We start from the raw sequence: 104,398 nt of genomic DNA on the forward strand, positions 1-104,398 counted from the left end.
CTTGCGATACAGAGAGGTAACGCCGCCAGTGTCATGGTGTCCATGCCGCAAGCCGACTTATTGGACGGGATGTTCTCTATGTAATTGGGTTTATTATTATTTTGTAGGTAAGTATATTTTTATTTTTCCTTTGTTATTTTCTATCTTCTTTTGCCTCTTCGCGTTTATACCGCTGAACCGAATTAGATGAATTTTGATATCTATGAAAATAGTTTGAGGTCCAGGGAAGGACTTGGGTTAGTTTTTATCAATCATCTTCATTCCACACAAACGATGTTGCGATCAAAAGTTAGTATTTAATAGATGTTTTTAAGATATTCCGTGTTTACTTGGTGTGCCTACCCTATAAATAAAATTACTAATATAATTTGTGTTATAATTTTAGGTAAGCTGTATAAAACGAATAAACCTATACTATACTCATTTATACTGCTATACTGCATTTATTTATTTGTAGGGTCAGGGGGCCTAGTCAAGATGACCATCGTTTATAGAAAACGAAGCAAAACGCTATCATTTATATACATTGTTTACGCTTATCTTAGCGTTCCCTATTTTTTTGCAAACGATTGTTATATTGGCTAGGCCCCCAGGTCGGGAACGGTAGCTCAGTGGAGTGCATCTATAGGATACTTACTTGCATTAAAATAAGGTACCTTTAAATCAAGTAAATACACATCACGTACAAGTCATCGGATTGCTTTTACGACTCTTATAAACTATATCGGGCCCATTTTTTCTCGAATCCAGGAAAACCGTCGTTTACACCTCCCAACACCTTAGAACCGGACGCCAGCGCATAAACACTTACACGGCGTGCGCTATAAAAACGCTGTAAAATTTTGATGTTTCTATTCAACGTCACCCTTCCCTTTCCCCCACACAGGGAACACACACTCTCTCCCGCTTCCACAGTGGAGAATGGCTCGAATTATTATCAATGTACTTTACACAAAGCAGAAGTCCCGACTGGACTGACGTTTATGTGATTTTGAAAGTAAATTGTGTAGGTTAGTGCCCGATAAGTGGGATCGCGGCTGGATGAGGTGTTAAGTGATAATTTGAAATGAAACTAGATTCCGTATTTAGTTTTGGTTTAATATCCTGCCCAACTTGAATGTACGTATATTAAAAAGTCATATACTGATTTCCAGATAACATTAGACTCTTAGATCGTGTCATTCACGAAGACACGTGCCTTGACTTGATTTTTTTTATTTATTTAGAAAACAAACAGCCATTTACAAATATGTCTAAAATAAATGAACTAAAAACAGGCCTAAAGCTTCCTACGTTACTAAGAAAACTATTACATAGAAATGTAAATTACGCAATTATAAATTACCAGTTTAGTTGTGTACTGCACGCAAGAAAAGTAACAAAGCATACAAAACTATGAAAAATATGACTGGAACCAATTGGTCAATTTCTAGAAAACAATATTTGCCGAACTTTGTTCTTGAACACGGACAAACTATGAACAAAAATATCTGTATACAAATTACAAGTGCGCCTAAAGAAACAATTTTTAGCATACTGTGTGCCACAGGAGGAAATAGAAAATGTAGATCTGACAAATCTGTACGTCATCATGGATGACACGAACTATAGAAAATCACAGAATCAGGGTGCCTAGCCAAGATGCCAATGGTCTGAGCTACGGCAACGAAACGTTGTCTATCTATCGCACTAATATGTAAGAGTGATAAAGAGACATATACAGAGCGTTTAGTTGTTGTAGCGCAAGGATAGGCATCTTGGATAGGCCCCCTGATTCTGTGATCTTATATACTTAATTCGTGTCATCCACGATGACGCACAGATTTATCAGATCTAACCTTTAATAACATGACATTACGAGTCAAGGCAAGCGTCTTCGTGAATGACACGATCTATAGAGTCTAATGTTATCTTTATGGCTACCACCAGTTCAGCACTGACGTAAACGCTATCGAAAACGTAACTTACTTCCTATCCATCTCGCTCGTACTTGTTTATAAGTGCGAGCAAGATGTATAGAAAGTAAATTACGTTCTCGATAGCGTACGAGTAGATATATGTCAGTTTTGACACTGTCAGTGACTCATGGTACGCGTACTGGAATACAAAATTCATAATTCAACTTTTTTTTCTGCAAGTAGGCCTCAAGGGCTCTTTTACAAGTCAGTACAACATTATAGTAACCTCATATAGTGACATAAAAATACATAACAACATTTATAAATACAACAGCCAATACCTGGGTAAACATTACATTATAATAATCTTAAAATAAATAATTACTGCAATACAATAGAGATGTATTGTCTCTATGGTTAAAAATACATTAAATCTGGAGATGTAAAAGGTCCCCAATATCAGAGTACTAATACTAATAAAATTTGGAGGTGTAAAGTCTCTCCAAGTGTCAAAATAAAATTTATACAAAATAAATAAACCGCGTCTGGACTGTTAAACTAGCAGTCTCATAAACTAATGCTACAGAATACATAACTAGTATGTACCAAGTCAAGAATATTAAACAATATTACAGAGACGTATAGTCTCCACGGTTAATACATTAAGTTTGGAAATGTATAAGATGGATGGATGTATTTCTACAGTATATGCGACTTTAAAACCTTTGGTGTTGAAGTTGTATGTACAGCAAACGACTTCGATATCGATACAAAAATTGCAGACAGTGACAGTAACGACACCTGACGTCGAGGATTATTAACCTCTGCCTCTTTCGCAATTTTCCTAATTTAATGTTAATTAAAATCATAGATAAATAAGTAAGCATAGAGTGCTCTCGTAGTCGTCAATTTTATCAGTACCGCTATTTGACACTACATGTCACAAGTATTGTGACGGACGAATGTTGAGCAATACAACATTCTACTACTAGAAAGTGTTGAAAATAGAGTTTGAAAGTAAAGATACTGATATTAATCCACTATTTGACACTAGATGTCGACTACGAAAATAATAAGCGCATTGGTACCAAAACTGATATAACAATGAACTATACTACAACTGAATTGTATAAGAGTTATACCAAGATAAGTCTAACTCTACTTACAAATGATGTGAGTGATTGATGGTGGGTCAGATGGCTGGAAATATTTTCTTCTTCGATATTTTATTTAGAAAATGGTACTTATTGAATGACATTTTAAAACGTGCACTACAGATAACCATTTTTCCTTTTGTTTAAACGTGTTTGGAATGGAGTATACTCATAGCCAAGACCAAGAAGTTTTTTTTTTTATTAGAAAAAGGTAAGCATTTGACCACAATTTCACCTGATGGTAAGTGCCGATGCAGTCTAGGATGGAATGGATGGATGTATTTCTTCGAATAAAATGTTATTTAGGTTTTAAGTTTCGACAACGGCGATAATTTTGTATGACGCGAGTTTACCGAGATAAACTCCAGGCAAAATAAATTAATTTACCTGCATATGTACTAACGTGAATCGTGCAAGACCAAAGTGATGAACAACAGCAGGAAACGTGGGGTCGAGGTAGATGGGCAGATTATACATTATGTTGACGAGTATATTCACTGGGGTTAGTTAGTCTCTTTCAGCAACAGACAGGACAAAGGGGTCGAACGCCGGGTTGATAATGCCTGGAGGAGCTGGTCCATGAAAGAGCTAATGAAGGGAAACCTTCCACTACCACTAAAGCTAAAACTCGTCGACATGTATATACTGCCTGTCCTAACCTACGATGCTGAAACTTGGCCACTTACAAAGAATCAGAAGTCTAAACTTACGGTCTGCCAACGCGCTATGGAGCGCAGTATTTTAGGTGTTAAGCAAAGGGACCGAACGCGTTCGGAATACTACGCTGCGCTCCAAAACTCGCATTGCTGACGTTGTCAAAAAAACAGCCAGGCTCAAATGGAATTAGGCCGGCCACGTCTATTGCATAACGAGCTGGAATAACTAAAAGAGTCTGCCTATAGCTCAAAAAGGACCCCACGAGTAATGTGCCGCGACCTACTTGATATTTAACACAACACCGCAGGTTCATCTACCTACACAACATTTCATGCAAACCCAAAAAACTTAATCCAGTTTCAGAAGAATCTCACGCGACCTTCGACGCCGCCGGCGATATGGGAACGAAGACATCCAGGGCGAGTCTGTGGTTAAATAAATTAAATTTGGGTGCAAAATACATCGGTGGGCCCTGTAATTGGCGCGCCGCGTTGCGATTTGCCCGCCCCTGCCTCTGCTGATGGCGCGAGGAGTTACGAATGGCGGATGTGGTTTTGATAGATGTACTATCGTTAATACAGTTAACTTACAGTTAGTAAACTTAATTGCAAAGACAAGGCGCAGTTAAGGTAAGTTAAAGAGTACCGATGTTCTTGGGCTGGAGATTGGTAAAATCGACTGTTAACGCTAAGGAGAGCTGCTAGGCTTGCTTTCAGGGAGATTTATTTTTAAGTAAATTATAACCGATTGTAGTTTTCCTCTGTCTAATCTACTCAACACTAATTGACGGAATAAGCATTGACATTTCCATGATATCATAATCTGCTGGTCATGGATTTGAACACCGGATAGTATCAATGAGTTTCTTGAGCCTAATCTAATAATCTAATCTTTTGATATTTGTTTTCCAAAGAATCCGGACTACCTAATCCAAATAAGGTCTCGTTTCTCCTTTTTTAGGTAAAGGAAAGTTAGATAGCACACACGTTCATAAAAACTAGCTAGTACCAGTACCGGTTTCTGCAATAAGGTTACCGATGGGACCCTTGGTTCTCTTAAAACTCAGGACAACGTTAAAAAGAAAATGAACGTCCTCAGAGACAATGTGGCGCATCCAAGCGCGCAAATGCTGCTCCTCGCCCTGTAATGACTCCGAGATTCTTATCTCATTATCAATTTCATCGGAACGCGGTTCCGATACAATTCCCGGCTAATGGACCGATATTAGCCAACGACGGGTGTCTAAGATGTGCACGTTAGTTATTTACATTATCTAACAGAGGCGGGGCGTTCGTAAAACTAATTTCTTGTCCTACAGATTCGAAGAAACAAATATGAGTATGAGTATAAAATACTTAAGAGGGAAGTATAAGTAACCACGGGATCGTCCATACAAAAAGAGAAAACGTTTTTCCACTTCAAAATATTTTCCATGCTCTATGATTTTTTTGTATGTTATTAACACAATGAAAAAGTAGGTTTATAGGTTTTCCTTTTTTTATTTGCAATTTTTTTTTTGTTAAAAGCAAAACGTATAAACCTAGAATATATTATGCTGAAGCGATCGACATCAAAATCAAAGTGATTTGATAAGATTCAGTTAGTGGAAAACGTTTTCTCCCGAAATGGAATTTCATATAAAAAAATACCGTTATTTCACTAGGATCGCAAAGCTCTGCTATTCTTCCATCTTAAAGCATTCACTGCCAGTGCGAGTTATGCGCTACGAGTGTAGCCGATAACACGGTTTTTCCCGTTTGTAGTGAAAAGCGCCTATGACCTCTGTTCGTACCCGCCTAGCGGGTCGCTGACAGTGAATGATATTGGTTGGTTCCCATGTGTCTTCCCTCATCTCTGCCTCAATTCAGGGGGCCTACCGCGAAAACCGAATTTCCAATAAAGGCGCATTGAAGTAAAAGATAAAGATCCCCGCAATTTGCGAACTTCTATTTTCGCGGTTATAGCCCAGGGTTGAGGGAAACAACCTAAGCATTAGCTGTAATCCAGCGAAGCGGATAAGAGAATCAATGCGATTGCGAAACTGGCCCTTGTATGTGACCGCCGCCGGCAATACGTCCAACATTGTCGCTTGCCATAAGGACGAGATTTGCTTGTCTCTTTATACGAATAACCTGTCAAGGCGTCCTTATGGCAAGCGACAAAGTGAAATGTTTTGCAGGCCGGGGTCACATATTTCTAAAGTTCAAGTAAAAAAAAAAACAATCAAACGATCGTATTAACTAGCTTCTAGTCTTAGTTGGTTCTTGCCGGTGGTCCTGCGAACCAGTAATATAAGAATTGATTCATGTGATTAGCATCGATATTCGTTTCTAAGCCATGTTTTAAGTCAATTCGCACATTTTATTGCCTAATTAATTAATTTATTCGATAGTTAGCGACATTTTAGCGACCAAATACTTCAGTGTGAAATCCCGATGGGTTAGTCATCACGTCATCGAATGACGACCGTCGATTAGTCATTTCATTGAATTTCAGATATGAATCACTGGAGCTTTCGTCGAGTGAGCCTCTTACCCACGTACTTATATGAGTAGTTCTGACAAATAATCTTAGAACAGTCACTCATTTTCCTCTGACGTATAAAGACGTTGGTTTTCGGCTCGTTAAGCACTGGTTAAGCGGAGCCGTCATACAGCGCCCATGTCCATACAAAATACTACTCCAGACATATATTTTGTATGAAGACGGCCCCTATATGACGGCGCCGCTGTCTTAGGAAAACAGAGCTTAATTAGGGTTATAACATTTTTATTGTATGGTTAATTCGTTTGGGTCTTTCCAGTCGCAAAATTTTGCACCATTACTGGCAGGATACATTTTAACAAGCTTTTATTTAACTTACCGTGTTAGTATGTATGGGACAAATCTTGCAAGTTAATTTTGACCCACTTCCCGGTTTCCGATGTAGCTGAAAATTTGCATACATATGTAAGTCGGGTGACAATGCAATATTATGGTACCATCAAGCTGATCTTGGAGACTGATGATGGAGACAGGAGGTAGCCACTGGAACTCTGTGATAAAACAACGCAACCTAATTGTGTTTGGGGTTTTTAGAATTGTCTCGATGAGTATTAGTTGCCTGTGGAAAAAAAGTACAGTCAGCGATAAAAGCTTGTACCAAAAATGATTTTTTTGCTAAAAACTTATTTCAGTATTTGAGACTCAGTTAAGAAAACCTTGATATAAATGTATGTACTCGGGTCCTTAACTTTTATCGTATTGTTCACAGAGAATACCCTGTTTCTAAAATGTGTTTGACATATGTTATTTGGTTATCATAACATAAGGTAAATTTCGCTATTCGGGCTGATTCGAACTTTTATAAATGTATATGCTAAAAATGAGTTCTAGTTAATTATTATTTCTGCAAACAAAAACGTCACTTTTGTCACTTACATATCCGATCCATATTTAGGGCAAATTTCTGACGTATATTAAAGTTCGAATCGGGCCGATAGTCGGTGTAGGTGAAGAGTCAGTGACAAGTACGAGTAAAACCTAGATTGCCTAAAATCTAGGCACTGTTTTACTTGTCACTCTATCTAGGCTCTAGATACACTTAAGGACAGACCATTGAGCTTCAAGCATCCCACCGAGTATCCGATCGATCGTTCAAGTCAGAGTCACACCCCGTTATCCAGAAGAAATTCTAATAGTGTATGACTTACGATTTAAGGTAGGTTTTCCTTTTCAGAAATCCTACACTTACAACCCCTCTGGTGTTGCAGGTGTCCATGGGCGGCGGTAATCGCTTACCATCAGATGATCCGTCTGCTCGTTTGCCTCCTCTATCATAAAAAAGTTATCATCAAATAATAAAACCGGCCAAGAGCATGTCGGGCCACGCTCAGTGTAGGGTTCCGTAGTTACTCTTCCGTCACAATAAGCTAAACTGGAGCTTAAAGTATATTAAATTGTTAACCAAGGGATGAAACGGTACCTTTCACCCGAGTTAAACAAATTTGCATAATCAGTACCTAATTAAAGTAAGTATTTTTACTATGAAGGGAAAACTTTTTGCGATAACTCAAAAACAGCTAAACTGATCATGCCCGCTATAGTTTTCATTTAATGTCTTTCTTAAGCTCTACTTCCACGATTTTTTTCATATTTTTTGGACCTATGGTTCAAAAGTTAGAGGGGGGGGACACATTTATTTTTTCTTTCGAAGCGATTATCTCCGAATATATTCACTTTATCAAAAAATGTTTCTTGAAAACCCCTATTAGTTTTGAAAGACCTTTCCAACGATACCCCACACTCTAGGGTTGAAGCGAAAAAAAATTTTCACCCCCACTTTACGTGTAGGGGAGGTACCCTAAAAAAAATTAAATTTTTAGATTTTATTGTACGACTTTGTCGGCTTTATTGTTTTATATATTCATGCCAAATTTCAGCTTTCTAGCACTAACGACCACGGAGCAAAGCCTCGGACAGACAGCCAGACAGACGGACATGGCGAAACTATAAGGGTTCCTAGTTGACTACGGAACCCTAAAAAAGAACCTACTAGAGGAATATTAATCTTAAAAATTTGTCATTTCATTTTTCGTGTCGAGTAAGCTCTACTACCACGATTTTTTTCATATTTTTTGGACCTATGGTTCAAAAGTTAGAGGGGGGGGGACACATTTATTTTTTCTTTCGAAGCGATTATCTCCGAATATATTCACTTTATCAAAAAATGTTTCTTGAAAACCCCTATTAGTTTTGAAAGACCTTTCCAACGATACCCCACACTCTAGGGTTGAAGCGAAAAAAAAATTTCACCCCCACTTTACGTGTAGGGGAGGTACCCTAAATTAAATTTTTAGATTTTATTGTACGACTTTGTCGGCTTTATTGATTTATATATTCATGCCAAATTTCAGCTTTCTAGCACTAACGACCACGGAGCAAAGCCTCGGACAGACAGACAGACAGACGGACATGGCGAAACTATAAGGGTTCCTAGTTGACTACGGAACCCTAAAAAAGAACCTACTAGAGGAATATTAATCTTAAAAATTTGTCATTTCATTTTTCGTGTCGAGTAAGTCATAATATACCTCATCTTATAGTAATAGACCCTATAAATTATAATTTTTTGACGGAAGTTCGATAATAGGCTACAATTTTTTGACGAGTAACTTATCTCTACCGCGTATCAACACTAAAACATTTACAAATTGCAAATTCCTCCGTAATTACACTAACCTAAAACAACAATCGGCAGTGACACGCAAATCGCTCACTTACTGCCTAAATCAGCTAATTCATTTCAATTTTCCAAAAGAAAATAAATCTTCACCAATACAGTATAAAGTTTATTTTCATTTGACAATTTAAGAGGCGCTTGGGACTTAATAGGAATGGGACTATGAAAATAACATACGTATAGAGCGTCAAGACCACTTTGTTTCACCTCCGAGATATGAGTGCCCTGATAACCATCAAGCTACCGCACAAACTTCTAAAATCACCTATTCACAACCTTATAACTAGTAAATAAAGTATGTTTTAGCAAAACTGGCTGCCTTTGTTATATTTGTAGTAGACATTAACGTGTCAATCGCTCCTCCTCTCAGAGTAAGTTATTAATAATCATGTCAATGCAGCGTGAGAAATATACTCAAGTGTAAGCAACTATTAATTTGGAATTATTAAATAATTGACGGTGTTCGTTGTGGTTGTAATTAATTTAGTTTTTAAGGAATGCCGGTGACTGGCATTATAGTTTAAGGGAATGCTGTTTTGTTTTGTTTCTAAATGTATTTTATTTGTCTGTGAACAAATTGAGATGAGACATATAAATAACAGCTGTATTCAAGAGACGGTGGGTGATTACCTGTATCTTGGAATAATACTGTTACAAAAGTAGGCAAATAATTTACTCACTCACATATTTCTGAATTCAAAATTTCCAATGAAACTTGACATCATTCAGATTTTGGTCGCATTTTTGATATTTGACAATCAATCTTTTATATTGTGGATCTGTGGTTACTCAACAGCCTATGAAACTTCCCATACAATACAATTGAGCGAACTCTAACGATGTCAAATGGTTTAGTGCATCCGACCCTAGTTTATCAGAAGTATCCCAACATCAAAAATCTCAGGAAAAGTTACTTGGAAAATGCTGTAGCCTTCTATTCTTCGCTGCCATCTTCAATGTTCCATGGTCAGCGCGCCGGCGCGCCGCAGCCCCGCCCCGCCACGCCCACCGCCCCGCGCCCCATTCCTTTTTCCAATTTCAAATTCCGAACAAATTTGAAAATGTGAAAACTTTTCCGTCTGCATTGTTGCCGAACAATACTGAGCGGTTGGTGGAACTTTTTTTTAAATACCTTACTTTTCTAATAGAACCGAAAGCTACTACGGTACTTAGATATTATAATAATAAATAATAATTCAGCCACATTCAGACACAAGCCTCCTTTCATGCGCGAGAGGGCTTGGGCTATAGCCTCACCTCCACACGCAGGCCCAATGCTGGTTGAGGACTTTGAATTTCTTCGCAGATGTATGCAGATTTCCTCACGATGTTTTCCTTTTGTTATATTTATCACAGCGGTAGGTGACCACGAAAAACAAAATATCGAACAAGTTTACATTGTCGCATTAAAACTTTTATGGTGAACAACACGTGCCATATCACCTCTTAATTTAGCCAAACTGTCCTCTGTCTAAATTTTCAGCTGCGAAAAAGCATGGAGAAATTATGAATGAATACATTGATAAAGTCGCCAAGCACTTCTGCGGCTGATGGTACAAGTCTACACACCAATGTACAGTCAAGTGCAAAAATATGTATCGAAAGAATCGTCTCATACATATGGTACTACGCTCTTATTACACTGGAATAAGATGCTATGGGACATATTTTTGAGTCAGATGTGTACACCCATATTTTTACACTTGACTGTACGTATGGTCAGTTTTAAAACTAAATAGGTACAACAGATACAATCTAATAATACCAACCTTCATTAAAAAAACTTTTCTAGAATAACACAATCGTTGTTGACATATTTTAGCGTCAGGATGATCACCATACAATTAAAATTGACGAGACAGTATTTTTCTTGCTATTAAATATATAAATAAAAAATGCTCTTTTATTACCTTGTCTTCGTCATCAGTCACATAGCGATTAACTGAGAACATAAAATCGTGAGAACTACAGCTCTACATACACCATGGTACCATTAATCTCAATAAAACAATACCTGGACGCATACCGAGCGCTATCATTTATATAATCCTTTTTATTCTATTCACATCAAGCCAATATTGAGATATTAAAACAATTGTACCAGCTTAATGCAAGCACGGTTAACAGAGAACCAGTATTTGAACTTTATATTAAAGTTGCATTTTGGTTCAACTCTTTTTTTGTTTTGTGTTATTCTGTCCCGTCAACCGCGACAATAGTCAGATGAAATGTTATAATGTTTGTTTTAATGAATTACTTGACTCGTTCAAATCAAATCAAATGTTACTTTTGACTTTTACATTATTGTTATTGCTACCCTATTATTTTAAATCTTTTTGAGATTAATAATGTATACATTTATTTATTAGATGAAATCATTCATTTATCAATCAAAAAATAGCATACTGTTCAACGAGCTGGGTGGGCAGCTGCGGGGTTGCCATATTAAACTAAAACGTTTCGTTTCACATATTTATGTGCCTTGTATGGTACACATACTATCAGATCCACAACGCAGGCTTCGTCACATTACAGAAAGCTCATCCACCTCAGGTTTCGTCAAAACAGAATGTCTATTTACACATAAGTCATCTGCAACATGCATTATTAAAACTATGTAATAAAAAGTGAGTACAATAATAATAATAATAAAGAGAAAACCTATATCCTAATGCGGTAAGTACCCGGCACAAACGTCCCCATAACACCAGCGGCGTGCCCACGTTGAATAGCCAACGATATACGTTGGACCAGGTACGAACCAGACCTGTCCTAGGATCGCAACCCCTATCTCGCAAGCGCTTACCCAGGTCTCTCACAGAACCCTTTGCCTCGGAACACCAAGGCCCGGCTTATTAGCAATATTTTTTAAATTACTGATATGTTATCTAAAATTTAATAATTTATTTTCTTCAGCTGAATTTATGTTAGTTTTTATTCATTTTGACATTTTAATAATTTACTAATGTACTTATTATAAAGGTCGTACCTTCATATAAGTATTTAGGAATGTAACATTTAAGCAATAAAAATACAGTGAAATGTATTTTATCTAATCTTTTTTCAAATATAGCCTTAAAAAAGGAAACTTGAAGGAACTGTCAAGGTACCATCATTCAAAGCTAGAGCTATACAGGGTGATTTCTGGGTCATGATCCAGAACCACTTTTTCTCAATCTATAAATGATTTACATTATCATACGGTAGTATTTTATTGAAAGATAATTAGTTTGATTTTTATTATTTTTCAAGTGAAATTAATCTTATACGAAGTAATCATGGTCAACCTATTACTTTTGACATACGCTGTATGGAAAGCGACAAGACGTCACATTGAGTAGGGTGACCAAACTGTATGCAAACATGTTTTTCTTCTACTTGTTATCTGAAAAATAATCATAATTATTGGTGATAATAAATAATGAGCAACATCATTAGACTCATCTTTGAATTCTGTGTAATGTCTTGTTCTCTTGCTCCACGACCCCGAAATCACCCTGTAGATATGGCTGTTGAAAAATTGCCTGTAGATAAAATACTGCGCTGTAAAAATTATACTGCGCCACAGTCTTCGTGGGCAGAATACCGTCGAATCACCCTCCACAATGGGAGGTAATTAAACCACAATACAAATATTCTCAACTCCGCGTCTCGCAGGTGGTCGCAATGAGAATATATTGTCAAAGATCATGTACTGGGAATAATTACAAATAATTTTAATGTGCCTATTCATACGAGTCTCTCTGAGAGGTTTTTCGAATGCATAAAATATCATTCAGAATATAACGATTTATATTTTATGGTGAATGATTCCGACACCTATGATATTTTATGAAATATAAATCGTTATAACAAACTTAGTTTAACAATAGTTAAACTATGTTCTGTAACTTATTTTCACTTGACCCCTTGGAAGTTGATACAAACTAAGGCTTTGCACATTTAAATTGATATTTAGCAACAGGAATTTCACGTTTATATATCTTGTATTATTTCACAGCCCTATTTGTGGTAGCATTGGTTAAACTTCTTTATAAATTACTTTTTTTAATAAACTAATATTAAATAAAGATATACTAACTAACGAATAAGTTATTAAAAGAAAATTTCTAAAGCTTCCGCCTGCGGCATAGATCCTTGATTTTTTTAAAATCACAAAAAACCATCTTACAGGGGTGTATTTATTTATGGCATTTTTCCCTTAATCGGGACGTCGATGATTGTAACATTTTGTACAATTGGATTATCAAATGTCTTAGAAGTTACATATTCTCTTTATCACAGAGTATTTATTAAGTTTCACGAGGATGCGTTGTTCCGCCAACTGCCAACGACGCAATTTATTGTTTTAAAACTTGATTGCATAAGTACCATCAAGTATATAAAAGGCGCAATTACGTTTGAATACATTATCTAACGCATAAGGCCAAATAAGGAGGCGATACAATTTATGTTACCTGTCTATACACCTAAATAATCTATCATGACAATGCACCAGTGGCGTTCCCAGACCTCAATCGCTCACCGGACGAGCGCTGAAGAAATTAGATCGATTACCCGATAAATCTATCGACTCATCGCTACAATCGATACTATCGATATACTGACAAATTACACTCTGTCCTCTCTGTGAAGGTTTATCTAGCTCTGTGGCTGACATTTCATTTGCGTAAAACAAAAGAGCTTCGGATTGAAAAACCGATTATTATTAATTCTGAACTTTATAGCAAATACGTAAAGCTGTAATTGGAATAAAAGGATCAGTTGGTATAAGACGTTTTGGATTGTATTTTTTCTTTTGTTCGGATTACTTGGGTGTGTACATAATATGTAGGTATTAAACATCGGTAAATATGTCTTGTTTGTATGTATAAGGTCTATATGAATGGCGGAAGCGGTTACGAAAGTTATACAGCCATCTTTGTATTATTCCGTTTGGTTTTAAGTTATCGTAAACTAAGGCTATTTGGTACAATTTTTGGAGTAAAACATCAATAACTTCAAATTTTATAGCATTAATACATGTTTTATATTTTTAATGGATAAAACGCATCTTTCTCCATAATTGTATGTACTATACACGTTTGAATTGTTAACACAAACCGAATAATAATTTTCTAAAAAGGTGTTCCCAAACACTTCGTGGTTGGGGCTTTATGGAAATCAATGGGTTTCGCACTGGTTTTGACTGAATTATGAAGCTTGTGTTATTTTATACGTCACTAGACCTATTTGAGACGCTGTCGCTGACCGCCTAAGGAATTAAAAACGGGGAAACCATAATTTTTAAATAATTTTTAGGACAAAAAATCACAATTTTATGCACACCGAACATGATTTCCGAAAATCTTTTTTTGGTTGTAATATAACTTTAATTTAACTATAATCACATGAACCTGCCTAAAATTTGTGTTTTTATAATAACATAAAATTTACGTTTTTAATAGCAGTAAAAAGAAGAGTATCGATGTTGGTACCATTTTTGAGAAAACGTAATGCCAAGTCAGCAAAAAAGGGGTCACAAACGTCTTAGAGATCCAACAAAGTATAAAGCAATCCAAAAAGAATCCTCACAATTTTTACGGGAAAAAGGCTTTTTCTTACGCAAAAATTTGTGAATTCAATTATTTTTTTCACTGGGAAAAATTAAAGAATGATTTCCATGTGTAATTTCTTTGACTTTTTCTTGACGGGCCTGTACAATATATCGTACTACCCTCTGCCCGTGACTTCGTCTGCGTGAGATGATGACGATTATTAGTAAAAAAATCCCAATGTCCCCAGGCCTCAAACTTTTTATTATACTACGTCGGTGGCAAACAAGCCTATGGCCCGGCTGATGGTAAGCAGTCTCCGTAGCCAATGTACGCCTGCAACTCCAGAGGAGTTACAGGCGTACATCCGCGTTGCCGACCCTAACTCTCCGAACACAACACTATGAGTGTTGTTGTTGTTGTTTTCCTAGTGCACCCCAGAGGTGCAAAGGGCCTTCAAAAGCTCGCGCCACGCCTTCCTATCTTCAGCTCACCTTCTGGCCTCGCTCCAGGTTTATAACCGCGAAAATCGAAGTTCGTCAATTGCGGGCAGTTTTCTCTGTCACCCTAATTACGTCTTAGTGAGTGTAAAAGAGAAAGATCCCCGCGAATTTCGGTTTTCGCGGTAGGCCATCAGCTCAACCCGACCGCTCGTAGCTCTCTTAGGACGGACCGTTGCCAGGAGTGTACAGGTTGCCCGGAGCCACGGCTTCCGTCCGGGGGTTTCCAAGCGAAAGCTATGGTAGCGTTATTTGTTTCCCCTCTTCGAATAGTATGTCCTATCCACCTCCATTTCCGTGTCGCGATTTCTTCGTCAATGAGTGTTTGCCGGCATATACTTCGAATGATTTTTGGCCAGAAAACCCGAAGACTATGAAGCGAAGGACTATGAGTGTAGTCTAGTGTTATTTGGCTCCGGTTTTATGTAAGGTTTAGGTAGCAATGTACAAATTGCAGAACATTCCCAAATCGCGGAAATATTCTCGAGAATGTTCTCAGAACATTGCTGCAACCCTAAACTTATTGTATAAAAAAGAGAATGTATTTAGAATAAAGTTTGAATGGTCATAATATTAAACTACATGTTATAATGTAAATGTTATTGTCTTTTACAGTTCGTTATTTTGTTAATAAGTGATAAGTTACCAATAAGTTGCTTAAATTCTCGTTATATTTCAGAGAACATTGCCACTTTCGGTCTTCGCAGCCCTGTTTTATTTATTATTATTATTATTATTTATTATTTATAAATGCACAGGCAGCTTATAGCTGATATGTGCACATCAATGTCCTGCACTTGTGTTTTGTCCATTAATAAAATGTTTGTCGAGTACTAGTATATATAGGTACCGAACTATTTCCTAATGCGTGTCTCCAATGACACAACCAATTGTGTCAAGTTGTTGTTGCGACCTCTAAATGTGTTTAATTGCTCTAAAATAAAAATACAAAAAAAAAAAAAAAAAAAAAAAAAAAAAACAAATAGTTACAATTCAGGGTATAGATCCGGGGACCTCCCTCCCCCTGCTACAAAGCTTAGTCAATCAAAAATAGGAAATTAAAATGCAAAAAAAAAAAAAACACAAAATAATTCATCGTTCGGGGATGGAACCCGGAACCTCATCACTGTAAAACGATTGTAATCCAACTGAGCCACGAATGGGTATATGAGGCATGGTGAAATTAGGCTACTTATTCTCAATTAAAACTTAAATATCTAAATGGTGTATGTGATAAATTCTCGTTCTCGAGAACTTTCGCAGAAGTTACCGGGAAATTCTCATACGGAAAGTTTCGCAACTATGGAAACTTCTTGTCGGTGCATTGCTAGGTGTAGGTACTAAACTATCCCCATACCTATAAAATTTCAACTAAATCAGTAGTTTAAATGAAAAGAGGTAAGACAGATGGATAACTGGACAGAATTCTATTCTATTCTATTCTATTCTATAGCTACCGTTGCCGACACTATAACTACGAAACAACTTGTTACTTTTGACATACACTTATAGCTCGTAGGTAATCATAGTTCCCGTAAGTCGTGATAGAGCATTCGCAATGATAGGGTTAACTCGAAGGGCTTCAATATATGATTTACGCTCATATTCTTTTGAATTATATGACACACCTTCACATATATAATGCAATATTTGAAAAATGTGTAATTCAAAGTATAGTTGAGACAGAATAATATCGCGTATTTTACTGAACAAGAGCGAACGTCTTCGGTTCAGCTAAGGCAAAAATTATTCGTATATAGCCGGCTGTGCGGATATTCTCCTCCACATATCATGTTTCTCAACAGATTCTCGTGAAATTTGATGAGAAGGTTCGATAAAGGTTTTATTTATTTTTTTGGTATATAAGGGGTCAAGAAGGTTGATTTCACTTATATTCCCATGAAAAGAAAAGTTATTTGAAGTATCGTATTTGCGTCTTATCCGCTCTAAGAAAAGTCAGGCCAAAACCAAGTTTTCATCATAACCTACCGACCCTATCTTTCACATTAATGCGTGAGAACCTTCACTAGCTATTCTTCACTCATAAAACCCATAGGCATAGGTTATTTTGTCAATTATCCTGTAAATATTAACACATTATTTTGTGAAGTAATAAATGGCCTTAAGTTCGTTAGGGCGACGCCACGCGGGCACAATTAGAAAACTTTAGGAGCTATAAAATGTCTATAAATCAAGATGGTGAACGCTATGCGTTAGGGTGATCGTGCACTGCGGTTTGAAAGCGCGCTAGATAAGAAAACTTATACCCATAACATAACAAAGTGTTTAATTTAAGTTTGTGGGATTCGTAATATTCGTATGTATGTTAGTCTATAAGATATTTGTAATATGGGACTTATTGCCTGATTCAATTTTTAAACTAAATACTTATAAATATATCTGGAAGTTTATTCATCCTTTCAGCTGATAAAATATTAATATACTTACAGTTAATTATAATTCCTTACTAAATTAAATTTTTAGAATTGGTTAGGTATAGACTGTAGTTTTTACTTATCCTGTAACTGGACCTTTCACCTGTAATTTTCAACGTTGGTAGTAGTTTTTTTTAGCTCGACACTAAATACTTAAAATAGTTTAATTAAAATGGTAAAAACTTATTGTCCGCATAAATACAAAAAAAAAAGATTCAGTGATTCCTTCATATAAAATTATACACTACTGGCATAACAATGCATGTAGCACACATTCAACAAATGAGCACGATGTCAATTTTAAATGAATTATTTTTCAAGGTACGCAGACGCAAAAGTTTTCTCTAGGATACCTTAAACCACATAGTTTTATGAATGCATTTAAATCGATCTGAAATAAATCAAGCGCAGAATTTAAGAGGCCTATTTCTTTTCTCGTATATTTTACACTGAAGACACAAAGTTAAAACAGTTATATGTTAAAGTATTTTATATATAATTGAACAATACATAGGGATTAAACTAATTTTATGGTTTACACTCATGTGTTTTAGTCACTGTGTCACATGTTTCGGAGAGCTTAGACTGACTAAAAACACGTGAATGGAAACCGTAAAAATAGTTTAATGTTAGTATATCTCACGAAAGTTTAAATTATAAATTCGAATACATAAGGTTCATTTACGCTGCTCTAGCTAAGACTTCAACACCAATAAGGGTGCAAGTAAATAGGACTTGCTTGCCTATACATATAAAGAGGTTCATATTGTTTAAACGTCTGACCATATTCTGAGGGGTAATATCTAATTCATACCTGCTGAACAACTTCTACTATGGAGCGAAATCCGAATACGTGAAAAAAATTCTACTTTTCCATGATCCCCTGGAATTAGTAAAAGTTGTTAAGTATCTATGACCTACATATTCACCCCTCAAAGTATGGCCAGACATAACAAAATCTCTCTGTATAAGTAAAAGACACAATAAACTATTGCATTTTTTTTTCTTTTTGGAAGTGGCTGAAAGTTGTTCTACAACATCATATAACTTACAAGGGCCCTTAAATCTATTTCTCTGCCAGTGTGCGCCGCCGCGGGCGCTCGTTAGCATCTATACGCGACATTTCGCGGGACTAATTGCGCCTCACCGGCCGATAACCGCCCGCTCCGCGCATGCGTGCGATTAATGCGTGCAGCCTTTTAATACAGCCTGTTATATTTAATATATGTACAAAGCGCAGATAGGGCCAAAACAGGGAGAAAATACTTAAAAAGAATCACAATGTTACTACGACATATTAATATCATTTTGTGTGGCAAAGCCTTCTTTTGAGTTTAGAAATGGTGGCGATAATTTTAACGCAAATTATAAGTACAACTAGTACATACCTACATTATGTTGTTAGTTTGCGGGCTACCTACAGCTTCCAAAAAGTTTTTTGTAAATTAACATTTGTAATCTAAATTGTTTTTTTTTTTCTTAATGCATGTTAATTATAAGATGTAATGTTTTGAAAAGATGTGTCCCGCCGAGTTTATTGCCGGTCCATATTGGGATACCCTCCTCCAATTTAGGGGGGATTTAAATCTTCTCGGGTCAGAGGTGTAGGGTTAGAGCCAGTGTAGCTTTATTTGACGTTCATAAGTGCATTGTAATACGCCTACTTGAATAATAAACTATCTTTATCTTTGTTACATCCAATATTTTAGTTAAAAGTGGTCAAAGGAGTAATTTTTATATTTGCAAGATTTTTAAATTTCCAAACTAGTCACAAATTGTGCTTCTATGAGGTAGGTACTAATTTCAAAACTACCGTTAGAATTTCTTTATGGATATCATCATGGGTCTCGTTTTCAAGGTTTTTGGGGGCACAGATTAGGATAATGTGACTTATTTCGCAGTGCGCGCCGCCGCGTCCGCGCATGCATGCGATTAATGCGTACAACGTTTTTATATTTGTGCAAAGCGCAAATAGGGACTAAATAGAGAGAAAATAATAAATTTAAGGCACCTCCCGTAGATTCGCGTTCTTCTCTCACTCCCACTGAACGTATGCGTGTTGTTGAACTTAATTGTTGTAAGTTAAAAAAAAAAAGTAATTGCCGAGTTCCCTCAAAAATAAAATTGCGCACTTTTAGAAGAAATTTTCATATATTTAGCTTTTGTGCATAAATTGTTACACATTTTTAAAGTGCGTTTTAGACCTATGTTCGTTATTTCTATCGAGCGAAAGTCAAATAATCAGGATTTGAATCACTAAAGTCCCTAGAGAAAATACTCAAGATTGCTACAGGGTATTTCCGGGACTTTATGTATACTGTAATATAGCATTAACATTAACAACCTACATACATTACATAATCTCAGCCAACCAACGTTATTAAATTACTATCATTTATGACACCCACCGCAATAACCGAAGGAAAGCATAGAAATCCCACAAAACACAAGCCTCACCCACTAAACCTCATGTACTTGGTAATTTCATAATAATACTGGCAACACATCGCAGCCTACCCTCTAACTGCTAAAGAGCTTACATCCTTTTGATATGGAGGAACTTATGACGTTTTAAATTAGTGTGTTGAATATGTTTCTCAGCTAATACTGTGTTCGCAGGTAATTGATAATAATACGGAATGACCCGTGACAGTAGCTGTGAGCGAAGTTGCTAGACTTGCTAGCAATGGATATAATTGTGTACCCTGGGAGCTGTGTTTTGTTATGTGTTGCCGGTTTAGAAAATTACCCTGTAGCTGAAGGTAACGGGTGGATTAATAAACTATCAGTGTACAGAGATTATTTTTATAAATAATATTTTCTTGTGATATGATATGACTTCTAAACTCTTAGAGTTAGGTATCTCCTATTAGAAATAAAATAAGTTTTAATTTAAAGATATTACAACCCCTGATAGTCAATTTGAAAAGCTTTACATTGTTCATATAATGATTAGAAATGCAAATGTCAATTCGATAGAATACCGATATTTCAGTGTGAAAAGTGACATTTTTTCAACTAAAAACGTCATTTTTGACACTGACAGATCGGTGTCATAATATCGGTGTGTCGTAGGAGTATGTGTATTGTCTATTTACACATTGATGTCATAAAATGCTTCAAAGTATTTATGTAAACAATGAATTCCTACATATTTTGGGGTCAACTTACTATGTCTTAGCAACACCGTTAAACAATATAAGCACGCAGCCAGGCTCTGCGTAATGCGTAATCTTCGTATCGCAACGTATTTACTGAGCGATACGCCCTAATGACAGGTAAACGTCGATCATACTCACAACACGACGGGATTGTTATTAATATTCTCGGCCGATGTCTTCATTTTATAAAATTTATGGAATATACACGGTGCTCAGGAGGACCCCGAAAGATTTTAACCACGCATTTATAAGGCCAAAAGAAGGACGATATAAGTTTAGGTCAATTTCGTATTTTTTTTTCGGTTTTTGAAATGTGTAGGTACTTAAATAGTAAATGCTATTGGTAGAACAGTCACTTAAAATGAATTTTAACTCAATTTGGACGTCTTGTATCACCAAGGATATTCAGACTAGGCCCTATAGTAGCAACATCGCCATCATAAAAGCGTTTTGCTCTAAGTAATAATAAAAAAACTTTTTTTTTATTGGTATTAACTCTAAAACTAGGCGGATTCCAGAAAGTTTATAGGACTTTGTAGTCTTAAAAATATGATTAAAAATACACTGTTTCGTTTCTTTTTATCTTTCGGGGTCCTGGTGAATACCGTAAAGATTTAACACATTCGCCGCTGAGCTGCGGTCGTACATGGGTTTCCCGGTATGTAGCGAAAATGCTTCGTAGAGGCAAAACGACAACGTGTCGTGATTAGCGCTGAATGGGTTAAGGTAGAGACGAATCCTTAAAAAACTGCCCAAGTTGGAGTCGCGCATCCAGTCTTAAATAGAGTCCGTCTAATCTAACTTACAATTAGCACCGACATGAAAAAAGAAAGTGACGGAGTGTCATTATAATCGTCATGTTTAATAGAAATTTGTCATTGCCACACATTTCATTGGAAATTCTTTGCTTGATCCGACTCCAGGTTCATTAACCTGTCGTCTACACAGAACGGATATCTCCGGCCAAAAAAAAAGCCACATACATTCGTCAAGGTTTTGAGAAAAAAAGCACCCCTCTATTTACCCTGGCCGGAGATCTTCGTCCAGTGTTTTGTGCCTTGTGTTTGTTACGTGCGGAGATCTTCGGTCATTTTAACCCCAGTCGAAAAGTAAAGCTCAACGAGGGTGCGGAGTCCTCTGGAGTTGCAATCGTACATAGGCTACAGATACTGAGACTACTTACCATCAGACGGGCCGTATGCTTGTTTGGCACCGACGTTGTATAAAAAAAGTTTTATTAACCAAAATATTAGGCTGATTTCGACGGCAAAGGCTAAGTTCATAAACTATGAAAGCACAAAAATTCGCCCCATGCCGCTGTGAACCGGGTTTAAGGTATCTCTCATAATTGCAGAGAACGCTGATTCGTTTCCAGCCTTGAGCACTGGAGGCCATGGTCACTTTTTCTTTCCTATATGACATTTATTTCAGTTTGCTCGAGGGCTTGAAAAATGAAAGTATATATGACTTGTATGCCCTTTTCATTAAACTGTATTACATTCAATTTATTAAACTATAGAGATATACCTACAGGACGGGCAATTAAAAGTTATACACATTGTATTTAAAATTTAACTATATTAAGTGCAAAAATTTGAAAATACTTTTTCATAAACATATTATGCAGGGTTGGCAATTATATACTCTAAATAAATAAATAGAATATACGAAAGATTTTTTCGGAGAGAATTTTTTCTCTGTTGTGTTGTTTAAAACACGTTGTTTGCTCGGTTAATTTCGAGAAACAGTGACAGTACTGACAGTGATTGGCCCCCAAATTCCGCATATTTTGCAGCTCTTTACTTATCTCTGTGGGGCTATCTAAAATTACGTGTCTATGCTACAAGCTGATAAAATTTAAACAGTTAAAACCGACCATCCTACACAAATTTACTGAGATAACGCCGAAAATGTCCTGAAAATTGCGATCACATTTGCCTGCTGTTAGTGGTGGAATTTGACAGACATTATGTTCCACATATATTTGCCAACCCTGAATAATATATTTTTAAATCAATACTTAATATGCTATATAAAATGTATACTTTTTATTTGCCCTGTCTATATCAAGTAAATATAAAGCAGTTTGAGGTAGCAGATACTTTTGGCGCTTTGATTTATCCGCTACTATTGATGCTAACTTTACTGGAATTCCGATACTTAAAACTACCATTCCGTCAGTATACATTTGATTAAATGAAGTATAAATTGTTAAGTCTATTGTGAGGATGCGTGGCGTTTCAAAGGGATAATTTGCATACCCTGACTCCGCATAAGCAGCTGAGACAATGAGCATTGCTGACGTTTCGATGACTCCGTGTTTCTGATGTGCCTAATTTGCAAGATTCTTTTTTACCATAAAAAAAACAACTTTAGGACCCGTTTAAGGTGCAGTAATTTCGTGTTTTTCTCACTAAGCGTAAGCCAGAGTGAGACGGAATTATGTGCCCGGGAGCGCGGATATCAAGTTTATTAATTATATTTTTTTGTGTGTTCAGGATTCGAATAACTGAAGAAAGCTTATAATTTTTTAAATCCCCATTAATAATATAATTTACGTATTACGCAGGCGACATTGGGCTTAAACAAAGGAGTCACTCACAGTGGAAGATTGTTTTACATGAGCTTCAAAAGGAGGCGGACGTTGACGGACCGATGCAAAGTTAAGACGAAAGTTCATACAAACGTAGCCCTATTTTTTTTCTCTGGATAATAGCATTATTGAAAATATTTAACACAATTAGTTGTATATCAACCACAGCTATGCCCCTACGTTTAATTATTATAATAATAAGAGCATATAAAAAATTTTATGAACCCTGTTTTTTGCTCCTAATTTTTACAGTAATAAAAAAAATCTAAAAAAAGTCAAATGTAGGGCATAGATATTATTAATATACATCCAATTATGTAAAAATATTTTCCATAATGCCAATATCCAGAGAGGAAAATGGGGACTACGTTTGTATGGAGAAGCGGCCGTCGTCTTTCATCTTAAAAACTCGGTGACCCGTTTTAATAATTTAACATCTAAGAATTTTATTTTATAACTAAAAATATATATTACAAATTTTAGAGCTTTAGGGAAAGATCTAAAGATATGGGAAAAAACAGCAAGTAAAATAATATCATGCTCCCATTTTACAATAAAAGTACTAATAGAGTTGTATCGTCCCAAATCTATGACAACCCAGCAAGAATTACATTTTTGAACTATCAAGTATTAACAACTTATTAAAAACTCTATAGCTGTTATTATAAGGTTGAAAATAGCTTGTTAATTGTTACACTGATTGTCAACAATTGTCATTGCGCACGCGACTAAAGCGCCCCTAATGAAGGGGTTGGTGCCCTTAAACTAAGGGGTTACAACAACAATGCATCCCAGTCGATTATATGACCAAATTAATTTTATGGTTGCATTACAATCTTTGTTAATACTTGATATTTATAAATGCATTGTTTATTCCTTTGCAGTGACAGCGACAATGTTTTTTTTTTAAATATCATCCTACAAACATACATATGAATGCTACTTATGAACGTTACCTTTTTTATCATAGAGTATGTTCAATCAATATTTTATCGGAGGCGAAGCAAAACAAGTTTTCAAGCTATCTGGTACAACATGTAGCATTTAAAAGACATGTTGTGTCTATAAAAAATCAATTAATTAGTATGCAATTTTACAGTTCTGCCATTTTAAATCGAAACTTCCGTACTCCTTGCAGGTTCACTTAACATTTACATACATCAATGTAGTTTCATAGAATCCAGTGACAATGTAAATAAAATGTCAAAAATAAATCCGTGAAACGGGACATCGTTTCCCATGGTCCGGATAAAGCGTGGGGCGTTTTATATAGGCAGGGATTCCGTCCACCGTGCCACTGTCAAACGAGACCTCATTGTGAGCACACGCCTATTCCATCAGTGTAACTTGTGTCTAAATAATAAAGTAATATCGTGTAAACAAGGATAATGAGCGAGTAGGTGGGGTCGGCAAGGCGTCTGCCTCTCCTTTTTTTCTCGACATCTGGGCGGCGCGAAGAACACGCCTCACAGCCCACGCATCCGAACGCAGCGCGGCCAAACACGCTCTACGCGACCCGACGGCAACCGTATAAACAAACAATTTAAAAAACAGTTCGAAATTTGAAACGTCGTGACGGTTTCCACGCTTAATCGTTTTTTTTTTCTTGTTATCTTTTTAATTGCCAGCCAGGACGTTAATTGCTCAAACTGGAGTTTGGTTGTAGTTTTATGTGAGTTTTGAAGTGCGCGCGCTTGTTTTGCGGTGAGATTGTCAGTGAAGCGGAAACGATGAGCTCTCGGGGCCAGGTGGTGTTGCCAACATGAAGCACGGTATCGGCGAAGAGCACAGAATGCGCAAAAACCCTCGGGCAATCATTTTGTTGCTGTTCATTATGTTTAGTAAAGCAAGGTAAGTCTAATGGTAATCACTAATTTTGTTTCATTTTATCCGACTATCGAAGGTAGGGTAATTTACTTAAAGATCATGTACATTTATGTATGTATTTCCTTCGCAAGTATCGCCTAACCACTTTGAATAGTAAAAGATTTGTTTTCATTGTAAGTATTACCTGATTTTTAAACTATATGAGTATGACTCAAGGGACTTTTGCCTTTATTATAATATAGATCTATTTAATATTCAGGTAGGTATTTTTATTCTTACAAGATCTCTTCTTTTGAACTGCTGTGCTACAATTTTGCATAAGTACCTAAATACCTATGGTCTTCATTTGTTTTATTTTATGTGCCCGTTCTACAAATGCTGTCATTGAATTAAAATCAATGGAAAATAATAAAATACTAAGTAACTCTTATTGTCCGAATGAAAATGAAGGTGTCCGTCTCAGTTTGGACAAATGCTTTCGGATGTGCGACTGTTCTACTCTAGAGGTCGCATTTCTTAACCGATTCTCGAGAAATTTGGTGAGCATGTTCGATATTCTGTTAATTATTGTTGTTGATTCAGTTTTTGGACTTTTTTCAATTTTTTTTTAAATACGGAGCCGTGGGTGTTACCGATGTCTACCACTCACATCACCACTAGTTATGATTACCTATTTAGAACATTATTATAAAACAAATAAAAGAACAAAAGGACTTTTTGTAGCATTTAAATAACTACCGAGAGTACCGAACTACTACAATTTTTTATCCACATTTAAGTATATTCGATAATCGAATTTTGGTTGAAAAATACGTCACAAACAGAAATCAGTACGGAGAAGTAAACGAACGACGAAACGAAGTTAGGACAGTAGATTCAAATTAATTTTATTAAAACAACACTTCTGCAATTAACATTATTGTCAAATACAACATTGACATAACCTTTTAGGAAATTGTTTAATTATAGATTTTACAGTACATATGGTGCTACTTTACCGCACTAGTGCGAAAATTAGCATATTACGATACTGTGTCGAACATTTAAAGGGCCATATGTACTGTAAAACGTTGTACGATACATGTGCGATTAGGTCATTCGCAACTCGTGTCGATTTAAAACACTCCCTTCGGTCGTGTTTTAATTTATCGCCACTCGTTTCGAATTTCCTATTTTTCGTACTTGTATCGTAATGTACTATTACAGTACATATGGTGTTAATTTTCCGCACTAGTGCGATAATTAGCCATTACGTAACTATGTCGAAAATGTAAAGGGCCATATGTACGAGTACTGTAAATCGTTGTACGATACATGTGACAAAAGAAAACACTGAAATAAACAGATTAAATTTTTAATTTTTTTAATTTTTTTTTGTGTGCGAATAGGCAATTCGCAACTCGTGTTGATTTAAAACACTTCCTTCGGTCGTGTTTTGATTTATCGCCACTCGTTTCGAATTTCCTATTTTTCGCACTGGTATCGTAATGTACTATTTCATCACACCTGCTCGAAAAAGATCTGATTTCATGCAGGTGTACTGAAAGACAAAGGCCGACATTGTTACCATGGGAGTTATGGATTGTAAAAAAGTATAACTCCCAAGGGAGTTATATCTTTTTTTTAATTGTGTCTCTAATTCATACCAATCAAGTAGGTACAAATGAGTTTTATTTTTAAAACACTCATTTTTATAATTTATTTTTATTGTTTATGTTTAAAAATATTTAATTTAATTAATTTAATAGCCTGTACCACCACCTCAAAAGTAGCTCAAAAGCTGTTGTCGCTGCAACTGTCGCGGCATCACAACACTAATCATGCTAATGGCGTTGCATGATAATAGCAATGATAATGCATGCAAATACTGCCGTGCAACAGCCATACAAGCGGGACGATTTATTACTTACCAACATAAGGACCTATTGGAACCATAGAGCTACTTTGGACCTGTTGAACCAACACTTTTTTAACAAGAGAGTATGATACAATCTCAAAAGTAGCTAGTTGTAGTTTCAACTGTGCCAACACGACACTATTAATCATGTTAATAGTGCCGCATGATGATACAAGCGCGACGATTTATTACTTACCAACGTAAGGAGCTACTACTACCTAATGGAACCGTAGAGCTATTTTGGACAGTTAGGTCCATACACTTATTTTTAACAAAGGAGTATGACACAATCTCAAAAGTTGCTAGTTGTAGTTTCAACTGTGCCAACATGGCTAATCATGGTACTGGCGCTGCATGATGATAGCAATGATAATGTATGCAAATATTGCCGAGCAACAGCCATACAAGCGGGAAGATTTATTACTTACCAACTTTAGAGGCTTTTGGAACCGTGAGGCTATATTTGAACTCTAAGAGTCATATAGTTTTTGTCGACAAGAGAATATTATCTAACCTCACCAATGTCCACATGAAAATGTTCATGTCAATGTTTTAATGTTAATGTTAATCTCTAAAGTAACTAGCTATATCTACAAGTCTAATAATTTTAAATAAGCGCGGTACCTATATAATAATAACAATGATAATTCATGCATATACTGCCGAGTAACCAGACATACAACGAATTATTATTTACCATTACGTGGAGCTATTTCAAACCCTAAACCTTGCCTATATCCCACTTATTAAAAGACATTTTAGTACAAACACAAAGCTATATCTATTTGGAATTTATTAGAGCCATAGCATTACAATTTTTGTCCACAATATAAAATGTAGGTTAGAACACAAAATAACCAGTCCTAAATGGTGATGAGTAACGACTTCAATAATACAAGCAAATGTATATTTATATAATAGAAAATGAAATTGAAAAGCAATCAGCAGATACAGCCGAAATGATTTATCACATGCCATAGCAAATAGCACCAGGGATCAAATAGCCTCATGTGATAACATGAGGTCCTACAATTTTCCTACAAGATCCTACAATTTTTGTCCACAATATAAAATGTAGGTTAGAACACAAAATAATCATTCCTAAATGGTGATGAGTAACGACCTCAATAATACATGCAAATATATATTTATATAATAGAAAATAAAATTGAAAAGCAATCAGCAGATACAGCCGAAATGATTTATCACATGCCATAGCAAATAGCCCCAGGGATCAAATAGTCTCTGGGGCTATTTTGAAAAATATTTTGTTCAACCACAACCCATGATTATAAAAATCAAGTTACAATAAAACATACACTTTAAATACAGATACAAATCGTTTATTCACCAGAATATATTTACAAATTGAAGCTTACAGATTAACTTAACATAACTGAAATTTTAAAATAAATAATTAGTAGTCAGATCAAGACAAGAGTGCAAGAACGTTGATAGCAGACACAGTGCAAGTGTTATTTATATGTCATAATGTCATCTATGTCATCTATGTATATCTATGTTTTTGACGATTAAAATAACACTTGCACTGCGTGTGCTATCAAATTCGTTGTAGAAATGTCTTGGTCTGACTAAAAGTAAAAGTTTGTGTGGTAGAGCGGACAAATGCAAATATACGACGCGAGAAGCCGGGGCCACCCAATCGGGCAAATTTAGGAGCGTGCTAACTACACTACCAGTATGCCACCGCCGTATAATCACTACTACTGACGTGGATATCAGAACAGAACAAATGCTGGAAGGAATAGTCTGACTTCAGTAATATTATGAATATCTTGTTCTTATTGAATTCCGTTAACTTCGGGGTATGGGTAAGTACGTTTAAGGAAACAAAAAGGCATATTTTTTTTATATAAAAATATATTAAATGTTGCATATAATTCAAAGGTGTATGTGAAGTCCCCAATCCGCATTGGGCTAGCGTGGGGACTATAGCCCGAGCCCTCTCGCACATGAGAGGAGGCCTGTGCCCAGCAGTGGGACGTATATAGGCTGAATTATTATTATTATTATATATATATATATATATATATATATATATATATATATATAGCGTTGTTGTAATGTAACACGGGTATTATCTTAACCAAACAACTGAAAACTGTGACATATCAATGTCATTTCGAACATCGATCGTCCGAGGTAGTAGTTACGTTTAGTAGCAACTCTAATCAATATTTAAACAGACCCTAAGGCAAGTGTACACGCTCAAAGGGGCCTTATCAGACAAAAATAAAGTATCGATTATCTCCGAAATGGAGTTAATTAGAATAATTTGGGAAAGTTACTTAATTTAAGGTCATAAATGCAACCTTAAATTATTGAGCTCACTGTGGGACTAGGCCGATTTGTGTGAGATTGTTCCATATAAAAAATACTAATTAAATATTTTTTTACCTACAAGAAAATTAAACTGGTTAATAATTGCAAATTACTTCTTATCTTTGCTCTAAGCTTCTGATAACCACTTAAACGTAAGAAGAAATCACTTTCTCAACCACTGTGGCCTCCATTATAAAGCAATTCCAGTTAAACTCCTTATTTATTCGCGTAAGTTGTCGTAGTCGCGTAAAGCGGACTAATTTTATACACACGTACTTATCAGAATTGAATATATTATCCGAGGAAGCGGTCTTGGTTTCAGCTTGGGCAAGAATGCTTTTGTATGGCTGCCCCAAGTCTATCCGGCTGTTTCTTCTCCTCTTCTCCTGTACAAGGTTTGATAATAACATCCTAGGTGTTTTTGCCTATTCATGTTTTTAGTTTTTTTTTTTTCAAAATAGTTATAAGGGTTCTCGAAGTCTACAGTTCACAGAGCTGCTAGTTTTAATAATTTGGACATTTTTGTACAAGTATTCAGTACCTGTAGTTCGGTCATTTGAAATTGGCTATCACTTCTAGTGACCTGTGTTAAGAGCATATATCTTGTAGAAAATATTAGTGTTCCGTAAACCAAAACCGACTATTAATAATCTATTGCCATTGCATGTAAACAATGAAATGGAAAGGATTAAGTGGAATGTATATTGTACTTAAATATTTGTATGTAAACTTTATGGATTACGAATATTTATGTAATTTTAAACCTATTTGCATAAATTAATTATGTCGAACGGTTCCAACCATTTCGTATAAATTTATGTAAACGAGAAACCAGCTTAGCTTGAAAAGAATTTAGTTCAGTTCAGACGCAAACGCATGAAGCTAAAAAGGCTATAGGTCCGTCCGTCCGTCGGATACCTCGAAACTTCAGTTAGTATATAAATTATTACTTAAAAAACTTATAAATATGGCAACATTTTAAATTAATTAATTCGGAAAATTTAATTATAATAATAACATGATAAAATTGCTTTATTATATATACATAGTACAATAAAAAAATATAATATATGGAAAAATAACAAATAAATACAACAAAAGTTTAAATATTTCCTTTTTAATATCACACAGACATACCTAATAAACATACTACATAAATGACATCTCAGATAAATTTATTAATCATCAGGTACCTACATAGTACAATTTGTTTTGTACTCAGTGACGTTTCGAGTTGAAGATCGGTGTAGAACATGCACCTAATTTAAGGAATCAATTTAAATAATAGAAAACAATGAGTGAAACAAAAGCTAAGAGACGTTTTTGTTTACTCGGGTCAGTTTCAATTTGTTTGTTTCTTCTTACATAAAGGATTGCTATACATCAACTATATCCATTTCATATGTGCAATAACTACCCAAGTAGTTTTTAAGGTCAAATCTTGATGGAATTGGTAATAAAAAATTTCATAAACGCTTAAATTTAATCAGATTTTATTACAGACCTACAGTCTGTATCTTTAGGTATTTAAAAAAAGGTAAACAAAATCTACCCTCAAATGGCTCCTTAAGGCAGCTGAGGGTAGATGAAAACATTACATGATCAAATAATGTAGGTTTAAAGTCAGGTCGTTCAGTAACAGATCCAGGCGGTTTTGTATTTGGTTGGTTAACCAATAAATATTAAAACTACCCGAAAATGTACAAATTGTTTGTTTACCTTTTTTTAATACCTAAAGATACAGACTATAGTTAAAGCACGCCTCCATAAATACTTAATTGCTTTCCTTTTCATATAACATAGGAAATATAGGATTCTAAAAAGCTTTTAATGGATGTTAACATATGCAGACAGCAAACCGTTCCATAAAATTTAACTCTACGTCGAAGCAATTACTATTCATAATCATGAATTACTCGGTAATTCCGTCAAATAGCCCAAGTGGAGTGTTGGCAATAAATATAGGTAATTTGTCCTGCTGCTAGGTAAACGTTTAGCGCTGTTAGTGTTTACATATTTAAGAGAACCACGTTTATTTATATCTAAGGAGGCCAAGTAAATGGAATTCGCTTGCGTGCTTATCGTGCCCCTAAAGCAGATTACATGTACGTACAGCGAACTGCACAATCGCATACCGTTTTTTTATGAATTCCATTCATAAAGTGGGGATGGACTTTTCTAACTGTGTGAGTTGTGTATAATTGTAATTTAAATAAAACTATTTAAGCTAAAATGGACAAGGAATTTAACCTACAGGCAAGATGACTAGTAGCTTACACACAACATAAAAGCTCAAATACGGCGTTCTCTGAACGAAAGATTTCCTTTGCCAGAATCAATCTTCGTGTTCCTAAGATGTATTTAAAAAATCCAGAATTTTTATGCAGATGTGGGGTGGGGGGAGTTTTCAGCGTCGGTGACGTCTGTGGTTAAAAATTGTTTAAGCTTAGGCTCTAAGTCAAGTTCGGTATCATTTTCTACTAAATCAAAGATGTAGTAGATTCATCTAACTCGGTTCAGCGGTTATTGATTCCCCGTACAAACTTCCACATCCCTTTTTACTTTTAAGGAATATTTTTAGGACAAAAACTATCCTTAAACTCGGCCAAGTAGCTTAAATGACATAGATATCAAGATAAAGTGGAAGGCTCTCCTCCCTAAAAATAACATGGAAATCTTGGTGGCTCCACTTTTCAAATCCATCCTTGGGTCCCATCTGCAACAGTTCCGAAATATTGGGGATCGTATAAAAAAAATAACACGTAAATATTTCATAGTTGCTTTACTATTAATGAAAATCAATGAAGACTTTTCTTTCGATGTCGTTGCCATATATAATTGTATAGTGTCTTTGTAGATGAGAAAAAGCCTGGTGCAGATTTTTTTCTACTTCAGCACTCTTATTTGTCGATTAAACGACTGCCGCTAGTGAGATCGAAATCAACATCATAAAGAAGCACGGTGCGTCGGCCCCCGACAGGGCCCGGCGCCCCTGTCTATAGGATCCGAAAATCAGTGTTCTTAGGAATATTCATACAATATTATGCAACTGTTGCTTTTTTCATTCTGACTTCTAGGCAAATATTTACAAACCAATATTTTCTTTGATTTTATTTATAATTTATGGTGTTTACTGCTATCTTAATTAACTTCGGCCCTTGAATTTTAAGAACCCTTATAATGTACCTGTTGCACAAAATACTATTCTCCACGCTCTTTCTAACATTTTTTTTAAATGGAGCATTGCCTATAGAGCTTTATATTTCACGTACTTTGCCCATGCCGATACACTTTATACTAAGATGGAGCCTCAATAAATCTACAAACAGATTAGTATTAATGGTCTATGGACATAAGCACAGATAAGCCCATATGTAATCGATTTACGATCATTTTAACAGTTATCAAGAAAACCGATTGCCTTTAAGGATAACATTTTTACATACTCCGCACAAATCAGGGTTATCTTAAGCTTATAGGATAGATAGCGAAATACAAATAGGTATCAACTACACAGCACATTGTTAGTACACGGAATTTCAATCAGGGTTTAAGGCTTCGGTTTTTAAAAGGCTTAAGCGTATAATAGAAGCGATCTACTTTGAACCTTTCTAACTGATTAGAAGGTAGATTTTCGATTGAAGAGAGAGGCGTTACGTCACTGTTTTAATGGGAGCTCGAGAAGAGAAAAGTATTTGCAGAATTGTCGGCATGCAAAGAGAAGCAACGCAAGTAGCTGTAATTTGTATTGAAATAACCTTTCTGCCCGGATCGCAGCATTTCATCAGACGGGTCCCGACAAGAGATTTATTATTTTTTTATCCGCAAAGACTTGAGGTTCGAAATTATTGTTTTTATATCCAGCGAAGGAATTTTCAAAGCAATTATATAGGGTTTTAATTGGATCAAAGTTGTTACTGAGGTTAACGACGCTGGAAAAGCTTAAGCTTGATTCAGTTTTTACAATGTTTATGAATGATGTGAACTGTGTAGCCATTAAAGAGCTCATCAGGATAACTGGTTTGGTACCAAGAAGTGCGGTTAAGTACTGAGTATTAACGCGGAGCCTAGATTGATGATGAAACATCAATCCTTAAACGTACCGTCCTACGTATATCGTATGTGTTGCAAAATGTGTGAAAGAAACTTGTGTACCTCAGTTATTGCAATAATACAATTTAGAGAATTTAGTTGCATTCCAATATAAGTGCTTTCAATCTAAAGGTATGCACAACACAAATATACATTCTGTAAGTAATTGAAAAGCAAGTCGAATAATTTAGTAAGATTTTTATCTGTTTAGATAAATAAATAAATATTATAGGACATTATTAGACAAATTGACTAAGTCCCTCAGTACATATCCTATAGGTAAGCTCAATAAGGCTTATGTTGTGGGTACTTAGACAACGATATATACAATATATAAGTAAGCTTTATAAGTACTTGAATACATAGAAAACATCCCTAACTTAGGAACAATTTTCCGTGCTCATCAGACAAATAAATGCCCTTACCAGGATTTGAACTCTGGACCATCCGCTTCAAAGGCAGGGTCACTAGGTCGACAAAATGTATTCGTTTTGCTGCTGATTTATGCATTTCGTCTCGATTATATGTCTTTATTTCAAGTTTGAAAGTGAAACGTATAAATAAAATAAAGATTATTCCTTTTTTAAAGGTGCCATGTTGATCGTCAAAAATCGTGAAACATTCCCAATGGTCCACCCCGCATGCCTGGACCGTGAGAACCGCACGATAACCGACGTTAAGTAAAGCTCGGCCGGAAAACTATGTTTAACTCCATATTGTTTTTCAACTGATAACGACAGCAAACCTCTTAATTGTGGTGCAATTGACACTAAGTAACTGGTTTTTATGCACATAGTTTTAAGTACAGAATCCGCTGTATTTTCCGATATATCAACTTAAATCAGACGTAACGTAGAGCATTTCCTGTGTAGCATATTTGGAAGAAAGGTATACAAAGAGGGAATTGAAATTTACGAGTGCACCATGGTAATTACAAGATAAACGTGAAAAAGTATCATATGGGCCCAGTACCCCTAGTGTAAATAAATTCGATTTTCGCGTTTGCGTTTAGTCTCATTTTGTATTGGATTTAGAAAGAGCGCGCCAAGCGGGACGTTTTGGAAACTTCAAATCCTATACAAAATGAGACTTAACGCAAACGCGTTCGTCACGTTATGATGTCGATAAAATGTACACTAGGGGTACAGAACGGGTATGACAATTAGGTACTTAAAACTAGGAGAAAGTACTATTAATTAATAAAAAATATAATAAAATTAATATAATTAAAAAAATAGTATTAACATACTTAGTTGTTAACGCATCGTGTACTAACCATTTGCATAGTAATATAAAATTTGTATTTTAAGTATGTTTGACATGAAATTTCAAAGCCAGCTCTAGCCGGTAATAGTAATTAAAATATTGTATCCTCAGTTATGAATGTTTTCTATGTAATTAAGTAATTTTATAGGTACATAGAAAAGTAATCTTTTTGTCATATATAACGACTAGTACAGTCAGCATCAAAAGTAGCGGATCTAATAACGTTTCATAAGTATCTACCATTCTGTAACAGCTTAACAAAAAGTGATGTCTTTAATATAGAACAACTAAGACTGTAAAAGATATACTTTTGAGCGTGAATTTTAGAAATTTATCTACATTTGGAAAAGTTATCCTGAATAACAGTCACTTTTGGCGCGTTGTTTCATCCGCTACTTTTGATGCTGACTGTACCTTGCCTTGGTAGCCTTATTGAGTTTACTGCGGGTCATTTTGTCTCATAATATTTATATTTAATTAAAGAATTTACTATCATAAAATCATTAAAAAAAACTTTCTCCTCATGGTGCGAACTGGCGTATAAATGCGCAATTTACTCTATATCTTGGTGACATGCAATAAAATGGTGTCTTGTTTTTAAAATCATTATCTTTAACCCATTAGCACATAACTGCATAAAAAGGTAAAATTTTGTCTTCCTAAACTTTATGTAACATGCTTGTGCTTGTCCGCGCAGTGTCTTTCCAATTCCACTTGTGCGCCAGTTTGTTGATTTTTAGGGTACCGTACCCAAAGGTTAAAACCGGGACACTATTAATAAGACTCCACTGTTCGCCTGTCTGTGTCACCAGGCTGTATCTCATGAACCGTGATAGCTAGGCAGTTGAAATTCTCACAGATGATGTATTTCTGTTGCCGCTATAGTAACAAATATACAAAAAACAGAATAAAATAAATATTTAAGTGGGGCTCCCATACAACGCACGTGATTTTTTTGCCGTTTGTTGCGTAATTAGACGGAATCCTTCGTGCGCGATTCCGACTCGCACTTGGCCGGTTTTTTGAAACGACACGACTTCAAAATTTTCATTCACTTGATCCATGTAATTGCGCCATGTTTATATTAACCACTCTTTTTTTTTTGTCTTCAAAATAGTTTTATTTAAAAATACAGGTTAAAATAGTTTATTTATATAAGAGGAATCGATACAAATGTCATTTCTAAACTATTTAGTACTACTATTTTATTACTTATTAGAAATTGATAATTATATAATCAAATTTATTTCCCGAATCCGAATAAACAACAAAACTATTCCTCGCCGAGTTATTTCGTCTACGCTCCATTTTATCTCAACGATTCAACAAAATTCGATAAGCCTTCAAGACCGAGCATTCCACTCCGATATTCACCAAAACAACATTTAATTAAAATACTTTTCGTGCTTATTATCTATCGTGAAATACTTACATAAATATTTTGTTTCAATATTTTGATTTCGGTAACCTCGGTAGCTGTTTAACAAATTGTTTCTCGTATTCGGTAAATATTTTAAACTCGTTCGATAGCATCTGTTCTGAATAAATTAATTACAACGACATTTATTATAAGAGAAACTACCAATTAGTGTTCATATTAATATTAGTGGAAAACTTGTATTAATTATGCTATTTGATTGTTTTCTCATAATTTAGTGGTTAATTTGAATATGTGAAATACGACATATTTTTAGGTGTTTCATAACCTTAAATCTAAGCTTTAGGTAGGTCAGGTATATTTTCATAAGGCTTACTGAGTTCCAGTAGGTACCCAAGTTTATAAAAATAACAAATGCATTTTTAAACTTCTTTTTACGTTTGAGTACATTCTGAATGAATTCGACTTAATAACAAACATATTTATGTACATAGTACGTTTATATAACGAACATTATTTATTTCACTTCAGTCTTTTGATAAAATGAGTTTCTGAAAGCCTTAGTTACATTAACCTGTCATAACAAAGCTTTGGTTTATTGTTTTTCTTATTCGTATCTAGAGTTGGACCACGCTAAATGTTCATGCCAAGAACGGAGCTTATAGGCTTATATTCATTGCCAAGTTTATGCAAAGTTCGCGTGGTCAGAGTCTACTCATTTACATATTCTCCGAAGGATCTTTTTTGTTTGCTATTATTTGTTATTACATTAAACCCTTCTCCCCCAGTTCCCGAAACAACATGGCGCCGAACCACCTCCTGAACTCCGCTCTCACCTGCCGCCTCGTCGGAGGGCTGACCAGAGAACAGAGAGCCACGTGCCACGAGGCGCCTGACGCCGCTGCCATAGCTTTCGAAGGTCTACAGCTGGCGGTCAGAGAATGCCAGCACCAGTTTCGGTGGCATCGCTGGAACTGCTCAAGTCTACTGGTTAAGAGCAGCAATCCACATGCTAGCGCAATTATGAAAAGAGGTAAGCAGTGTTCATTTTAGGTATTATAGTTTAAATAAGATTATAATATTAATTATCTTTATGTCTATTTCTTCTCCATCAAGTACTAATCTATAGCTATCCCAGTGACTGACAATGATCATCAAAATAATAAGGAAAATGTATGCACAATAATGTTGAATCCGATGTGTAATGCCATATGCATCGGACTATATGGCAACTAATAGTTATAATTAGTTTCACGAACCCTTTACAATCTTAGAAATATAGGTACATTTCTTTATAATGAAATAATGAAACGTTTTTGTAAAATAATTATCTGGTAAATACCTTCTAAAAATATAACTTATAACTCCTAGTTAACTCATCTATAGCAGGCATTTAAAGAACCCTTTAATGAAAAAACAGATTTTATCGTCGGCAATAGTGACGGGTGACAGACATACTCATTTATTTTACACATGTCAATGTCACAACCCTTAATAAGCAGGTGGTCTCCTGAATGTAAACAGGAGTGAATAATAAATCTACTAAATTATTGCACAGGAGTTTTATTAAACCACAATTATATTTTAAGAAATATGCGCTTTAAAAATAAACCGAAGTTGTATATTTACGAGGCTTTGTTGCTAATGGAGAGTCACCAATAACATGGTGGGCTCTGGGTAATCAACGTAATGCCAAAACCAGTCTGATGCGTCGCGTATTTCCACCAGATAATATTAATAAACGCAACTAAACTCTCGAACCAATCGCCATCAGCCATTACAATCCGAATTTATTACGACGAAAAATTATCCACGCACATTATGTAGAGATTCAGACCCACCGGACGGCATTCTATTTACAGAGACTATATCCTCGGGTGTGAAAAGGCTTTGTGGACCTTATTTTTTCCACAATCCTCGCACACGTTGACGTGGAAATTTACGAGCATGGAGGATGGGAGACAACAAATAATAAGGTGATTGTTGGCCAGGTGTGCCCCGCTCCCGCGGCCTGATTTCACGCTTCGTGTGCGACCGGGGCGAGCCATCGCCACACGATTGCCTCAACCAATTAATATCTTAAATGGAATTACCTGAACTTAAGATCCATCAGAGTTTCTCAATTTTCTATACGCGTCTTTATAGCTGCACACATTTTAATAACGGTTTGATATTCACCATAAAGCTTTATAGGGAAAAAGAGGAATTTCTGAAGCGAGCGCTGATCAGTCGTTGATGAGAGATGAAGTCATGAAGATTTAATTGCTCGACAGATGCCAGTGTATGGAATTAACTTGTTACTGTGCAGGGTATTATGTGATTTCGGACATCCATAGCGCCGGTAATCCGTGACGACACCTTCCGGCCCTTCATCGACATGATTCCTTTTAAATTGAAAAATTGTGAAAAAGCGTATCTAAACACTTAAACATCTTTCTTAACTCGCCCTTTGTTGGGGTCTCGAATTGAAACGCCGACGGAGAACGAAAGCAAAAAAAAGTCGAAGAACAAATCGAGAGGCTTTTAAATAGGATAATAGCGATCGATGATCGAAGGAGAAAGATAATAATGATTCCGGACCGTTGGTTTTTTTGCCCGTGCGTGGATTCATTGGGAGAACGCTGGACGGATGGCATTCGGGATAGATCACGGATTTGTTCCGCTTCCCGGAGATCCTCCACACGTTGTTAGCGCTCTTGTTGTACGTGACGCTGTGACAATGCTCCACTGTCAACGATTTAATGACTTTTGTGAGGCTAATGAGACTATTGTCGGAAAAAACTTTTCGCCTCGGGCGTTAATGGAGGATGGTGGGTTAGATTAGCGTGAGATGTGAGTCGACGCGTCGGATGTCGCCGGTGTCACGTGAGGGAATGGCGCGCGTCGGGGCAGCAGGGTGGCGCGCATGCTCGATACGATCTGACCGCGACGTGACGTGAATACACCGCGCAAGCGACTCATAAAAAAGTGACATTTATTGGCGTTTTATATCAACAACGTGTACTCAGGTGACGTCGTGGCGACAACATACTGCGGTTATGATTCCGCAAAAACGCGATTCATCGCTCAAAGGCGTCTTATCTGGCGGAACGTCGTGGGAATTCGACGGTCCTTACGATGATGTCTTTATTTTTGAGAGATCCGCTTATTCATTCTAAAACCACTATAGTCCGGCGAGGATATTAATAACGCGGTCATATTTTAAATTACTAAAATTGACTATGATAAAGAATCATTGTTGACCTAAAGCTGGATCTTTTGAAAAGGTTTTAAACAAAAAAGGGACGTGTCGAAATGTCTCAATGGTGATAGCAGACCCTCTAATAGCGCGATCCGATAAGATCGGACGCGGTGCGTTACCGGGTCGTGCTTCTTCAGATGCTTTTAAACTGTGAGAAACACACAAAAGAGTCCGGGGAAAAAATATGTTCCCATTTTTGAACGTGACATCGAGTGGTCTTTTTGTTTCTCGGCGAGCATTGTACTCTGTCGGATTATGATGCCTTTAAGTGTTAATTAAGGCGGGTATGCACCGGTGAGTTTGCGGAATTTTCGGGATCGAGTTAATGGCGCGGTTGTTTAACTTAATTGATCCAATGACCGGGGCTTTCATCGGCTGCGATTAAATACAATATTTATAATTAGTAATCGCTTAGGAATTTTTCAATAAGCTTACATGTACAAAATGAATGCGAGATGTTAACGCGACTTAATCTGACGTTTCGACATATTTTATTGAACAAGTATGTGATTGATATATTTTTTGCAGCAATCTGCTTACTATAAAAGGGTTGCATATGGTAATGGAAAACTCCCCAAGGCCTACTTCAAACGGGAAGTGAACGTAGTAATTTTTTTTTCTGAATGACATCATTCATAGATCTGATGTCCATCCAACCTTTTATGTCTGAATGGCGACATTGAATATAAATGTGAGCGATTATTTTTACATTCTTTTTTTCATTATTTAAGCCACGGTGTTGTTATGTCTATTTTAAGCTCAAGAAATGACAATTTATATTTTTACTTTAATCACTAGTATTAAGCAGGGTATCTAAATATCTCTTGAACTTATACAAACTTCCGTGATTTCTTTAACTTTTTTTGAAAATAAATTGTTAAAATATGTGACACAAACATTAAAACATAATTAAATATTTTTTTAAGTAAATATAAGGAAATCACTGTCTTCACTGTGTGTAAGGGGAGTGTCTGTCGCTCCTTTTGTGACATGGAATATGTAAATAAAATGAATATATTTAAGTTCTCATTTTAAGTGAATTGTACAAATTCTTATAAAGAATCTTCTTAATAAAGAATCTTTAAACGGGAATCAAACAGGAATTATAATTAGTAGGTATTAACAATCAAATACCTAGGCAGGGGGCCTTCGTTGTTAAGCAAAACACAAAACACTATCCTAAGTATGAATAGTATGGTACCGTAGATTAATAATTTTTGACCGGAATATCCAGCATAATTTTAAAACTAAATCATTGTAAATCCAAACAGTCAATTATTGGTGCTGACGTCACGCGTCCAGTTTCGGTAATTAGCGATTCGCAACGCCTGCGCCCGCGCAGCGCAGCCGCGCCTTAATTGGAACAAAACCCCTGATACTGACCTCATAAAACATCAATTTTAAACGTAATGCATCAACGAAATTCCACTGACATTACACGCACAATACTGATAGCAAATATGATTACATTTACCGTTAAATTCTTACTAAGAAAGTATTCTTCTCAATTCATAATAAAAACTTGACTCGACAATGTTAGTTGACTAGACAAATGCTTAAATAATACAATTAATAGGCTGCGTTCCACTTGTTCATCCACTACGGCCTTAAAAGGTATCTCGTAGCTTACCGTTACCCATTCAGAGAAATCTCTATAAATTCCCCGAGCGCATTAACTGCTGGAATCAGCTGCATAAGGAGAGTTTCCACTCATCGCGACTAAAAACTCGCTGCAAGTTCATTCATTTTGGCGCCAGATTTATTGGCTATCGACTCGGAAGCGAAGACGTGAAAAACCGTTTTAAAATCGCAGAGTGCGCAATCGTAAATCACGCAACGACTCTTGCGCATCGGGGATGCGGCGCGCGCATCAAAAACGATGTTACACGACACGGAAAAACGCGACCACCGCCGGCGGCACTTGGAAAAACCTATCAGTATGCGCATGCAATTACATCAATGTCTCGCAAGCGCACATTTTTAAATTAAGAATCGGAGATGAAATAAAACGTTTAATGATAATTGAAATTTGTATTTACTTAGGCCGGGCTGTTAGCTTTTTGCTGGCGCCCAGTTGCCTTACATGGGGCGCATGTAGATTTGCCAATTTAATCCGTTTCGAAGAATCGAGGTGGCAGCGAAGCTGTCCCACTGATGGACAGCTTTAAGTAATTAGCCTCGGAAACGTTCACCATTTTTTTTACATCATTAACTAACCAGCATTAAAGCGAAATTAAAGTAAATAGCTCGCATACTACTGCATAATTGAATTTGCGGATAATCTATAAAAATGACAACTCATTGGACAAATTTATCTTACATATTTTAATGTAAATACATTAAAATTGTCACTCATTTACCCAACGTTCACCGTACAAGGAGAGAACTTAAAGTGCAGACATTTAGTGTTGTAAATCCCTTTACCTTTTTTACTTGTCAAGTCGTAGCGAAAATAATTACATGTCATGCATTATTAAAACAAACACGCACAAAAAATAAAGGGCCAAGTGTAAGGGAAGAATTTAAAATCTGTCACCAGTTCGAAATTCAGAGCATTTCGCTGGAAAAAGTCAAAAAACGAAAGAGCGGAATTCATTAAAGTCGATTAAGGAATTCAGTGCTGGTTTTGGGATGCGCAAAAAATACACTAAGTACACCTAATTGCCACAAAATTATCACTGCAAGTGGCACAAGTGCAGTAAAGAGCAGTTAGTTACTACCTATGTTACTTTAGTAGGTCACAGAGCGCAGAAGCCATTTAGACAAAATGCGGTCATAGTTGAGTTTGACTTTTTTTCGACAATTTCATGTATACTACCTATCTATATGGAGATCATTGCGATATAGTATGGCTACCTGCTTTACATTGATTGCGGAACGAAATTATACAACTGATGCTTTCCCGTAAACAAAGCCAGGACCGAATAATACGCCAATAACAGTAAACCCAGCGGCGGTAACCCATAACTCGGAATAATCCAAATCGATCAAGCGGAGACACTATAAATCGCCACGTATCGATTCTATCGCGTCTCTTTCGATCGACAAAATATAAATTTGTCACGGGCCAGTCGGAAAAAGCTGCTCCTGACCAAGTAGTCCTCTTTCTCGACTGAGCAACGCCGTATGTCACGTTGGTGCCCTTAGATACATCAGCCACAGTGGTTCTCGGGTTGTAAGTTTATAAATAAACAATAACATTGCCCTATTTGGTTGGTGCACCGTAACATTCATCAGGCGACCGTTGCGATCCCGAGTGATAACCGTAGTACGGCGATGTGTTTATAACATACGACACACGTATACAGCGCAGATTTAAAGGTACCTATTGAAGTGAAAACTTCTTTAGGTGCGTTGGGCATTTCTTGAGATGGGAAAAACCATTGAAGTCGCGAGACCGTTACCGTAATCGACACCTAATAAAGATTTAAATATTTTCTGACAATTGAAAAAATACACACGTAATTGTTCAAGTTTTCACCTCTGTCGGCAGTCACGGAGTGCCACAGTTTTTTTATAATGATATTTCTACTCATTGGAGTGGCCAACTTAAAACCATTATCAATAAACCTTTCCACTGCCTATAATTTTATATTAAATTGCCTACTTGCGAAGATGAGAAGATATATGCGTATTGATTATACATATCCACCAGATATATGGAAGCCACCAGCAACATGCTGAGATGAGGCCATTTCGTGGCACTTTATACTTCCTTTGTTTTTGTTATATCATGTAATTTAATGTGTCTTGTTTGTGTGTACGAATAAAAATTATTCTATTCTATTCTATTCTATTCTATTCTATATATTATATTTATCTAAATATTGATTCTTGTCATTAAACCACGTCATCTATTGAGAAATATAGACAAGATACGCTTGTACTTACCTAAGTAATCAAAATAACAAATTGGTGACATGAACATTGTTAAGATAAATTTTATAGTTGTTGCAAATAAAATCCCCACGCACCAAGTGAAATCGCTAGTAAAAGTAAGTAATAAAATTATCAATTGCGCATTGTTCAATCAATGAATTCTTCTTGGTTCGCATCGCAATGTAAAGGATTTGCACGTATAGTCTCGTTGGAATCATATTAACCCCTTTGTATAGAAAACAGACACTTTCTGTAGTGTTTGAACATAATATATGAACTATAGTCAAAACATATGCTATTTTTGCACGTATCGTTGCACAAATGTGTGTTATTTTCATTTGAAATAATTGGCTATAGATTTATACCTTTTAAAACTGCAACAGAGTAAAAGAAGTTAAAAGTTTTGAGAAAATGTTCCGAACACATTATAGAGAGCTTATAATATTATGTGTGTATATTTATATGCAACTGTACATAATTAACCATTATGTAGCAGTCACATAAACTACCATTAACAGCATCCCCTACCTATAAATAGTACCTTTAGTTTATAAAATCCTCTGTAATATGTAGTTGAAGTAAATGAATCATCTTCTACCAAACATCGCACCGTATAAAAACTCCCAACATTAATTCATCGATGATCACTCCGCCCAGATAATGCTTGATTTATAATGATTATCATTTCATTAAACGTGATTCAGCCTAAATCATGACTTGGGTGGTTTTTGCGCTAGTTTGTTGACCTAGAGCCGGAACATTGCTAATATTATGTTAGTGACTGTGTAGTACTTCTAATATTTACCAATGCACTGTGAACATATTTTATTTTTCTTTCGGAAGGTAATTTTAGCAGTCTACTATAATATGCTCTCAACATCAATAGTTTTTAGGCTTCCGTACCCAAAGGGTAAAAGGGGACCCTATTACCCACTCACTTGCTTTTGGTAACTGTAGTTACCAGCTGTCAACCTTATTTTATTATAATAATAGAAGTCACTGAAAAATATGAAGGATGTGAGTGGTTATTGAGGCTCCGCTGTCCGTCTGTCACCAAGCTGTATCTCATGAACCGTGATAGTTAGACAGCTACTGATTAATTATTTATTACATTCACCGTTACTTCTGTTTTACTCATTTCCTCAAAGGTTAACTGGAAGAGATCCCATACAGGGATAAGTTCGCCTTTGTTGTATTTAATTTACTCTGTAACTGTGTTTTTCGTGTTTTTATTTCTATGTACAATAAAGTATATACATACATACATACATACATTTGAATAATGATGATGAAATGGGTATTCCAATGTATGTACTTCCATTGTTGTTCTATTTTTTTTTTGTTTGACGTATTTTGTGAAATTCTTAGTATTAAATTTGATCTGTAGTATAATTCAATAGTATTATGGAATAATATTTACATCAATAAATTGTTCTGATAATTAGCTTAAGATAATTATATGTAATACTGTCTTACTATTCATAAGTGCTTGTTGGTAGGCCCACATGAATAAAGTATATTTGAACTGAACTGACAGTTGAAATGTTCACAGATGATGTATTTCTGTTGCCGCTATAACAACAAAATATCTGGGAAACCGAGCTTTGCTCGGAAAACATATAAAAACTCAGAAATGCGCGTTTTCCCTGAGATAAGACCGAGCTAGATCGATTTTTCGCCCCCGAAAACCTCCATATAGAAAAATTCATCGAAATCGCTAAAGCCGTTTCCGAGATCCCCGAAATATATTTATATATAAATTTACAAGAATTGCTCGTTTAAAGGTATAAGATCCTAAAAAGTACGGAACCCTCGGTGGGCGAGTCCGAGTCGCACTTGTCCGGTTTTTAGTTTAATCCAACAGATACGTTTGCAAGGGATACTACAAATGTTTAAAATAATTAATTAATAATTCGGTATCGAGTTGGTTAAGAGCTATTGAACCGGGGTTCCAAAAAGTCACAAGTTCAAGTTTTGCCCAAAGCCATGACTTTTTCCTTTCATTAAATATTGTAGTAACAGAAGTTGTAGATAAAACAACGCACATGCTTTCTCTGGTGTTGCAAGTGTTCATGGGCGACGGTGATTGTCTACTATCAGGCGATTAGTCTACTGATTTGCCTCCTCTTATTCCTCGCGTTATCCCGACATTTTGCCACGGCTCATGGGAGCCTGGGGTCCGCTTGACAACTAATCCCAAGATTTGGCGTAGGAGCTAGTTTTTACGAAAGCGACTGCCATCTGACCTTCCAACCCAAAGGGTAAACTAGGCCTTGTTGGGATTAGTCCGGTTTCCTCACGATGTTTTCCTTCACCGAAAAGAGATCAGGTAATTATCAAATGATATTTCGTACATAAGTTCCGAAAAACTCATTGGTACGAGCCGGGGTCTGAACCCGCGACCTCCGGATTGCAAGTCACACACCGCTAGGCCACCAGCGCCCTAACTGCCTCCTATATCACAAAAAAAACCTTAACGAGATCGTGTCTATTCGATTTTATATCCCGGGTGACAGTAGCTTCCTATATTTTTAACCGACTCTCATGATTTTCAACAGTAAGATATTTGGTACCATATTTTGCACTAATTAAAGTGTCTTCAAATTATTTAATCTATTATGCCAGATGTTATTGGTCAATGTAGCCAATTCCTACTTTTAGCAAGACAGTAGTGATGTTTGAAAGATGTCGGATGCGGCTGGTTTGTGTTGTACGTAGACTACCTCCCACAGACATGGCATTATCAAGCGCTTACGAAAACTCGCTGTTTACAAACATTGGCGGTTTTTTGCATTAGGTAAATACTTCGCCGACTAGGTTGGATGTAACTACTCAGTTACATCCCACCTTTTTCAACGTTCACACCTAGAACTCAAATTTTGGGACAATCTTACACAAAGCGACCTAGCCCCACAGTCACCTCACTAAGGCTTGTGTTGTGGGTAATAGATAGATAGGGAATATATAGGTATTATTGAAATAAATACAAACACATATAGCTCTAAAATAAATATCTCTGTTAAGCTTTACATAAGTGGTATTAGCAGGAATCGGGATATTTTACTATACGTTAACTTGATAAAATGAGTTGTTGTCGTTGCCGCACTGCTGTTGTAATTGAAAGGTTCAGGCCGGTTACGCATTTTATCAAGGAGATGAACAGAGAAACGTCTGAGAGTTGAGAGTTTCGTTTGTAAAACTTCTACTCACTTAAATTTATTTGTATTACAATTTCTATAACAATTTTACAATATTCAACACAAAAAACAAATATTAGACATTAATTCATCTTATTTGAAAGCTATTGTCAAATTTCATGTTATTTCATAATGATGTTTTAATAATTTAATCATTTCTTCGATTGTACGGCGGCGACTAGGTTCGCGTGACTCTTAAAAGAGAATAGTGGACGACTGCTTTTCCATACAAACGTAGTCCTCATTTTCCTCTCTGAATATTGACATTAGAGAAAATATTTTTATACAGTTGTATATTAACCAAGGCTATATCCCTTAATTCGCCGTTTTTCGATTTATTGATTATTAAAAAAGTTGGGAGCGAAAAACAAATTCAATCAATCAATATGTTTATTTGTAATAGGTCTTATAATTATAGTAGCGTATCACCATGTTTTGCCATTAGGCATACAAATATTTAAGTCAAGATGGAACATGCAATTATTATAGCTTAAAACATGTATAATCTATTGCAATTCCATACTTACTTACTACTGTGGCGCATCAGCGACCCGATAGTTCAATAATGGGATCAAATTTTTGGTCTAATAAGTTACGATAATTCTGTGGATCTGGCCTCCGACACCAAAGACCGCCATGTTTCTCTTTCCGACACAATTACATACAATTTTTTTTTTTAATCTTTTAACCCTAATGATAAAAAATAAATAAAATAAGGATGTGGTTAAAATGTATCATGTATACACAATTGCAAAAAAATATTTTCTGTAATGTTAATATCCAAAGAGGTAAATGGGAACCACATTTATATGGAGAAGCGGACGTTTAATTTTAACCGAGCGCCAATGTGAGTTCACCACGGGTTGTCTCATATATGCTCCATCTAAGGCAAGTGATCTACGGCTTTCTAATGCGAGGACAGATTGACAGAATGATCAAACAGCCAGAGATTCCCACTTCCTATTGATGCTAAATCAAAGTGTTCTTGGGAGGGTTCTGCAGAATATTACCTACTAGGTGACATTTTGAACATTACTTATAATATAATTATACTCATACTAACGTTACGTAGAATGAATTATTAAATCAATTAATTAACTTGGCATTTAAAAAAAAATAATTTTACGATACCGATAGAACATATGGCACAGTTATGAAATACAATTAAGTAACGTTTACACCCGATTTTATTTAAAAAATCAAAGAAGTTTTCATATTACATATTTTTTATTGCCTATACACTATATCAGCAAAAACTGCAAATAGTACAAAATAACATTTGACAAAAAAGTGACCATGCACAATTATCTTACTTTTAATTTTAACCTTGTTATATAGTAAATTGGGATGAATTTCATTTGTTTCATAAAGCAATGAAACAAAAGAAATGCTACTTTTTGGTCTATGAAAGGTTCTAATTAGATTGAAATGGAGTGTATAACTTGTGATGCACGATGGGCGTTACGAGGTTAAATTATTTGTCATCAAGCCGGAAATGCCAGCCGTGTAACACATTCAAAAAGTCACCTGTATAAAGGTTAGGTCGCAACAGGTGTTAAACATTTTTCCTTAAAAGAACTAATCACGTATTTTCCACACAAAAGACAAAAACATTTTAACATTTAAAACTGTGACGTTTACGCTATTGTATGGAAATATCTGTCAACTCGTAAGCTGCAGTCAGATTGAACAGCTTTTAACACAGGTTGTCTATCCCAAGCTTTATTTTTACCATTTTAATGTCCATTTTTAGGGTTCTGTACCTCGAAAGGAAAAAACGGAACCCTTATAAGATCACATTGTTGTCCGTCCGTCCGTCCGTCTGTCTGTCTGTCAAGACCCTTTTTCTCAGGAACGCGTGGAGGTATCAAGCTAGAATTTATATCGAATACTCAGGTCTACTGTCCCTTGGAGCTGTGAAAAAATCAAACTTCTAAGCCAACGTAATCAAAAGATACAGCCGTTTATGCCGCAAATTTCCGCAACTTTTCGGCTCTCGCTAGGGAATCAAAACCTACAGGGCACTTCCCGTGAACTCAAAATCTTGAAATTTGGTACGAAGCAACGTCTTATAGCACAGATAAAAAAATTGCGAAAACCGTAAATTTTTAGTTACATCATATATACCTACAGGTTTGTACGGAACCCTCGGTGCGCGAGTCCGACTCGTACTTGCCCGGGTTTTTTCTTATTACATAGAAGGTAAATGAGCAGATGAATCGCCTGCAACATGGGTTGCAAGTGCGTTGCCGGTTTTTAAAATGAGAGTACGCTCTTTTTTAAGGTTAAGGTCGTATCGGCCCGAAAATACCGCTGGCGACAGTATTCCACAGTTTAGCCCTGCGAGGCAGGAAGTTTCTGTAGAAACGCACTGTTGAGGACAGTCAACCATCTAAGTGGTGATGGTGAAATGAAAATATTGTCACGCAGACGATGGCGGAAAGAAGCACATGGACTTATCCAAACAGTTCCTCGGAGTACTCCCCAGCACAGTTAAATAAATAAATTAAAAAAATAAGTAAAAACATTGCTTGTAAAAACAATCGCCATTGTGAGAAGCAACTGTAAACCAGAGGACACAGCAAGAGAAGGCCGCCACGGGGCGAACGCTGCTTTAATGACTGCTCAGTGCAATTGATTGAAATACGTTCGTTGAAAAAATTGTGAGCACATCCTTACAATATCACCCAAATTTCACCCAAACCGGCCTAATACCAAATTAAAACTCCTTTATTTCAATAAAACCGTATCAGTGGGTGTCAATTAGGCTCACTCGGAGAGGGCAACTAATCCGTCCCGATAACGGGCAGCCCGTATTAATCACATGCCACAGAAGAATTAATTCATTCGATACTAACAGCAGCAATCTTGCCTGACCAGCGGTGAACCTTATGTGGTTGATACAAGGGTTACAATTAGTCAGATAATAGTGTGGACGATGGTACATTCGTATCGGCTATCGGAACGTTATCGCTGCGGACGAGCTCGTGGGAACTTTCGTTTCGAGAATAAATGCGGTAAGTGTAAGCACTACCACATTTGTTTCAGTTGCAACCGCTAGTGGGTTACTGCAGAGGTAAAATAGTCATGACATTTTAGATGGTCATGAGCAGCATCGATCCACAAACTGATCCCAATACGCTTCCATTTAGATATCACTTCTATTTGATGTAGCTCGGACTTATGTACCTATTAGTGCTATTTCATGTTTCTTTAAAAATTCAAGAAGTGTTTTTCTTTTAGTCCTGTACAATTCCAGGCTGTACTTAGGATAGTGGAATTAAATCAATTAAACTTTTTAATTTCCGGTGACAAAATACTAAAAACGGCTTACTCCGTCAGATCACTCCGTTAGACCACTTCATTTTCGATCTGATCGTATTTAATAACTCCTTTAATGGTCTCTAAGCATAGGTACTATTCCCACACTGAAAAGGCAGTATTTCAAAGCACATTAAAGACATGAGTTACTATTTATGAGCATCCAACCTGCAATTATGTAAGAATACGTACAAATGAATGCACTCCAACAAATAAAAACTACGAACTATGACTACAAGATGCATCCGATACAATCACTACGAGCGATAGGTATATACTCGTAATAATACGAATATTAATAATGCTTACATTGCGTAGTTATTACTAGCGATTCTGTAAGTAGACCTCACGAACCCCCATGTCTCCACCGTTTTGAAAAAAAAAACCAAAATATTCAGTTGTTGGCATCGACCAAAAATCTATATATACATTATCTAATTATACTTGTTCACGAGAATCGGAAATGAGAAAATCAGACAGCCGGACACACATACCAAACCATATTTGCCCAAGCTGAAATGAAGACCGCTGCTTTCGCTGGGCTTAGCAGAGGGCTGAGAGAAACACGAAAACCGAAATTACGTTATGTGCCTCTCTATCGTTCGAATATACGTACAAGAGAGGCAGATAACGAAATTCCATTTTCGTGTTTCCCGGTAAGCTATCTGGCAAGGTGAATAAATGGGCTAATCGATGTGACGACGTGCGTGATGGTTGATGAACTGCGACCGATTGCCGAGATTGAAGGGACAAACGCATCCATAACTTCAATCGTCAATTATATCATTAATACAATCATATATATTAAAATACATACACATAATAGTTAAAAAATCCCCAATGAAATATAGGGGATATTTCAAATATTGCAATAAACATCGCCATATGGCTACGCGCGTATCGAATAGGGTCAATCTCGACGCAGGTGGTGCAGGCCTCAGCCTCGTAATTGCCCATTAAAAGGGAGATGGCCCTTGAAATCGCTATAATACCAAAGTCCCATTGAAGAAGCACAATGAAATCGCCCGAATAGCACCAATAGCACATTATTAACCGTGGTACACAATTAACCGAGCCGGCTAAGTCAAATGCAAATAGATGTCATACTGTTTATAGTAAAAGATTACATTGTGCGGGTCCAATAGCTTATCTTCGCATCTAAAATGGTTTATGTATTTAATTTATTGCAATAAAATAGATAAATGGCGGTCTTGGACGTTCCGCGTTCCTATAAATCTTTAAGGGATTTTCCACTTGGTGTTGTTTTGTGTTGACTTTTTTAATGGTAATTTAAATAATGCCTGAATTCGCTAATTCACTTTAGCAAATCCATCACTACCTAGATCTGATCTGATACTGAATTCAGACTGCACCAGCATTAATGCTGTCCTGCAGTATTTCAGTGCGACATTACTGCCGCCTGCGTAGCTGCTATAAATGTCAAACGGTACCTTAGTAGGCAAAGCATAGTAGGCATTTGTGGTGTTTACAGACTTTGAAAGTTAACATGGAATTAAAACTGAGTTAATTCATTTTAAAGTGTAATGTTATACGGAGTTCGGCCTGTAACAGGAGCAAAAAATATACTGTAGGCTGAACATTTCTTCAGCATTTTTTTTAAATAACTTGTTTTGAATTTTAGATCACTTTAAAGTTTATTCTAAAACGCAATGTATTGCGAGTTTTGTTAATGTTTAAAGCGTGACAAGCAACTCGAATTACACTGATGGTAGAGTATATTGAAGATAATATTTAATTAGTATGAAAAATAGGATGTCTAAATACTTTATAGTTTTTAAAGGTTAATGAACAAAAGTCTCAGTTTGAGGAATACAATCTCGTGTTACAAGCCCCACCCGGTGGAATATTAATGTTTATTTTGTTAATAATGCAATTGTATACATTTAAATCTTCTATTAAGTACTAGTACTACTAGTATAAAATACCTGATTTATATTCAGTATTCAGTTGTCATTTATTGCTTGCTATCCATAAATATCCTGGCTTTTAAGAACATGCAAAAATGAACAAAACCAGACGACAAAGTTACATGTTGTTAGCTCCAAGAGGAATAACCCAGCGTAAGCGCACTTCATGCTCCTACTAGTTTATGTATGACAAATACCATTGATTCATCGGAATGCGATGTCTTCTCTTGCTCTTTGTGTTTAATGCGGTTCAGGAAACATACAACAGTGGCAATGCAATGTACATATTCAGTGATAAAGAAATGGGGTTAATTGATAGAAATCTTTAATGACCGTAAGATGCGGAGCCTATTATGGAGAAAACGGGGGTCGACCACGCCAAAGCTTTAGTGCACTTTAACGCACCTTTTAAGCAGCTAGTATATGTGACTGCGTATAGTGCGTATGTGCCACGTCAAGTTCGGTCCTTATTCGAGACAGTTTGAAGTAAACAACTAAGTTACGGCGAGTGCTTTTTAACAAGAAAATACTTGCTACTTCTAACAAAAAAAACGCTCTTTGGTATTTATTCTTTTCTCGTCGCCGATAGTAGCTCCTATACTTCAAATAAAGAATTGTTCATAGAAACAAAAACTTTAAATATCATAAGCATTACCTTCGAAACCTTCACGTAGCAGTGGAAACTATAACGATGACAACTGATAAACTTTCCAAAAGGTTTCATAGTGAAAATAAACTTGAACTCTAAGATCGCGTCGATATACCGTCGTTATTTTCTTCATCTTCTGCTTTTTTCTTGGATAAACAGAAAAAATATGACAAATGCAAATGTTGTGAATAGTAATATTTTAAATACAATATTAGTTGTACGCCTGACAGTCATATTATAGGGATTCCGGTAAAATACCTATAATCGAACATTCTGTACACCTATAATTAAGCAATATTGGTATCTTATCTTATCATTCCAGGCTTCCGCGAGACTTCTTTCCTCTACGCGCTGACCGCCGCGGGAGTGGCGCACGCCGTCGCCCGCGCCTGCGCACAAGGCAGACTGCTCTCCTGCAGCTGCGACCCCCTCGGCTACCCCTCCCACCCCAGGGACAGGAGGACCCAGAAGTGGGAGTGGAGCGGATGCTCGCACAACCTGGCCTTCGGGATCGAGTTCTCGAGGAAGTTTTTGGACGCGAGGGAGAAAGTGGACGATTTACAGTCGAGGGTCAATGTCCACAATAATGATGCTGGACGGTCGGTGAGTATTTGATCTGAGAAATGTAACTTTAGCAGCTAAGTCTCTTTTATAAATTTGACCGCCGTGACATTCCAGCAAAAACACCTTTACATATATTCAAAAATACCTTTCATATATGTATTACGCCTAGGAAGCGGTTATACTATTGACGCGTTGTTCAGGAGTGTCACTTGCGTGTTGCCATCAGTTTAAAACCAAACAAGCCACCAAACTCACCATCACTATCATAAATCCTACTGGATCATTAGAGTAGAAGCTAAAATTATTGTTTTTGAATCTCGTCATAAAGTTTCCTTGATATGACCCTTCACACGTAAAAAGGTTTGAAAGAAAACAAACATCACCTCCATAAACTCGGAATTGTCAATTGAATTAACATGGACACGAAGAATTTTAATCAAATCCATAAGCAAAGCAGGAATCCTTCATTTCACTTTGATGTCTATTCAAAAGCGAACAATGGGGGTTCAAAAACACCACTAATACTCAATGACACTTCAATTTGCGTCATTAGAAGCTTGCTGGAATATTGCCGGTTTGATCATACGTGATGAGGGTGAATATTAAATATCTTGAATTCAAAAACTGTTAAAATCAAAGGAAATTGTCATTAGAACCTCAAATTTACCTGCTATAAAAGCGGATAAAGGTTTATACAAGATATAACAAAATTATTGGTAATCCGTTTAAGGGCTTATTAGAAAAAGTAGAGGAAAAATATTTTACACATGTTTTTTTTTTTTTAATGGGGCAGTGTGTTCAATCCGGCCAACCCTCCATACAAAAGTCAAACATAAATTGCGCCATAAAAAAATCTTCTACTTTATTCGTAATCAGAACATGATAGGTACCGAATATGCCCTTAAACGGATCGACACTATTTTTGTTACACCTTGTGCAGTCAGCATCAAAAGTAGCGGATGAAACGACGCGCCAAAAGTATCTGATATTCCGGATAACTTTTCAAAATAGATAAATCTCTAAAATTCACGTTCAAAAGTATATATTTTACAGTCCTAATTGTTCTACATATAAAACTATCACTTTATGTTATACTTTTGACACCTTGTTTGATCCGATACTATTGATGCTGACTGTACTTATATGTAAATGCATACAGAATATACAAATGTAGATCGAGTCTCCAATTAAACAATGATCAGCAGAGGTCGAGAAAAGAAGGAAAGCTACAAATTTCCTTTAATTTAAAAATTTGTAGTATCGCTTGCAAATACCTAAACAGAAAGCTAAAAGTAGCAATCGAATGTTGACTAAGATTTGGCCATAGTGGGCAGTACAGTCAGCATCAATAGTAGGGGATGAAACAACGCGCCAAAAGTATCTGATATTCCGGCTAACTTTTCCAAATATATCTTTTACCGTCTAAATTGTTCTACATATAGAACCACCAGATTTTGTTAAGCTGTTTCAGAATGGTAGTACTTTTGAAACCCTGTTTAATCCGCTACTTTTGATGCTGACTGTACATAACAGGAGAAAAAAATGGTAATCCGTTTTTCTTTTCTTTTCGGGATTTTTCTTCTACGATGAAATACGAATATAAAACAAATTTAAATTCCACTGACGGGAGTCCATGATTTGATTCCATAAAAAACCGACTTCAAAAATTAATGACTCAATTATTAACGACCGAATTTGTTATTCCCGACGAAACATCACGACACGTAAGCTATTTCTCTATTTTGACATAACGACCACAATTTAAACCCATATTTATAAGACACCAATTTACATTGACCCGTCTTCAAGACCAATTTTTCTCAGACAGTAAGAAGTTGTAGGTCATCAAGTAATAGTCGCTGTCGGGGTAGAAATTGTTTAGGTGTCCAAATTGGTTATTCGAGGCGTTAAAAATGGGGTCCAACACTTATTTAGTTCAAATTGGAGAGCGGTCGATGGGCGTGGCGAGCGGTAATCTCTGTATGGGTGGTCTAAACAGCCGCTGCATACATGGCCATAAGACATGGTATGGTGCATGGCCAGTTGGGTGATCACACCCAGTTTTATAGCACATAAAGTGCGCGTAATGCGTACCGTATCGACTTAAAATCTGAACTGACTGGCTTTGATCGTATTTAGAGCAATCATTTTCGATATTGCGGAATTAATGTTAATTTACATGATTGGTGTCTGTACATTTGCTTTTCGTGTAGCTACAGATATTACTGTGGGTCTCCTGAACACAAGGTACTTAAAAATGTAGCACTTTATACTGGGTGAAGTTTTTAAATCCGTTTGGTAGGTAATAAATTATTTAAAAACAGACTAACAAAATTACGATGGATTTTACACTTCACACGAACATTTTTTTGTGTTGCTGGTATTTTAAATATTCATATTAAAAGTATATCAATAGTTCTTAATTAATCTGAGGTTTAAAACTGTAAATTAATACAAATTATAAAACGACTAAAACATTATTTTATACTTGAGTTATGAATATAGATAATCGCTTCAAATCCCATCTAACTTTACCCTCGATTTCTCCTTACAGGCGGCATAAGTTGTCGCCCGATACTAAACATGTCCAAAGCTGATTTGTCGTGTCACTAAACTGCAACATACACTGACACTACGCAGTAACCGACAGTTAGCCAAAATACCGGGCGTACTACAGGATTACGCCTAATAATTTAATAGGCCTCTTCCGTCTAAGAATAAACATGTCAAGCTGAAGTTTAAATACGAAATAACAAACTTAATTAACCCGCTAAGAGTCATCAATTCAACGCTTTATGTGGTTGACTTTGAGTTGAACACATTTAATTTCAACAGCAAAGTTATGTTTGCTTATAATATTATATTAGCCTCCGGAACTAAATCTGACAGCGAAGCGGCATACCTGGTATCGTGGATACATATTAGAGGGATTTACGATTAATATAATTTACGTCTATACACTTTTTATAATACAAACACGACGGTTACGTACAAATGATTTAATTTGTAATTCCTTTATGGTTTTTAATTGAGTGGCATGATACCTGTCTGAGATGAGGGCCACCAGCATCTATTTGGTACGTTAGATTTTTAAGTTTTATCTTTTATTTTACAGCTGAAAAGTGAATACTTATTTTAGAGCACCGACTGTGTCTACAACTACATACCTACTTAAATATAATATGTACCTATAGTGGAATCCAATAGAAATTGCAAATAATGTAAACAAACCAATTTACCTTTAATACTTCGTAATCAAGCACTGTTTGACGACCTTCATGATCTTATCAACAATTTATATACTTAAATATTTGTATCAATTATAATATTTCAGTGAAATCAACCTCCAATCTCCATACAAATTTTAGGTTAGATGTCAAATGCCAATAAAGGCTGAAAGAAAGGGGCCTCGTAGGCGACTTCACCCACGGCTAGATTAGTACACGCTACGCCACTTTTAATGAAATTTTTTAAACAGTATGTCATTTACGTGCAGATCAAAACAATGTCAACTTTCTAGAGCCACTTTCTTTCTTAGCTCATACGTGGTTGATGATTTGCTTGTATTTCTCAATATTCGGCATGGATACAATATTGCTCCTCCCCCAGCCTATGTATTTTTAGGAATACGTTTTCAGTTGTTTCAGAAGATAAACTTAAATACTTGCTGTTTTACTAATCAGTAAACATCTCGAGAAAACGTCCTACTGTAGAACTACGTCATACTAGTTGTTACATAATTTTCTGTTTCTCGACGATATTATTTTAATATCCTACCTAAAATCTATGAAATTCAGTAAGGACCTTGAAAATTTATTCAGGACTAACCCTCCCAAATTTTACGATTTTTCGTCAACACCATAAGACCACCACCACTGAAAAATCTCATGTCCAACTACGAGTATGTCGTCGTTCTACAATGCGTATCCACTTCCCTTTAATTAGACAAATCTAATTGGTATTAAAGCCAGACGAATTTAATCGTAGTTTTAACGATCCGGTAGCAAAGATAAAATTATATGCCAAATACTATTTAATATCTATATAATTTACTATTAAAATATACTTTGCTGTGACATTTACGACCCATAGTCTATGGCAATAAAAAATGAGCCCCAGCTAATGATTATTACTATACAATGTTGTTTTTACGAGACAATCATGGGTTTATTAGCTATAAATTAATATCGCTAAAATATTATAATTGTTGTCACTTTCTGTAACAGCCCCTTAAAGTCGAATGGGTAATTAAAAAGTTATGTTTAATTAGGTAATTAGCTGCTGGTTTGATGGACTAACCAGTTGTTTTGGTATGGGTATTTAGCATTTAGACATTGTCTGCCAAAAATATAATCTGTTTTCTACACAAAGCTTGACCACTTTAAGCACGGAAAAATTGACAGGTTGAAGTAGCTACTTGAAAACATGAAGAAATCATAATAAATATTAATTGTGATAGAAAAGCTGTTTGTTAGCCCAAATTGTACAATACATTGCTTAAGAAGAATTACTTCCTCTCTTAAAATAAGTCATTAGGTATATGTAACTAACTTGAAGGCATTGTTTATACTTAGAATGTAAGATTATGATTTATTGAGTTATTGAACGAATTGAACTTTTCACAACGAGCAGAAATATCCGACCCTAACCCCTATACCGTTAAGATTGACACCTGACAGATCGAAATAAACATATTATGTCAGAATACACCCCTTGCCAAGCTGTAAGAAAATTGGCCGAAGGCATGTAGAACGTAGGATCTTGGCCGGTGGTCCGGCCCACACTCGAGGTACGGCGGCATTTACCATTTTGTTTTGTGGCCACATAATTAACAGCCGCCCAGTGAGATCTCTGTTAGACACGCTCGCTTGTAATAACCCCCGCGATGATATTTTTATTAATGTCAAAATAAAGGCGGGTCGAGTCACACCGTAGCGTAGCAGTGCACGCGATATGTTAACGCCTAACGCGTTCGCTGTCAATAAAGTGCAGGAAAATTATTATTTTAAACTCTGTTAGCGAAAAAAAAGACATAATATACAGTCAGCCAAACTATTAGTTTATACATAAAATAGGCCATAAGACTCAATATCACTCATTGAAAAATAGTCCAGTTACTCAATTAAATCCAGTAAATATAAAGGCTATTTTGTCCAGTGTAGCTGAGCTAGCTAAGTGTTTTAGCTTTCACTCAAGAGGTGTGATGCCTAATGACAATTGCTTTTTTTAAAACCTACCTTAATACTAGAATTAGGTTAAGTTGGAGGAACAAATCCCGAACGACTTGGATTGAACTAACAATGACTCAAAGCTCATAGATTATACAGGGGTCGTATGGACCGCTCATATATGCCACCGTAGTTTGCTCAAATTCCGTTAAATTATAATTATTCTTTCCTTAGGTATTATTATTTATTGGACAAAAAGATAAAGTAATCTAAAATAAGTAATGACTTATCTTATAAATCAACACTTAGGAAAGCACCTCGACGGTGTGATACGCGACCTCAAGCCTCGAGATCGAGACGACCCTCAGCGGGACTATAAAAGATCTCGCGTCGACCCACACAAGAAATTAGGTCCCACATTAGAGAGCCAAGGTGATAATTACGTTACAAAAAATCGATAGGATGAGTTAATATTTTGTTTCCCGATGACTGTTCGATATCGATTTAAATATAATTGCTATTAATTTTTTCGAGCCGCAGTTGCGTCAGCTAGACGAATAATAGACGGTTTTTGTGCCGATGTCAATATACTAATTATTTTATTCAGTGAGATCACGAGTGGTTTTAAACTTATATCCATTTAGACAGCTCTGGTATTTTATTGTCATGGTTTTTATACGAATTTAGAAAAATACTGCCTTTACTCGTCATTTCTAGGTACTTAATAACTGCTTTAACAATAACATGAACATGTCATTCACGGTGACGGGTGCCTTGACTCGTAGCGTCATGTTATTAAAGGTTAGATTTGACAAATCTGCACTTCATCGTGGATGACACGAACTGTAACGAGTAACTAATAAAGCGTATTGATATATGTAGGGTTGCAATTTCATCACGTAGTTTGCTGTAGCCCGACAAATATTCAAAAACCCCGGACGTTTCAGAAAGTTTCTGCGGACACCTTAAGTAGATTATTTTTACTTTTTAAATACGATTTTTCTAGAGAGAGCCATGACACATAATTTTTCCGGGATTCCCTATACGATTTTTAAAAAGCACCTGGATCTCTTTCTCTCTTTAATTTAGAGAAAATGCGGGGAAATCCAAACGGATGGCACACATCATTATGTCTGTGTTTAGCAATTTCTGAAACGAACATATAATTACTAATTCTATTTCAGAGAAAAATAGTAATTAAATACATATTTTTTAGTTTCATCAAACTGACACAAGATCTTCTACCTGTTACCAAATGTTAGCTATATCGTATATATTATATTCCAGTTGTAATTTTTTAATTTACCGGTGACATTTAGCACTCTTACAGAAGACGAATGTGGCAATATATGTCACGTTATAAACCGTGTTTTTAACTAAACAAATCAAATTATTATATGTTTTTTTTTTCTGTTTTTAAGTAGTCACAAAAGAAAAAGTAACCAAATCCACCGGTGGCCAAGGCGGGAATCGAACCCGCGTCTTCAGCTCACGCGGATAAAGTTCTGACCGTTTTTTTAAAACTCCGTTAAACTACGTTGTTCTGTTTTCATATAAGTTCCATAGTGGCTGATCGTTTTTACAGTTCGAAAAAAGATAATGATTTGACTAGAAAGGAAAATATCTTATTATTGAATTCCATTAGCATCGAATCCTATAGATTCTCTCTAACTCCATCGACTCTCCGTGTGCGGTTAACTATTCGTCGGTTTAGTCGCGGTCATCTTAAACCTATTATCGTTAGTCACCGACTTAATCGCCTTTCAGATTACTGTGATTCACTTACCTACGGTTCGAATCGATTGTGTTTTTTGTGTACGCGTGCCAAAATAGACGTTATTTAAAGGTGATTGTATTTACCTATTGCATTGATATTTTGAGTACAGCCAAGTGTAAAAATATGTCACGTAGCTTTTATGTTGGCGAATTAAGACCTATGGGACATACCTACAGGATGGTTTTGTTATCTCTGACCAAACTTTGAGGGGTGAATTACAGTAGGCCATACTAAACAACTTTTACTATGGGACGAACCCCGAAATCACGAAAAAAAATGTCTGCCGTCTCATACATTTCGGTCAATCAGAGTCAATGATTTCTATAGAATAGCTGCATTTTTTTTCACGAATTCCGAGTTGGCCCCATATCAAAAGTTGCACAATATGACCTATATATTTACCACTCATAGTCACCAATAACAAATATACATATATTTGAGTAAGTTGTGTGCACCCATAGTTTTACACTTGACTATACCTGTGAGTAGTTAGACAGGCAGGTATCTAAATGAAACAACATAATTTTGATAATATATGTATATTTAGTCATTTTTTTAAAAATGTGATAGCAAATTAGCAAGACTACCGACCTGATGGGAAGCAGTCACTTGTCCATAAGCAAAATCGGATGAGCCACTTATGCTTTGCCGACTCTTGAAAATCGTAAATACCCGCTTCTTGAAGAACTCGAAGTGCACAATGATGAAAGCGCATCAAGAGCTTAAAAACGTAATATTTAAAAACCTACGATAGTTTAACAGCGTGCTTTTAAAATCATAACATCTATTATATCTAAAAAAATCGCAAATGTGTCTGTCATAGAATCCCTCCCTTCCCTTTTTTGAAAACCGCATAAAATCGGTCGAACCGTTTTGGAGATAAATACAAACTTGTAGATATTCATTTGTGAGTACATAAAAACACACAAATAGCCATCTCAAACGTGTGAAACGGACCAATGCGTTGAGGGTGTATTAAACCCACATACACTAATCTATCGTGGGTAAATTGTAGTCATGGTTAATTAAATTTCAGCTCTATTCCCACTGAAAATATCTTAAATTATTGAGTTTGATATGCATCGATAAAAATAAAAGCCTTTTTCTATAGATATAATTAATATGATCTTGTGAAATTTCACAGCAATGGGTTCAATAATTCGTTGAATGGTCTCAATGCTTCGGCAAGCAATTATAGCTTCCTTTTAAAAATACAAGTTTCACATAAATAAGGACATAAATTCTAACAAAACTACGCACCATCCTAAAGGTCACAGTTTTTAACAGTCATAATAAAACGGAGCAGTCTTAATTATATACCATCGAGATAATTATACATTTAGCGTCAATTTGTTACTAGTTCTTGCTACCGATGATTGCTAATGACATCATTGTTTAGTCTGACTTAGAGGACAAGGGGGCCAGATGTAAACAAAGGAACCAAACTGGTTTACTTTCCCGACCTATGGCAATAAACTGAGATGTGTCGAGAGATGACCTCTACAAACGTATGAAGTTGACACATTAGTAAATATAACTAAGTACCAATCATAATTTGCCTGGGATTTGTTTTACTGAAACAATATACTATGCATGAGACCTTGCCTGAGGATTCTATGATATGGCGTTTATATTTATTTACATGATTCGGTTGTCCCTCGACTTTTCCTTCGTTTAATTGCGTGATGACAGCTTTACTAAATTATGTACACCTTCTCAATACTTGCATTATAGGCACTATGTTTTAATGGCTTCGGTTCCATATTTCATTAGTCTCTTTAGTTCTATCGTGCACAAAATTAATTGAAACTGGAACCCCAAATCGAACCACTAAAGTGTTATAGATAGCACCTTAAACTATCGAAAGTCGTGGGCAATCGGGCGCGCCCTGCAGGGCCTACATTAGTCCGCCGTATTTCACGAACGGCCCGCCGAGGTGAGAACATAATAAGCGGTTCGTTCGGGGCCATTTTTAATATTCCAGCTTCATTACGACGTATTACAGACGTCTTGGGTGGCGAATTCTATCGCGAACGCTCTTAATACCAGGTTATTAGGGTCGGCCGGGCCGGGGAGGCGGGCCGAAACGCCGATTTATTTGAATTTTTGCCCGACTCAATTTGGAAAATTGTTCGGCCGGCGGCTTTGGCGGAATTAAGACGTCATCGTGATTGCACTGCGGCGTTTAATTATGTAAATGTTATGAGATAGCTGCGCTGGGTGGCGCTCCGTCGCCATTGTGCGAGCGACGTGGTCACGTACGATACAGATTTATGATTTTCATGCGTCCGACGTGGACTTACAATTTAATGTAGCTCGGAGCAATGCTGCAATGTAGTCGGCCAGTGCACCCAAGGTCATTTTCTGATGATACAGGGTCAGGTGAAGGAGAAATCGGTCATATTGGTGATTAATTGTAAACCGTTCTTAATTAAGTAGTATGTAAAATAAATCAATATAATTGCATATTTCCCCTTGAACCTTGTATTGTGCAAATCACAAACCCGGAGAAATAAATCTACTATGAAACTACAATAGTTTTAACAAAAGTCATAATACTAAGTGAAAATTTAAATTGTATTTTTATAAACACGCTAATTTATTGTCTCCTGTACTTAACGCCCCCAACGAATTCGAACTCGGCAAAACGAATCATAATTATAAGCACAATCTCGGTGAATTTACTAGAAGCCACCTAAGAGTTCCACCATTCATCTTCTGGCTTGTGTTGTTATTTGTACTTTAGACAGGTCATATGTTCTGTCACAAAGGTTTTAACTGATAAAAAAGCAATAGATACAGATTCCTTATTATTATTCATACATATGCGGACTCACTATTACTTACAATATAATTTAATGTTATTTGCTGCCTCCGTTTTGCATAATTCTATGTAATATTCGGAAAAACGTTACTTATAAAACAAGCAAAAAATACGCGACCTTTCAAGGTTATTTTGATCCCTATTTATTTATATTTCTCTTTTATATGGTTAAATCTTACATAAAACGAAAGCTGGATGTTTCTCTCGTTCTTTCTTAAAATATATAATTCATGTGTATTAGATTAACAAAATTGCAACTGTACGTGTTTTACCAAACCTACTCGTTGGATGGCAGTCAAAAATTAGCGTGTCACTGAAAAGTACCCTAAGATTGAAGGGTATTAGCTGAAGTACGGAGTACGGAGGTATTAGGTGAAGACTTGTCGGAGAAATAAACGCTGGTGATAAAAAAAAATTATAATAAAACAAAAAACCCGACTGCACACTAAAAAAAGGGAAACAAGCCCCACAAGAATATTGTTGTTGATGGTATATAAGTATCGCAGGCGGGGACCAACTTGACCGCCACCAAAGAAAATACCTACCTAAGTAAGATTCTGCTAAAAGGTGAACTTAACAACCAACAACCAAAATGACTATAAGTAACCCTCTGTTGGTCCCCGCCTGCGATACTTACCATCAACAACAATATTCTTTTTTTTTTAATTATAACTTTTTAGTTACCCCCAAAAAAAATGACACTATGACACTCCCGCGATCAAGACGAATCTAACGATACCATCAAAATCCATCAAGCCGTTTAGGCTACAGGAGGCCACAAAGAAACAGACATACATACATACATGCACTCGAAAAACATTACCCTCCTCCCTTTGATAGTCGGGTAGTAAAGTTCTAATGAAGTAGGTCAATACAAATAAACAATTGTACATATTTTATTAATGTGACAGTTGTGACACTGATTTTTCTCCCTTTTGTAAAGTATAATTATCACAATTCAGCCGCGTATTCGAATCTAACGACAATCCCAAAGTAAACAAGTAGTAAATAAAGACGCGATCTAAATTTAAAACTAATTATATTACGTTTAAGACAAGCTTTCAAATGTGTTTCAAATCATGGTAATTTTTTTTATTAGAAACTTTGTATTACATTTTATGAGTCAAAACCTTTGTAAAAGAACTTATGACCTAACTAAGTAAAAACTAACTTGCAATAGTAAATTGATATGATTTTTAGAAGTTGTTTGTAATAGAAGCAAGATTTTATTACATTGTTAGTAACAGTTAAGTAGGCAAATAAAATCAAAAGAATTAAATGTATTATAAATTGAAATAATGAATTCTCTAGTTTTTCTCCAGTTTTACCGACAGCCAAGGAATACATAATTATAGTGTCCGCCAGCGCGTGCCAATTACAAACATCGATAGATAAGTCACCCGTCAGCTTAAATCAAATGCCTATGCGTGAGCTTTTGCGTGCCAAATAGCGAGTAGTCACTCCAAAGGGCTTTTCTAGCATTGAAGATACCTACGAGTAAAAGGTTATGAGGATATACCATACTCATATCCATAGGATATGAGGATAGTTATTGTACAGCCAGGATAGTTTCTAATAGGTATTTTTTTACAGATCCTGTCATCCCACATGGAAGTTCGGTGCAAATGCCACGGCCTCTCCGGCAGTTGCCAGCTGCGGACCTGCTGGCGAGCCACGCCTGACTTCAGAGTCGTGGCTTCCACTATCAAACGACAATACAGGAAGGTACCTACATCAAAGTTTAATTTTAGGGATGATCATAATGTTGTGCAGCTGCATTCCATGACATCTTTTAAACTCGATTTTCACTGATTTGTAAATGTTTTAGACATTTGGAAATCGTATTCCCAGCTTCGGAAATGTTTGACATCATACTATTTACGTACTCTAAAGTAATGGTATTAACGCCAGGTTATGTTTAATAATATAAACCCTTTAATCGTAACTTACACGCCAAGATCATGGCTGCAAACGAAGAAATATAAACCTTATTCGAAAGTATGGAGGTTACATTTTAGACAGCTAATGCCATGCCATAACTCTTGTAAGCGTTCTTGTAGCTATGGGGACGACTAATCACAGCGACAACGACAACTTTAAACATTCTTGGCATTTAATTCATTCCAAGTGGTTTAATTACATTTAATTAATTGGAAGTATTAATTAGGGAAGGTTCGAATATACGCAGAGCATTAGTAAAGAAACAGAGTTACAAATAAATATATTCTGCTCTACCGGGGAATTGAATAAATTCAGTAACCATTTGATCTTTTTTCAGGCTCTTATAGTCGCACAAGAAGAGCTGAACAACGGGTTTTCCGTACTACGTGGACGACCTAGGGGCAGGAGGCGGAGTCGAGCGCGTCCAGCGCCCAAAACTAGTCTCCTGTTCTTTGAAAAGTAAAGTTCATACAATTTCGTAATTTACTTATTTAAACCGTAGCTGCAGCTCATTAAATGCGGCGTATCGTGAACCAAAGTTTTCCTTTGGCACGTTTGGTTCTTTGGAGCCACGGATAGATTTAAGAAATGGAGCCACCAAGATTTTTGATGAGAAGTTTGTGTGGGGAATCAATAGCTGTTGAACCGATTTAGATGAAATCCACGTCTGCATCTTTGATTTAGTTGAAAATGATACCAAACTTGACTTAGAACCTAAACTTAAACACATCTTAAGAGCACAAAGATTAATTCTGCCAAAGGAAATAATTGGTTCAAACAACAATGCCGTATTTGACCTTCTTAAATTTTCTGCAGTTACGATTATTTATTTACTTTTCCAGACTTGGCGGTGAGGAATCGCATCATAGAACCAGGCTTTTATTTACCTGTTTTAAAACTCCCTTTGGCCTACGTTATTATGATATATATTGCATTCTGAAGGTAAAAACCCTTTCTTCGTGTGTTTATGCAAAAAAAGTTCTAAGAACTATCTACTACAATAATAAGGAACAATACATTCATTTTAAGTAACAATTGAAACTATTTTTTAAGCCGGGAAGTTAATAAACGTGTTCAGATTATTCTCATATTTTTAAGGGAATCAAAACCTTCCATATCCATAATAGACGTTTCCATCTTTTCTTGCGAAATATTCCTGAAATTTCCTAAAACTTTACCAACTTTTTTGGAAACTCTCCGCAACTTGTACATCTGATTTGAAGTAATTACACAATTTCACTGACCTGAAACCTTCTCATCCTCAGATCCCCAAGCTTCTGCGAAGTAGACCCGAAGACGGATTCTGCCGGCACATCGGGCCGCGTCTGCCGGATCGGGCGGACCTCCCGCTCTGGCTCCTGCGACCTGCTCTGCTGCGGACGAGGCCACGCCCTCATCAGGAAGTCCAGCATCAAACCCTGCAACTGCACGTTCCATTGGTGCTGTCGGGTTGACTGCCAAAGGTGCAGGGACGATAAGTGGGTGGCTGTGTGCAAGTGAAAGTGACTTGTGAAGTGAATTTACTCGGGTTATGTCGAAAGTCGAAATACGTAGCGTGTACCACAAGGTGGAGATGGACTGGCGATCTGCTGAACATCTGATCTGATGTTTTATTAGAGGGAAAGGGGACCGGATATTGTGATGATCATTCATTAGAAGAGGAAGCCGTCGTGTTAAGTATGATGGCTTCAGTTAGCAGTATGTGCGGGGATTTAGTTTATTTTGTTTTGCGAATTAAAACAAAAAATATAGATTGTAAACTGCTGTCCGGTGAAAATAATGAAACCGAACAAGTTCAACAGGAATCTTTAATTTAATTTACATTGATTGTTGTATTTAAAGAAATAATGAATTGACTTTTGTTTATTTAAGATTTTTTTTTTGTACTAGCTGCAAAACCCGGCGTTGCTCGGGTTAAAATAAATCGCATGTTTAATGGTATAAAAAATATTTGAGGATGCATTTTTTAACGTAGATAATATAGATTTCTATCTTAGATATTGAAAGACTTAGTCGACCATTAAATATGCGGTGTATAGAAAGTATATTTAATTAATTAACTAATTAACTAATTGAAATAATCATAAGTTAGAATAAAAAACACCTTAGTAAATGGAAAATTTATGTTTTATTCACACAATTATTTACATATGATATTCTACATACTACATATATGATAAATACATTAACATATTACACGTTATATTATACATTTACATTTTGTTTAATTTTTCTATAATACTTGCTTATAGACTACATTTATTGTTTTATTGCCCGGGCTGTAGATGAACAAATTTCGAGGTGATCCTGCTCGTGAGCATGCAACGTATAATTGACCATGTGCAAAGCATGGTTCCTTTAAGTCAACGCCACAGTATTTGAATGTTTGGCCCTGTGCTTTGTTGGTGGTCATACTGTAAGCCAACTTCACCGGGAATTGTAAACGTTTAAACGTAAAGGGCAATCCATTTGATATTAAAGGTATTCGTGGTATAAATACTATTTGTCCTTTTTCTTTACCAGTCATTATACTGGCTTCGATGATGTTATTTTGTAGCTGTTTAATACAGAGTCTCGTACCATTACACAATTTTGGCGAGTTCAGATTTCGTAATAGAATAATTGGTGAACCAACTTTCAATTTAAGGCAGTGCAATGGCATTCCTGGAACATTTAGTGAATTCAAAAATTCAGAAGGAAAATTTACGCTTTCTTGTTCATCAGTCATTGTATCGATTGAGTTGTAGATTTTCTCTTCTCCCGGAATCATGTCGTTTTTCGTGGCTAGAATAATGCGCTCCCGTAACCATTCTGAATTAGTATAATTTTCAGCAATACTTGGATACACTTCATTTATAAGTTGTTCCGGTGTTTCAACAGCATTACATAACTCATTAGTTAGTGTGATTTGGCCAGTATTTTCGTCTATTGGATAAGTGCCCTCTCCTATTTGTAAAAGTTTTTCAGCAAATTCTTGGGCCTTTTCATCTCCTGAAATCTGTGCTCTCATATTTGTTGTTAATTTAATTATTTTTACCTGTTCCCATATGAACGACTTCTTCAGGCAAGCGTTAATTTCATCTGCCGGCGTTGATTTCGGAATGACAGGTAGCGTTTGACGGAAATCGCCTGATAGTATTAACAATACACCTCCCATTATATTCGTGTTGTCGCGTAAATCTTGAAGTGTTCTGTTTAGTGCTTCTAGGGATTTTCTATGAGCCATTGTGCTTTCATCCCATATAATGGCTTTGCACTGTTTTAATATTTGTCCACGTGCCGATGATTTTGTGATGTCACATACCGGGAATTCGTAGTTAGCTACATCTAATGGTAATTTTAAACCAGAATGTGCCGTTCGTCCACCATCCATAAGTGTTGCCGCTATTCCAGATGATGCTAGGGCGAGAACGATTTCTTTATTTGCACGGATTTCAGCTAGAATTAAATTTATCAAAAATGTTTTCCCGGTGCCACCAGGTGCGTCTAAAAATATTATACCACTTCGCTGATTTTTATAATAATCCATTATTATGTCGTAAGCTTGTTTTTGACTCTCAATTAATAAGGGTTTGTTGTGTTGGATGTAAAGCCTCAATTCGTCGATATTATAATTTGTTTCTCTTAAAAATTCACTGTTCATAACATCCAAATGATTTCGTTTAGGAGATTGAACACCTAGTTGTATTAACGTTTGGTTAGAAATTGCTAAACATTTATCTTCTATCAATATCAAAGCTTTGTTAAAAATTTCTTCATTAAAATTAATTTCTAAGTCCGGATTTTGCTGTCGTAAATCAGCCAAGATGTCATCGCTCATATATTCTCGATATTTAAGCCATAGTCGATTTGGATTAGAAGGATTACATGTAGTTAATATGACTGCAAATAGCTCACGAATTTGACTTGCTGTTGCCGTTTGGGCTGCTTCATTCATAGCTAACTCCCAATGATTATCGTTTTCTAGTAGACCCAATCTTTGACATGCTTCACGATATGTCTCACAAATGTAACCATTGACAGTTTTTAGGTCTTCAAAACACGTTGGACCACGAATAGTGTGAAGTAATAAGCGTAGATAGAAACATTCAGCGTTTTTTGGATGCACTGTGTAGACTCGTCCTATTGTGTTACTCTTGAACACTCCATCATGTCCTTCTACTTGCATTCCACGTTTTCGAGGATTAAATTGTTTACTTGTTGTATCCCATGTATAATAGCTGGGTACTTCTGAGTAAAGTAAAGTCTTAGCAAATTGGTCTTTCTGGCATAATTCAAAAAATGCTGTTAAAGTTGTTCGAGTTGGTGGTTCCGTCGCAACTTTTTGTGCTGTTTCTGTTGTAAAAAACACACGTTGTCCATTTTCTAGGTGGACGGATAAATGTTGAACCGGTGGATCTCGATCGTGTATTGGAAAACTTAAAATTCGCCAAATTGCTTCGTTGGTATTAATGTAACGACCCATTTGATACTGTACTATTTCATCATGCTGGTTTTCATTGGTTAACGTAAAAACAGCCATATCACTGCCTTTGTTAATATATTTGCATACATATTTTATAGATTTAACAGAACTGCAGTATTCAACATTGATATGGGCATTGAACATTTTAGATAAAAGTGGATTATATGGTACTACCCATTGATTATTAACTTGAATTTCTGCATTACCTCGTATTTTAATTTTAGCTGTAAATCCGCCTTGTTCTGGTGATCGACGTCTATATTTAGGATATCCGTCTTCGTCTGTAACTGTTTCGTTCAAAAATGGCTTTGGATAACGTTTCGTACATTTTCCATCTTTCATACACGGAGAATTTCTATTTAGCTCACCACACGGGCCATGAACCATGTTTTTTACGATTATACTATAAAGATCAGAATCTTCTTCCGGGTTTGGAAATTCAGCTTTGATGATATCATCTATTTGATTCGGTTGAATTTTATTTTGGAGCCAAATTAAGTTGTGTGAATGTGGCAATCCTCGTTTCTGCCATTCAATTGAAAACATCCAGCAGATAACAACACCAAATATTTGATTTTTCACAATGGCGTCTATAAATTTAATTTGTTTTTGACGGAAAACTCGGGCAACAATATCATGTCGATCGCTGGCCGTCTGACCATATTGTAATTCTTCTTTGATTTCCATCCATGAAGAATTACATGTGAATGTTATAAATAAATCTGGTCTGCCGTGTTTCCTAACATAAGTTATTGCATATTGAGCATATTCATGCATGTGACGTGGACTTCCAGTGAATGTCGATGGCAAGATGACCAATTTTCCCATGTTATCGACGTTTCCATCATTTATCATTGCATCTTTCAAATGGATGTATTCATCCGAACGCAACTTTCGTTGATTATGGCGAATAAAATCTAATCTTTCCGTTTCAATTTTAGCATACATGTCTACAATAAACTGCTGAAATAGCTGCCGACAGTTTAAAATATGGTTATATTCACCATTTCTAGTCATAATTCGATAAGCATAGAATTGCATAGCTGATACTTTTTTGTTAGTTTCGACACCTGTAGCTGGATTGATTTGTTGAATATTGAAATGATAACCATCCTCACCTTGCCAAAAAATTAGCGGATATTGTAGCGCATCATAACTACGATGTGTTTCAGCAATACGTTGCAATTTATTACTTCGACGTTGAATAATAATATCACGACGACTACATTCGTTATCAACAATGACTACGGCAACTTCGTTCGTTTGAGGTGCATTAAACCTTCGTTCGTGTTGACCGGCTGGTCTTTTATCTGCTCGAATGACGATCTTATAATTATCTGCAGCCATTTGGTCTAGAGAAGTCTTGAACACATTGATTAGTTGATTATGATTATGAAGTAGACGTTGTAATTTTTGAATAATATCTCGTTGCAGTCCCTGAAAGTTAGAGCAACGTTGGTCTGTTTCAAGTTCATCGTTACCAACAAAGTATATTTGAAGAAATTTTGGAGATTCATTAGACATCGGCAAAAGAGAGCCTAATCGGTGATAAATTTGGCCTTGAACCTTAAAAACCGGGCTGAAATTTTCTTCCTGACATATTAATGAAGCTCCAAATGAAGTCATTTGAAAACAACAGTTGTATCGACGTATATTTTGTAGAAAATGATTGGAATCTGGTGTTTCTCCAGTCATATATGCGAGTAATTGAGGTGGTGGTACATCTAGTGCTGGTAAATTGACTTTACCACTCGAGCAGCATATACCAGCAGTTTCGCCTTTAAATTTCCGGGCATGACAATACTCGCATATCGTATCCATTTTTCCGATGACAATATTTGGATGTTCACTGTATTGTTTTTTGCAATCATAATGGAAAGCCTGAAGTTCTAAACTTCCAACTTTACATGAAGCAGCTCGTCGTTGGCGTAAAGTAGCCATTCTTTCTTTTTTTTTGGTATTTTCCAGTTCACGTTGATCAGCAGATTGACGATTTCTGAGTGAGCTTACTCGACATCTGGTTTCTTCATTAATACGTGCTCTTTCCTCTTCGGTTAAATTTTCTCTAATTCTTTTTACTCCTTTACGAATGTTTAAAACACGTTTTTCTTTTTGTTCTTCTGTTTCATTTTGACGTGCTATTTTTCTTCTTTTTGAAACCACTTTGGGTTTTGTAAATACTTTTTTTCGCCTTGGCATTGTAAATATAAAAAAAGTAATAAAATTAATCAAAACGAATATCTTGGTTGTTACAATGATAAAACTAACGAAAAGTTACTCACTTTCGGTTTATATACCGTTGAAAATCGAAATTTCTAGTATCAGAACACTCTAGAATAGTCAAATAGTTTTTACTTTTTCATTTGTTCAAATCACTTCAATTTATGTAATCACTGTTCACTCTTGGCTTCAATTGATCTTTTCGCGACTGTAAACACGGTTCAACTGACAAAAAGTCACTGATTTTCGGTTTATATACCGTTGGAAATCGAAATTTCTAGTATCAGAACACTCTAGAATAGTCAAATAGTTTTTACTTTTTCATTTGTTCAAATCACTTCAATTTATGTAATCACTGTTCACTCTTGGCTTCAATTGATCTTTTCGCGACTGTAAACACGGTTCAACTGACAAAAAGTCACTGATTTTCGGTTTATATACCGTTGGAAATCGAAATTTCTAGTATGAGAAAACTCTAGAACATTCCGAGGTACTTAATTACGATCTGGATCGTCAGGATTAATTTCAATAGTTGCACACATTTCGGAACTTTCTAGAAGCTTCTAGATTATTCTAGTCATTTCTAGAACTATCTAGAGCATTCCATATCGATTTTTACACTTGCAAACAATTTTGAATCTTTCTAGATCTTTCCAAACATTTCTAGAACTTTCTAGATCATTCCAGAAATTTTTAGAACTTTCTGGAACATTCTAGATCGATTCTAGCAGTCACACACAATTTTGGAACTTTTTAGATCATTCCAGAAATTTTTAGAACTTTCTGGAACATTCTAGATCGATTTTAGCAGTCACACACAATTTTGGAACTTTTTAGATCATTCTAGAAATTTTTAGAACTTTCTGGAACATTCTAGATCGATTTTAGCAGTCACACATAATTTTGGAACTTTTTAGATCATTCTAGAAATTTTTAGAACTTTCTGGAACATTCTAGGTCGATTTTAGCAGTCGCACACAATTTTGGAACTTTCTAGATCATTCCAGAAATTTCTAGAACTTTCTGGAACATTCTAGATCGATTGTTACAGTTGTACACATTCTGGAGTTTTCTAGATTATTACAGAAATTCCAGAAATTTTTAGAACTTTCCAAAAGTTCCCATGAGTTAGAAAAGGACAGATATATATTTTTTCACATTTTAGCCACCCACAACCACCCACTTCCACCCACCGCGACCAAACTCCCTTACTCCCACCGGGAGACCAAGGGGTATTTACCACCCCAACAGGAAGTTGATTGGAAATAGTGGTGATAGAGAAAACCGTGTCTTTACTTACGCACATTAGCATTTTATATATATATTAAGATTTGTAAATAATATGAAATTAATGGAAGTGTACCTACCTATTTATTATATAAAAACCTACATTTAGGCAGGTATATAAAATGGTATTCCTTAAAAAACTAAATTAAACGTGTACGAATACATTCCATTTATAATATTAATTTAACGAATACGATAGTAAATATATCCCGTGACATGTAAAAGAAACAATGTATAATAGCTTTAATTATTATAAATTTAATAAGTTTATGCCTACTACTTACTTTCTTTTCATCATATTCTACTGAAAACAGTTAAGTGTTTATACATGTTACTCCTAATGCTGACATATGCTACAGACATTGCCCTGAATAATTTTAGTATTATCCTTATTGTGAATATAAATATTGCTACATATATTGTTACCGTTGTGATGCAAAAGTAAGTCAGTACCGTTATTTTATACAAATTGTCATTTTGCTGAATCATTGACAGTTGAACGTGTACATACCTTAATGAAATCGTGTCTGCCTAATGGCACGTGTTGTATAATATGTACCTATATTTATTTATTTTATTAAATGAAATGCTTAAATTAAAAGCTTACAAATTGGCCAGATCTCTGGTCATTCGAACCTCTATGAGGCGTTTTCCTAGCGACGCGCTCTACTCACGACGCCAGGGCTTCAATGTACTCATTTATGTTTGATAAAGAAATATCGCCTAACCTAAATATTATAACGTTTTGCTTCTTACATTCCAACAAACCTTAGCATAATAACAATCAGTATTAATTATTAAACTAAGGACACTGTAGAATTAGTTAGGTAGTCTGATTTTCTAAACAGATACCTACCCACGGAGATAAAGATACAGAATGACTCAAAAATATGTAGGTAATATTTTTTTCCTGCAGCATGTTGTTGATAATTTTAATGAATGTTTGCGTTTGTATATCAAAGCCAAAGAAAAATACATGGTATTTATTTAATCACCTGCAAATCCTGCAATAATTTACGGGCTAAATGTCGCTCCCGTAGAAAATGTTAAGGTCAGACAGCCAAAATGTATGAAACAGCCAATTTTTTCACGATTTCGGAGTTGGTTCCATAGTGAAAGTTGTTCAGTATGACCTATATTTTCACCCCGTAAATTATTGCAGGTGACTAAATAAAAAACCTGTATTTTGAAGATAATCCGTTTCCTTTTAGTTAAATGATAAAAGTTTAAATTTAATGGCATTTTATAAAAGACGTGTAAGTAAGAAAAATATTCCTAAAAATTGTCTGTTGACGTATTTTTGAACAACCTGTATTTCCAACTAGCAGATGCATATTTTGGGAGAATGGGAATTAACAGATATCCGTAGAAATTTATATTCCTAGAAAATAAAATGTAGGGAAGAAATGTTTTGATTGAAATCTGTATAAATAAGTATCGATCCGAATGGAAATATGTATTTTCGATTAATAACATCGACCAAAATTTTTTTTGCAAGACATTTTGCCACATTTTGTGTAAATTTTAGATAAAATTAATATTTGTAAATAAAATCGTCATTCCAGTAACATTCTCAGTGTAATTTAAGTATTAACATAAATATTTATTTGTAGTTTAAGGTCACATTTGTACCGGTTCTTTTTATAATTTATGATTAAAAATAATGAACATTTTACTAAGTATTTTCTACCCTATAACCACTTATTAATTAAAGCGTTTATCCAACACACGTCCAAGTGACATGACATGACATGACATTCTAAAGTCAGGTAAAAGTATAGGTAACTATTTTTAATGTTTGTGTGTTTAAGAAATATTCATCCCATGATTAGGAAGATCCTATCTACAGCAGCTACTTTATTATATCTCTTGAACGAATGTCTACTTACGTTAATCTCCTTAAAATATCTATGTTGCACGTAGCTACCTACAAAGCCCCGCTTCCTATTGTATCATATCAGATCTCCCAAGCTGCTTCGCAAAGATTTCAATGAGCCCTTGCAATTATGTCATTATTTCTGGTTAATTTGGTATCTCGACTGAAGAGCTTTTGTGCTCTGACGCGCCGCCGAAACTGTAATACCCAGGGCGAATCGATGCCGCTATTGATATTGAGAATGTAAATAATAACAACGTTTTCATGCTAGCTAACCCCAGAATGTAGTTCGATGAATAATGGTGCACCGATTACGGAATTGAAACAGTTCAGTTAGCAAAAAACCGATAGCCTGTATTTAAAATAAATTATTTCACACCATGTTCGTAAGCACCAGATAATTATTGAAAAAGTAGACGTAGACAGCAGTTATTTTTTGACAGTGTCTATTTAATAAATTGGATAAAACTAAAAAAAGTAGACTTGACCGTGACCCGAGACGTTACTTGTGCAGTTTTCATATAAATTCCATAGTGGCCAATCGTATTGACAGTTTGAAAACAGAAACTGAATTGACTAGTGGGAAAGTACCCTAATATAGGATTAAATAACATTGCCGGTAAATGTAAGCAACACAATTAAAAAAATACAAAACTCTATAATCCTCTGTTAGTCTGTTTGTTATACTTTTTATTCACGGAGATAAAATCAGGTGTTACTTTGTGGAAATCAATATTAATTAATTTGCTAATCCGCGAAATAAAAATTTCACATTTAAAATGTTTTGCAAATTAGCAAAGTAATATTTGTAATGGAAACTGCACAATAAACAATGGAGGTAACCGAAATGAATAGCTACACATTTACTAGCATTCAAATGAGAAAGACGCACCTTCACCAGTCAAACGTATTTTAAAATCTCTTCACGACAAGTCGAGTGCCGTTACCCCCCCGTCAATGGGTCGAGTGAGTCGTGAAATATTGTTTGTCCAGAATTCAAAGTACTTGGCCGTCACTTCAAGTGAAGTGGCTTCAGAGTCTATCAACAGTGAAACTGTGATACACTTAACGGTAGCAAGTTCCTGGCTTTTGAAAAAGAAACGAGTTTTTTTATTGAAAATGTACCTACGGCGCGGCGCTTATGCTCAGCAAGTTCTTATTTCCAATATAAGTAGCAAATAAAAATAAGTGTTCATGAATGGTTGTCTCAGTTGTCTGATATAGTTGGGCATCTAATATCAATATCATATTGCTGGTAAAAAACATATACCTACCATTAAATATGTTCTATTTTCGGAATGGGCGTATGTATAACTTTTGCAATTTATATAGTTACCTAGCAGGTAGGTTTAAACTAGCAAATAGGATAAACATAATCGAAACGTTCAAAATACTATATTTTTCTATTTATACATTAATTATACACAACTGAATCTAAAACACACTAGAGTTTCACATTTACATAGGTTCTAATTTTTTGTTAGAATTTCGACTTAATCCAGATTATTCTGATAATGTCAAGGTTAATTTAAGGAATGAGCTCAATGAACTCAGATTTTTAGAACCTACCATTTTTTCTGCAGCACTTTATCTCTGATCTGTCAAGTTTCGCAGTCGAGACAGAACACGTCAGTTTGGACATAACAATGAGATGAAGTTTAGGGTAGTCCAATTCTGGCATTAGAATGGAGTGTTTTATCTCTTTGTTATTGTGTCTGCATGTTCTGCTATTTAGCATTACCTCCGCTCCATCGGTAGCTGTTCGCTTGATTGATTGTGTTTCGAACAATGAATCTAAGTTGCGAGGGTTTTGAAACTTTTGAATGATCTAGTTGATACATTTGACTGATTGAAGGGATGTTTACAAAAACAACTCACTGCTTGACTTGTCAGTTTAATTAGTTATGGTATTTTAGTAAACGCACGGGTCAAAACTGGCAGCTATTTTTGGGAGAATTAATATTTTAGATAATTTTAAAACATATAGGTACTTTCCTGCCCCGTTTCATTAAAATAGCAAATGCTATTTTAAAATGCTATTTTAAAATTTAAAACCTCCTGGCGGTCTAGACAAAATTATACCAGCGCGTTTGGTGAATTACCTAAAGTCTGAGCCATAGCTGAAGTATTACTTCTAACTGTTTAGTCCTCTATTTTTGGGTAACCTCAATTATTGATCGATGACGAATTGACGAGTTACTATAAAGTTAGTTAGCGAGTTATTAACCAAACGATACGAAAATACTTAATCTCTACATATAATATCTACATCAGGATATAATAAATATATAGGATGTAACATATGTATTCTTCGCTATCTCATTTCTGCTAAGTCGAACCTCTTAGAACTTTAATTCGGACCTTGACCCAGCCGCTTTAGAGATACAACCAACTGTAATTAAAACCCCACTCGTCCCCAATCACCAAGTTATCCAGCACATGCAAGGTCGAAAGGCATTATGACCTAATACTGTTACGAGGGATTAGAACTAAGTCCGAAGCCCGGGCACTTGACAGGGCTCCGACGGCGATGCCACTCGGAGCTGAGAAGCCAACAACGGCGGAGGTAAGTCAGTGCAATCGAATCGCTATAAAATGAATGTGCAATCAATATAATAATTAAGTAAGTTCATAAACCAGTGCCGTGTCTTCAGATTACTTCCAGTGACGCAAGAGAAACCCAATAAAGAGTTTTAAACAAGAAAACATCCCATGACTAACCAAAATGACGGATTATTTAAATATATCTTCCTTGCCAAGTCCGACGGAGAGGTACAGTCTCGATAAAAAGCTTGGCTCCGGCATCTTCGGCGAAGTCTTCAAAGCTTCAGATAGCCAGGCCGCTGAAAAAGCGGTCGCCATCAAAATACAAACGTACAACGATGACACAGAAGTGCACATTCATGAAGAATACAAGTGCCTCAGGGACCTTACACAACATCCTAATCTCATAGATTTCTATGGAGTATTTTGTGAAAGGTCGGAAGGTGTTAAGAAGATTTGGTTCGTTCTCGAGGTAAGCAACATAAATTTAATATGACTGAAAGGTCAGCCACTTTTCCACGAATAGCACATAAATCTTCCTTTCTCATCTCGCTAAGGCTAGGCATAACTCAGATCGATGTACCGTCCATTTTGCAGTTATGTGAATGCGGATCTGTCATCGATATTGTCAGAAAACTGAACGCGGCCGACAGAAAAATGTCCGAGGAACACATCGCTTACATCCTCAAATATACGATCAAGGTAAGCCCATATTCGACTGACTATAAACATGTCTCTCGTCACATTCGAGTAGGGATGGCTGTTTATAAAACAAAGGACCTGCCAGTCCACCTTTCAACGGCTGAATCAATTGGTTGGTACTTTGAATGCAAACTCAATTGTTCTCGGATCTTTGTCCAAGCGATGCCTGCTCACGTGACGTGGAATAAAATATTGCCCGGCGAAGACCACGTATTGGTATACTATCTAGGGCCATTACTTAAAATGCACGCCGCTTTATTTGATGTGATTCGCGACGGAACAGTCGAACTTGTCGATGCGAATGTCGGAGCGCGCCCGACAACACCATGACGGCCCCCCATCGCGGCGCATCGCTCAATTATCGTAAATAATGCTCGCGCACACAAGATATACGGACCCTCTGCTCGGTAGCCAAGGATCCCGCGAACACTTTCACGATATCCGATAACTACCCTTACTATCTTCACTCCAAAGTCTACAATCTCAGAATTTATACTGATCCCATAAGACTCTTAGGAATTCCCGTTGGTTAAATGCGTATTATCTTTATGCAAGCCACTTGGTTCACAATACCGTGCTCCGTCCTTCTCCTTCGGCAGATCTCCCATGCATATCTATCGATGTTGCATCTCGTAAGGTACGATCAAATTCTGTTTGCGGTGGGAAACTAAACTATCGATACTTTAGTAAAACCGACGGCAACAAAGTGAAGCCGGTCAAGTATCTATCACTGAGATGTAGCAACTTTATTTATTTTGTTGCGTGTAAACTTTATGTCCTTTTTCTTATTCATCGGATTTGTTCAAAGCGTACTGATATGGTGTTAACGGCTTAGATAAGATGTAATTATTGGTATCCTAGGCATTGACCCAGGTTCTAAATTTCACCGAAACCAATTTACGCCGATAAAGAAACAAGCCTTGTAGGAGAAAGTACTACATTTTTGTAATTCTAATCAGTAATGATTTATATTAACTTGACAAATTAACTTATGCAGTAGGTACCTACTAAACAACACAAACACATAGTCAATAAATCTAAAAGCAGGGCGAAAGATACGGCTAAAAAAAACTTAGTACCTACTATTGAAGTTGAAATATTTTTTATTTTTTTTTATTTAGAAAACAAACAGCCTTTTACAAATAAATATATTTAAAATAAATGAACTAAAAATAGGCCTATAGTTTCCTACATTACTAAGAAAACTATTACATAGAAATGTAAATTACGCAATTATAAATTACCGGTTTAGTTGTGTACTACATGCAAGCAAGGTACGAAAACATACAAAAGTATGAAAAATATGACTGGAACCAAATTGATCAATTTCTAGAAAACAAAATTTGCCGAACTTTGTTCTTGAACACGGACAAACTATGAACAAAAATATCTATATCGTTAAGAGATTCATTATACAAATAACAAGTAATTGCGGCATAAATAAATATGAAATTTAGCTTATACAGTTGACATAGTTCAAAATAAATTTAAATTTGTGTTAAATTCATAAAATTATAAATATACATCGACAACAGAGTTCGATCACATCCCTAACTCTTAAACGATCGTAATGAACGCATTAAGCAAACTGATATACCAGACAGTAGAGAGCGCAGACAGGCCGCCTGCGACAGCTCAGGGCCCGATACGTATGCAAATAGGCCCCAATGAATCTCGGGGGCGTGGGCCCTTGACTGACACTGACATTAGTATCGCCGAGCCGTCCTAACAATCCGATACACCGTAATGGAACACTGTACCTAAGGGGCGGTCGCTCCATCACTACCTGTCCAGCTCACGTGTTGACTCCTCTGATTGGTGCAATCAATTCAGCTTCAATCTTGTTCTAGGCGCTGGTTTATTTGCACGAGAACAAAGTGATGCATCGCAATCTGAGGTGCAGCAACATATTGTTAACTAAGAATGGGGAAGTAAAGCTATCTGATTTTGGGTTGTCTAAGAGATTGAATAGTTCTCTAGACAAAGCTAGGACGAATATCGGATCACCTGGGTGGATGGCACCGGAAGTGATAACTGGAGATGGATACGGAAACAGAGCCGATGTGTGGGCATTGGGAATAACGACGATTGAAATGGCAGATTCTAAAGCACCTTTCCAGGACATGCATCCGACAAGGGCATTGTTTCAAATCGTAAGGAATCCTCCACCTAGTGTCAATAGGCCAGCTATGTGGTCAAATGACATTAACGACTTCATAACAGAGTAAGTAATGTTGTAAGGTCTTGAGAGAGAGAAACATAATTTATTTTACTCGGCGCAAGCAGATCCTTACAGATTCCCTGCTACTATTTATCTTGCCTCATATTTTCTCTTATCCCATTTAACGTTAATGCTTTTAAGAACCCGTCGGTGGTAAGGGTTTTTTTATTATAATATATATATAAATTGCAGATGTCTGGAAAAGAATCCTGAACATCGACCATATGCTATGGAGTTAGAAGAACATCCATTTATACAGTCAGTTCCAGAAAACGATTTTCATGTAAGCTTCTGTTGTTCACAACAGCAATGAGAAGAATTATGTCTGTATTTTTTTAAATTTATACTATACTTATTACAGTTAACCACCGAGCTGAAAATGTTAGCCTTCGAGTTAAAAGATAAAGAACTTCCACGTAAACCACCAGAAAGGATAATCAAAAACGGTCTTCTAACTACTGAAGGTGTTAGCGAATCAGAGACTATGCAAGTAGAAGACTTAGCTGCTCTAGAAGTACTCACAGAAGACAGTATTCTAGCAGAACTGCAGACTAAATTAGCAAAAGGTTATTTTACTTCATTTATTGGCGATATTCTTCTCATACTCAATCCAAATACGCACGAAGATATCTACAACGAAGAAGTATGTATGAATTTTACATAAATAACTGTCGAAATAAGTTTAAATTGAAATTACACGAACCTAATATTTTATTTTAGTATCACAAAAAGTACGAATGCAAATCAAGATCTGACAACGAACCTCATATATTCGCTGTAGCTGACGGAGCTTATCAAGATGCTCTTCATCACAATGAACCTCAACATATAGTGTTTTCTGGAGAAAGTAAATCTGGCAAAACAACCAATATGAACCACGCCTTACGGCACCTAACACATTTAGGGGCTATGAAGAACAATGTTGCGGACAGGATTGAAAAGGCTAAGAATGTTATTCAAGCAGCTATAAGTGCTGGTACCCCTATAAACGCACATTCTACAAGAGCTATCTTCCAAATTCAAGTAACCTATGGAAGTTCTGGAAAGTTAAGCGGAGCAATATTTTGGTTATATCAACTGGAAAAATGGAGAGTCTCATCAACAGATATGCAAGTCTTAAGATTTTAAATTTTTTTCAAAGTTTTCATTCTTAATCATAGTTATTATCACATATAAGAATTTATTGAATTTACATTGCATTTTGTTTTAGGTCCCACGCAAACTTTAATCTACTTTATTATTTTTATGATGCCATGGAAGCCGGAAATAGGCTACATGCATTATCACTTGAGAAAAACAGAAAACATCGGTATTTAAGGATACAGGAAGAACCAAGAAAATTAAAAAAATCTGTAAGAGAAACTCCAGCAGAAAATGTTTCTAAATATGAAGAATTCATAGAAAATCTCAAAGCTCTAGATTGGGAGCAAGAAGATATTATCATGTTTGAAACAATTCTAGCTGCTATACTCACTCTTGGTAACGTCAGATTTAAAGATGGAAAAAATGGAACAGCAGAGATTGAGAATCCTGATGAAGCTAAGAAAGTTGCCAAATTATTGTGTCTTGAGGAGGTGAAGTTTTTGTGGGCGCTTCTCAATTACTGTTTAATCGAAAGAGGGACAGCAGTGAAAAGAAAACATTCCACGGATGAAGCCAGAGATGCACGCGACATGCTAGCGAGTGCATTATACAAAAGGCTGATCGATTGGATGATTAATTTAATAAATTCCAAATTATCTTTTATGAGATCAGTATTGTAAGTATCCTGCCTTTCAATAAAGACATTAATTATTAATAGCCTTGTTTTTACCTTCTAGATTTATTTTAACATACATTTTTATAATCATTGCAGTGGAGATAAATATTCAGTGAGTTTGTTAGATATGTTTGGATTTGAATGCTATCATAGAAATCGCTTAGAACAACTAATCGTGAACACGACAAATGAACAAATACAATTTCTGTATAATCAGCGAGTTTTTGCCTGGGAAATGCAAGAAACCGCAGAGGAAGAGGTCGATGTAGTAGCTTTACATTTCTATGACAATAAGCATTCGGTCGATCAGCTAATGGGAAGACCACTTGGACTCTTCTATATTTTAGACGAAGCTAGTCGTACTGGAAGTGGACAAGAGTTTATCATGAGTAAGTGAAGGCTATCCTGTAAACATGCCTCTAATACACATAAAGCCTCATTAGTGAAATTTCAAATATTTCTGTTTCAGGTACTATTCGGACATCATGCAAAGGGCCATACGTAAAGTTGTCCGGTAGTCATGAATTCAGCGTTGCACACTATACAGGAAAAGTCAGTTATGACGCCAGAGAAATAGCCGATAAAAATAAAGACTTCCTGCCACCAGAGATGATAGAAACTATGAGAGCATCAATCAACACCACAGTTCAAGAATTATTTAGAAACAAGTTGACCAAAACAGGCAATTTGACTGTATGCTCAAGTCAGCCGAAAATAACTGTGGTGAAGTCAAAGTCTGAAAAAGATATGGAAAATACTAAAGCTCGAGTAAGTATTGTCTCTGCAAAAGCTGGCGTGGAGTTCTCAGATATTTTTGCTGGTAGTTCGTAATATTTCTCGGTTACCTTTTCAGAAATTTAACACAGTGTCCAAAGGGCAGTTTTCACAAGTACATAGAATGAGAACAGCGGCTGCAACTTACCGAGCCACCAGTTTAGAGATCCTCAAGCAGCTTTCTGTAGGTCCAGGGAGCGGGGGCACCCACTACGTCCGATGCATTCGAGCAGATCTGAACGACAACCCCAGAGGTTTTCAGACAGAAGTCGTTCGGCAGCAACTGAGAGCTCTTGCTATCTTGGACACTGCAAAAGCAAGGCAAAATGGTTTCTCATGTCGTATACCTTTTGCTGAATTTATAAGAAGGTAATATAGTACAATCGCCCGATCAAAGATCCTCTGAAGTTTATCAGATGTATTTACAAATACCAAATGTTTGCAGATACCGTTTCCTAGCCTTCGATTTTGATGAAAATGTGGAGGTGACAAAAGATAACTGCAGGTTGTTACTGATTCGGCTCAAAATGGAGGGTTGGGAGCTTGGCAAGACAAAAGTTTTCTTGAAATACTACAATGAGGAATTTTTAGCCAGGTAATTTTTCCCATTATCGTTTCATCAATCTAATGCCTTTTGATCTGATTCTTTCAGACATATAGTGTTAAATAACTGACCTAATTACATTATATTATAATACAGGTTATATGAAACACAAGTAAAGAAGATTGTAAAAGTTCAATGCATGATGAGAGCTTACCTTGCTAGAAGAAAAGCGGTAAAGAGCAAGTCGAAAGCGCAGCACAGTAAGTTAGTTCAGCGTTCATCAGTCCTTCTTGAATGCGCGACCCTCCAGCACGACCTACGCTTCATTTAAATAACCTCAATGTAGACCCATAGTCCAATAACAACTATGATCCACATCTTCATTTTGGTGATGCCTGAATTAGTTCTTCCTTTTATGAAAATATTCTGCCTCAGAACTGCAACTTTCAAATAATATTCACACCGGATATGCGACTTTGTTTTGGACTATAGTTTTACGGTACTACCGACTTTCTTCTGGAGAGAGCGCTAACTAAAATTACACTCACTTATTTAAACTGATGTTGTTTTAGTTAAAGAACTAAAGAAACAACAGTCTATGAATGTGACAGAGGATGAGGCGGCATTACTTATACAGAAAGGTAAGACGAAGGAACGAAATATTGTTTCTGTCGTTACACTTTTAAATTACGAATTCATCTTTTAATCAATTTTCAGCGTATAGAGGTTACATGGTCCGGAAGGCTTATGGGCCCCTTATAAACAAGTCAACAGGTCAGATCGATGAAGAGACTGCATTATTTCTGAAGAGGTATGCCATGAAGTGGAAAAGTCGGTCAATCTTCCAAGTTCTGTTACAGTACAGAGCAGTAAGATATCAGGATTTGGTGCATTTTTCACAGCAGGTAATATCATAGAGGGTATACCTACTAAAACATCAGACAATCAACCCTTATTCTTGTACAATCCGGACTTTAATTGTCGAGCCATTTAGGGTTTACTTTACATTGGACATTTCATACCGTTAGTATTAAAACCAAGACCATAGACCAGTTAAGACTTACCTAATATAAATATACAATAAGGTCACTGTGGGCAAGACCGTCTATAAGGCAAGTCCGTCAACACATTATAACTTTTGAATTAGAAAGCATTTGCCGCTTTGGCGTCAAGTTTATAAGTCAGTTTTTCGCCCTAGTTCCCTCACTCTAAAACAGATGGCGCTGTGACAACGAACTTCAGAGCAATCCGCGTAAACAAGTCATTACGTGTATGGAACTCGAAGTGATAGTGCGACAGTCTCTGCAAATAAAATTGTTAAAAATAGTTTGTGACAAGATTTTGCACCAGAAATTGACTACGTAAGTAATATAAGACCCGCTAATCTTTATTATGTGTTTAAATTATCAGATATTGGCTTAGTTTGGTAATTATACGTTCCATCATTCATCACATTAAAATTTTGCTAAGTTGGAAAGTCCGTCTACTATGCACCAGGCAAGTCCGTCATATGCCGGACTTTCCTTGAGTCAGAGGTTACCAACTGTTAAATGGCTTCAATATTATTTATTAAGATTTTATAAGGTTACTACAGATACGCATTTTTACGACATTGCGCATGGTGTTTGTGTTTTGTGTTTATTAACAATTTTAATCTCGAAACTACCTACTAAAGAAATGTGTTCTTCATCCTCAGCACTATGTAACCGAAAATACAAATAAGAAAATACCTTTTAAGTAAATAAATAATTAAATATTGGTCGCAAACTAAGCATAGCTTAGCTTTTACTATTGGTGGTAGGCGACGACATATACAAACTTATATAGATAAATACATCAAAAACAAGGAGGAACAAATATCTGTGTAGATTATACAAGCAAATACCCCTACCGGGATTCGAACCCATGAACATCGCCTTCATATGTTATATTATTATACCTATGACACATATTATTACCCTTTTTACTCCTCTTGAATTTTAGAATACGGCTGTAGTCATATTTTCTTGACAGTTTTGAAGATTAAAATCATTGCAGCCATATCAGTCCGTACGTATTTTTTATTTCGGAACATTTATTGTACTTATCGTGGTTTAGGCGTTTTGCCTACACCGTGATACAAGGTTACGCGCCACGCCAACGCTGTACCGCGCGTGCCACGCCGCTATGTGACGTGGGTTCTTCGCCTTACTTATCCTGAAAATTTACGTATGTAGGGTACCTACTTGTGTTATGGAGTTTAATTTGCCAATCACTATTTGATTTAAACTTAAACGGTGTTCGTAGTTTAAAATTGCTACTACTATGAGTTTATTTATGTAACCCTCTTTGATCTCCGTAAATTTAAAAAAACGAGTAAATTTAAAATGACTATTGGTATTTTATTTGAGAAGTTCAAAAAATAAGTACGTATAATTATTTTCCAAAAAAGGTTTACCACCCCATTTTCGTAATATACTTACCTTTACTTACTTACCTTTTAATAAGAAAAATTGTGTTTATTTCGAATCTAAACCCTATATTAACAAATTTAGAGTACACTTTTCATTGTCTTGTTTCATTCTTTGTAAGGATTCGAATACGAACACATAAGCACCCATAGTATGGCTGATATCGTTACTAGACGGACTTACCTTAAACTACATGGGAAGTCCGTCTGCTCGCCGAATTTTTAAAAATACTATTGTTTTTGCTTAATTTATGATTAAAATGATCTGTCACTATAGCTTAACTATTATTCATGAAATTCTTCATCGTATGTGATTACAAGCGGTCACGTAAGTGAATAATTAACGGAGCTAGAATACTCCAAAGTAAAAAATAAATAAAGTATGCCGGTCTTGCCCACAGTCACCTTAGGTCTGTTTATACTGTTGGTAGATGTCTATATGACCTATGTCATATGTTGTACGTACAGTGTACTATCATACATATACAACGTGAAGAGTCGATTAGGGTATTTCTAACCTATGTACAAAGTCTCATTCCAAACGCCACAGTATTAACGGAGAAATTAATGATTTAAGATTTAATACTTCTGAACAGCCTGTATGTAGTAATTAAAGAGCATGTCATGTCAAAAGTGTCACTTTATTGAACAACTTGTTGAATTATTTTCAGGTACATATTTACAACCAGTCGCTGCTAGAATCACTATTGAACAGCAGTACCTCCGTGCTTTTGGACAGAGTGGACCCTAATGTCAAAGGGGAGGACTTCCTTGGCTCTAGCCCGCCCACCGTCTGGAAGCTTCCTTTCAGGATCGACCAGATTCAATATTACGATACTTCTTATATGTGCGATCCGGCGGTTAAAAGCAGGTGAGAATTTGGTATCAGTGTACAATATACTGTTTCCATCAATTGCGAATTCAGGAGGTACAAATAGCTATCCTTTTCCCCGTTTTATTTTTCTTTTCATCTATTCGATAGTTGACCGTTTCTCTTCACAACTAAGCGCCCTTTCCTAACATCACTAAATACAGTGCGACGTGATATTTTACATGGTTAACTCTTTGCCAATGCATTATTTAATTATAGTGACACATTTGCCAGTCAATACGACTCCGACCACGAGCAATGGGATGAGCCGTTGCAACGGAGATTCAGTTCGGCATCAGCACAAACCTCGCCCAGCCTGGCGACCACGGGCACTCAGACGCTCATAAACGTGCCATTCTGCAGAGATCCCACGCAGCCCGTGCCCAAATTACCACCAGAAGAACCCCCCAAAGTAGACAGGAACCCTTCTAAGAAGGAAGCTAATCGACCCGCAGTATACAAGAAGAAACCCAACTATTCTACCAGCACATCTTACTACCAACCTCCAGCACCTTGGTCAGACGCCCATGATGACGCAAACGTTCTAGAAAACACCAACCCCAGCTTACGAAAAACAAACAGCCGAAGTCTATACAGCGTCAACTCTCAAGACATGAACAACCCCATAAGGGAACTGCAGGCGATGGCAAAATCAACAAGCGATTTAAATGAGGACGACCCGCCGTTCAATTTCCAGGCCATGTTGAAAAAGACGCCACGAAACAGGGCATCAATGAAACGATTAGGCGAAACTGACAACGGCATGTGGGAGGACAAACCAGAGCCTCGTAAGACTCCTACACCTAAACCTTCGACAAAAGGTCCGGCGCCGCCGAGACCTATGAGTAGAGAATTCGTGCGAAAAGACTCCAGGGAACTTATCATGTCGGCCACAAAAAGGAGCAGTGTTACGCCCGACTTAGAATGTCGATCACCTGTAGAATACGGACGTGTACGATCACCCGTAGATAATAGAGGTGTGCGATCACCTGTAGATAACAGAGATGTGCGATCACCAGTAGATAACAGAGATGTGCGATCACCTGTAGATAACAGAGATGTGCGATCACCTGTAGATAACAAAGATGTGCAATCACCTGTAGATAACAGAGATTTGCGATCACCGGTAGAAAACAGAGATAGCCGGCCACGCGAAAAAGTATTCTTAGCTCCAGGGCTCAGCGTTGAAGGAATGGTAACAGACTTGTAATACAAACGAGAAAGGTATTTTGTAAAAAATATATTTAATCCCCAATGGAAGTCCGCAAACATTCTCTTTTACTTTAGCATTATTATGGCGTAACACTATTAATATTTTTGACATTTTAGTTTTAAAGCCACACGTTTTATGTGAATCATAAGATTTCAATGTTAAGACTACTAAGTAGAATATAATTTGAGTCTCAATAGAGATAAGTATACTGAATACAATATTAAAGCAGATCATGGCATGTACTGACTCTATTACAAACACATACTTAAGGATCCATCACGTCATATAAAAATAATATATCAATTTTCACTTAGCTCATAACTAACTATATTCTAACTTATCGAAATTGCTTTGGTAACTTATTACAATAATTTTCTTATGATGTAGATTGAGTGGTCGAATGTACTACGATATTAGTACCATTGCTTTTAGAGAATACCCTAGAACGATTACATAAGAATACTCGATGAATTGTAATAGTTATGCAATTTAACAACGCATTAAAACAATTCCTATTAAATTTTATTTTACACAATTGGATGCTTCTTCGTCTGAGGTTTTTTGATTTTTGATTATTTTAACCTAAGTCCCGAGTTTTGAACTATAATGGAATAAAAGAAAGTTCCTAATTCAAAACAGCAAAAATGACTCTGGGTCGTTCTCGCGCGGTCGTCCACTTTCGTCATAAATTAAAACGTTTTTGTGAAATAAACAATTTCCCGAGTTTATTATTAAATTAAATCACAACATTGAATATAATGCAAAAAAGTTAAAAAAAAGCGTTATAAAATTGCATTAACTAAATACAAGTCCGGAAAATTCTAAGCATTTACAGACACATTTACATACTGTGTTTCCAGTTTCTGTTATTTCACTTGCACCAATCCTGGGTTAGCTGCTCACTCGCTCAGCTCAGTAGAACCCAGGGTTAAATTTTACTGGTAACTCTGGGTTTAACCGGTTAATCCCAAGTTACTGGCTAACTCTGGATGGCACATGTGGCCCTTACTGAGATATCTTTGATTGTGACGGATTGATCATAATGAAGCTTATAGAAATTTGTACAGTGTTATGATATGTTTTGCATAAGAATTTTCGACAGTACCTAGTTTATTATTAATTATGTCACTTGTGTTCGAATGCCCGTAGAATCCAGTGGTTATATAACTTATATAAGTGTCATTTAATAATCACAAAGCTTCAACTGCCTTACATTATCTTAATATATTAATAACACATAAATATTAGTACAAAAAATATGTTTTTTTTATTACTTTCCCACGGTCCTTCTAAAGTTATTTTTGATATAGTGCTCTTTTAGTTAGAGTTCGTAAATACTGTCCAAATATCTTTTTCGTTTTTTAAATATATATCTTTATCTCTAGAAATCACATTCTAAAGGTTTATTGCCGAATATCATAATAATTGACTTACACACTATCCTCTTAAGTTTTAGGTTCAAAAGCATATAAAAATATTACGATCTCAAACTTATAATGTAAATCTTAAGCTCTATTTATTCAGTCAAATACATGAAACGCTAAAGAACAATGGGAATAGGACATCACACCAAGACACAAAATGAAGAAGGTCGACATTTTTTGTAAATGTTCAGCGTTTATTTTCGTCACTATCTAAACATAAAATTAACATTAACCCATTATCAGCCATTGTACCTACTTTAGTACACCTGGTGGTGGTGTTTGATTCGATTTTCTACTGTGACTGTACTCAACAGCATCATAAAAATGGTGGGTTCCTAAAAGTTGGTGTAGATGCTAATGCTTATTCTTTATAATTTCACTGTCCACGCACATAGGCATTTCCAAGAGAAAACGCTCGAATATTCACCTATTTTTATGAACGAAGATAATAAGACACTAATTTGTCCTTTGAGTAACATTTAATAATAAGTAATGTTACTTACATAAAATTAAAATTAATGAGATTATCTTGATGTGACTCTCCTTAAATTAGACTAGACAAATCCTTTTATACTTTTCAATTATGAGCTAGAGAAGCCAAATAAGTTTCAAACTAATTCAGTGTGATGTCCTATCTAATGAACAATAGTTATTTGTACAACAAGAGAGCAAAGTTTGATATTTCTTCGAGTGCTTGTTTTGAGTCCCGTTCAAGCGAAAGATTCTATAATAGATTCACGAGCGTAGCGAGTGAATCTAATTTAGAATCTTGAGCGTAGTAAGGGACTCAAAAGCGCACGAGATGTAAATAACTTTGATCTCGTGTAGTACACAAAATTTTTCACGTCAGTCAGCCATCAAAAAATACAACCTGAAAAAATGTAATCAAGACGGACGGATCACTATTTCACTCATGTTTTCTGAAGGTATTCTAACAATTAACTTTAATTACCGTAATAAAACAAAACGAAAGAAATTTCAATAAAATAATACGAAAATAATGAATTAACGAACATCAATTGACAGTTCAATCGACAACTTTTTTTTGTAAAAAAAAAACACTGTAAGATCCGGTCCGAATTGCGGATACTACTATTTGTCAACTATAGTAGAGATCGTTAAAAGTAGTTAAGTAGAATTATTTACTGCGTAACAATTGCGTAAATTTGTATAAGTTCATTGTTTTGATTGTATAATAAAATACGTAAAATCTGGTGTTTTTATTAAATTTTAAACTTTTATTTCATTAATTAATTATTACGAATGAAGACTCGTAGGGTGTTTTGGAACGATGCGGTCTGACTTATTTCGGGGGTCTATTATAAACCGTCAATATACCGTTGAATTACGTATGCACTTTTTTGTCTCTTTCTTTTTGCTAATGACGTGAAAGGGATAAAGATAATAGAATCCAAATATTTCGAACTTGTATTAGGCCCCGCACGTGGAAATGACATTCGAATCTAAAGGTCACTTGAATGTTATTTTGTCTCACTCGGTGAGCAAAATGCGATTTTGCTCACTGTTTTTAAGCAGCAAATTACCCTTGTTCTAGCTGCTGACGTGAAAAAAGTATTTATAACCTCTTGATTCTTACTCATAATTCTTCAGCGTCTCACCACTATTCTTGAGATCATTATAAAACAATAAATATACAACAAAATAACCGTATTATTAAAAAAATATAATGCAAATGTAATCAATAATTATAACAAAAAAATTGTTACATCGGCGTCGCAACAAGAATTTTGATCCTTTATTAATTCAAGTGAGGAAAAAATGTCCTAACCCTTGACATGCTATTTTCACATTATCCTCCTGTATGCGGATGGGTTACTAAAATCATAGGTTCAAACCTCGGTCATACCGTATAACGTAAAGCACAAAATCCTTCTTAAACGTGATGTAAAAATCTGGACAGGATTTAGCAGAACACAGACGAATGGTTAATAGGATGCACAATGTAAAATATCGTACGCGATCGCGTAACTTGATGGCGCTGCATGGTCCAGTATATTATGCGGTAATTAAATTATCACGCGTTACAGTTTGACTAATCCTTTTACCGCCTAGCAGTTCCATCTAGTAAATCTATACAAACCATGTGTACTTTATAACTAATGTCCGACCGAAACATGTTTTTTAACCGAAACCGAAGCTTTGGCTCTAGTTACGGCGAAACCGAAACTTTTGTAGACTTGTTAAAATAGTTGCATTAATGTCATAAAACCGCTTTTACAGTACATATGGGGCTACTTTATAGCACTAGTGCGAAAAGTAGCATATTACGTTACTGTGTCGAACATTTAAAGGGCCATATGTACTGTAAAACGTTGTACGATACATGTGCGAATAGGTAATTCGCAACTCGTGTCGATTTAAAACACTCCCTTCGGTCGTGTTTTAATTTATCGCCACTCGTTTCGAATTTCCTATTTTTCGCACTTGTATCGTAATGTACTATTATACACTTATTAAGACTGCGTCGACCGTCCAGTAGCGCGCCATTAAGGGAATTGTGTTTTCCAATATACCAATTAATTTCTGTATACATAAATCAGTAATTTAATATTATTGTTCCACTTGTTACCTAACTTTTGGTATTTGTCACATAGTTTAGTTTCATAGTATGAAGTACCATTTCGTATGATTCGGCCCGGCCGAATGTTTCGGTCATTTTTGGCCGAAACCGAATCTTTGATGACTGATAGAAGTGATACAGCAGTGCCTAGGATTAGGACATTTTCCTTAATTATTAAAATAATATTCTTTCAGTTCGAATATTATCATTCTGTCACGACTATAAGTTGTTATACATACAATTAACTGATCTGACACAATATGCTTAAGTGCAAATAAGAAACAGGTGCTCTTACTGACCATATTACCGTTTAACTGGCCTTTACTCGAAAAAATGGACTGACCAAACAATTAGTTATTGCCCAAATATAACACACACAAAATATGGACCGAATAATTATCATTGTATTCTAAATCTTTAAAAAATACGAAACTATATTAATTAATATAAGAGACCAGAAATCTTCTCACTGTTCATACACGCTACTAAACTATAGAATCTTTCTGAGATTTATATGTATAATTGTATTCATAATTTGCTTTTTAATAATATATCAATATTATCAAGCTCAAGACACGACCTTTGATTTTCATTTTTATATTATATCAAAAATATGTTTCTTAACCTAAAATCCACTTGCAATCCAATACAAGATACAATATTCCAAACATACCTTAAAATTAATTTTGACATGAGATAAAAGGGTATATAGGTCTATTGTTTATCTGAGGCGGTTTGTATGAAATTATTATGGCCGACAACGGACTGGTGAAGGCTTGGCTGGATGAAGCCGATTTGAATTATGTTAAGTAAGTAAACTTTGAGCTCCATCATACGACACATCGAAAAAACTCTTGAGTAGGCAAACGGTTGCTCTTGATAGGGTGATTGCACAAAGATCCTGATGGGTCAAAGTGTAACTGCAAGGGCTCACCGTAATAATTAAATATATAAACAACATCGTCCGCCGTCCTAGCTATAGAAAATCACCGCGCCAATTTAATAACCGGCTGAGATAAGTAGACCTATAATTGCCGCGGGCCCTGCCCATAAATACTCAAAAAACATACCTTAAGCAGTCTTTTCCACTACATTCCCATCTCCCATTCCTACTTGTCCTAATAACTGGGCCACGCTGGGTTCGTTCAGGGTTAGAACGGCATGGGCCTCCACCATAACTACTAGAGAGTTCCGGGCCTCTTCGTGGGGCACGCCGTGTGCTCTGGTGGCGTGGCTGTACCAGGCCCCGGTGGATGGGAGGATGGAGACACACCATTTGCAGGACAATCTGAAGGTATATACAAAATAGAACTTAATTTGATAAAGTACAAAATACTGGACCTTAGACCCTCTTTTGTATTTTTTTTAAACCAGTATTGACATAAATATTACGACTATTGATCACTAAGGATGCTTGGACTCATTACCTTGAATTTTTATGTCGAATAAGGTTTATAAAAGGTAAGGCAATACAAAACCATATCTCCCCATGAAATAAAATGGGCTATTACCCCCGATACATCTAAGTGGAGTGCGCTTTAAGAGCAAGTGTGATGAAAAATGAGTATTTGAACGAAACCGGCTTTTAGACTTTCGGTTTGAACCTTCCGTCATGATTTATGCCGTAATCTGCCGCAACCCACACTTTAGTCCGACACTACAGAAAATATCGACAGTTTCGGCGCGACCGAAAGGTTTTGCAGTTTTCTGGCCGAAACCGAATCTTCGGCCGAAACATGAGTTTTATGCCGAACCGATTTTTCGTTCAGACACTAAACATTCCTTTTGCTTTTGCATATGTGCTGGAAGCATGTGTATTCAGAAAAAATTACCTCTAACACCTTTGCAACCATACAACCAGTACTGGTGATCAATAAATCGGTTACGTATTACTTACATAACAAGTTTATGATCGAGCACATTTGCATTGCAAAACAAGAATGATTGTTTTTACCCCCACATACCAATATGACATAATATCTGACTTGGATATAATGTTATTGGTATGAAAACATAAGAAATATATAAGTTCGGGTCGATTAGATGTAGGTAATAACATCTCGAGTGCGTTCAGGTAAACTTTCACAGCTGAAAAAATAATACATGCCATATGGGTAATAGCTGCTGAGCCTGGTTGTGGTTGGTAGTGGCAAAAGTATGCTAGTATAGTTCGTGTCATCCACGATGACGCGCAAATTTGTCAAATCTAACCTTTAATAACATTAAAATACGAGTCAAGGCACGCGTCGTCGTCAATGACACGATCTATAACAGTTGCCAGCATCAGATACTACCTATTAGATAGAATAACTAATTGATTCATAGCCCCAAAGGGCCTACCGCGAACAACGAAAACCGAAAATTCATTATGCTCTTTATCGCTCTAGCACATTCAAATGATCTCTTCTAATGTTTAAATACTAATAGTCCTGCTGCTATCAAAATCATATTTCATTTTTCTAAACATGCTCGCTTAATAATTTACATGCAGAAATATCACTACTAAATTAAAAAAAAAATGGTACCTGTTCGTCATATGTCGAGATTTGACGTGTCGCCTCCTATACCCCCAACTGTTGTACACGCGAGGGCAAAACGGACAAGGAAACGACGGGTTGGCATAGCATGTGTTTTTATCTGAAAACAACGTAGATATCATTATTGTATTTACTCAGGCGCAAAATACGTATATTTGTCCTAAGATACATATAATAGTTTTTTTGTTTTACAAGGCACGAGGGTTAAACAAATTTTGCCACCGAGTGAAACACAAAATTTTTCACCACACCAACGCGAGGAAAATCCTGACTAAACATAATGAAGTCAAACCAAATCAAATCTAAATTAACGTTATTAAACATTCTTCATTCAAAAGTAAATTTTACCAGCCAACATAAGGAAACAACTCAAAATTTGCTTTAGATTACTTTGCCCCACATGTGGATAAAATGCAACTTTCTCATCAGTTTTTGAACAATCAAGAGAGCCTTTGCCAGCTGGTGTGGTGAAAATTTCACTAAAAAACTACTATTTAGGCAACAAACAGCTTGCCCGGGAGCCTTCGAAACATCCCTTCGGCCAGAAGCCGGGGCACTCGACGGTTGCGGTCGCGCCATCTGCTGTGGTCGCGCGCCACAAAGGAGTTGAGTTCAACTACTTGCAAGTTGCACGTACTAGGTAGATTATAGCACGCATACTGTTCTAGTTCACAATTCTAGGAACCATAACAAAGAAACACATATAACTTACACACTAGTAGCATTGTACGACTTGACGTCGCATTGGTGTTCCCATTTTAATAGGGTTCTCGTAGTTCTATGCAACTACTTGGTTGCCAATAAATATGGAATTTAATTGATTGAGGGAGCATCTGTTCATCTTAATTGTGTCCACGTTTACAACCTCTTGTCTGTGATGGGATAGTTCGTACATACGTACGATAGAAGTACCATCGTCCACTGTTAACTGTCCATCGGCGGACCATTTAGATTTATTTTATACTCCAAATGTAGGACTTGGTAGTGTTTTTAAATAACGACTTCGTATTATTAAATTGCCCAATTAGAAATGAAATAATTACCTAACAAAGAACGAAAAAATATCGTTTTCGTTCCTATACAAAAAATACTGGTTTCCGATTCCTGGTACACAGGAACTTCACGATAGGGCGGAATTGACGATCGGCCGCCGACATATACATTAAATACACTAACAAAGAAACAAAAACTAACCTTTACAATTCTGCGCCTCACTGGACACAGAATTCAAGTTTTCTGTCGTAATGCTTAGAGATTCAACTATAGTTCCACTCTGCAACACTGTCTCAACTTCCTTGTCTATTTCTATGCACTCTTTATCATCATCAATATTATCTATGGCTTTTTCGTTAATGTTTAGACAAGGTTGCGTGCTGCTGACTTCGTTAATCCATTTTTTGACAGTACGATCTCCCGAGGCGGTAGTGCAAACGGATTTGCTTGAGAAACTTTCAGGGCTTGTTGAGTACTTTTTCTCGTTTTCATCTAGGAGAGCGATGTCTGTGTCATTTGTATTGTCTCCGGAGTAATCGGTTAGTGGCGAGTCAATAGGCTCCAGCTTTGGCACTATGTTCTGTAATTCAAAAGATAAGTTGATACATTAGATATTATAAATATATAAACAAAGCGCCTTCTGCCAAAATGAAAGAAATGTTTCGTCTGTCGCTTGATTATGCAAGAATAATGGAAAGACATTCGATTTATCGATATTTGCGGTAGGCCCACTGGTTGGCTTGTATGGACCTACTTTTAACAGAGAAACAGGGCGGTTGTCACACTGACTTCCGGTTGCGGCGCCAGTGTGATAACAATATACAATGCGTTTGTCCACGTATAGTCGAGCCGTTAACCACGATAATACGATGAATTTTATCGACAAATCACCCCCCATACCTATGTTTTTTCTCAACCATTTTAAAACTGCACCCCTTCAAAGTTTTATGGTCCCAAACACGACTGCACTTGCTTAGTGTACCAGTTGTCCATTTATCTATCGCACATAAAAAAAAATCTATAGCTTATAAATTAGGGCATTGATTTCAAGCATAAATATTACAGAAAATTTTCCACAATTACTCGAGAACTGATAACAAAGATAAAAATTGTCAAAAATTTACTTTTTTCTTTACATTTTATCTTTTTTTTTCGAAAACAAGGTTGTTGACCTGTACTTTTTTAATTGTTAAATGGTAGTACAGGATATCAGCTAAAAGTTGACATCAAAATGATAGCCCTAGCTAAAACACTTCACAAGTTACACGAGTCCCATCAAGACCTTCTGTAATGAGTAATGAGCGTCAGGAAGTTTGCATTCTGTATGGTAGTACATACTATTATTTATTTATTCTATAAATAAGGATTAGGAACAAACACATTGTATAGCCTGTGTTCTTTCCATACTCACATTATTTTTGAAGGACTCCGAGGCACTAAGATTAGTACCAGTATCAGGTTTTGGTGGTGTCGGAGCCGTTTTTTTAGCTTTGTTGTTGTTATCTTCATTTTCGCTCTTCTTGCGTTTTTTAGGTGGCTGTGCAGTAGTAGTGGTAGCGGTAGTGGTACTAGCTGGTTTCTGTAAATACACAATGAATCATTAATGCTTACTTAGTACTTAGTCAGGTCATAAGTTCTGTCACAAAAGCTTTCACTGGTAAAATTTAATACAAAGCTTTAAAGTTAGCCATGATTTTAAAGCTTGTTTCATACTTTTCAATACGTAATATAATTATTTTAAAATTTAGATCGCGTTTTATTTACTACTTGTTTAGTTTGGAATTGTCATTAGACGCGAATATGCGGCTGGATTTCAAGGCTTGCCTACAAAGCAGGAGGTCCCAGATTCAAATCTTGGTAAATGTATTTTTTGTGTGTTCATAATTGATATTTGTTCCCGAGTTGTTTTTGTTGTTTTGTCGTTTGTTGAATGTGACTGCAGCTGGCAAAACATCCCATTTTGACGCTTGCCATAAGGACGCCTTGTCAGGTTATTCGTATAATGATACAAGCAAATCTCATCCTTATGGCAGTCGATAAAGCGGGACTTTTGCCAGCCGCAGTCACTATTAAGTATTTAGGTATCTATTATATTGATATTATCATCTAGTGCCCACAACACAAGTTATATTGAGCTTACTGTGGGGCTAGGTTGATTTGTGTAAGATGGCCCTAAAATATTTGTTTATTTTAAACCATCAGATCAAATAACTTTCCCAAAAAGCAAATTGTTGCCGGTATAGCTATTATTTCAGATATTTGATTAGTAAAATTAGAATCAACAACATTAATATGTAAGTATGTAACTATGTTTAACAAAAAACCAACTCCAGTTATGTTGCATCCTAATTCAGGAAGCATTGTTTCATTAAACATATTTGCAATTGAAGGCAGGCGCAACAAGCAATTCTAGGGAGTGGCTCCATACACGGCATGCAATGTTGGAGGCTAATATAATATAGTATATAACTCTTGCTAATCCAATTAATATTATAGTTTTGAATCTGGATTATACTTTTATACCAGTAATCATTCCTTAAATGTGAGAAATGAGGGTGGAAGTTTATTAGGCAGTGCCTTGAGCAAGTTTCAGATGGACAAGATTTGATTTTTTTTATTGCTTAAAATAAGCAGGCCATTTAAAATATCCTACCCATTCCTTATTTCATACTTATTGGAACATATATTTATTAAAGTAAGATACAATATACATAAACACGGAGATGGTAAAGTGTATACATAAAAAAAGCTGCTGCCTTCAGTAGTGACATGAAGAGGTAGTAGAAGAGAAGGGTCTTGGGGGACTTTCAGTATATGATTCCTGCACTATCTTCGCACTCAAAAGCATTAATGTGTCGTCTTGTGCCTCTGACTCTTATGGAGACAGCTCTAATTACGGAAATTTGAACTTTAACTTTCTGCCAGAACATTATTTGTGAGTATGCTTTTCCCCACTTATCATTTAACTTTGATGCTGTTTTTTTAAGAAACTATTTATTTATTCCTTATTTCATTCTATACGTACGTAAAACAGTATGGTACCTGATATTGGGCTGTATTATTAGAATATTTTCGTGGGGTTGCAACTATGGGCCAGGAATGATTCAACAAGTACTTGGAAAAAAACTATAGAAAGAATGTACAGAGTTCTCCTATTGTACTGTGTGTTTTCTTATGTGCAATAAAGATTAAATAAATAAATGTAATAACAAGTATGAACCTCATAAACTGAAATAGATGCCACATACTAAAGACAAAATAAGCAACCCCTAGCCTAGGCTGGCCTTCCTAAGAATGAATAAACACACTCAAGAGTTTGGGACAGGTACCACCATGACTAGGTGGACTAGTGGTCAGGATGTTAACCACGTAATCTGAAGACACTGATTAGATTCCGGCCTCAGCCACCGGAGGGCATGGTAATTTTTTCTTTAGTTTAAGATATCTATTTCAGTACTATTTGAACAACTTTAAATATTTTTGAAAAAAAAATGTGTTAAGTATTTCAAGTACAAACACTACTACAACTACAACTTATAAACCAAAATATCATCTCCTAAGAAAATTACATTGCATATACTTAGCAAAATTCAACCTATGCCATGGCCTGAGTGGCTGAGGGACCTGCCGCAATAGCAGAAAATGCTGGTTCGTTTCCAGCCCTGGGTCCTGGAGGCTTTGGTTACTTTTTCTTAGTAAATGTCATATACTAATTACTTAATTCTGGTTTATCTACTTCAGTTTATTTATATATGAGGAGTGTCCTATCAAAAGGGCTTATTTTGGTATGGTTTTCATAAAGAAATAAGCCCTTTTGAAAACATACTCCTCATATAGTAGTGTGTGTGCCTACTTAAAAACAACAAATCAAAACATAATTCGTTTTGTTCCCTAGTTGTAAGTACAAACCTCATCATCTCGCGTGCTTTCGGTTCCCGTCGATAAACCACAAATCCTCAACGCCTCCGCTGTCTTCAGCAGCATGGGCAGGAACTCCTCAGTCACATTCACCTCTCCATTGTACATGAACGTCAGTAACGTTCGGAGCGACGCTGTGTTGATGTCATGAAGCACTATTATAGGATCCTTGTGGGGGTTTTGCTACAAGAAAAACACGTAGGCGTCACGCAAAGTTACACGCACAAATCACATGTGTAAAAACTGTTATCTACCTGGAAAATTGTCTTGAACACAGAACTGTTCGCTGACAAAATTACTTTGTGAGCCTTGAAGCTAACCCCCTCGGAAACCAATGTTACGTCCGACAACCCCTCATCCTCAAACAAGCCCTTAACATTCGTCAAAATGTTGTTTTGATACCCGTTCCATTTTAAACTTATTTCCTGATTCGCCATTACTGAAAGAAACGCAGCATATGGCTGGCAGTTTTTGTCGAAAAATTAAGGAAAATTATAAAAAAAATAATTAAGTTCAAGAGAAAGCAAAAGCAAACAGAAAACAAACTTGATGTTGCTAATAATCAAACAGAATTGTTCGATTTTTTTTTGACATCGATTTTGTTGCCATATAAAAATATTTGCTTACCCAAGCATTTAATTCTCTCTATCTACTTAAACTTACACCCGTAAGTTTAAGTAGATAAATTTATGGGGACGTAACTCGATAATCGACATTAATCGTCAGAAATCTATTATAGTAAGGATCAGAATGAACTAAAAGAATGATAATGAGTTTATTCAAATCAGACCTTGAATGCATTAGCAGCGCCGGCCCGAGCACTCGATCAGGGTAGAGCTAGATTGAGTTTTGGCGCCCTTGGTTGAAGCTTTTTACCTAAACTAGGGTAAAGGCCCCAGTAGTCAGCCTTTTTACGAAATTTTTATGTTCAAGATCATTTAATTTGCCCACTAATTTGATGTACTTATGCAAACAGGAACCAATCCACACGATAGAACTTTCGAGAAAAAGCGATTTTTGTTTATAACGTGTAGATAAAAAACATGCAAAAGTTAAATGAAAATGTTTGAAATATCTAACAAATCCATATTTTCTATAAGTTTTACTACTCAAAAAACAAAACGTATACTGTTTTTTTTCTTCAAAAAGTCGATGGTTCCTTTTGACAAAAAAGATTCAGTGGGGGTTGGTTCCTTGTTACTTTACTAGTAGGTAATATAATGGCCCATTAAAACAATAATAACTTATATGTTTTAATTGTTTTATGTAAAAAAAGTAAAGTACAAGTGTTAATTATAGCATAATTTATACAAAAACAGTTATACGTCATCAAATATCCAATTGTAACATAAGCCATACATAAAAAAGATATCTGCTGCCAATTTTGTGTCTACTCGCTGGTTTCTTCTTCCATTTCGAAGTCTGGTTGACCTGAAAAGCCTTCCAGGTCTACGTCAATACTTTCATCAGGGATTAAATTAACGTAAAAATCATGGTTAACCTGTGGAATCAGATACAGAAGGCTTTTCAAGTCCTTTAACTTTGCGTCTGAGATAGGCTTGCCAGATGGCCACAGGGGCTCCATTATATCTTATACTTATCACATATCTTTTTTATGTATGGCTTATTGGATATTTGATAAAGTAAAACTGTTTATGTGTAAAATATGCAATAATTAACACTTGTACTTTACTTTCTTCTTAAGAAATAGTATACGTTTGTTTCTTGAACAAATGACTAAAAACTATAGAAAATATGGATTTGTTAGATATTTCTATCCTACTTTTTGATGTAACTTTTGCATGTTTTTTGTTAACACGTTATAAACAAAAAATGTTTTTTCGCGAAACTGCCATCGTGTGGGTTGGTTCCTGTTTGCAGAAGTACGTCCATATTATTGGTAGAAATTGACAATAGAGCCATGATATGTATATGAACCTGAATTAAAATTATTTGATAGGCATTTTATATTACGAAAACCGAGTTCAAATTTAAATTGACATGGTGTCTCGTATATTTATGATTAAAATTATTTTAACATAGAACCATGCGACGTGGATCTTTGTGAAAATATCAACTTGTCCAATTTTTGTTTTGCAAACGGGAACCAACCCGCATGGTCTCATATAGATTAATAATGAAGATACTTTTTTATACTACGTCGGTGGCAAACAAGCATACGGCCCGCCTGATGGTAAGCAGTTTCCATAGCCTATGTACGCCTGCAACTCCAGAGGAGTTACATGCGCGTTGCCGACCCTAAACAACCCTCCCCCTCGTTGAGCTCTGGCTACCTTACTCACCGGCAGGAATACAACACTATGAGTAGGGTCTAGTGTTATTTGGCTGCGGTTTTCTGTAAGGTGGAGGTACTTCCCCAGTTGGGCTCTGCTCTAGATCTGGAATAACATACGCACATACATACAACATACATACTTTATTGAGGAACCATGTTGCTTGAGTCTTTTTAGAATACCATGTGACATGGATCTTTTTAATTTTATTGTTAAGTTATTAATAGTGCGTTGGTAACTTTTTGACCGTAATATTTTTATAGGTAAAAGTTGTCACATCACTTTGACATTTACAGGGTCGATATAAGGTGCACTTTAGAGCTTTGTTGTTATACTTAACACAATTTTTGACGACGTGTGGGTTGGTTCCTATTTGCATAAGTACGTCCAATTGACCAATAAACATCATTAATGTTCAATGTTTACTGTTCAAGAATTTAATATAGTTTATTGTTTATGAATTTTGCTTTTAGAAATATGCCATTAAATATAATGAAAGGTACTTTTTGCTGATTACTGGCAAAAAGAACCTTTCCCTCTGTGTACTAATAGACAGCCTTTAAGTACCCATCCCATTTTAACGGCTAATTAGTGGGTTCTGTGTCTCGTGAACTCAGTATCCAATGGTCAGCCGGCAGCCACAGGTTGATGAAGGTATTTATTAGTCCAAATTTGAAATTTTGGACACTACAATACATATTTCTACCTCGTTGTAATATGAATATGTATAACTACCAATGTATGAAAATTACCGATGATAATTTAATAATCGATTATTTACTTACGATGAAAAATAAAGTATTAATCTACTCAAACGAACCATCATCGTATATTTTCATATGGCAACAATTTTAATGTCAAGAAAGGCTCATCCTGTAATTGTATGCTAGATGGCGCTGTTCCGTGTAATAAAAACCCTGAAACGCGCTATCAAGATTTCTATTCAGATAATGACCTGTACACTCCTTTTTAGGGTTCCGTAGTCAAGTAAGAACCCTTATAGTTTCGCCATGTCCGTCTGTCTGTCTGTCTGTCCGAGGCTTTGCTCCGTGGTCGTTAGTGCTAGAAAGCTGAAATTTAGCATGGATATATAAATCAATAAAGCCGACAAAGTCGTACAAATAAAATCTAACAATTTTTTTTTTAGGGTACCTCCCCTACATGTAAAGTGGGGGTGAACATTTTTTTTTGCTTCAACCCTACAGTGTGGGATATCATTGGAAAGGTATTTCAAAACTAATAGGGGTCTTCAACAAACATTTCTTGATAAAGTGAATATATTCGGAGATAAATGCTCCGAATGAAAAAAATTTGTTACCCCCCTCTAAATTTTGAACCATAGGTCCAAAAAATATGAAAAAATCTTGGAAGAGCTTAAGAAAGACATTAAATAAAAACTATAGCGGATATGATCAGTTTAGCTGTTTTTGAGTTATCGCAAAAAGTTTCCCCTTCATAGTAAAAAGACATACACAACAACCAGATATTTACCAGTCGCTTTTCGGTGAAGGAAAACATCGTGAGGAAACCGGACTAATCCCAACAAGGCTTAGTTTTACCCTTTGGGTTGGAAGGTCAGATGGCAGTCGCTTTCGTAAAAACTAGTGCCTACGCCAAATCTTGGGATTAGTTGTCAAAGCGGACAATATGGGACAACGCTAGGAAGAAAGAAGTAAAAAGACATACACCCACAGTTCATCCCTTGGTTAACAATCTATTAGCTTATTGTGACGGAAGAGTAACTACGGAACCCTACTCTGAGCATGGCCCGACATGCTCTTGGCCGGTTTTTTGAAGAACCCCATACTGTAGCCCCTCGGGAAAACCTCGTATTACAACATAAACAATAGAAAAAGCGGCCAAGTGCGAGTCGGACTCGCCCACCGAGGGTTCCGTACTTTTTAGTATTTGTTGTTATTGCGGCAACAGAAATACATCATCTGTGAAAATTTCAACTATCTAGCTATCACGGTTCATGAGATACAGCCTGGTGACAGGCGGACGGACGGACGGACAGCGGAATCTTAATAATAGGGTCCCGTTTTACCCTTTGGCTACGGAACCCTAAAAACCATAGAGTTTTGATTTGAACACTCCTCGATTTCATCGGGGGTGGAAAATAGATATTATGGGAAACTCGTATTCGGACGAAAATTCCAATCAGCACATTGACTTATCAGAATACAATGAAAGGGGAAATAATTCCCCGTGTTAGCAAGGATTAAAAAGAGGTTAAGTACTTCAACAACAAAGTGAGGTAATTATATCGGTTCAAGTATCTGTCCGTTTGCCTGAACTAGCACAAGGCTTGCCTACAAAACAGCAGGGTCAAGTTACTCATAATTGTGTATAATGCGTTAGTGCGATAAACGGTCAAATCTTAACTATCTGGTTCATTTATTAGTTTTCTGATTTACAAGCGAAAAGAACTATAACGCTGGAGTTACTTATAGTCCTTATCAGTGGCGTAGCTGAAGGGGGGCTCAGGTGTCACTAGGGTTTCTGGTTTCTTGACCTTTTTTATTTCTCGAGGCACGGGAATTCTCGACCATTATATCTCGAGAAATTTTGAAAGTTTGAAAAAACTCCATGTTATTTTTTTTTTTGCTTTATACAAATTAGATGAATAGGAGTCGTAGATGAGATCAATAACTAGAAAACTGGTAACATAAATTGCACTTAATAATAAAAAATTCAACAACAAACAAAAAAAACGTATTTTTTAGGTATTCCACAAAATGTAAACAACCCACAATATGGTATTTTATTAAGCAAGAATATTCAAGTCAATAAATTTAACTCGATGTGACAAACTTAAAGAAGATTTTACTACGTAATATTCTTACTCAACGTAAGACAAAGCTGCTAAAATTGTGATATTTTTGCTAATAGGAATATATGGGATAATTTGATTTATCAATAATGTTTTAGTTTTGTAATATTTGTTATTACATGGCCCTGTAATTCGTATTTTAGCATTAGAAAGAATATAAGCGATCTTGACGTTTCTTTTTTTTTGAAAATTACTTTTGTAAAATAAGTCGATGGAAATGTGTAACATTTAAAAATCATATACGATTATTTACATAGTTTTTCTTTCATAATCGTCTTCAATAAAAAGACGCGTCAAGATTGTTAACCTTTTTTCGAATGCCAAAAAAAGGAAGCATATTAATGGAACGAGATGAATTCTTTAGACATCTGAGGGTAGCAGTTCAAAAGTTACAAAACATGAAAATCTATTGAAGCCAGAACGATAGGGGGCGACTAAGTTAATTTTT

At 36.0% G+C, this 104,398-nt stretch overlaps 4 protein-coding genes across 7 annotated transcripts; 2 read left to right on the forward strand and 2 right to left on the reverse strand.

Annotated features, from left to right (window-relative positions):
* Positions 1-22,050: 22,050 nt before the first annotated feature.
* LOC133517596 (protein Wnt-10a-like) lies at positions 22,051-66,325 on the forward strand. Of its 2 annotated transcripts, XM_061850926.1 has the most exons (6): positions 22,051-25,004; positions 36,745-36,989; positions 52,494-52,774; positions 64,098-64,229; positions 64,783-64,904; positions 65,711-66,325. In XM_061850926.1, exons 1-6 carry the CDS (start codon positions 24,916-24,918, stop codon positions 65,943-65,945), a joined length of 1,104 nt encoding a protein of 367 aa, XP_061706910.1. In that variant the 5' UTR covers positions 22,051-24,915; the 3' UTR covers positions 65,946-66,325. The 2 variants fall into 2 exon arrangements, with proteins under 2 accessions (XP_061706910.1, XP_061706909.1); XM_061850925.1 differs by lacking the exon at positions 22,051-25,004 and having other exon boundaries at positions 36,483-36,989.
* A 757-nt stretch (positions 66,326-67,082) lies between these two features.
* Positions 67,083-67,671, reverse strand: LOC133518215 (uncharacterized). The gene is made up of 2 exons (XM_061851845.1): positions 67,153-67,671; positions 67,083-67,109 (listed from the first exon to the last, which is right to left on the reverse strand). Exons 1-2 carry the CDS (start codon positions 67,669-67,671, stop codon positions 67,083-67,085), a joined length of 546 nt encoding a protein of 181 aa, XP_061707829.1.
* A 9,121-nt stretch (positions 67,672-76,792) lies between these two features.
* Positions 76,793-88,579, forward strand: LOC133517597 (neither inactivation nor afterpotential protein C). 3 transcript variants are annotated; one of them, XM_061850928.1, is made up of 17 exons: positions 76,793-76,859; positions 76,948-77,309; positions 77,435-77,539; positions 79,390-79,763; positions 79,953-80,043; positions 80,122-80,403; positions 80,481-80,869; positions 80,971-81,519; positions 81,616-81,908; positions 81,989-82,287; positions 82,373-82,662; positions 82,739-82,888; positions 82,994-83,097; positions 83,410-83,478; positions 83,555-83,742; positions 85,958-86,157; positions 86,377-88,579. In XM_061850928.1, the coding sequence occupies exons 2-17, from the start codon at positions 77,019-77,021 to the stop codon at positions 87,365-87,367; spliced, it is 4,665 nt and encodes a 1,554-aa protein (XP_061706912.1). In that variant the 5' UTR covers positions 76,793-76,859; positions 76,948-77,018; the 3' UTR covers positions 87,368-88,579. The 3 variants fall into 3 exon arrangements, with proteins under 3 accessions (XP_061706912.1, XP_061706914.1, XP_061706911.1); XM_061850930.1 differs by having other exon boundaries at positions 76,850-77,309; positions 86,392-88,579; XM_061850927.1 differs by lacking the exon at positions 76,793-76,859 and having other exon boundaries at positions 76,865-77,309.
* Positions 88,580-90,237: 1,658 nt separating this feature from the next.
* Positions 90,238-99,408, reverse strand: LOC133517599 (protein abrupt-like). The gene is made up of 6 exons (XM_061850931.1): positions 99,078-99,408; positions 98,815-99,006; positions 96,317-96,484; positions 95,107-95,485; positions 93,901-94,012; positions 90,238-92,663 (listed from the first exon to the last, which is right to left on the reverse strand). The coding sequence occupies exons 1-6, from the start codon at positions 99,258-99,260 to the stop codon at positions 92,447-92,449; spliced, it is 1,251 nt and encodes a 416-aa protein (XP_061706915.1). The 5' UTR covers positions 99,261-99,408; the 3' UTR covers positions 90,238-92,446.
* Between the last annotated feature and the right edge of the window lie 4,990 nt (positions 99,409-104,398).

The sequence above is a fragment of the Cydia pomonella genome, chromosome 5, assembly GCF_033807575.1.
Source record: "Cydia pomonella isolate Wapato2018A chromosome 5, ilCydPomo1, whole genome shotgun sequence".
Classification (NCBI taxonomy): Eukaryota; Metazoa; Arthropoda; class Insecta; order Lepidoptera; family Tortricidae; genus Cydia; species Cydia pomonella.

Bases quoted from the DNA above. Each gene is read 5' to 3' on its own strand.
- LOC133517596 (XM_061850925.1), top strand. From the start codon at position 36,644: ATGCAAAGTTCGCGTGGTCAGAGTCTACTCATTTACATATTCTCCGAA. The intron at 52,775-64,097 runs GTGAGTATTTGA...ATTTTTTTACAG, and splicing joins ATAATGATGCTGGACGGTCG to ATCCTGTCATCCCACATGGA. The intron at 64,230-64,782 runs GTACCTACATCA...ATCTTTTTTCAG, and splicing joins TCAAACGACAATACAGGAAG to GCTCTTATAGTCGCACAAGA.
- LOC133518215 (XM_061851845.1), bottom strand. From the start codon at position 67,671: ATGGCTCATAGAAAATCCCTAGAAGCACTAAACAGAACACTTCAAGAT. The intron at 67,110-67,152 runs GTAAATTTTCCT...TAAATGTTCCAG, and splicing joins TGACTGATGAACAAGAAAGC to GAATGCCATTGCACTGCCTT.
- LOC133517597 (XM_061850928.1), top strand. From the start codon at position 77,019: ATGACGGATTATTTAAATATATCTTCCTTGCCAAGTCCGACGGAGAGG. The intron at 80,870-80,970 runs GCAAGTCTTAAG...ATTTTGTTTTAG, and splicing joins AGAGTCTCATCAACAGATAT to GTCCCACGCAAACTTTAATC. The intron at 86,158-86,376 runs GTGAGAATTTGG...ATTTAATTATAG, and splicing joins GATCCGGCGGTTAAAAGCAG to TGACACATTTGCCAGTCAAT.
- LOC133517599 (XM_061850931.1), bottom strand. From the start codon at position 99,260: ATGGCGAATCAGGAAATAAGTTTAAAATGGAACGGGTATCAAAACAAC. The intron at 96,485-98,814 runs GTTTGTACTTAC...GTGTATTTACAG, and splicing joins AAAGCACGCGAGATGATGAG to AAACCAGCTAGTACCACTAC. The intron at 95,486-96,316 runs GTGAGTATGGAA...TTTGAATTACAG, and splicing joins CGGAGTCCTTCAAAAATAAT to AACATAGTGCCAAAGCTGGA.